This window comes from Nyctereutes procyonoides, unplaced genomic scaffold, assembly GCF_905146905.1.
Source record: "Nyctereutes procyonoides isolate TBG_1078 unplaced genomic scaffold, NYPRO_anot_genome, whole genome shotgun sequence".
NCBI lineage: Eukaryota > Metazoa > Chordata > Mammalia > Carnivora > Canidae > Nyctereutes > Nyctereutes procyonoides.
Genome location: NW_026575144.1, coordinates 15,638,178 through 15,753,426, shown reverse-complemented (window position 1 = coordinate 15,753,426; position 115,249 = coordinate 15,638,178). Strand labels below are relative to the sequence as shown.

General features: G+C 43.0%; 1 protein-coding gene and 1 pseudogene across 1 annotated transcript; one reads left to right on the top strand and one right to left on the bottom strand.

The window, feature by feature from the left end:
• Window positions 1–1,489: 1,489 nt before the first annotated feature.
• EDARADD (EDAR associated via death domain) lies at window positions 1,490–61,451 on the bottom strand. Its single transcript, XM_055308910.1, has 6 exons — window positions 61,351–61,451; window positions 52,184–52,242; window positions 48,370–48,409; window positions 39,037–39,095; window positions 15,365–15,410; window positions 1,490–3,113 (listed from the first exon to the last, which is right to left on the bottom strand). Exons 1-6 carry the CDS (start codon window positions 61,379–61,381, stop codon window positions 2,731–2,733), a joined length of 618 nt encoding a protein of 205 aa, XP_055164885.1. The 5' UTR covers window positions 61,382–61,451; the 3' UTR covers window positions 1,490–2,730.
• A 36,765-nt stretch (window positions 61,452–98,216) lies between these two features.
• LOC129499120 (39S ribosomal protein L22, mitochondrial-like) lies at window positions 98,217–100,919 on the top strand (annotated as a pseudogene).
• Window positions 100,920–115,249: the final 14,330 nt, after the last annotated feature.

The window sequence follows — 115,249 nt, the reverse complement described above, 5'->3', positions numbered from 1 at the left end:
TTGGGTTTGGAATTGGAAACACATCCCACAGAAGCAGTGCCAACAGGGACCAGTGTTCCCAAGCCAGCTTACAAAAAACTTAATTCAGAAATTTGGGAAATATAAAACACAGAGTTCTAAAAGAACCTCATCGACCTGTATAATAATGTTTCCATGGGAAAATTCTTTACAATATTTTCCAGATTTAATGTCTGGGATATTAGGACCTTAAACATTATTTAAAATTTGCAGCTGTGGCCCTACTGGGAGGAAATTTAGAAGCCTACTTCCCCCAACTGCTGTTCCAAGCCAGTGAGGGTGGTCTGTGACTTGCCATGGCTTTCAATAGAGCAGAGTGTCCACTGAGTTGGGAATCCCCCAAAGAGCAGGGCATGAGACCAGGGAAGTTGGTGAGGCATCAGGGAGGGAAGTCAGGGTGCTGGGAGTGGTTTTATTCCAATCCTCTTTCTTCCCATTGCACCTTTGTCCTATGTGATTTGGAGGTGGAGGAAGTGTCTGGAAATCACAAAAACCTCCCCATCTCCATGGGAGTGATGGCTGGCGGTAGGGGTGGAGGTACCACCTGTTCTTTTAGGTCTCTATTTGGAGGAGGTGGAGGCCTAGAGGCAGGAGGAGGAAGGAGGAGGCTGATGAAAGGGAGCAAAAGGGGTTTTCCCTCCCATCTTCCTCCCTCTCCCCCTCCCCCTGCTTCTACCTGTTCAGAGAGCCTGCAGCATGACAGGTTGGCCAGGATGGAGATGGGCAGGGGGAACTGTGATAAAAAGATGAAGTTCCCCAGCAGCATGGAGAGGGGAGGGACTTCCTGTGGCACCTGGCCAGGCTGCAGTTAGCGGGACATTCGCCAGCCTGGGGCCCACTCCTTGTATCCCAGGGGTAGCGGGACACAAGCAGTGATGGCATCCAGCTGCTGGGGGCCTGTATCATGCCTCACTGAATAATCACAACCCCTTTTTGGTTCTACTTCCCTAATGTGTCAATAAAGAATGCCAAAAGTTCATCTATATTCTTCCACTGTGAATTTTGTGCTAACATATTGAGGGTGGGGTGTCTCTGTGGATTAATGGGAACCTGGAACATAAAATCCAATTCCTAGAAGATTAGAGCCCCCTTAATGAGTTCTGTATGGGGGCCTGGACCATAGCTGACGATAAATATTTAACAACCACCTCATTGGACATCAAATGAAAAGAACCTAATTTTAAAAAGCTCCACATTTTATTACTGGCTGCTCCTTTAAATACATTTTGTGATAAACCTGACATTTATCTGATAAATCAAACAGAGGAAGATGAGCTGGTGAGATTAACCCTGAATCAGAAGTGATGAGTAAATCTCCATAGATTTGGTTAGTTTAGAGTTTATATTTGATAGCAAAGTTGACTCTATATATTGGCAACCTAATAAAAACTGCTAAAACTGTCAGTGGAAAAATATGTTGGAAGTTGAGAAAATAATTTTGAGTTAATTCTTATCTTTTTTTGTATTCCAATCAATGTTCATCATTTTTGTTTATTTTAATCCAGGACTTGTACAGAATCCCACCAAACTGAAAGGAGTGCCTTAATTTTCTGAGCCCTAGCCAAATCCAAATAGGGCTTTCATGAAATTGTCAAACAAGCCAAGGCTTTGCCTCATATCTCTGTTACCCCATTAAAGAGAGAGAGAGAGAGAGAAAATCTGATCTCTCCAGTAACAAACTCTTCCATCCTCCACACTTTACCTCCCCCTAAACCACAAAATAAGAACATCAGATCCAATTTTTCATTTGGTTTAAAATCCTCTAAAATTTGGATTTTAATACTGATCTTCAGCATCAAAGACGTCCTGTTCTTGGCTAAACCGCTATGTAGTGTTTGTTGGTGGCTCTGTTTCCAGCTGTGATAGTAGGTGCTAGAAGTTGTTACATTTCAACTCTGGGCCAGGTGATTTTTATTTATTTCTTAACTGAACCTGATGCCAGGTATGAAACACTCAGCCTCATACAAAAGATGGAAGAGCAACTATTAATTCAATTATTAAAAAGTCTTGGGTAACAAAGGGCATTTTGTGTACTCTCTCTGTCAAACACTTTGCCCAAGGTCCTTAGAAGCCTCCTGATTCCTAACTCTGTCCTCTTGCTACTACTTTCGTATTTCTTGAAAAAAAAAAAAAAAACTTGCACAAATGGCATTTTTGATAGTGCACAGATTACCAAAGTATTTGAATAAAAAAGATGGCACATATGGCCTGAAGGTATGGCCCCATGATACCAAAGTCCTCTATGACAGAAAAAGGAACAAGGTAATTTCTCTGTGTTGTCCTCTGAGCTGTGGGAGAGCTGTCGGTCCATCATGAAGGATCCCATGGATGATGACCCGCTGGCACCATCCACAATCTTAGTTCTCATTTCAGTCTCCCACAGTGTTGAAGGGAGAGGATCATTTTATTTTCATCATGGCATGATTCCATTCTGACTGTGGTCTTTGGCCCTGGTCCCCATCTGAGGCTACGAAGTATCTTTCCCCAACCAGATTCAAATATTAAATTAAAACAGATGTGCAAAACTACACAAACAAAAATCCGCCACCAAAACACAACCCTACCCCTCCAAAAACCACCAGCTTTGGGGAGAACCAATCAATGTCCATCATTCTCATGTCCTTATCCTAAACAATTACAAAAAGAACAGATCCACATTCCTCCTTAACCTGTGGTTGTTTCAAGGTCCAAAGAGGCCAAAGAAGCTGAGGTCTAGAAGTTCCTGGGGTGGTCTCCACGACCCCTCTTGGGCCACTCCTCATCCACCCACCTGTGCAGGACCTTCTCCACGTCGGCCCTGTGGTAGAGCCTGCAGAGCTCCATCAGCTGGCCCACTGGCCTCTGGCTGTTCCGGAGCAGGAACTCCAAGGTAGGGCTCTGAGGCCGCTGCTCCAGGAAACACAGTTCATCATAGGGCATGCCCCATTTACTTGCAAAATTCCTCCAGTTTTTTATTGTTGGGTGACATGGATCCAGCTTTATCCTGATGACATCAAGCAAGTCCTGATCATTGAGTAAGTCACTTATGGTCGGGGCCCGGAGCACACAGGAGGAACAAGTACAGTTCTCCTTGCAGGACTCATCTTTGCTTAGGTCTGCAGGAACAAGCAATATGGTCCACAGGTCAGCAAAAAAGCAAACACACGCGTCCATCTCTTCCATCCTTTATCCTTCCGCTGGAATGCCAGCAGCACTAGTGGACAGCACAGTGCACCTTAGAGAGGAATATTTCAGGATACTCCTTTCTATATATTCACACAACAAATGTGGCATTTTTGACAGCCAAGGATGGCTTGCTTTGCTAGAAGCACTAGTGAGATTTTACACAGTCAGCTTCCCTTTCTTTTTGAGACTCTCTGTGTCTTACATTGTGTGTTTGGGGGACTGCTGGCGGGAATCTGAGTTTGGAGGAGCAGGGCTCTCTCTGTGGGCAGGTCACCAGAGGAAGTCACGCTCAACTATCCCATAGGTACACCAGCCTATACCTACCTGGACCTCCACCCCTACCCCTTCCAAGTTACAAGTCAGCCCTGACAGCTTTTGAATGCCTAACATGGCATGTTAGGGTATAAATGATTACACAATTCTTTAAAAGGCCTTTAAACACACACACACACATACACACACTCACACACAAACAGAAAACTGGAATATCCAGTCTATATGCATATTTGAAACGGAGAGATAATTGATAATGCCAGAAAACTTACTTTTTAGATTTATGACCACCTTATCATCCCTTTGCCTTTATCTGTGTTTTCTTCACCCATGCAGCTGCTTTGAAGTGAAGCCAACACCCTGAGGTGTGCACAGTGGGATGGATGAACAGGAGGCTTCTGAGCTGAGCCTCACCAAGGAGGGCACAGCCCCAGCCCAGGGGAAGGGCAAACATTTTTCCATCAGTTATCTCTAGCCTCATTTCAATACGAGGGAGCATGAGTGTAGGGGGAGGGTGAAGGAGCCGGGAAGAATTGCTGGCAAACTATTTACAATAAAGTTGTAAGTGGTGTTTCTGCACAGCATGGCATCGTGTCTTCAACTCTGCATTCATACTGGGTCTCCTGACCCTTCTGACCAGGGACTTTAACACCCAAAGGCTATGCCAGAGATCACTGGCTTGGAAAATTCTGGGAGGCTGCAACGACCTTTACTATTCTGAGCCCTGGACTTCCCAGTTTAGGGAAATTAAAAATTAGAACAAGACAGTGTCTTTGGTGATCCAAAGATTGTGAACCAGCAATCTGGAGGCAAGTATAAGATGACAAAAACCATAAAAATCCTGCTCATATTCATTGATCTGGGATATAACTTCAGGAAACCCAGCCTAAAGAGATAATCTAGAATATGTATACAAATGAAAATGTTTAATTACAGTCTTATTTTTATTATCCATTTTTAAAAAACAAATGTCAAAGTTAAGGGATTAGTGGAAGAAATTTTTGTACTACTTGATGGAATTTCTTTAAAGATTTTATTTATTTATTCATGAGAGACACACAGAGAGAGAGAGGCAGAGACACAGGCAGAGGGAGAAGCAGGCTCCATGCAGGGAGCCCAATGTGGGACTCGATCCCAGGTCTCCAGGATCAGGCCCTGGGCTGAAGGCGGCACTAAACCACTGAGCCACCCGGGCTGCCTGGAATTTTATTTAAATAACTATGAAGACCACGTAGCAACCCAGAGAATGCGTGTGCTGTAATGTCAAGTGAAAAATGCAAGATGTAAGGGATGTGTGTATTGGACATTAGAAGTATATGAGAACTCGATGTTACTATTACTATGGAAGGAAATGTACAAAAATGGTAATAGCTATTGTCTTAATTCCATAGGATTTTCTATTTTCCAAACTTTCTCCAGGGCTATTTTATTTCTATGGTAAACAATGTATTACATGAACAAGCAGGTTCCCACCTGACTTTGAAGGTCACCTGGACCTCCTGTTGCTTTGAACGGCCCCCCCTCACACCAGCTGCCCTTGGATATGGCTGCCTCTGGAACTGGGCCCAAGGCTCCTAACACCCCTTTGGATACCGCCTATTGCATGCTAGGCTGTATCCTTTCTGAACGTTCCTTCTGACAGCTGAGCCCCGAACCCCCAGCCCCATCCCACCATGGCCCAGCTGCATCCCTTACCCTGTCGTCTGATGTGCTGAGATTCCAGCCTGTCTCACTGCTAAGACCTAAAACAGTACTTCAATTTCTCCCCCTAAGGCACCCAAAGCTCTCTGACTCCCCTATTGACTTAGAGCTCCTGAGATGTCCTGGTGGACTTTTTCACTGCATCCACCCAGTTCCCATATCGCAGCCTCCACTGGAAGCTCTCCATGCTATAATTCCTGTCTTACTTCCTACGACATCCTTAAATACAACCCGTGCTCCAGACCAGCTGGACTACTCCATTCCCCGAACTTCATCCATCCTACAAAGCCTACCTCAGATCAATTAAAAAACTAATAATCAGCTCAGTATAGAAATCTGGAAGTTATATACCCTTAGAGATTTTGTATAACCTATTGAACATTTCAGGCTTTCCCAAATTCTCACAATTTAGAGGAACAATTTGATGCAGACTGTTGCACATATATTTTTGGCCACATCTATACTTGCCGCACCAGTAAGGGGATTGTTAGGGCCAAAAGTATGAGCATTCTAAGGCCATCAATGCATGTGCCGCAAACAGCTTTCCAGAAATAAAGGTGGTACCAATTTATACTCTAACCAGGGAACAGTGATACCACTTATCTCACCTGACCCTTGTCAGCACCAACTAAAAAATGTTTGTCAATTTCCCAGTTGGAAAAATGAGGCCTCCATGTCTTTTCTGGTGTTTTCTCTCTGATCAATTTTCTCTCTTCTCTCTCTCTCCCTCTCCCTCTCACAGGACTTCCTCAACTGAACTTCTCTTTCTCTGCTGAGCTTCGTCCAGCCCATAAAACCCACCTCAGATTCACCCGTTGGCATGAAATCTCCCCAGCTCCTGTCCAGAATGCCACCTCACTCAGAATTCCATCATTTTGTTTGCATCTCCTGACTCTGCCTTGCGGTGAGATGTTCTGCATGGTTTTCTTGTTCCTCATTACACCTTAAATGCCCTGAGAACAGATCCAGATCCTTCTGCAGTGTGTTCCACATCTTAGAGTTTAAGAATGCTGAATTACATTTCTGTGTAATATCGGGAGAGCCATTCTTGAGCCATGTTAATAATGATGCATTAAGAAGTAAAGCTTTAGCAGCATGATGGGACAATTGTTTATTTACTTAACAAACTTTGTGGGATGCCTGGGTGGCTCAGCGGTTGAGCATTTGCCTTTGGCTCAGGTTGTGATCCTGGCGTCCTGGGATCGAGTCCCACGTCGGGCTCCTTGCATGGAGCCTGCTTCTCCTCCCTCTTCCTATGTCTCTGCCTCTCTGTGTCTCTCATGAATAAATTAAAAAAATCTTTTAAAAAATGAACTTTGTAATGGCAAAGGTGATTTCTTACTAAAAGAAGTATGTAAGGGAAATTCTGCAATATTCTTTGCTCTTATTTAAAGGTGGGATCAAATGAACAATATTCTGTCAAATGGCCATGAAAGCACGTATAATTCTGTTTTTGTAAAAACAAACAATACAGTAGTGGCGCCTGGGTGGCTCAGCCAGTTAAGCATCTGCCTTCAGCTCTGTCATGATCCTGGGGTCTTAGGATGGAGCGCTGTGTTGGGCTTCCTGCTCAGTTGAGAGCCTGCTTCTCCCTCTCCCTCTGCAGCCCCCTGGCCCCAGTTCCTGCTCTCTCTCAAAAATGATAAATGGGATCCCTGGGTGGCTCAGCAGCTTTAGTGCCTGCCTTCAGCCCAGGGCATGATCCTGGAGTCTCGGGATTGAGTCCCGCATTGGGCTCCCTGCATGGAGCCTGCCTCTCCCTCTGCCTGTGTCTCTGCCTCTCTCTCTCTCTCTCTCTCTGTGTCTCTAATGAATAAATAAAAATGATAAATAAAAACCCTAAAAAAACAATATAGTCATTCATATTCATATAAAGCATATATACCTATTCACAAAAAAAGTCTGGAAGTATGTATAACAAAATTGTTAATAATGGATATTTTCTAATTGTTTATGATTGTGTTTCTTTGGATGCTTCAAAAAATATTTTTAAATGTCACAGAAAAATAAAGGATTGAAATCTCCAAGTCCTGCATTAAATATATTGGAGCGCAAAGGTCATCTCTGACACCACCTTTGTAAGATTCAGTGTTGGTGAGATTCTTTCCTTTGGTGTCAAGAAAAGGAATAAAAATATTAATAAATAATATAAAGAAGAAGAAAGACATCAGTAAGGTTTCTGCAAAGCTCCTTTAAGCCTTCTAGTGTAGGAGAAGCTTTTCTTTGAACTTTGACCATTTATTAGTTTGTCTGAAAAGAAATGATGTGCCAAAAATCTATCGGTTTCCCTTTTGTATTTTTTGTGACACAAATCACAAACCGTTTACTGAATTGCAATCGACACGAAACATCAACACTAGTGAATTTAAAGCTGCCTGCTTTAGAATCATAAACTATAATTAGCTCCCTGGTGGACTTAAGTGGAGAAACCTGTTTTGTTTTGTTTTGTATCGTATCAAATGTATTTCGTCCTATACTGCCTTAAACACCTATCATGTAATGGTGCACATAAAAGGCTAGGCTGGGCGATGCCTTGGGGAAGAAACAATTGTGGGGAGAGAGAGACATAGGACCAAAGAAGCTTTCATCAGAAATGGGGGGAAATGGGATTATTACCTGATGCCTCTCAAAAAACAAGCACAAGGGTTCTATATAGCTGCAGCTCAGAAATTGTTTGCCAAATGAGTGAAGAAGAACTATGCTTTCTCCCCAGGAGAGAAGGGACACTTGTTGTTTTTAAATAATTTCTACACCCAACGTGGGGCTTGAACTCACAACCCCAGAGATCAAGAGTTGCACACTCTACCCACTGATCTGGCCAGGCACCCACTGATAGATTTGTTACTACTGTTTGATGAGTCTTAGGACCTGAAGAGAGAAAATTAAAGGAAAAAGAATGTTGCTGTGTCTCCTGACAATAAAGAGGTATTGGGAGAAAACACTACAGCATTGGTCTTAAAATACAAAAGAAGGGATTGATTCTAGACTTGGGGGAGGAGAAGGGAGGGCTATTTCAAAAAGGAAGTTACTCGGATTGTCTAATGAGGGTCCTCACTTGCCATATTTTGACACTTGACTGGTGTACTTTCTGCTGATGCAGAGCCAGAGTGGAACACACCATCAACGTACAATGACTTCCTATTTTAGAAGCCAAAGCCCTAGAAAACCCACTCTCTGTGAGTCTAGTCTGAGTACTGGTTTACACTTGGGGAGAGTTTGTCAGAGGAGAAAGCAACAGATTTCCCAGTGCCTCTTCATCCCACCACAGTCATTTATGGAGGGAGGGGCTAAGATACAACCAGCCCCTCCATAGGGGCTCAGAGTCCTTAGTCCTGGATCATTCCAACCTGTGTCATGTGGGGCTCACTAAATCTCAGTGCTCCAAACTCCTACAGCCTGACTTCTCTAGGCATTTCACATCTACAGACTTCTGATTCCTCATCCATGAAATGAAAATGATAATTTCTATATCTCATGAATTAAATGAGATAAATGATATGAAAGCATTTTTGTTAGATCTTATGTAAAGATGTTAGGTTTTACATTTATTATTATTTTTTTAAGGACACTGGGAAGAAAAGAGTCCCCATGTAATCTGGCCCCTGCTGAAATCTTCCAGCTCCCTTCCTTCTCCATTGCCCTCCCCTCCCACATTTATCCCCAGATCACTAAGCTCAGGCCTGCCTCAGGGCCTTTGCACCAGCTAGCTTTTCTCCCTGGAGTCCTCCTTCCTCATTTCTTCACATGACTGGCTCCTTTGCATTGTTCAGGTCCCCATGCACCTTTTTAGCTGAAAGCAGGATCCTCCTCTGCCAGGAAAAATCCTATTACCCTTGTTTATTTTCCTCAAGGCACACCTACCACCATAAGTAATGACTTATTTATTTGTGGTTTTTGTCTGCCACTCCCAACTAGTATATAAACTCCAAGAGGAAAGAGACTTTGCTGTCTGATGTCACCACTTCATCCCAGGCACAAAGCATGTGCTCAGTAATATTTGTTGAGTAAATCAAATGAATGAAGAGTGTGTCATGGAGAAATAGTCCAATTAGAAACCTCTGAGCAGCCTAAGAGCTACCCAGAAAATTTCAAATCAACCAAAACTTTTTTTTTTTTTTAAGTGCTAACTGAGCATATACAAGGCAGAAGAAAGACTCCTGATTGCTATGGAGAAGGAGTAACCTGTGTGTCACAGAGATTAATAACAGCTTTAGAGGCATGCCAACTGGCTGTCAGTACCAGGTAGCACGGTGCAGGTGTGCAACTTGGACAGGTAACTGAGATCGCCAAGGCCATACCCTCACTCCCTGAACAGGGGCAGAGAGACCTATTTCATAAGGTTGTTACAAGGATTGAATGAGATCATCCATTAAAGCCTCTTCCCAGGGCATGATGGGCAGGCAACAAAGGATTAAGAGCTGTGGATAGCGAGCATAACCAACGGCCTTTTTAAAAGCAGTAGTTCTCAACCTTGGCTACCAGATAGAACTCTTCCTCCCCTCAGAGCCCCACCTCCACCCCCAGGGAAATTCACAAAATCCTAACTCTGGCCCCACCCTCGAGGATCCTTAATTAATTGGTCTGGGGTGCTGGAGGGACATGGGAATTTTTTTTTAAAAGATTTTATTTATTTATTCATAGACACAGAGAGAGAGGCAGAGGGAAATGCAGGCTCCACGCAGGGAGCCCGATGTGGGACTCGATCCCGGGTCTCCAGGATCACACCCCAGGCTGCAGCGCGGTGCCAAACCGCTGCGCCAACGGGGCTGCCCGACGTGGGAATTTTTAAAGGCTTCACTGGGAATTCTAATATGCAGCTGGGGTTGAAGACTATTTCCTTAAAGACAGCTGTGGGGTAAGCTCTTAGAAGGGTCTGCCAAGATTACGTTTTGGAATCAGAGCTACTTTTCTTTGAGAGATAGGGTGTCTGTTTGGTGATTAAGTCTTTGAGCAGAAAACATTTCCCCACACTCAGCAGTAGATGTGTGGGTTTTCCTACAGGGTGTTTCCTGTCCTCTCTCCTTAATCTTCATCCACTCTCTCATACACATTTACGCAGACTTTAAAGAAGCGTTTAGGAATCAAGAATGTTCGCTGACAAGGTGTGGCTCAGGTCACTTAAAACATCAGTAAGAAACAGTCTGTGTCCAACGGCACACCATATAACTCCAGTGTGGGGGGCTGGCAGGTTTTAAAATACTGGTCAATTAAGAGTTAATTGTGAATTGGAACAAGATTCAGGATTCACAGAGGTCATGATTAGTTGAGCCTAGAAATTGGCTCCAGTCAGGATGTTGGCAGTGGATCACAGACTGCCTTAATGTGTCTCCCTGCAGGGTAGGTGCTGTTTTATCTTGTACACCCTGGCTTTTCGAGAGCTATTTCTACATGGGTGTTTCCCTCCAGTGTGCTCAGGACCACTGGGAGCTTCTAGATCATTTATTATAACGTTCCCCAGGATACATAGTTAATTCAAACAATTAAATAGTAAACATCTTTCCATTGGCAACTTTGCAACTAGCAAAATACTGTGGTCCTGAAATAAAACACCTCTATCCCAGGTGTCTACAAATTATCAGATTTGGAGCTTGCAAAATGCCAACAAAGTATCAGAGTAGAGCTGAATACTTCTGCAGTAATGTGTGTTAAGGTTGTAAATTTGTGCTTTTTTTCTATGTGTGGTTTCCAATGTGGTTGGAAATAAATATATTTAAAATGTCAGTTTATGGCTTTGATAAATCACTGGGGTGCATGCACACATCACATTATTCATCGGAGGTAGTTTATATGCTCTGAGCTGGAAAATGATGAACTATTTTTATCTCCCAAGAAACTAACCCAAAGGCTTTTGGTGGGCGTTTGATCTCTTAACCAAAGGGAAAAACAATCCCATTTCATTCTCTCTCTCTCAAATACCCTTTAAAGGAGACATCAAGCACTGGGGAGTCTAACTGATAAATTGGAAGGATCTGGGATAGTAAATCATGCTGCACCTCAATTTTGTCATCAAACAAAACTGGAGCATAGAGGGCATTTTAAGAGAAAAACAAACTTAGGTAAGAAAGGACCCAGGTAAAAATAAAGCATAGAATTCCATGGGAATTTGGCTTCAGAACTTATGTGAAAAAGACATATTAACAAAGCATCATTTAATGGACCTAATTTGAAAAAAATAACAATCCTAGTTTACATTCATTTCTGTGGGGAAATTCGGTATGGGTTGGGCAAGTGCTGAATTATGTGAGGTTGTCGGAAAGTCATCCTTGAAAAACTGGCCTAGTGTCCAGACCAAGTGCAGGAAGTGTGGTCTGTGTGATATCTACTGCCACCAGATGGGGGACAAGGAGAGGTTTATATTTTCAATTTGGGGGATACTTTCTAAAAACTGAGTCTTACTCCTTTCATGCCGGACTGCTTTCATTTTGAAAACCTACATGAAAACGCTGTAAAACTCTAATGGCTCCTTTAGCCGAGTAAACTGAACGTGATTTGCGTTGTTGTATTAATCCAGGGCATCACAGTGGGTGTCCTCCTTCTTGTGCTCTGCACCCCCTCCCCCAGTTGTTTGCTTCTGCACTCACTAGCTCCACGAAGGAGGCTTTGCTTTTCTAGTGGTAGCTGATTCTGATTTGCATTTGTTTCCTTTGCCTGATTTCAAACCGTCAGCTGTCATTTCTCAGTCTGTCTCCTCCGTCCTTCTATAGCAGTGCCTTCCATGCTCCCGACAGCGCTTATTCTAACCAGCTAGAAGCCAGATTGCAGACAACTCAGGTTTTCAAAGACAAGAATTAAATAAAATCCAGGCTCTGAGTTAAGGCCTGGGGCCTGATCTAGGGAAAGTAGCAAACCTTTTGTGAAAGGTATTGCAGTGTTCAGAGACTGACTTTGGAGATGGGGCCAGGGATAGGGGTGGTGGTGGGAGCTTGGGCTTTGGCTTCCTTCCAGATTCGGGCCGTATCTGAGATAGCTGACCCGCACCCCACTGTATGACTCCAACATTCAATGTGGTTACTACCTGGCCACTGCGTCTGACCAGTAGAGAGGCAGCCTGGTGCAGTGGTTGGGACTGAGCTCCTGGCCAGGCCCTGGGCTTGAGTCCCACTTAGGATTCCTGTGACCCAGCACCAGCCACGGGACCCAGCATTGCTTCTGTAACATCCACCTGGTGAGGAAAGTAAGTTCTGAGTTGTCATGTGCACTTTTTCTAAGCGGCTTTTTAAAGGGCTCAGAACAGGGCCTGGTACACAGTAAGTGCTAGATTAGTGTTTGTAACTAAAATGATAAAATAAATCTTAAGTTGCTACCCTCATTCAAAGACTGAAATATGTGGATCAGCTTTTGCCTATTTATCCAAGAGCAAAGCCATTAAGTCAGTGTGTCTCATCTACCTGTTTAGGAAAAACAAAACCAAAACCAAAACTCCAACGAAACACCTGAACACTCACTCTTGTGTGCGAGTACTATGCCAGCTGCCAAAGGTACCAACTTCAATAGCACCGTCTGCTCTCAATAATATCACTTGCTATCACTGTGAGGAGTTTATTCTCTTCAAAAGTTTTCCATTTCATTTTGACACAGGGAAAGTTTTTTAAGAGACAAGTGAAATTTGATGAAAGTTAATCTATCAATAAGAACTTTAATTTATGGGATCCCTGGGTGGCGCAGCGGTTTGGCGCCTGCCTTTGGCTCAGGGCGCGATCCTGGAGACCGGGATCGAATCCCACATCGGGCTCCCGGTGCATGGAGCCTGCTTCTCCCTCTGCCTATGTCTCTGCCCCCCCCCCCCTGTGACTATCATAAATAAATAAAAATTTTAAAAAAAGAACTTTAATTTATAAAGGTTATAGATATTCCTAAATAACTTACCATATCCATGTCCATTTTAGCTCACATTCCACATTAGTGGGGAGGGTGCTAGTCCTTTCAAAGTTTAAATACATATTTTTTTTAATTAGAAAAGAAATATGTGCTTATTGCAGAAAATCTGAAAATTCAGATGAGCATAGGGGAAAAAATTCATGCCCTTAGCACCCAGGTGAATCAGCCTTTTACAGATGTCCTTGGTCATTTTACCATACATTGTATACATTTATTTGCCTACATCTAATCATTTGTTATATATGGATTTGTAGATACAGGTTAAAGTTTTGGGAAGAGAGATTTTTCTGATATCCACTCATGTTAGAAATTTTAAAAATAGAAAAGAGTGGAAAGAAAACAAAAATTGACTGCTTGTGTGCCAAAGATGCTTTCTCTTCCTCATATTACCCAGGGAGGGTTTTGGTTTTTTTGTTTTTTTTTTTAAGGATTTTATTTACTTATTCATAAGAGATATAGAGAGGGGCAGAGACACGGCTAGAGGGAGAAGCAGGCTCCCTGCAGGGAACCCGATGTGGGACTGGATCCCAGGACCCTGGGAACACAACCTGAGCTGAAGGCAGACCCTCAACCACTGAGCCACCCAGGCGTCCCCAGCAAGGTGCTTCTAATCTGAGCGTGTCTGCTGTGGCATTTCTGAGAGAGGATAAATGCTGGCCAGCGGTCTTAGCCTCAGGTAGGGGTGGGGTGGGGTCCAGGGAAGGCTAGTTCCAGTGGGTGTCCATATGGGACCCTGACATTGGCCCTGTCCCGTGAAACCCGGTGGGAAGGCTCCACTGCAAGTTCATGTGGCTCAGTTTCCCCTTTGACTTCTCTCATCAGGGTAGTGCCTGAACTAGAACCAGGATACCAACTTGTCTCCCAGAGCTGTACTTTTGCCACGTGGCCTCCTTAGGGAACCTGGCACACAGTAGGTCCTTAATAAATAAAAATCCACTGAATGAAAAAAAAATCACCTAGAGTCTCACCACCCAGAGATAACTGTTACTAACATCATGTTTCCTTCCTTCCTTCCTTCCTTCCTTCCTTCCTTCCTTCCTTCCTTCCTTCCTTCCTTCTTTTCCCTTCCCTTTCTTCCCCTCCCCTCCTTTCCCCTCCCCTCCCCTCCCCTTCCCTTTCCCTTTCCCCTTCCCTTTCCTTTCCTTTCCTTTCCTTCCTTCCTTCCGTCCTTCCTTCCTTCCTTCCTTCCTTCCTTCCTTCCTTCCGTCCTTCCTCTTTCTCTCTTAAGTGGAGCCCAAGGTAGAGCTTGAACTCACGACCTTGAGATTAAGACCTGAGCTGAGATCAAGGGGCAAATGCTTGGGCACCTGGGTGGCTCAGAGGTTGAACATCTGCCTTTGGCTCAGGCCATGATCCCAGCATCCTGGGATCAAGTCCTGCATTGGGCTCCCCAAAGGGAGCCTGCTTCTCCCCCTGCCTGCATCTCTGCCTCTCTCTCTGTCTCTCATGAATAAAAATAAAATCTTAAAAAAAAAAAAAGAGGCAGATGCTTAACAGACTGGGCCCCCTGGGCACTGATAACATCATGTTTCTAAGGGGAAAAAAAAAGTTGAGAATACATCCCAAGTTCTGATTTTCAGCATGGTCATGTGTGCACAGTCCAAGTAGATTTGGTGGTGACGGATTACCCTGGGGGTTTTAGGGTCCACCACCCTCCCCCTAAAAAAGAAAGAAACAAAACCCTGATGACTCAGCCCTTCAATAGGTGTTTTAAAAGGTATAGAAAACATTAATGAGGTTTTTCTGTATTTTAATCATTCTTTTGGTAGCCTATGTTAATGCTCACTCCAGATGTTCTCTGTGATCAACTAATATAAAATCTGAAGATTGCCAAAATTTCCAACTTAAAGTAACAAGTGGTGGAGGAGAAACATCTTCATGTTGCTCTGGTTAAATACACCAACAGCAGAAAGGGGCTCACAGCATGGGGCGCCAGGGCACAGGGCAGGGAATGGAGGCAATGGCTGGCTACCCTGGCTGGCCTCAGCCCCCTTGCCTTCTTCTACCTGGCAGTTTTCCATCCATGCTAACTCTGAAGGAGGAGGGTTTGCTCTGTTCTGACTGGTGCCCCATCCTAAACTTTTCCTATCAAGAACCCAGCTGTGACCCTCATGAGCCAAGTCAGGTTAGCATGGAGAAAAGACTCTGATACCTTTTGTGAAATCTGGTTAACATTTCCTTGCAGTTCCCTGCGGCCTGTGGTTGGAAAGTTTCTCTTGTCCGTAATACAGATTTTTAAAATTAATGACAAACAGATTTGCAAATTATCTTTAGTTTAGCTGTGCCAGTTATCAGAGAAACCCAGACATCTATCGAATCAGTCCTTTACCTGAAAGGGGATCTCCAGTACTGTCTGGAAAGCCATTTTCTTCTCCCTGTCAACCAGAAAGCAACCTTCATTAGAATCACACCCATACGTGAATGGAGATATTATCAATTTTCCAACGTAGTTAAATTTCCACCAAAGCCCAGCAGGGTGGGTGGCGATGGATCTCAAAAACAGTAAAGGGCAGGGACCGCCTGCGTCTCCCTCTAGAATAGAAGCTCCTGGAAGTAAGGGGCATTTGTCTGTTTGCTCCCTGTGCTGAGTCATCCATGCCCAGAACAGTGCCTGGCACATGGAAGACACTGATAGATGAACAATGTGCTGGTGTTTTACTTTTATTTCACACTAGGGATGACTTTTCTCTTGTTCCCTATCTACTCTTTGCTTGGGCTTGTTGTCAGTCTAGGTTGTAATTTGTTTATGTGTCTATTCTATTTATTTTTTAAAATATTTTTATTTATTTATTTATTTTAAATATTTTATTTATTTATGAGAGATACAGAGCCAGGGTTGGGGGGAGGGTAGAGACACAGGCAGAGGGAGAAGCAGACTCCACGCAGGGAGCCCAATGTGGGACTCAATCCCGGGTCTCCAGGATCACACCCTGGGCTGAAGGTGGCACTAAACCGCTGAGCCACCCGGGCTGCCCTATTCTTTTTTTTTTCTTTTTTTAAGATCTTATTTATTTATTCATGAGAGACACAGAGATAGAGGCAGAGACACAGGCAGGGGAAGAAGCAGTCTCTCTGCAAGAAGCCTGATATGGGACTTGATCCCAGGACCCCAGGATCACGCTCAACCACTGAGCCACCCAGGTGCTCCTTCTATTGTATTTAATATATATATATATATATATATATATATATATATATATATATATATATATATATATATATATATCTCAGAACAGCAAGGAGAAACTGTCAAAAGGCAGTGTCCAAGTATCTGCAGAGATGATAGCGTTTCTGCCCTTCTACCGGGGGCTCTATTTTTACAAGTAGGGCTAGGCCACCAGATATGGTACATGGAGGGATTTACTCTGACCTGGTTGGAGGATCTGTGTGCACAAATGAGTTTTCAATGACGTCAGTAGAGGAGACCATCCTCAGGATGCGTCTGTTTGTGTTAACTCCGTCTTTGTACAATGGAAACCCCTCCCACTAGCTACTATGACCCCCTTCCATCGGGTTCTGGAAGCAGCACTGGAATTGCATCCAAAAGCCCTGGTCTCTGCATCCTCCTTTGTGGATTAGGGGGGGCCACATATAGGCTTGTCACCAAAGACCTCTGCATTCTCAGTTTCCTCCTTAAAGATGTGCAACTCTTTAAAAGGTGTCGATCTTTTAGTCTTCTCTTCATCTTCTGAGAAGCCCTCTCCCTCATTCAGAGCTCATATATTCTCATGTCTCAGCAGCGTAGATACACTCATCTAATTATGAGCCTCCTTTTTATCCCCACATGAGCAGCATTCCTGCGTTTAACCAGCCAGATTCCGCATCCACCCTCCTCCCCAATCTAAATATTTCTTATTTCTGTTTGAGCCTTGCTCCTCGTCACTGTCCTAACTGGGATGAAAAGCAACCTGCTCACTCTGATGCGTACACTGGGTAAAGGTTATAGGAAGTTTGTGAAAGAACAACAATCTCCTTTTTACTTTTCCAAGGCTCTACAATGGTAGGGCCACTGTTGGACCGGTCATGTAAGGACCTGCCTTCTCACATCCGCACAACTGCAGCAGGATGGGGCAGGCCCGCTCTTTTATCAGCAGACTCATGGTTCTGTTCCCCGAACCAGAAACGTACAGGGAGCAAACAGAAACGGGACCTTCAGCTGGTGTTTAGAGACACAAATGTTAAAACTTGACAGACTCTGTGGTACAACGGGGATCACTGCCAACACATGAGCATTCCTTTAACAAAAGACTACGTTAACATGGATTTGACTGGATTTCTCATAACCTGAAGAAAATTTGTATCAGAGACAACATCTGGCCAGAATCATCCCTGTGAGAGAGACAAGGGATGTGACATGACACAGAATGAGGTGTGAACGTTGATGGAGACAGAATACAGAAGAATATCTATTATCTCTGTTCTTACTCTGATTATTATGTTATGCTACTTCTTAGGTTAGTTGTCCAAGAGTGAAATCAGAAAAGACTTATTTTTGCATTTTTAAAAAATGACCTTTACTCAACACCTCTTGATGAAGCACCTGATATGCACCAGCTCCCCATGTCAGAACCTATATACAAAGATAAATCTGAACCCCTGACCTCAAGGCCTGCCATCAGATATGCTGGGGAAATAGAGATGCACATAAATAACTAAAGTATAAGGCAGAGGTGATGAGTTCCAATAGGGATGCATAGACCCAATCAGAGAGGAGACGTTTCCTCTGACAGGAAAAAAACCAGAGGAGGTTTCTCCAGACATGTTTGAGATGAACTTTGCTGAGGATCTGGACAGTGGGTACTTGGAGGCAAGGCATTGAGCTGGAGGCCCACGTGAGCTAGCAAGGAAGTGGCAACATGGTGTCCATAAGGCACTTTGTCTGAAGCAAAGGCCATGAGAAACAATAGAAGGAGATGCTCTGAGGCCAGACTCAGGCTGGGAGGGATTTACTCTGACCTGGTTGTCTAAGGAGCTTCATCTCACAGACAATGGGGAGGCAGGGGGGGCGGTCACTCAGGAGCTCTTTGCCAGAGGCAGGCATGCTCAGAGCTATCCAGGAGCAAAGCAGGAAATACCACCTGGCTGTGTGCACAGCACAGGAACACGGCAGCTAGAGAGCCATGTACAGGCCAGGTGACTGTGGGTGTGGTGGGGGAGAACAAGATGGCCTCAAAGGTGACAATTAAGGAGACCCTACACAGCTCATCTAGGAAAGGAAAGGGTCATGAGGTGTGAAATCAAGAGCAAGTTTTGAAGGGTCATGGTTAAGACCATGAGATGTCCGTGGGTGTTGAAAACAGGGTGCTGGCCCTTGAGGGAGACCAAGGCCGGGGATGAAAATATGGATGTTGACAGGATTGTGGAAGGAGAGAGAGAGACACTGGAGAGCAGGACGTGTGGTCAGAGCCTTCTGGAGCACCCTTATACCTACATTTTGGGGGCAAGGGAGGGAATGAGGAGGAAAGCAAAAAGGAAGGTCAGCAAGGAGGGAGACAAGCAAGAGGTGACAGCAGCAAGTTAGGGAAAGTTCGGGGACTCTGTGGGCCCTGCAGAGACAAGATTTGGTGAGATGAACTGTGGTAACTGAAAGCAGCTCTAGCAGAGAGATGGACATGAAAACCGCTTCTGCCAGGTGGGTGGGGAGGATGCAGGGGGGTCTGTCTGCCGGGCTCCCCTCTCTCAGCCCTTCTGTCTGCCAAAATTTCTCTTATCTTTGAGCTCCCAGCTCAGACATCACTTCCTCTTAGAAAGCCTCTGCAAGGCCCCAGCCTGGGTTCCGTGTTTGGGTGCTCCCACGGCATCCTGTCTGTGCCACCCCAAGGGACGCTTGCTCCACTGGCTGTGGGGGTTTGAGGTGTCTCTCTCCCGCCCTCGGCCTTGGACTACCAGGCAAGGGCCCCTGTCCATGCCATGTCCTGTGATTAGCACATCTGAGGCAGATAACACGTAATATCTGTGGAAGCGACGGTGAGTGGGAGGAGGAAGGAAAGAGGACACAAATGGGGTGTGGAGTCTCTTCCCCAGGCCAGGGGATGAACTTCCTCCCTCATGATGCTCTCCCTATGCCTCCTTCATGCCCTCCAATCCTCCTTGGTGGCCTCGTCTTCTTGGTCACTGATTCTGCAGCCTGCCCCCAGCTCCACTGTTCTGGCCTCACCTGGATTCCTGTCCACTCAGTCATGTGTATAAAAACATCCTAGGGATCCCTGGGTGGCGCAGCGGTTTAGCGCCTTCCTTTGGCCCAGGGTGCGATCCTGGAGACCCGGGATCGAGTCCCACGTCGGGCTCCCAGTGCATGGAGCCTGCTTCTCCCTCTGCCTATGTCTCTGTCTCTTTCTCTCTCTCTCTGTGTGACTATCATAAATAAATAAAAAATTAAAATAAATAAATAAAAATAAAAATAAAAATAAAAAATACAAACATCCTAGATTTGTGTGCCAGCAGTGGGCCTCTGTAGGCCAATCCTTAGCTCTGCCCTCCCTTCCCCCGACCTTGCTCTAAACTGCTGAGTGCTGCTTTGGAAAAAGAAGTGACAAACCTTCCACATTCATAGGATCACATATCTGACATCAGCTGGGCCTCAGCTGCTCCTTGGCCATGTTTGGATCTTCCTTCCAGCTGTCCTCCTTGAGGCCCTCTCGAGTTCTGTTCCAAACCTTCTCCACTCTGCTGAAGGCCTCATCCCCATTTGTGTCTCTTCTCCCGAGAGGTGGCTGGGCCAGTGGATTCATCCTCACTCTCCTCCTTCTCCCATCTCCAAAGAGATGGTGTCTTTTCACCTTCAAGCCCCAACCTTTATCCTTGAACTATGGTCCTGTGAAGATGTGTTCAATGGCCCTTACCGGGAAGGGTGGGACATATCTTCTCCATCTCTATATGGCTTAGCACTGAGCTTACGTGCTGTGTTCAGAAATATTAGGTCAATATAATGGAATCCAGCGTCGTCGCCAGGGAGCCTCTCACTATAGCACAGGTCTTGCCTCCAAGATCACGTCAGACCTGATGAGTGGTCTGAGGTGGACAAGGGAGCAGAGGATCAGCTCATGGATGAGAGCTGGGATACAGAGAATGTGGCAGGTTCTGTGATGTTTCTGGAAGCAGTTAATGGGAGGGATTTCCAAAAGGAGACTGGGCTTCACTTGGATATCAGAGAGATGTCCTGTACCAGTAGAAAGTGTAGGCAGGTGATCCCTGGTGATGGGCAGAGCCACTACCAGTCCTCAGGAGGTGTACTGGTGTTGGGAACCTAACACTGGCCTGGTTCTAGTAACTGGAGTCCAGGGGACTGGAGAGCTAGACTTGGGCAGGGAAGTCCAGCCCGTGGCATCCCTGGGACCCAGGATTGGGACCTGAGGGAACGGATGGTCCTCAGCTGCATAAGCCATAGCTTGAGATCTTGCTGATCCCATTAAAACTGATCCAGGAACACGGAGGCCAGAGTGGTGAGTCAGAGTGGCACTGGGCTTAGGTGTGAGCGGCCCAGGACAGCAGGGGAAATAAGCCAGGGGCTTCAAAGACTTCCAACTCTATCCCTCCCCTTGCATGTCTGCCCCTTCCCCTCTAGGGGATCTTATCACATACAAGACTCCCCCTGTTCTATGCCAACTTCTGAAACTAGCACCCTCACCCCACCCCTTTTCTTCTTCCCTAATTCCTTCCAGACTTCTCAAGGACTTACTTCTGCAAAGTGCATACTATGCCAGGTGCATAATGCCTTTGGACTAGCTCACTGACTACTCCAAGAGCTATTTAGGAGCTAAGAATCACCATTTACAAATGATTAAAAAAGACTTCTGTTGAGAGGTCTTGTTTTAATTACGAATGGAGTTCGAGTATAAAGTATTGGCTTTGTGGGAGAGAATAGTTTCCGAGTATGGTTGAGTCTGTATGCCAACAGAGAAAGTTCTAGGTAAGAAAAAAGATGGAATAACCCAAACAACCAGGGTTAGGGTTTAGCCTAGATGAATAGGTGAATGGATTAACAAAATGCCAAATGCTATCCAGCCTCAAAAAGGAAGAAAATTCTGAGTCAGAGTACAACATGGATGAATCTTGAGGATGTTATGGTAAGTGAAATAAGCCAGACACAAAGGGACAAATACTGTATGATTCCAGTTAAATGAAGTCCCTAGAGGAATCAAATTCAAAAGGCAGAAAGTAAAATAGTAATTATGAGGAGGTGGGTGAGTGGAAAAGGGAGAATTCATATATAATGGGCATAGAGTTTCAGTTTGTGATAATGAAAAAGTTCTAGAGATGGGTGGTGGTGATGGTTGCACAACATGAATGGACTTAATGCCATAGACCATATACTTAAAAGTGATCAAGATGGTAAATATTATGTTACATGTATTTTACCGCAATAAAATTTTTTTTAATCTCCTTAGGAATCTGAAGGGACTGCAAAGTTGAACACTAATGTTTTCTATATTCAAGCAGGCTAAAGAAAATCCCCATTTTGTAAAACCTTCTCATTGTGAATGTGAGGGAATTACCTTGTATTTGGGCAAAGGTATTAACTGCTGCCAAAAACTCTTCGAGCAGAAAGAAAGTTGGCTGGGTTACACAAACTTTTGTACTTTGGTTAGCTTATAGACTGGTAGCCAGGTCCCATTTCTGCTTAGGGAGCTGAAGGCACCAGGTGGTGAAGAGCCACCTCAGGAGATTTCACACAAGGCTCACACAGGGCTCTGGAGATTTCACAGAGCAGCAGAAACCCCAAGGCCAAGAACACACTGTGGAGAAAACTTTCTCCTCAGAGATGAATGGACATCCCACATGGGGATGGATTGATAAGCTAGAGATGCTGATAGATTGCTGGGGAAGGTACTAACCAGCACCTAGGAGCTAGTCTTCTGGGAAGCATGCTCTTCTCTACTGTCTAGTCCTATCTCTAAATGTCTGGCTTAGCTAATTAATAAAGAGCGCCATCTTTGTTATTTTGCAAACAAGGGAAAGGGTAACTGGGTGGGAAAGCACTCAACCGGCTGGTTGACTTGATTATTACCTGAGTCTGACTGGAAACCACCATGAAGACCCAAACCAATTATCACTGCTCACCTGGTCAGAACAACCTGAATTATACCCAAAGGGCCAGAAAGAGCTGCCTTCCATGCAAATGACTTACTTACTTGAGGTACCAGTTCAGCCAAATTACTTAAGTGGCTTCTTTGGGAGAACAACCAATGGTAAAACCTGATCTCTCTGCTTTAAGACAGTATCTTAGCAAATGGCTTTGAAAATATGATTTTAAAAGCTTAGGTATGCATTTAGTAACAGAGCTTCCATAGCATGGATTCAGACTATTCTAGACTCTCTCCTGTCACATAGTCAGTGAAACTCAAGCCACTTTTAATGGTGTAAATTCCCAAGACAGAGCTGGTTTCCATGTAACTGAACGACATGTATTTATCGATGATCCGCTTCTACACAGTAGGACTAGACTATGAGTCTCCTGTTGGATTTTTCTATAGCAATCTATACTTAATTCTTTTTCTGCAAATTATTATTGCAGTAACTGTTTACACTTTTACTCTTTACTGAAGAATACTCTCTCTCTTTATACATATATATGTGTGTATATATATATGTATGTGTGTGTCTACATATGGATAGATCTATTTATTTGAAAGTATATTCCAGAAACTGACCTTAAGAAATGTATTTAATTCAGGCTACATTTACCAAGCACCAGCTCAGTGTCTGAGACCATTCTAAGGCATATGAAGACAAAGGAGCCATATCCCTGCTGCTTCAAGGTTACAAGTTGGTAATGAAACAAAGACATGAGCATAAATATTGACAACACAAGGAATGAATAACATGTTAAAGAGGCACAGAGAGAATGTCAAGTGAAAACAGAGAACAGGGAAAGTTTCACACTGAGGATGAAAGAACGAAATGCAGAAGAATAGAAGTTGGAAATAAAGGCTGCACTGCTTTGCTGGGGTGAGAGCAAACCTGTGGGTTTGTGTACATTTGGCTCAAATAGGGTTCTCTCCTACAAGGAAGGCCTGCTACTTCTGGAGTTGAAGTGGGGGTCAAAGCCTGGAGCAGCTGCTCATTGCAGGCTGGGCATGCTCAGGTGTAATTTCATCCCCTTGCTATAGTTTCAAAGGTGAAGGAGGCAGGGGTTTTCCCCTTGAGCATGAAGTATGGTTGATTACTGTTCAGAAAGATCGCCAAGTGTTTCAGAGGAGGCTATGGTTTGCTTGTGCAAAGGTCGTGGGTGTAATGGAGGGGCAGGGGGTTTCCGCCTAGATTTCTAACACTCACAAATCCCAGGTGTAGGATACACGTGATGCCAGAGCAGACTCGTGCAAGGCTGCGAGGTGAGCAAGTGCATTCACCATCCCACAGCTCACTCTATAATTTTCCCGTGGTACACAATTACATGTAGGCTAAAGAAAGACCACTTGGTTGGAGAGCCAATATATGGAAGTTGGTTAGGCCTAAACACCATCCAGATGTTTGAATAAATTATTCTATTACTTTTTCTTTAATTTGAAAAAAATACCAAAGACATGCACAAAATAAAAAGTACTGATGGCTCTTGACTGATGATTTTTCTTAAAAAAAAAAAAAAGACATAATGATTTTTTGACCTTATGGTAGTGCAAAAGCAATATGTATTAATAGAAATTGTACTTCAAATTTTGGATTTGGATCTTTTCCCGGGCTAGCAATCCACAGTATGATCTTCTCCCCTGAGGCTATCCAGTGGCCCCAGCTCCCAGGCAGCCACGCAACCACAAAGGTCAACAGCCAACACTGACAACCGTTCTGCACCCACACAGCCCTTTTACTTCCCACTTTCAGTTACTCAATCAATGACATGAGATCTGCAACACTTTGCTATCAAATAGGCTTTGTGTTAGATGCTCTTGCCCAACTGTAGACTAACATAAGTGTTCTGAGCATGTTTAAGGTGGTCTGGGCTGAGCTATGGTATTTGGTAGATTAGGAGTAGTAATGCATTTTCAACTTAAATATTTTTAACTTATGATGTGTTTATGACAGCACAACCCCACTCTAATATCTCTACTCAAACTGGTTTTTAAAAACACTGCAAGAGATGTGGAAATCTTTCTCTCACTCTCTCAGCCCATCTCTTAATCCATCTCCCTCTCCAAAGGTTACTGGTTACAATCTGGGGCATGTCCTTTCTGATTCCTTAGTCATAGGATCCAAGATTGAGACAGGTTTTTAGCTCCAAACCATACTAGTGTCTATCTTTTTTTTTTTAAGTGGGGGAGGAGCAGAGAAAGAGGGAGAGAATTTTAAGCAGGATTTCCACCTAGCGCGGACCTTGATCTCACAACCCTGAGATCATGACCTGAGCTGAGATCAAGAGTTGGACACTTAACCGACTAAGCCAGCCAGGCACCCCTACAAATTGTTTTATTTAATAATACCTTATGGAGGCACCTGGGTGGCTCAGACAGTTAAGTAGCTATCATGATCGTGGGGTCCTGGAATCGAGTCCAGAGTTGAGCTCCATACTCAGCTGGGAGTCTGCTTCTCCCTCTGCAACCCCCGGCAATGCTCTCTCTCTCTCAAATAAATTAATAAAATCTTTTAAAAAATAATATCTTATGGATATCTTTTAAGGCCAGTGGTCTCTCCTCCTTTTTATGGTTTTAACTGTACTGTGCCAGAGTACCAAATGTATTTAACCAGTCCCTACAGATGGACATGTAAGTTATCTGCAATTTTTCTCTATTTCAAACACACTCTGTTATGATTTCTGTAGGATAATTAAAAAGAGATCACCTGATCAATGAGTAATAGATGCTGCCAGTGTTCTGAAAGTTGTATCAATTTGCACTCTCAACTGTGCAGGCAGGTGGCTGCACCCCAACACCCACACCAATGGAAAATCTAAGTGAAAATTCTAACTCACTAGTGAAATTTAAAGGCATTACAGCCAATAAAGCACTGAATGATAATGAGAACAGAAGCCTTTAAGTCAAACAATTAGAGTAGATATAATGAGGGACTGTATAATTTAATGACTAATAAACTCTTCTTATGCTGTTCTTAGGGAAATAATTACTAAGTGCTAGAAAGCCAGCATTTCTGCCCTTTGGCTTATGTGTGCCTTACCACAAAAATATTATTTTGACTTGGCTCAGATGTAGAAATAAGTTAAAGAAACATCAAATTAGAGTACAGATCATCCTTAACTTATAACAGAATTATATCCCAATAAACCATTGTCAGTTAAAAATATTCTAAATTGAAAATGTATTACTACATCAAACCTACCAAACACCCTAGCTCAGCCCAGCTGATCTTAAGCATGCTCAGAACACCTACATTAGCTGGGGAGCCTGGGTGGAGCAGTCAGTTAAGCATCAGACTCTTGGTTTCAGCTCAGGTGGTGATCTTGGGGTTGTGGGATCAAGCCCCATGCTCAGCAGGGGTCTGCTTAAGCTTCTCTCCCTCTTCCTCTGCCCCTCCCTCCCACATACTCTCTCTCTCTCTCAAATAAATAAATCTTAAAAAAATAAAAAAGAAAAAATAAATAAAAAAGAACACTTACATTAGCCTACAGTTGGGCAAGATCATCAAATATGGAGCCTACTTGATAAAAAAGTGTTGCAGAATTCATGCCATTGATTGAGTACCATACTGAAAGTGGGAAGCAGAAGGGTTATGTGGGTGCAGAATGGTTGTCAGTGTTGGCTATTGACCTTTGTGGTTGCGTGGCTGCCTGGGAGCTGGGGCTGCAGGCCAGCCTCAGGAGAGAAAATTATACTGTGGATCGCTAGCCTGGGAAAAGATCCAAATCCAAAATTTGAAGTGTGGTTTCTACTGAACATGTGTCACTTTGCACCACACTAAAGTCAAAAAAATTGTAAGTTGGCTTGTCCTAAGTCGGGGACTGTCTGTACCTTGATTTTTCTTTTAAAATTTCATTTCTGGGAAGTTTATTAAGGCCCTGGAATGGTGACTGCAGTGGGCAGCATGAATTTGTAGTGGGAACAGCAGTTTACATTTCACTCTCTTCTCCAGCATTCAGAAACACAGCATGCACGTGGTCCTGGTCTACCCAAACCCAAGGATTTGGCAAGGCAAGTTCCACTAATAATCAGTAAGAGGAGCACCAGCACCAAAATGCCTGACAAAGGGAGGGCTGTTGAGAGCTGAGACTGCAGACAGGGTTGAGTTGGAGGGGACTTCAGAGTCTGAGGTGGAAGGTCTGCTCCCTGTGATAATGTGCTAGGAGATGCAGTTGTTCCCAGAGATGGCACAGAGTGAGGAGGCAGGTCAGCTGAAGATCACCATGCCGGATACCCAAATATAATCTAGAACAAGTAAGATGACACATCCTGAGGGAGTTAAGTTCTATCCTAGGAGATGGAATCAGATCATTGTGTGTTTTAGACAAAACTGCCTAGGATATCAAGACCAAGAAAGAATCTACCCCTTTCAAAGACCCTAAGCAAATTCACCTGGTCTTACTTAATTTTAACTTTCTAGGGGTTTGTGTATCTATTCCCTAATGGGGCACCCCATCACCTTAGCAGAGGTGGGGGCGTCAAGCACACAGACTGGGTGGGAAGGTGGCTAAAGAAAGGGGAAAGGGAGAGGGAAGGGGGGGCAAATGTGTACTACTTGCATTTACAGAATAGGTGGTTTCCATCCCAGCAAAACCCACCCTTGAAATTCCTTGTCCTTCCTCTGAAGCTCCAGACAGCTGTGTATCGAGAGACCTCTCCAAGCCTGTTTCAAAAAGGAGCAATCTATTTTGGACGGGTAGTTAGTGACTGCAAAGCTGAAGGAAGTCCCTGTCACCAGAGTTAAAAATAGCAAGTTCAGGTTCCAGGGAAAGTTTCTCTAGTTTTACCTAAACAGCACTGCTTCCTCATTCTCAGGACATTGTCTCAGGGATGTGGCGAGACACTACCAAGGACTTCCTACAGCCAACACAATCAAAGCACAAACTACAGGACTCACCAATCTGTTAAACAGATCTTGTTGGCACTTGAAACAGGAGTGCCGCAGAAGGGCAGGTAGGGGCCTGCCAGGCTGACTCCCGGGAGATACCATCGACAGCAAGCGCTGCTTGGGTCCATTCCCTGTCATTATAATGCGCATAATTGCTTCGGGTTTGCACAGAGTCTGCTAGATTTGGTTGCGCTGCCAAGGCCATGAGGCTGTTGGAAAGGATTTTGCCAGCTACCTCTCAACCTAATTTAAAGAAAAGAGCAACCCTACCATTTTCCGGTTTTATTCCAGCAGCTTTTACCCAAGCTTACTCTGCCAGACAGCTAGCATTTAGAACTGGGAAAAGCCTAAAAGCTCCCTAGGCAAGAGGATCAGCAGCAAGTGGTAACAGCAGCTGCTACTGACTCAGAAATGCTGGGTATGGGGGGTGGAGGAAGGTGACACTGGACAAGGCACAGGTCCCAACTCTCTGCCTCATCAACTATCTCTGGTTCCCTTCACGGGAAACAGAAGAAATCACAAACAACATGATTTTCATGGGCCCCTTTGGCTCTAACAATACCAAGCTGTCAGTATGCAATGTCTGGCCCAAACCCACTTTCTAAATTGTCAGGATTGGCACGCTCAGCTGCCCTGTGACTTAGGCCTGGTGGCAAAGAGTTTAGGAGAGAAGGCACAATAGGCAGGACATGGGCCTCTCGGAGCTGGGAGGCAGGTGAGGACCCAGAGATAGCCTGGGTGGCACAGTTGGTTGAGCAAATGATTCTTGGTTTCAGCTCAAGTTGCGATCTCAGTGTCTTGGAATAGAGCCCCACATTGGGCTCTACACTCAATGCAGAGTCTGCTTGAGATTCTCTCTCCTTCTCACTCTGCCCTTCCCCCTGCTCTCTCTCTCTCTAAAATAAGTAAGAGCTTAAAAAAAAAGAAAAAGAGAAAAAGAAAGAAAGAAAGAAAGAAAGAAAGAAAGAAAGAAAGAAAGAAAGAAAGAAAGAAAGAAAGACAGGCAGGCACGGATGGTAGGTGAGGGGTCAAGGCCATGGGGGAGAGTCCCACCTAAAATACAAAACATGTGTCCTTGGAAAGAAAAGACTTCTGTTTCTTTAGTGAATAAACAAGACACAAGATTGGCCACAAGGTCTGGGGCTGCTACTTTAGCTCAATAATTAACTAAGATAGTTCTCTAGCTCACAGAGGGTTGAGAATTTCAGTCTTGGTCATCCTACGGTACTTTGTGTGATACTATCCACAAGCATGCTTGGCATTCCATGGCTTAAAAACTGGGTGTGGGCACCCGTCTACTCTGGGCAACATAATGTGCAACTTTATTTTTGAGACATCTTATTGAATTTTGGAGAAATCAGTTATCAATAGGCTTTCAATAGATAAAACACCATCTTCTATTTGGTGGCATTTGTCACTAGAAACAGATTTGAGCTCTCATAACTTGTTGGGAGGAAGATCAGACCGGCGGTCTGGTCGGTTAGGTCTAGTCTGTCAACACAAATGCAAATGTAAGTCTAAGAAATTTACAGCTTTACATGGGGGGTGGGGAGGGGAGGGAGAGGCAGGGTAGGACGTGCACTCCAGCAGTATTTCAGATAGCAAAACAGTTGAAACAATGTCAAGCTCTACAATTAAGAAACTCTTAAATTACCTCATGGCCAAGAATATAACGGGATATGAGATGGAACATTTTCCTAGTGTCTTAAGAGTTTTGACAGCGGGAACCAGGGGGGTGCTGGGGGGCGCTGGGGGGCTCAGTGTTTGAGCATCTGCCTTCAGTTCAGGTCGTGATCCCGGGGTCCTGGGATCAAGTTCAGCACTGGGCTCCCTGCAAGGAGTCTGCTTCTCCCTCTGCCTATGTCTCTGCCTCTCTCTGTGTGTCTCTCATGAATGAATAAATAAAATCTAAATAAATAAGAGTTTTGATTGGGGCCAAAAGTGGAGGACACTGGTATGCACACATTCCACAGAGAGGTGCCAGGTAAACCCCAAAGGACTAGCAAAGAAGTGGCCAAAGTGGCAGTGTGAGCATTACCTCAACACCACCTTCAGCTTATATAAGAGATTTCTTTGAAGAATCGGAAGAAGTAAGGGCTGTGGTTGTTATCCATCCCCTGCCATCAGGAGGAAGGGAGCCCCTCTGCCCACTCAAGCCAGGTGAGGGTGCCTCAGGAGCACTGCCTGTGAAGGGTGCTTGCTGGAAGGTAGAGACCAACCTCTCACTACTTGGCTGGATGACCACTGATGTGTAGACCCTCCAAGAGCAACCCTTCTGCCACTGGGAGGCCCTCACCTGCATGTATGAGGAAGTTACAAGTTTCCCATGGCCAAATGGACTGGAGCCATCTTGAAAGGACCCTATTCAGGTAAGAGAGGTGTGATACACCCCCGGATGGAAGTGCCTGGGGTTGGCAGTTGGGGACAGATGAGAACTTCCAGCTGGAAGTGCTCAGTCCACATACGGTGCTATGTTCTCACTTGGGTTAGGAGAGGGAAATACATCCATATCTCTTTGGGCCTCAAATTTCAATCAGGCCTGAGCTGGGGTAAGGAGACAAGCTTGAGTTTTGAGGCCAAGAGTTAATTAAGGACAGCATGGTGTTCATTTAAATGCAATATAACCAGATACTTATTGAGCATTTACTGTGTGCCAGGGGACTGGTACTATTCTACTCATTTTACAAAGGAGGAAACTGACTTCAGGTCAGGTAACCAGCTCAGGGTGATAGAGCTAGGGGCCTAGGAGGTCTGTCTGGTTCCCAAGCCCATGGTGAGGCCAGTAGCAGCCACAAGCACAGAGTCTGGCATCAGAATGCCTATGTGGTTCAAATCTTGGCTCTATTGCTCAGTAGCTGAGTCACCTTAAAGAAATTATTTAACCACTCTGTGTCAGAGTGCACACCTTTAAAATAGACATAGTAATAGTACATCCCACCTAGGGTCATTTGGAAGATGAAATGAGTTCATACAGGTGAGTGCTTGGTATATCTCTTGGCCTTAAAGATGTTAATTATAATTATAATTATTATTCTATTGATTACATCCCATTAACATCCTAGAATGCTTAGGATACTGTATTAAGTAAAAAAAAAAAAAAAAAAAAAAAAAAAGGAGGGGCACCCTGGTGGCTCGGTCAGTTGAGCATCTGACTCTTGGTTTCGGCTCAGGTCACAATCTCAAGGTCATGGGATGAAGCCCCACATCAGGCTCCACACTTCGTGGGAAGTCTGCTTGGGATTCTTTCTTTCTCTCTCTCTCTCTCTCCCCATCCCACTTGTGCTCTTTCTCTAAAATAAATAAATAAATCTCTCTCTAAAAAAAAAGAAAGAAAACATTACATTGTTTGGACACTGTGATCATAACCATATACAAAATAGTTTTATCCATACAAAGGGAAAAAAGGAAATAATACTTCCCTTATCTCTCTTTTATAAGAATATGAATCTATTTGGAGGTTAGTTGGGAAACCTCTGGCGTTCTGCTTGCAAGAGGATGTAAACAATCAGGGTGTATATTTTATGCAGAGATTAGCAGTCAGTATACACAGTACCCCAGATGCCAGAAGATGCATATTCATCCATCCATTCCACTTATTAAATTCCTACTGAATATTAGGTTCCAAGATAAATGCTGTAATATAATCAACACCAAATCACTGAATGCTGTCTTAGGTTGAATTGTGCCTCCCCACTCCTGGTCCCCCACTCCAAGTTCATACATCAGAGTCCTAACCTCAGTACCTGATGATATTTGGACATAAGGTCTTTCTGGAAGTAATCAGGTCAAAGAGATGTCATCAGCATGGCCCCCAATCTAATAGGACTGGTGTCCTTTTTTTTTTTTTTAAGATTTTATTTATTTATTCATGAGAGACACACAGAGACAGGCAGAGATACAGGCAGAGGGAAAAGCAGGCTCCCTGTGGGGAGCCCGAAGCAGGACTCAGGATCATGCCTTGAGCTGAAGGCAGATGCTCAACCACTGAGTTACCAAGATGCCCCAGGACTGGTGTCCTTAGAAAAAGGGGAAATTCAGAGACAGATGCCACACAGGGCTATACCTGGTAGCAGGTGGAGCAGCCTGCATGCATGGAAAATGAATGTTAATGCTGTGGGCATGTCTGGACCCCACACCCCGTGGATGCATGGTCCACCTTGGCCTTCCTCACTCCGCCGTGCAGTGAAGTTCCCAGGACATTAAGAACTATCAGTATAGGAGCGTACCCCAAACCATTTCAGCTGGAATCTCTGGGGGATGGGACCCAGGCATTGGTGTATTGTAAAGGTCCTCCGAGTGATTCCCACGTACAGTCAGGGGCCGGAACCACTGGGCTAAACAGATCTTAGGTGGGCACTAATTTTAGTAGGAAAATTTAAATTTGTTTTGTGTGGGCTGCTAATAGATGCTTCACATGTTTTAAAAATCTGTCCTTACGGATTCTCATTATGGCCCATAGGGCCGGATCGTATAGCTGCCACCTGAGGTGTGAAGGACCCCTGCCCCTTCTGTGTCCTAAGTCATGTCCCAGATTCACAGACTAAATGGCCAAGAAGGAGCGGGTGGTGAGAGGATACGGCAGACGAAGGGTAAGAGGCACATGTGTGACTAATCTCATAACTTCAACTGCAGATGGAGGTTAACATGAACTATTATTCATACATCAGCCTCGCTGTGAACAGGTGAATTTAACCCATGGCCAGGTGCTGTCCCTCCTACTCAGCAATTTTGTTTGCCAGAGGGGAAGTGGGTGCATCTACTTCCGGCTTGGGAAGGTTCTGCCCTCCCTCTTCTGGTTCTGGAAGCTCAGAGCTCCTACCACCAGGCAGGCGCACTCCCTCCTCTCCCCGCCTGCCTCTCTTCTCACAGGTGGCCAGCAGGGTGGGCTCGCTCCCGCTCTCCCCCTCCCCCCAGATAACAAGATTGACCCAGAGCACGAGAGAGCCCTAGAACACCCCAAAGTCCACGCCTCGAGCTGGGTTTGCTCCCTTGCATGTCCTGCCAGCTCAGCTCTCCTCTGTGAGCTTCTGGAGGGAGAAACCTGGCCTCGCAGGTCCCCTGCAAGCCACGCAGCCACATGAGGGCCCGGGTGGGCTGGAAGGGGTGAGGCTGCGCACACCTGAATTAGCATGGCTTTTGATTTCTGGGGACTCTGCAAGTCTTCTGCCTTGACTGGTTTCCTCATTTTGTTTTGTTTTTTAACATGTTCCAAAAATGCATCATTTGCTCTGGCACCCTGAACACAGCAAGCTTGATTCCCACTCCCTATCCCTAACTCCCATGTTGCCTTGGTGGCCCCCTCACCGTCCCCTTCCCCTACTTCTCTCTGAGCACCATTACCAGTAGAAATACTCTATGTTATGCCATTTGTTCCTCACTTACTAGTTACATGCCCAGAAGCATCTATGATGTGCTGGATGGCATTTTAAGAGCTTAAGGAAGATCAATTCATTTTTCCCTCACTGCCCAAATTAGTTGTTTTCCTATTTTTGACAGTAACCACCCCCCGGCCAACCATGTACCAGGTCACCAGTGGAGGTTCCCTGAGCAAACCTTCCATGCTTCCCTTCGCATCAGCCCCAAGCCCTGACTGATGCCAAACCCTTTCATCTCCTTCAGAACGTGGTGTCCTTTGGTTCTTGTTTTGTTCTGTTGGCAAGTGTTTCTATGAGTTGAATTATGTTCTCTTCCCCCTCAAAGAGACACATTGGGGTCCTGGCCCCCAGCACCTCATAACGTGGCTGTATTTTGGGATGGGCTCTTTACAGAGGTATGAAGTTCCAGTGACATCATGAGGGTGGACCCTACGCCAACATGCCTGGTGTCCTTATGGAAAGGGGACATTTATACAGAGAGGCACACACATAGGGAAGATGGTGTGAAGACATAGGGAGGAGATGGCCATTGACAAGCAAGGGCAGAGGCTTGGGACAGAGCCTGTCCCCAGCACCCTAGAAGGATCGATCTCAGACTTACAGGCTCCAGAGCCATGACATTCTACTCGTGGTGCTTTGCAACAGCAGCACAGATATTGGGAATGGCACCCTCCCATCTTCATTCTCCCCCTCACATCCTGCCCCTAAGCCCTTGAAATCGCTTTCCTGGGTGAGCACCACTACCGCAGTGTTTCTCCCTAGACGATCCACTGCTAGGCCGACTTGTCTAAAACTCTGTTCTTATGCCATCATTCTATGGGGAGACTCTTCCAGAAAGCCCCCCAGGGCTGGGAGACCAAGACCATGCTCCCATGCTGGCACTCAAGACCTTGGCCCAGAGCAGCATTTTCCAAAGTGGAGCTGTTAACCTTGCTGGATGCCCAGGTTGACAGGTGTGCCCAGGTGGTGGGAGAAGCTTGCTTACCTGTTGAATGAACTCAACTAGCAGTCTCCTCTCTCTCCTTTCCCTTATAGATATGTGCTAAGATTCTCCAAGAATCTAAGGAAGAGCTTCTCAGCTTACCTGCCTACAGAGCCTCTGTTTTGGGAGTATCCATAAACATTCCTACTCAGCCCTCAAGGCTGGAGATTTCAAATGCTAACTTTGACCGTAGCTCTAAGCATTCACCATTATATCCCCAGCATCTAAAAGAGTGACAGTATCAAATACTTAATGAATAGATGGATGTGGCATCATCTATCCTGTCACAATCCATTTCCAATTAATCAAATGCTACCATGCCACTGCCTTGTTCATGACGGCCTCTGGCCTTCCTACTGTATGGACAGAACACACCCTGTAGCCCCCAATCTCCTCACTAGATCCATTTAAGTGTTGCCATTCAAAAGGCTGCTCAGATCTGACATCAGCTATCTCAGCTCCCAGAGTCTTTACATCTAAGAGAATGCTTACATCTTTACCTCTCCAGCCTTCTTTTGTCTCTGAAAAAGTTGAGATTCTTACTTTAAAAATGCTAACTCATTGATGTGCCTTGGATGACTTTGTCTGATATATGTGTGCCTCTATCTTCCCTGCTAGATTATACATACCTTCAGGGAAATCAGTATGTTGGGTGTTCCCCACAGAACTTTTTTTTTTAAATAGGCTCCACACTCAGTGTGAAGCCCAATGTGGGGACTTGAACTCATGACCCCAAGATCAAGACCTGAGCTGAGATCAAGAGACAGTCACTTAACCAACTGAGCCACCCAGGTGCTCCCCTGCCCCAGAACATTTTTGGGCACATTACCAAACAATATTTGCTAGGAACATTAATTCCAAAAGGAAAACAAACCCCACTAATATTACACTTCTTCTTCTTCTTTTCCTGTTTTGAATCTCTCCACTCCTAGTAATACTTTATCTTTTAAGATCTGCTACTTCCCATCCTGGAAAAAAGCAGCTTTTTTCCTGTATTTTCTAACACTTTCAAACAAGAATTGAATACTTTTCCTTGCTCCCTTAAGGAAGCAGACTTTCTTATCACCCACTCACTCTTTAAGACTTGCAATTACATTTCTGTCTCGACCAATTTCTGCTTCTAAACTCCTTTTCTTCCTCTGGCCTCTAGAATGAGGTGTTCCTTAAGCTTCTACCCTTGGCTCCTCTCTCCCCTCTCTCCTTGGCAGTCACATTCACTCCTGAGGCTTCAGCTGTAACCTCCTTTATAAAAAAATAAATAAATAAAATATTTTATTTATTTATTCAGAAAAGACACACAGAAAGAGTCAGAGACACAGGCAGAGGGAGAAGCAGGCTCCATGCAGGGAGCCCGACGTGGGACTTGACCTGGGACTGTGGGATCCCGCCCTGAGCCAAAGGCAGGCACTCAACCTCTGAGTCACCCAGGTGTAACCTCCTGCTGTGAGAGTCCTAAGCCAGTACCTAGAGCTGTGTTTTCTGGTACTCACTGGGCATTGCCGCAAATCTCACATACCCCAACTTCTACAAACCTTCATCTCTTTCTTCACAGCCCACACACAAACAGAACATAACCCCAGCAACACATGAATCTTACCTTCTTCCTGAATTCTCTCTTTATAGTCTTAGTAGGAACAGCTCCCAGCTACAGGCTTGAAATTTAGCCTCATCCCCTCTGCCGTCCCCCTGGGCTCCCCAGTATGGTCATGTGGCCATCACTTACAATCCCCAATACCTTCCCTCCACCTGGTGTCTGGCATTCAGGTGTCTGGGGCCCTGGCTCCAATGTATTCCTCAGTTTTATTACCTAGAATCTCCTAATACTTCAGCTCCAGGCAAAGTATTTGTGAGTGGCTCTCTTCTCAGAGCACTGACATGTACCACTGCTCGTAGCAGGGCTGCTATCACCACCCTACCCGCGGACATGCATCCCAGAATCAATTTCCATGTCAGGGACGGTAATACCAGCGAACAATCAAACTGATGGTGCAACCATGTTGCAAACTTGGTATCTGTGAGATAACATTACATGACAAAAGCAAGATATATTTACAAACAATTTTTATAATTTTTCATGTGAAGAAAAATGTATGAGGGAATACATCCAAATGACAAAAAAAAATGGTTATACTAGAGTAGTGGACTTGTGAATGAGGTTTTTAATTTTTTTAGATTCTAAATTTTACTTAGTGTGTTTTTTAAAATACATTTTTATTTTTGGGGCGCCTGGGTGGCTCAATTGAGCATTGGACTCTTCAGTTTCAGCTCAATCATGAACTTGGGGTCATGAGATCGAGCCCCATGTCAGGGTCTGCACTCAGCATGGAGAGCTGCTTGAGATTCTCCCCACCTCCCTCTGTCCCTCCCCCTGCTTGTGTGTGCTCTCCTCCTCTAAAATACATCCTTTAAAAAATACATTTTTATTTTAGAATAGTTTCAGAATTACAGTTATCTTGAGTAGATGTTATAGAGAGTTCTTATATACCCTAGACTCCATTTCCTTTATTATTAACACCTTACATTAGTATGATTCTTTAGTCACAACTAAATGAGCCAGTACTTTCATGTGGTTTCTAAAACTTAAAAGATAAAATACCTTTGGTTTGGTAAAACCAAATAAACAACATAGAGGAAAATGTCATTCTTTCTATAGCCTCTAACTCCAAGTTAGTAACCTGATATTTATTATTTTTCTTATTACTTTGGTTTCCTCTTGGCACAGATTGTTGGCTACAAATTGGAACAAATTTTTAGTCTCATTTGCCATATGTTTGTGCCTGTAGTTCATGTAGTTGAAACTTAATTGTTGGATAAACATTCTGGAAAGTGTTTTCTTGAACATGAAGTTCTATATATATATATATATATATATTTTTTTTTTTCTAAGTAAGCTCCACGCCCAGCATGGAGCCCAATGTGGGGATTGAACTCAAAACCTTCAGATCAAGACCTCAGCTAAAATCAAGAGTCGGATGCTGAAACAACTGAGATACCCAAGTGTCTCAAGTTCTTTTTTTTTTTTTTAAAGTATTTCTTTTTTTTTTCTTTAATTTTTATTTATTTATGATAGTCACACAGAATGAGAGAGAGAGAGAGGCAGAGACATAGGCAGAGGGAGAAGCAGGCTCCATGCACCGGGAGCCCGACGTGGGATTCGATCCTGGGTCTCCAGGATCGCGCCCTGGGCCAAAGACAGGCACTAAACCGCTGCGCCACCCAGGGATCCCAAGTGTCTCAAGTTCTATAGATATGTTTAAGCCTTGAGAATCATCCCCACATCTAGAGTCTCATGTTGTGTGCATTGCTTCGCCAGCAAGTCTGTAAACTCTGTGGGGTTTTTCTCTCCTCCCTGTCCCTCCCTCCTGCTTTTTCTTACGTCCAATAACACCCAGTCCAGATCTCGTCTGAGAGCATATGCTCAACAAATGCCACTTGTAATAAATTGTAGAAGCAGGACAGGTTCTAGTAGATGGAGTATGGGTGTTAAGCTCCTAAAAGTAAAGGATTCTTTATGAAATTTGTCCGAGGTGTCAGACTTTGACTTTGCACACCAGGAGGCTGCAATGTTTTCCTCTGCATCATTCAAAGAAGTGGACATTAGTTCTAAAATGATAAAAATCCTTAACACACCAAATGTTACATATTTTGAAGAACATATTTTCAGCTTGCTTTTAATGTCAGACTCTAGAAAATGGACTGTGGGGTTGTTGTTTGTTTGTTTGTTTGTTTGTTTGTTTGAATGTTGCTCCCCTAGTGAATTTTCTTTCTTCTAACTGCCAGGTTAGTTTTAAAGAATCCTTCTGGACACCTAGCAGTGAGAACAAATCCTATAGATTATGCAAAGAAATAACTGAAGTAGCTATGTACAGTCCTACTTTTCATAGGAATATAAGACAATATCTTTTTAAACAGAACTGAATAAAATCTTGAATAGGTTTCTTCTCCTTTTATTCATTGATAGATCTTTTTATTTTTTAAGAATTTATTTATTTATTAGAGAGAGAGAGAACATGAGTGGAGGAAGGGGCAGTGGGAGAAGCAGACTCTCCTCTGAACAGGGAGCCTGATATGGGACTCCACCCCAGGACCCTGGGACTAGAGATGCTTAACTAACTGAGCTCCTCAGTTGCCCCTATTCATTGATAGATGTATTGTCATCTTTTAGGATAGTCTTTGCTTCATATAGCCAGAACTATGACACTAAAATAAACAATTTCTGCACAGTGTCCTAAGGTACATTCTGTACCTAACCTTAACTGGTCTTGGAAAATCCCTAAAAGCAAGCTAAACAAACAATGTAGCATTCTTGTATCTTCATGTGAGTCTGTATCATGTTACAAAACATGTGAGGAGCAAAACTTTGTTAAACAAATTAAGAAGTGCAAAAAGAGAAAGTTTCATACTTTGGGTTTACTGCAGTTGTTTATTTTTTACTATTTTTTAAGATTTTCTTTATCCATGAGAGAGAGAGGCAGAGACACAGGCAGAGGGAGAAGCAGGCTCCATGCAGGGAGCCTGACGTGGGACTTGATCTCGGGTCTCCAGGATCAGGACCTGGGCTGATGGCAGCACTAAACCATTGAGCCACCCGGCTGCCCTACTGCAGTTGTTTAAATTTAGTCAGTGCCAAAGTCAATCATTAGATTATAATTCCAAGAAAAATGCTAAGGAGTAATAAATAAGAATATGATATTCACAGCAGGTGACTGAAGAGCCCCAAACCAAAGTTAAAAGCAGCATCTCTGACAACTTTCAAGAGAGCTGTGTACAATTAAAATTGACTATTTTATTAACTACTGCATAATGTTGCTTCTTTGCAAAAGTGATTTGACTATCCAAGAGCATTGCTATTAATGATTTATGACAGACTGACGTTTCATAAGCAAGCCTAAACAGAACTTTCAGTTCGTCTTGCTAAAAAGTTACTTGGTGTTATGGAATGGGCAGGATCAAACTAGCCTTTCTTGAGGCAAGACATGCTTTTCGAGACATTTGACACTCTAAATATAGTTCAGCAGATGTGAAGCATTGTGCAATTTTGCTAATGAGCTTTGAGCGAGCAGAAAGAAATGGGCTGGACGGTACCAGAAGTAGCTAAAGCATACGGTGACCCAAGGAAGCTTCTGGAAAGAGGTACCTCAAAAGGTGAAGAGTGGATTGACAGGCAATCCTCAATTTTGGGGGGGTACATTTTTGTCCTATCTGAAATTTAAAATAACAACCATTTTTTCACAATCAGAAAACAATACCTGGATTTGCTTTTTGGAAAAAGACAATATGAATAATGTGTTAAAGTTTAACCTCTGATGTCTGAAAAAAAAGGAAAATATTACAAAAATGTTATTAGACCATCCAGTTCTGTTGTGGCTTAAAAAAAGGTTCCCATTCACAGCATACCAGCTCCATCTGAAAGAAAGTAGCTCTGCTCTTTCATTCGCTGACATTGACTGTGTTTAGCATACTGACAAATATTCATTTTGGAGAATGGATTAAAGTTATCACAGTTACTGGAAGTAACAGAAGTTGTGTCGTGATATATAACTGGGATGCTTAAAGATCATTCCCAGACTTATTCTTCTACCTAAAAGTCCTCTTCTTAATTTTCAAAGCTCTGGAAGATAATTTCTAAAAATAATTCTCGTTGGATTATCAAGTGCCTAAGTGTGAAAATATAACTGAAATGATTCTTACCTGGTGATGCACCTCAGAATTTGTTGGGCAGTTCAAAGTAATTGGATCACAGTCCTCAGCTGGGGGGAAAAAGACACAAGGCTTGATAAAGAACATGCTCTGCAGCGTAAGGCCTGTAATTAGGACTCAATTAGGGGCTGCCTGGACATCTGGTAAAATCAAGAGGGCCTTGGGTCTCATGTCCTCTCTGCTTCCATGAATGAGGCCCCATAGCTATACCTCCACTGCCTGGGAGGGCACCAGTCACAGTTCCCACCTAACCCCTGAGTATTTTCTTTTAAGATTTTATTTATCTATTGACGAGAGATACAGAGAGAAAGAGAGAAGGGGGCAGATAGACACAGGCAGAGGGAGAAGCAGGCTCCCTATGGGGAGCCCGATGCAGGACTCAAATCCAGGACCCTGGAATCATGACATGAGCCAAAGGCAGATGCACAACCACTGAGCCACCCAGGCACTCACCCACTGAGTACTGAGTTTCAGTTTCCTGCCAGCCCACAGAATTACTCAGATGAGTCAGTCACATACTCTGCAGAATCAGGGGCACTCCATCCTCTTGCTACTACCACCCTTAGCCGCTGCAGTCCCTGGTTGTTCATGCTGTTCCCAAGGCCAACCCCAGAGACCTTGCCTGGCTGGCAGTGTCCCCCTCTTCCAGGCCAGGAGCATAAGTGACTCTGAACTGCTGTCCTTCTCATCTGTTAGTACCAGGTATGTGTGGCCATCCCCCTAACCCCAGGGCAGGATCCTTCCCCCATCTGGGGGTGTGAACAGGAGGTGATCAGAACAACTGGCATCATGAACAGCATGGCCCACAACTATGGAAGACACCGGGTCATAACTAACTTTGCTGACACAGTGAAGGCTGCCTGGACAGAACAGCCAGTTGCTGGCAGACTTGCACTTTGGCCTACACAGCAGTATGTTGTCTTTGTCCGATGTTTGTCTTCTCTTCCAATCTAAAATATCCTTGTTCTCAAGGTGAAATTGTTGTTGTCTATATCCCTGTTCCATGGCTGTTTGGCAGCTGAGCTTTAAGGAGTCCATCTATAAGGGTGGTGACAGCACAGCTCACCACTGAAGTCCCAGCTACCAAGGGCTGGTGAGAGCACGTGCACTCAATAAAAAAAAAAAAAAAGTGCTAGATATCTCTGTGCCTGACACCATAGGTTCTGAATTACCTTTAAAATCTGCTGAAATGCACTAACTGGCAAACTCTCATTACAGTTATACCTGGAGATGCCACTAAATGCAAACATAATCTTAGGAGAGCTCCTGAAGGTAAGAGAGAGGATAGGCATGCCTCGCCCTGGCCACGAGAGCTTACTGTTTTGCTTCAATTTCCCATGGTCACAGCACCCATTGCCCTAGAGCATCCTACAGTGGTCATGGTTGCTTTGACCCCATAAATTAATATTAAATTTAATCTTTATAGATAGAAGTTGACTTGACAAAATGGGGTCCCATAGACCTCTTAGTTCACATAACTACTATGGCCTGATGTAAATTAATCAGGACCTTCAAAGATCAAAACTTATTATATGAGACCTGATAAGTGAAGGACTGATTATCTGCTGCTTCTCCATTTAACAGCTAAATCTGGCCTTTCTTAAACCTGAAAGAAAATGAATGGCACCTCACAGAGCATTACTGCAACCTTAACATGGTGGTCCCATCCACTAAGGCCCCATACTCGATGCCCAGTATTATTGAAATTCCTGACTCCATCCCATCAGCCACTAGTAAATCCTTGGCTATTACAGATGTGGCTAATAGGTTCTGTTCAGCGTCTGCTTTAGCAACCTCTCAGCTGCAATGTGCCTTCATCTCTGAAGGCACCCATACATGGTGACCAGGCTACTCATGGGGTACCTAACAGACTTGTCCTAGCAGCACATGGTCTTTGCAGGCAAGATCTTTTTTTTTTTTCAGGCAAGATCTTAACTGTACCCAACCTTCTCCAGGATTAGGGGTGTAACATTACAAGGAGGACATCCACCTCTGAGGACATCCATTAGACATATTTATCCAAGCCATATACATATCCACAAAAGAGCTCACGGAAAGGGAATGGAACATGCCCTCCTCCACCCCCTCCAGTTCCTCCCCCCACCCACCCACATGGCCCTGCCACCTTGGCTAAATTCCTAGGAATCATTTGGTAAACAAAGGGCTGCTCCACCTCTGACACTGTCAATAAAGAGTACTGGACCCTCCCAGTACCTACAAGTTAATACAAGCACAACATCTTTTAGCTCTTCTGGAATACTGGACACAACATATTCCCTATTTACATATTTTAATTACTCTCATTGCTACGGTTACTTGCAAATTGGTCCACCATAAATTTGGCTCCCTCCAACAAAACTCTACAACCAGCATTCTCAGAGACCCCTTCACTCTAGGGGTTTAAACAACCTCTTTATTTTCTTCCAGAAGTCTCTGGACCACCCATGCTAGCTATAAGTTGTCCACATGCTTCTGATGCAAGAAACTGCCCTCCCAGGTCCTTCTTTCTATCTCCCATTAAAGCAGCGATTGCTGGCTGCATGCTAGGCTCTTCTGGAAATAGAGGCTTGCTGACCCTGTACCTGTGAGCCTCCATGCCCTGCCACACATTATGCCTTGGGTCATGGAAGCAGCACTGTACAAGCTTGACATGGCTTCTGAGGCCTTGCTACTGAGTGGAGCAAAACTTGGATCCTCTGGTGTATCCCACCCATGGAAGGCGATGGCCTCCACTATCCTCAGTCCCTTGCCAGACGCCATGGAGCTGGAAGAGGTTACTTTTCTCAGATGCCTGGGTTACCTGGAGGACCCCTTCAGATCAACTGAGTGAGTAGCAGTGGGGGTTTGTAGACTTTACGCATGGTACCACCACCATCATACATGATGGAGCTCATGGATAGGTGTGCTTTCCAGCCCTTTCAGGATGTCCCTTATAATAGACAGGATTCAAGGGTCAGCACGATTGGCCAAACGTTGAGCAGTCATCTGAGTGCTGGATGCCCTGGCCAACAAATGGTCCCATCAGCAGTTTTATTTATTTATTTATTTATTTATTTATTTATTTATTTTATTTTATTTTATTTTATTTTATTTTATTTTTTTTTTTTTTTTACAAACTCTTGAACCATTGCCTAACACTTGCTCACTCTGGGGTAAAGAAGTCTGGGAATCTTTTGCCTCATAGATGAACAGAATATAAATCAAAGTAACAGATATCTCTGCATATAGTAAGATCATAGTATAAGGCCTTGTTAGAACATGATCTATCCCCTTTGGAGTTCCAGACATTACCAATAGTGACCAAGACATTTATTTCACTTTTCAAAATACACAATGCCTATCTAAAATTTATGCCTTCTAGGGCCGTGCACTCACTATTCCAATGCTACACCACATGGTCCATTCTCTCCTGGTCAAGTGTCTGTTTTGTTGTTTAGAGAGGCCTTTCTATACCCTGTAAGTCTTAATCATCACTAAGATTTAGATTGATGCCGTGGTACCACGGAGTCAACTGTGGTATAAGATGTTAGATTAAAACTCAATATTATGTGCTGCCATGGCATCTGGTAAATCATGAAGGCCTCAAAAGGCAGAGGTACAAGCTCTCTGCACTGTGCTCTGTGGATAATACCCCCTAGCTAAACACCAGCCACAGTTCCCACTTACCCCAGGGTATTGAGTTTCAGTTCCCTGCCAGTCCAAAGAATTACTAAGATGAGCCTCCCTGGGGAACCAGGGCACTCCATCCTCTTGCTACTACCACTCTTAGCACCACAGCCCCTGGTTGTTCATGCTGTTCCTGAGGACAACCCCATGTGAGCCTGGCGGGCTGGCAGTGTCCTCTTTCCCCTAGGCTATGAGCATAAGTGACTTGTGAACTGCTGTCCCTCTCATCTGTCCAGTGTCAGGTGTGTGTGGCCGTCCCCTCACCTTAGGGCAGGATCCCTCCCTCCCCAATGGGGTAAGTGGCACTCCAAACCCAATTCCCCTCTGCTTAATACCACATCACATTCCACACTGTTAAGCCTTTCAGAGGGCAGAGAGTGGGACTATACTTGTCTTGAGAGCTCAGCCTCCTAAAAGTCAAATCAAAGCCACGTCAGCTCTGTTGTCAAAGCGGGGATTGCCAGTGAAAGTCAAAGGAAACTAAAATGCATGTGAAATGTTTAATATCTCTCAGAAATTTAACTTTGGGGTAAAAACCTCCATTTTTAAGGAGTCTGACATATGTGTTAATGTCGCAGCTCCCGAACTTGTGGTGAAGACAGCACAAACGTGTTAAAAACTGATTTTGGTCTATGAGATTTGAATCTTTACAGAATTCAGTACTGTACTCTCAACTTGAAAGTTGATGGAAATAAAGAATATTATGAAAGAAAGGTTTATGTAAACTTTTAGTTATAAAGCTTTAAATAAAGAGTCATTTATCAGGAGCCAACAGTTACAACTGAATAAAAGATTGATTGATTCATCTCTTTTTATATTCGTTAACATTCACTCACCTATTAAGTGCCGGGCTGCTGGATTTGTTCAAACAAGAGGCTATATTCACTGCCTCCTACATGATTCCAACTAAAAAACGTTTTTTTTCCCCTTAATAGTATTACCTGAGAAATGTAAACTAAAAGCATGGTTTTTCACAAAGATTCTACATGATACCTTTTGAGGCGAAAGAGCAGTGGGGATCTTGCCTTGGCCTGTGCTCCCCGAGATAGACTGCTCAGTATTCTGACATCCAAAGCACCTGCTCTGCTGGTTAACAATGCAGACTACCGGGCTCCACACCTGACTTCCGTAAGTGCAATCTCGGTGGGGGACCCAGAAATCTGACATCCAACAGGCATCCACAGAATTCTAATGCACTCTGGCAAAAGTAATAAGCCTGTGATTTTAGTCACATTGATTTTCAGAATGCTTAGTGTCATAATGGTCAACCCAGCATTTTTGTAAAAGCGTGGGTTTTTTCCTCAATAGGAGGACAACTGGAACTTATGTAGTTACTTTTGGGCAGTGGTACCCCAAACCCTCCCGTGGTCATATCCCTTTCTGTCTCCTCCCTGCCCTCCACAAAAGAGAAAAAACTTGTGGAGGATGGTCACCTTTGTATTCAAATCCTAATTTGGGGGAGGACAGTTGATTTGGGAGTTGACTGTAACAGGAGTCCTGGGCAAGGTTGAGGGGAAGGCAGTGAACCTTGGAATGAGCAAGAGGACCAGGACACAGCAAATTATGCAGGTAGTAAGGGTGTTCAGTTTCCTCTTTAGAACAAGGAAGCCTATTAACAAAATGCTGTCAGTCTACGAGGGGTGAAATCGTATAAAATACAGCATGTTAGCTTGCTAATTTTCAGGCAAACATTTCTATTTCTGAGTTCTTTTAACAAATTCCTTCATCTTTGTGCATTTTTCTCATTATTTAAATTGAACCACTACTTCTACATTTAGCAACAAATTGCTCTAAAAGGTTCCCCAAATATCATCTATGCCTGAGTTCAAATTCTTCAAACTTAGCAATAGAGTTAGTCTACTTCTCTTTAACTCAAAATCACCTCAAAAAAACTTTAACAGTAAAAAAGCAGTAACCCTAGAGAAAAAATAACATCTTGATTGATTTATGATGTATTTTATGTGTAATTTCCCCTCAAAAATTTGAATTCTTTTTCCAAACACATTTTCTCTCAATTGCGAAGAGTCACAGTCCCTTCAGAACACTCAAACCAACAGTTTCTACAAGATATCAGAGGCTCTGTGATCTAAAATAAGCCCCACTCATATTGCAAACTGCATGATCTCATCCTTTTTAACGGCTGTGTAATACTCTACACAAACACATACATATCTTCATTCATCTGTCAGTGGCTACTAAGGTTGGTTGTGTATCTTGGTTGTTACAAATAATGCACCTGTCAGCATAAGAGTTCATATATCTTTTTGAATTAGTGTTTTTGTTTTATTTGGGTGAATACCCAGTAGTGGAATTACTGGATCATATGGTATTTCTATTTTTAATTTTTTAAGGAACTTCCATACTGTTCTGCACTATGTCATATACCTGAAACTGATGTAACATTGTACCTCAACTATACTCAAAAAACTTTAATGAAATAAACCTCACTCTTAAATTAGTCCTGAGGTTAGGGCTTGCAGGATCTCACAGAACAGCTCTTAGAAAAGAAGACTGACAGAATGAATCCCTGAAATCTCTAAAATCAGGGGAGGCAGAAGCTACACATTTGTTCTCGATAAGAAAATAACAACATGTTTCATCTCAAAAACACACTCATCACTAAGGTTACTTTAGATTTCCACAGTTGATTTATGATGAAAGCACATAATTCCAAAACACTCTAGTCTGGACCATGAAGGAATCATTTTATACTACTCATGTATACAGTAAGAATATACTGGAAGTATAATAAAGATTTTGTGAAATATGCTTAACTGCTTAAGAAAATAAATTTTGAAGACTTTTTAACCATATAGAAATTGTTCAAGTGAATTATGGTAAATCTTCTGTTAAATAAAGCAGGACCCCCTAAAATTCACTTAAATGTTAGAGTCTGAGTATGGACTTAATTAGATTACAACTACTCTTAACTCTATGCATTAGTTTCTGCACTGATTCATATGGGTTTTCTTTCCCTAAAAACATTTATAATGAAAATATTACCATAAATGTTTAATGATACTATTGGCCCTATTGACATGTTTAAAAAAAATACTAGCAGGTATCAAGTCATAGATATTATTGAATGCGAATATTGGAGTAAGTTTTTTTTTTAAGATTTTATTTGTTTATTCATTATTGAGAGAGAGAGAGAGCAAGCATGCGTGTGTGGGTGTGAGTGCAGGGAAGGGCAGAGAGAGAGAGAATCTCAAGTAGAGACCACGCCAAGCAGGACCTGACACAGAGCTCAATCCCATGACCCTGAGATCATGACCTGAGCCGAAACCAAGAGTCAGACACTCAACCAACTGAGCCACACAGGTGCCCTTACATCATGTCTTATACATCATGTCTTATACATCTTCTTTGGAGATAAGAAATTATGTGTTTAATTATACTATTCTCAGTGACTAAAGACAGAAGTCTTAGTCACCTTTCTCATAAAGATGGTTTTTACAGTCATGCTACTTGTAAACTCAATACCATCTTAATTAATGTTTTGTAAATCTCAGATTACAGGAGAAACACAATAATAATACAGTTACTGTAGTATCACATTGCTAAGCAACCAGTCTTTTTTTTCCCCCAAAAAAACAGGAAATCACTTTGAAGGGTGTTTAAAAAGATCTTTAGACAGATCAAACCATTACATTGCATTTCCAGAGTCACTGCAGCTCAGGGGTCATCTCAAGAAGCGACATTTTTGCCACAGTGCTGGGAAGCATCCTCAAGCCTTATTTTACACATTTATTTGCCAGATTTTCCTCTACCATCTGATGGTCTCCTGTGTCAGGCACCAGTCAGGACTCATTTCACTGAATTCTTACTAGTGTCCTGGAAGGAGGATGATAACATTGCCCTTCCTACACGAGACAGGAAACTGAGACCCTGAGATAAGAAGCCACCATTCTGGAGGGCACTCAGAGTCCAGCAGGTAGTCTGGCTACAGTTTGGCTCTCTTGTCTATATGCCTCCCTGGGGGACACACCAAATCCTTGAAGCCTCAGACAGTCTCTTAAAGAGAGCTCTGTGTCCCAACCACTCAGGTATGCATTTACACACAGGTTCCTGGGCCTGGCCCAGACCCAGGGACCCAGAATCTACATTTTAAACAAGCTCCCCCACTACCCTCTGAGGAATCTTCACTGCACACTGAAGTCTAAGGAGCACCACTCGAGACTGCCTCCCATCTGTCCCTGGTCGCCTGGCTTGCACTGGCCACCTTCTCACTGACTAGATAATCAAATCACAGACTAGAGGGTTCCAGACACTTAGAAGTCATTCACCAATAAGGGGAAGGGGAGAGTGAGCTTTCCAGAAGCCTCCCTGAGTACAGCCAGGATTTGGACTCAAACCTGGCCTTTGGTTTCTTTTCACTACATCACTTCCATGCCCAGGACATGCAGAGGAGGCAAAAGGAATGCAACTCTAGTGGTACCATTTCTGTGTGTTAGAAGAAGAGTCTGGAGAGTCAGGAACAGAGGGAGGGAAGCCTTGGCTGAACCCTGGACTTAACCCCCAGGTGAACCCTGCCAGGGAGCTCCCTCTCAATTCTCTAGTCGGGTGACCCCATGACTGCCCTCTCATAAGGACTGCCAGGAAAACCCACATTAGTGGGTGGTGGGAAATCCTACCTCTTCAGGAAGCTGAGACTTCTGCCATCTCTGAAGCTGGTCAGATCTGACTATTCCCCAGCCCATCCATTCCTCCTCTCTGGGTTATCAGCAGAGTACAAGGTAAATGCTCCAGTAGGGCACCCAGCAGCTTGGCCTCTGCAACAGACACAGCTTTGCAGACTGCCCCACAGAAGAATTATGAAAGGCTAAGCCTAGCCACATCTACACCAGGGCTACATTACATTAGCCTGTGAATTACAAAAGATAGGTTTTTGGGGGGCTTTTTTTTTTTTTTGCTTTGGGGCCTGACAAGCATCCTTTGTCCCTCTGTCTGCTAACAGAAGCCTCTTTCTTGTAGTTTGGGCAGAACTAACTCCATGCCCTCCCCCACCCAATCTCAAGATGCAGACCTGAGCAGTGTCCTCCATCTACCTGATGGCAACAACTGACTCATGGATGGCCAAACGACCCAAGTTACCCATATTACCAGTCATTCCTTGAATTGTGCTATGGGTACTAGGGGAAAGGCTCCCCCTTGCTCTGCCATCTTGACAGGGCATCGTGTAAAGCTAGAGGTGTCTCTGACCACCTTTTCCACCAGGAAGGCAAAGCCTGCCCCACAACGGACCCTACACAGACAGATGAAGACAGAGCCACGAAAGACACAGAGAGACTGAATCTGAGAGCCTCGTTTAAATGCATGGACCTAGCAGTGTTCAAAGACCTTAAGCCAGCATGTCCCTCCTCCCTTTTAAAAATCAGCTTGAGTTAGGTTTCTGTGCAACCATGCAACCCAGAGGCCTGGCTATCCTCATTTTATGCATGTTAAAAACACCACAGGAATTTAATGTATAATTTATAAGAAGATAACTTATAGATTTTAATAAGAAAATCCATGCCTGAGATAATCAACAAGTCAAAAGGTAAATTATCAGCTTGTTTCTGTTTTATGACTTTAAATACCGAGAGATGACTGTGACTAGTGCTTTGTTCAAGATGTTAAAGTAATCAAAGTTCATGGAGTTATAGTAACTGTACATACCTTTAGGGAGTCCCGTATCCTGAATGGGATATTTGTCTGGCTGTGGAAACCAACAAAAGAGGAGAGTTATTTTTAAACACCATCGTTCAATTACGAGATCAAAGTGAAAAGAAATCTTTGTTTGAGGAAAGTCATAATTTTAGTTTAAAACCTTGCAAGTTTCTAGCTGCAGATCTACAACAGGCCGGACCCATTGCTCATTTTTATCCTCAGCCTATACCAATGAAATCAAGGTTGACAAGAAGTTAATGTTGGAACACGAGACAGAATAAGCCTTCCAAATTTCCTCAGCTCTGACCACAAAAACCACACTTCCTCTCTTTTCTAAAAGGCTATTTCCCCCCATTTCCCGTAGTTTAAAATTGAGGAGTTGTTTTCATGAATTATAGGAATAGACCCATTTCTTGTCTGTTTCCACGGCATTCGTTTGGGTCACCAAGCTTGTGTATCGAGCAGAACTCACGACTGCAGAGCTCTGTCCTGGGCTGACTAGGACAGGATTTAAAAGCCAACCAGCCTACAGAGACTGGTTGTACATGGACTCACCATGTACAATTTTCCCCAGATCCTCGGTGCTCTGGAAGGGGGCATACCATTGGAGGGAATTCAAAAGAGCCAAAGCGCTTTCCATCGTGTATCTTTTTCTTGGTACCTCTATGCAGGTATTCTAGAAGCTTCAACTTCTGATTAAACAGTGTGGCCATTCTCTGATGACTTACATGAGAGGAGTGGGAATGTGCCCAGTCCCCCTACCCTGTCCCCTAACCCTTGCTCAGCTCCCATTCCCCATCTGGGCTTTTGGGTCTATGCCCTCCAGCCTTAAAAAAAAAAGTCGCACCTTCCAACTTGCCTGTAGGTCTTGTGCATGTATGTCTTCCTCTGACAGAGGAGAAAAAGAAACAGATGTGGAACCAGGGATTTTGTTTTAAATTCCCCTCCTTGCAGTTTCTTTGGAAGTTTCAGAACCTCTAGAAGCCTCCAATTCCTTTTCCACAGAAGAAATCAATCAATCATGGAGAACTTAAAGTCAATTTTTCCCTCAGACTGAATTCTTCTAGCCAGTCTGTTCCCCAGAGCATGGAAAACACAACTGTACTATACTTATCAGACTGTTTTTAAAGTTCATGCTTGCCTAATTTCCTCAGATAGACTCAGGGTTTTTCAAAAGAAGGAACTATAATCTTTGCAACTGCACATTTTAACTCAGTGTTAATTAAGCATCTACTAAGAGTCTGCAAGAAAGAACCAACAGGCTGGACTGAATGTAGGTTTCCTGGAGAGACTGACATTTGAGCTAGGTGTAGAGAATGCCCAAGAACTCAGGTGACCAAGAGGAAGGAGCACAGTGAGTGCAGGGTGTGGACAGAGAGGAGCGAGTTCAGGTACTGTGAAGAGTGACAGGTGTAGAAGCAGAGAGGCAGGCTGGAGGGGGACAGGGTGGGATATGAAATGACGAACCAGTACATTACATGGAAGATGCTAGAAGTGAGGTGAAAAGATTTAAGTGGGTGCCATTCTGGGTTCTTGAGAGGTTTGGTCCATCAAACTTTGCTTTCTGCCTAGCACACATGTGGGAAGACATTGAACAGTTTTGCAGGAACTCACACAAGCAAACAATTCTGGCTCAGCGTGGTAAAAAGTAGGGGTTGGGCTGTGGAGAAGGGAGCTGCTCAAGGCCCTGGGGCAAGGCAAAGAAAGCATCACAGGTCAGAGAAGCCTGAACGGAAAGAGGAAGAAATACAAGGAGTTCATTAGGTGAGGAAGCAAGGAGATTTTCATTTTCCTCACCAGACGGAACAGTGCTAGTAACCTAGGAAGGTGGGAAGGCGTGGGGTGTTTCTGGAGCAGCAAATGGCTACACACGACTGGCTTATCGGGAGGGATGCTGAGAGGAGGTCATGGAGGACCGCATCTGCCCCGCTGAGGAGTGTACGTTTCATCCCTGGAGCACCTGCACTGTTATGGGCTGACTTGCATCCTCCCAAAAAGATCTGTTGAGTTCCTAACCCCCGGTGCCTCCAAATGTGACCTCATTTGTTAGATGTGCTGCCGAAGCGAGCACTGTGACCTCATTTGGAAATAGGGTCACTACAGACGTAGATCTAGGACTAGTGAAGATGAGATCATAATGGAGTAGAGCAGAGCCTCAATGCAATAGGATCGGCCTCCATACAAGAGAAGGGACACAGACCCAGGGGGAGAACCCAGCCACGGGCCAACACAGAGAGGGAGCAGATGGATGCAGCTACGAGCCGAGGACCACCAGGGGTTGCCACCCAGCACAGATGAGAAAGGATTCTTCCCCAAAGGTTTCGGAAGAATGGCCCTGGGGTCACTTTGGTTTCAGACCTCCCACCTGCAGAAGGGTGGGCCGCTTAGGTCACCCACTAGGTGGTCCTTTGTTGCGGCAGCCCCAGCAAACTGACCCAGGAAAGGGCTGGAAAAATCACTTTGCCTGGAGGCAAGGAGCAGAGGTAGCTGTGACCCAAGGTGAGAGGGGAGGAGAGCGTGATGTCAGGAAGAGAGTCGGGTCTGCGAGCAGCACAGGTCAGGAACTGGGAAGGGCAAACTGGTAACACCTTGTAGCAGCCAGAGGCTCCAGGACGGGGCCACAGCCCAGGGAGTGGTGGGAAATATCCACAGGGCCAGTCCATGCTCTGTTTTTCTGGGATGCAGGGACAGGGGATGTTTTCACATCCATTTCCACTGTGTGTCCAGCGCTGTCCCCCACACCGCCACTTCGTGCACTGTGCTAAGTGGGAACTCAAGACATAAGAACGAACACTTCAGATCCTCGAGAGACTGAGGTGCCTCATGCATCACCAAGACTTCATTGAATTATATAGCGTAATTATACTGTTGTATGGATTTTGTTATTCTAACTAAATTAATCTGAATTTTTTGTGACTGAGCAGCTTCTCTCCTCTGAACACTTAAAAAAAATTCATGTGTCACACATTCTATGCATAATAACACATGTAATGTAGCCAGAGGCATTTATGTGGTTATACGCAAGAGGTGGTGCCACACAGCAGAGCTGTGAGATTTCTCCAGGCTGGGAGTTTTTATATGAATTATATGAATCTGTTAACTTTTATCGCTTCATCTGCAGAATGGGGTGGCTGTCCTACCATCTCATGGACGAAAATGAGATATATGTGGACGAAAAATGATATATGTGAAATCCTTGGTAAAAATCATAAGCAGCAGACATGCCACACAGTGGTTATATGAAGGCAGGGCAGGGACCTGAAACCAGCTGCTGGGTTTGAATCGCACCTGGGCTGCTTCCAGGTTGGGCAACTTACCTCACCACCCCTGAGGTGTCTCAGTTTTTCAACTGTAAAATGGGCAGTGCTTACCTTATAGGGCTGTTGCAGGGATTACACGGGATAACTCATGTGAATCAAATAGTGTATGCCCAGCAGGCAAACAGGCAGCCCCCAGGGATTGCAAAGTAGTTCTCTTTTGTCCTTCCATCTCATATTAAATATTTTGAATTTTGAAGAAGAGGAAGTTACAAGTAGATGGACAAGTATTAAAAATAGACATGTAGGGACGCCTGGGTGGCTCAGCGGTTGAGCGTCTGTATACAAAGACCTGATAAAATTGAAGATCACAAGAACAGAATGTAATAGCCCTGAGAAACCCAAAGTTTATTACATCACAGAAAACAATGATAAAGAAATTTATCTTGGGAAAGCCTTCCTTTGGGGTTTCTGATCTTTATGTAAATACTGAACAATAAAAATGTAACAAAGGGAAAAAAGGAGTAACAAGAGTTGTCACCATTAATGTAAAGTTTGTAACTTACCATGTTAAAGGATAAAGTGCTGGGGTCTGTGTCTTCCACTGGCTCCTTTGCCATATGATCTGTTAAAAAACACACACACACACACACAACAAATGGAGAGTATTTTCTTTAATTTAAGAGCATAAATGTGTCCTTTGAATTGTCTTTGGATCAACGCAAGCTACCCTAGTCAGGCTTGAGAAAAACTTACCTTCAATCATTATAAGAAACAAAATAGGAAGGAATGGGGTCAGATCGCATCAAGAAAGAGATTAAGACAAACTTTATTTTTAAAAATACCATATTTGGGATGCCTGGGTGGCTCAGTGGTTGAGGCTCTGCCTTCAGCTCAGGTCATGGTCCCATGGTCCTGCATGGAGCCTGCTTCTCCCTCCTCTGCTCTCTCTCTCTCTCTCTCTCTCTCTCTCTCTCTCTCTTTTTCTCTCTCTCTCTCTCTCCCTCTGTGTGTGTCTCTCATGAATAAATAAAATCTTTAAAATAAAAAATAAGGGGATCCCTGGGTGGCGCAGTGGTTTGGCGCCTGCCTTTGGCCCAGGGCGCGATCCTGGAGACCCGGGATCGAATCCCACATCGGGCTCTCGGTGCATGGAGCCTGCTTCTCTCTCTCTCTCTCTCTCTCTCTCTCTCTCATAAATAAATAAAAATTAAAAAAAAAACACTTCTGTGTTTATAAAAAAATAAAAATAAAATAAAATAAAATAAAAATAAAAATAAAAAAACCACCATATTTTAAACAGTTTACTTGTAGAGATCCACAAACACTCGGAGTTACAGGTAACCATGAATTATTACACATGGTTCCCATGACTCTCTGGCATAATTTAACTTTGAACAAGAATGACATGATCCTGACTTCTTCTTCTCCTGTATTTCTTACTCTTCTGTAATGCGGTTTTATCATTTTAAAATATTCAGCTTCTGGCTGTGGTTCAGATAAATAATAAGTCAGCAACCTCCCAGGCACATTATCAAACAAAGTGATATTGATTTCCCAAGATTTTTGTCTCTTTATTTACCACTTGTTGCATTTAAGGAATTGAATGAGGAAAACAAGAAAAAGGTATAGGCCTTGGTCGAGGCCACCACTAGATGTTAAGAATTTGTTCAAATTAGGAAAAAGCTCCCCTTCTCCAAGACCATTGACCAGACATCTGCCAGAAAACTATGTGAATAAAATCACATTGGTTTGAGTGAGGTCCTGTAGGTTTGTGCAGTGCACAACCTAAAAACCCTAAGCAGAAGCCTTAAACCAGCCAAAAGCCAACTTAAGTGGAATTAAGTATACACCATGGACCAGGCCCAGGAAATGCCTTTGGGGATCCAAAAGAGCATAGCAAAATGATTTATTGAGATATCAGCTTGTGTTTGTTCTCCCTAAATATCTCCCTTCTAGAATGTGTCTGGGTTTTTCACATATATTTTTGCCTGAGAAGTGCTGACAATGCCCAAAGGAGAAGCCGTGTGAAGGGAGCATCTCTCTACATGTTTGTTTTATGATGGCCTAGTCACTGAAGAGATTAAATGAGGTGGCCCAGGGGAATGGGGGCAAATGGAGACAGCCTTCTGTCAGCGTCCTCCCATGGAGCGGGGGACAGATGTCTGCATCTGCCCGGGTGGGGACGGTGCCCCGGTCCCTGGCAGAGCCCCAGAGATAGCTAGGCCACAGCTGGGGATGCATGAAGGGGACTTCCCAGCCCTGGCAGAGACACCGTGATTTGCGTCTGGCACAGAAGCAGACACTGCTGGACCTCAAGGGTCTTCTAAGGCTCAGACCCTGAGACCATCAATGCTAATCCACGGCTCCTCCCAGCACCATGTCATCTTCTCAGATTCCTCTGTGACCCCAAGGAGGGGGCTAGGGCCCCAGCCCAGTGGAATACAGACTTAATATAGATTTCAATCCCTATAAAGAAAGGAAGAACCACCAGTGTTGCTAATTCCACCCTGAATTTGCAGGACTTCTGTGGCCCGAGTAATAGGTGATTATAACACCGAGCACACTCGGTGTTAAGTAACGGCAGTGCAGAGTGATGTGGAAAGGAGAGGAAGAGCACAGGCCCAGCCTGGGGTGCACCGAGGGGAGAGGGTGAGAGCGGGGGGGGGGGAAGGAAGAGCCTGCAGGGGAAATGACAGCTGAGCCTGGAAGATGAGCTGAAGTTAGCCAGGAGAAGTGGTCGGGGAGGGAAAAGCATTCTCAGTAGAGGGAACAGCATGGGCAAGTGATGAGAAAGAACAGAACATGTTCGTGTATTCCAGATATGTCCAGCCAGAGGCACCGAGCTTGGCTTTTGAGAGTTTTCCTTTCCATCTTTCTTGTTCTGGTTCCTGGCTGGGGAGAGGGTGGTAGGACTGCCTCAAGTGCCTTCCTCCCACCTCTCCTATCACAGCCTTGTCTCAATTCCATTTCCACTAAAGTGTACCTGGGTCATAATACCCACCAGGGGTGTGGTATATCAGCGATACCAACAATGGAATTTCAGGTCCATCGGCTGTGCAGGACTTGGGGAGCTGGGGTATGAGTGGCAGGGGGTTTCTAAACCACCCACTGTATCTGTGACAAGTTCATTCTGTTTCCTACAGAATTAGCATGAGAGGAAGGAAATGGAGCATGTGACTGGGAAAGCAGCAGTGAGGGCACTAACAACACAGTCAAAAGGAAGGCAGGGTGGGCTTGGGTGCAGAAGGCCTTGGCTTTCTGCGCCATGCCAGCAGAGCGCCGTGGCCCAGCCTTGAACAGGGCCAGAGGTGTGACCTTGGACGACTGACTTCACTGCTTGCTGCCTCAGGCTCCTTCCTCCATAACCTGTAGTCTGGGGGGTCCCAGGTGATGGACATTCTGGTCAGGCCTGTGGTGGGACCCCCTGGGTTGCAGGAGCCTCCGTGCCCCTCAGAACCTAACCACACTCTGGGTCACACCTGAGCAAGACTCAGAGGGCTGTGAGGGGAACAGGAAGAGCCAGGAGACAACAACACATGCCTGCAGGTCCAACATCTCTTGCTTTGGTCTGAACTCTCTGATTATAAATGGAACTTATGATGGGAAGGGCACAACGAAGGTAGGGTTTTTTCATTTTCAGAGGCACAGATGCCAAGCAACAGGGCAATCATGAAAGGCGATGTGTTGGGAACCAGCAGTAGAGACACTTTCAGGGCTCTTTCCACCTTCACTGGAGCATCTGATATACAGCAGGCCTTGGAGGAAGTTCTTCCATGTGCATCATCGCCAAGTTCACTCACAGACCCAGGTGCACGTGGCACCAGGCACGCTCTGCCTGACACTGTACCTTCCTCTGCCCAAGAGGTTCTTGTGCTTCACCTTCAGCTACCTTTGTTTGCAAGGCCTGGACTGTCATGTGCCAAAGAGAGCATCTGGAGGGGGGCTAATCCTGGTTATTTGACATTGGTCTGGGAGTAGGAGGTTGTCCTAAAGGATTTCTAAGAGCTCTTGGAGCTGCATGTTGACAATATTATGAAGTGTTTTTACAGGCCCCAGGGAACAGCAGGCAGGGCCCCCAGGGAAGGTTCTGATATCAGAGGAGACATGAGGCACAGGAAGAGCCAAGACAGGAAGGGGGACTGTGTGAGTTCAGGTCAGGGCCACATGGGGACCATCCTCTGGCCCTCAGCAATAGCCCTACAGTCTCCAGCAGTGCTTTCTTCCCAGAGCCACCTCCACTCTCCTGGATCAGAGACTATGGCAGGCACAGTCCATCCCCCATTAGCTGGCAACCGACCAAAACTGATGGCAGTGAGAATGATGTTTAATTTATATGAACATCTTCCAGAGAGTACTCAAAAGACAGGAGACAGGAGAGAAGTGCATGGTGATCTCACATAGCATGGCCCTTAGCGAGGGCACCTAGCCTTGCTCTCAGAGACTGCGCATGAGAGCAAGCTAGGTGGCTGCACAATCATTTGCTTCTCTGGGCCTCATACCTCTAATCTGCAATATTCAGGGGTGAACAGAGAGACTCCACATGTCCTTCCAGCTTTCAAGGTCCATGAATGGTGAGAAGCAGTGGCCCCATAGGCAAAAGAGCATCTTCAGGCTAAAGTCACTATGATATAGGAAGCTGTGCTCCATAGCACCTGCATCTGAAATTCCACTAGAGCTCCCACTAACCTAGTGCCCAGCCTGTGCTTGTTTTCGACTACTTTCAGGGTTCTAGAAGTTCATGCACTGACCACCTACCTGACAGTGGGGGAATCTCAATGTCCAGATTTTCCCTTTTTATAAGGATGTCAGTTATATGAGATTAGGACCCACTCTAATGACCTCATTTTAACCCAATTACATCTGCAAAGGCTCTAGTTCCAAATAAGGTCACATTCTGAGGTCCTGGAGATTAGAATGGCAACAAGGTTTTGGGGAAAATGCAGTTCAGTCCAAAACAGTCCACTCTCTGGTCCCCCAAATTCATGTCCTTCCCACGTACAAAATACATTCACCCAAACATCCCCCAAAGCACCAGTCACTGCAACATCAACTCTAAATCCAAAAGCTCATCCGTACTCATTTACCCAGGACCCGCATCTCAGCCATGGAGTCAGAACTGCAGACCACATCCCACGGCTCCTCCAGAAGCAACAATCACATACTGTTTGCAACGCACACCCTGGTGATGTGCCCAGCCACTGCACTGTTACGTCCTGACAGCTCCCTTCATTAGTCATGGCAGAGGAGGGCCAATGGTTCCTAGAGACAGCTTCTCAGGTGAAGTTCAAAGGTGGCTGCTAAGGATGTTCCCTCAAACAAAGAGGGAAGTGTGTCAGAGCTTTCTGCCTTTCCCGGGCACCAGGAGCCAAGACAGAGAGGCTTGTGGACTTTCTAGTGAAAAATTCAAGTCAAGTCTTCTGACTTGGGATTTCAGAGTTCATTTATTTTTCATTCATGATGATGATGATGTTTGTTTGTTTGGTGTAATAGCTTTTATTTTGACCTATAGCCATCTTCATGCCTGGTTCTGAAGAGGTCCTCAAGTCCTGACCATATTCAGGATTCCCAAAAGCTCCCAGAGCAGCAAGGCTGCATGAAGGTGCTGACACACGGCTCAATTTCTCTTCTTCCCTGATTCTGCAGGAAATGCCCACCCAAGAGTAACTTCCTTGGAGGGTGGCCAAGCATTCAATGGGGCTCAGGCCTACAGAGGAGATGGAATGAAGAGGGTCCAGGGAAGGGGATGAGCTGGGAGAGAAAGGGGACACAGGGACAAAAGAGGAGATTCAGATGAGGGGAATAACTAGGAGAGAGAGAGAAAAATCTAGAACACAGGCATATAAGAAAGGAAGTGGGCACTGAGAAACCCCACAGGCAGGGCAGGGGAGAGGGAAGGAGCTTGTGCGTCTCTGGTGCATCTGAAGAATAGCTGACTGTCAAACAGGGTGCTCCTTGAAGCAGTTCACTCTTCAGGCCTGCATTCTGCTCCCAGTGCTATTGGGGCTTGCCAGAAGGGCAGGTGGCCACCTGAGACCCACCTTAGCCAAGAGGAGGGCTAGGCGGGGTGGGGAGAGAGAAGATGCCACCCAGCTCTGTCCTGAGCCACTCCTAGCCAGTGGCCTTGCTACAAGGTACACAAGGGACCCCAGAACAGAGGCAGGACACATGACCACATGCTAGTGGCCCTGGACACGCAGCTCATTGCAATGAATCACAATACCTCAACCCAGGCTTTCAAAGCCTCTGTCTTCGTTCCAGGCTTTAACATCTGTATGAACATGAGACAGATTTGACTCTTCTCTGACAGACAATTCTGACTCATCTGGTGTTAGATTTTTATTAGTGACAGAGATAGAGTAAGATAGCTGTGCTGTAATGTGCAGCATGACTATTTTCCATGTGATTCCAACAGCCTTATAAATTTTCTTAGGGTAAAATGTCATCTTCTTACATTAAACTCATAATGTGGTATAATCGTACATACACACCTTTGTCATATGCTCGTGGAGATACGTCTTTTTTTTTTTTAACTTTACAAGGTAAAGTCAGTGAACACGTCTAACTTGACAAGTAAGTTTCTAAAGTGTCAATACAAGAAAAGCTTTTTCTGCCGACAGTTTGAAATGGATGTGGTTCAGTTTTATTCTTTCACTCATTTGGTGAGGTGAGCAATAGTTACCCAGGGCTTACTATGATGAGTGCTGTGCCAGGTGTTCTAAGCTAAACAGACGTGCACTCTGAGAGCTTCCAGGCTAACAGGGGAGAGACATTAGTGACACAACCAGCTAGAAATGGAGGCTGGTGCTAGAAAGGAAAGAACAGGGCACATGGAATGTATACTGTGGGGTTTTTGAGCTGAGATCTGAAGAATAAGCAGGAGGTAAGTGGAGTGGGAGAAGGGGCGAAGAAGGCCTTCCAAGCAATGGGAATCACTTGTGCAAAGGCTCTTAAACAGGAGGGCTCTCGGGGGGGGGGGGGAAGGAGGCAGTGTGGGTAAAGTGCAGAGAGACAGGGACAGAGCATCAGTCAGGTGGAGGGGTAGGTAGAGAGGGAGGAACTGAGGATGGAAACTCTAAGGACTGAGAATTTATTAGATAGTCCATGCAGGTTTCTAAGTGGACAAATGACAGGAACTGATTTGTCTTTGAAAGGCCACTCTGGACGCCTTTTGGCGAAGCCATTGGTAAAAGGCAAGTGCAGGTGTGAACACACGAGGTGGGAGGTGAGTGTAGGAAATTAGGGGAGAGAGTATGGTAACTTGGTCGGGGGTGTACAAGTAAAAATTGCCTTTAGTGGGTTCTACAAATTAGTACCATCTGGGGCTTAGTTACAGCAATGGAAGGGGTAGGTGGGTGTGTCCTGGGGGTTCCAGAAATTCCATGAGAAAGGGAAGGAATTTTAGATTTTTTTTTAATGGAGGAGCCCTCACCTTATTGATAGAATTCCAGAGTGGGAATGGACATGAGGACCTCTTTGAGACGTCTGAATACGTTCTACATATTCAGACATCTTTACAAGTGACAAGGGGACCTCGCCTTTTGGAGGCCTCTTCCCTCTTTGGAGCCAGAAAGATTTCACCTGCAGATTTGAGTTCTCTTAAAGTCAAGAAGACAGATTCCTCCTGAAGGACACCCTGCTATCAGCACCCCCTTATTGTGCCTCTCTTGCTGGGATCTCCAAGACCTTTTGTTCCAAGTTGTGAGCATCTATTTTTGGCTAGACTGGGTGGGGCCAACCAAGAACACCATCATGGGAAATCTAGATCTTGCAGTGCTACATAAGGTCACCTAGGACCATGCTAGCTGCCCTGGTAGCCTCTCCACACTATGACTCCCTAAAGCTTTTTATACATTGTGTCACTCTTAAGCTATAGTTCTTCAGTCTCATCTTCTCTGCTGCTATTAATTTTTAGGGACCCAAGCAGATTTTATGCTTGCCCCCATTCAGTGGGTCCCCACATCCCCAAGATCACCATGATCATTGAATGAGATCTGAGACCACTGTTGGTAAAATCAGGCCTAAAACCTCTTGGCGCCTCATCCATTAGGTTCTTGGAAGAGGATGTGGAGGTGAGTGGGAGGATTTCTCCTTTTACCACCCTTTCTATTTTTTTCCAAATAATGGATATGGGGGGAGATGGAAAGGTTGGCCAGACAATTTAATAGTTTCCATCTCCCATCGATAAGATGTTTACCATTCCCCACTTGGATTAGAATGTGATTCTTTCTTTAAAATCTCTGGGACAATCGAAAGATGAATGGATAAAGAAGACGTGGTTTATGTATACAATGGAATATTACTCAGCCATTAGAGATGACAAATACCCACCATTTGCTTCAACGTGGATGGAACTGGAGGGTATTATGCTGAGTGAAGTAAGTCAATCGGAGAAGGACAAACAGTGTATGTTCTCACTCATTTGGGGAATATGAATAATAGTGAAGGGGAATATAAGGGAAGGGAGAAGAAATGTGTGGGAGATATCAGAAAGGGACACAGAACATAAAGACTCCTAACTCTGGGAAACGAACTAGGGGTGGTGGAAGGGGAGGAGGGCGGGGGGTGGGGGTGAATGGGTGACGGGCACGGAGGGGGACACTTGACGGGATGAGCACTGGGTGTTATTCTGTATGTTGGTAAATTGAACACCAATAAAAATTAATTTATAAAAAAAATAAAAATAAAAAAATAAAATAAAATCTCTGGGACACTCTCCCAATCCCAGCACACTAGGATGCCAATTTAGCTGTCTTCTGACTCACCTCCAGATACTCTCTCCTCCTAACTGCTCAAGCCACAGATTAATAATGGAATGCTCAAGCTCTGCCCCTACCCAAACCCAAGCAACAAAACAGGACACACGTTTATCTAAGCCGTCACACGCAATTCTGTATCTGTACGTATGGTCCCTCCCTAGTCTTTCCAACCTCAGCGAAACAAGAAAAAGCCCCAGTGTGCTCCGGGGGATCTATCGTTCATTCATTCGTGTGTTCAACAGTCACCGGGGATCCGGGCCAAGGCTGCGGCGGGGGGGGGGGGGGGGGGGGGTAGCAAGGACAGAGAAATCCTGGAAGATGAAGTCTGAGGAGGTTCGTAAGCCCAAGAGAGTAAAGACAAATCTAGATTGTGGCCTCAGGTACACATACTCTTTTAAGTCAAGGGAAGAACTAGAGGCCGTTTTGGTTAAAACGTTCTCTCCAGGTGGGATCCCGCGGGTGGGGATTAGGCTCTCGGGTCCGTGGATACCAGCTTTTATGAAATAGCCCTGAGGGTCAGTATACAGGACAAAAGCCTGTAAGAAAAGGAGTGAAGAGGAGACCGGAGGAGGCATGGGAGTGGGGAGGAAACACCGAAATCCACTCCTTGCGCTCCCTGCCGCCGGGGACGTGAGAGACGGGTTTCAAGCTGGGATCCCGAGTCCAGAACAAAAGCGGCGCGGCCGCGGCGTGGGACGAGGAGGGAGCGCCCTTGGCGCGCGTGGGGGCGCAGGGGGCCGGGCCTGCGCGCCCGCGGGGACCCGCAGCCGCTGGGGGGGGGGGGAACCTCGCGGTGCGCCCTCGGGGCCCCGGCGCCGCCGCCCTCCCGGTCCCCGGGCCGACCCACCCAGCCCCCGGGTGGTCCCCGGGTGGCCCCCGGGTGGTCCCAGGAGGCCCCGGCGGGCGCGGGGGGGCTCGGACGGGACAGGCCCGCCAGCCCGCGGCCCGCGGAGGGCCCGGCGGCGTCACTTTACCTGCGCGCACAGGGTGGTCCGGAGAAGCCATGGGGCAGGGAGGGACTGACGGGCGCCCGGCGGGGCTGGCGGCCTCGGACCCGGGCGGGAGGGCGGGGACGGCGGGCCCCGCGGTGCCGACGCGCCCGAGACTGCGCCGCGCCCCCGCTCCGGGCTCCCCGCCGCCGCCTCCTCCCGGCTCCCCGCCGCCGCCTCGCGCGCTCACTTCCTGCCTCGGCAATTAGCGGAGCCCCGCGTCGGCGAGGCCGCCTCCCCCGCTGGCAGCCGAGGCGCGGGCCGGGGCGGGGGCGGGGGCCGGGGCGGGGCGGGGGCGCGGGCCGGGGCGGGGGCCGGGGCGGGGGCCGGGGCCGGGGCCGGGCGCGGGGAGGGGCCCCGAGGCGCCCGCAGCAGGCGCGGTTCCCGCCCCGGCCGGGCTGCGCGGGAGCGGCTGCCTGAAGCCCGCTGGGCCTCGGGCCCTGAGCTGCCCCCTCGCCGCGCGGGGCCCAGACGCTCCCGTGGCCGCGGAGGCCTGGGCGCGGCGCCCTCCCGGGTCTGCAGCCGAAGCGCCTCCCCCAGCCTCGGGCCGACGGTGCTGCCGCGGGCTGGCGCACGGCACCGCTTCCCACCCGGATTTTCCTCTGGCCTCCGTGATCACAGGACGGACAGGGCAAGGTGCTGCACAAAGGGAGTGAAGAGGGAACGGCTGATGGACATCCGGACAGCCGTTCTAGGAAAATAGTTTGGGGTTCTCTCGAAAACGCGGAATTGGTCCTTAAAAAAAAGCAGAGCTGACAGTTCCCTGGCATTGGAAAAGGTTTATGCGCCACTTCCTTAAGGGAGCACAGATTGGAATCGTTGACCAAGAATATATTTAAACCAGATCTATTTTAACTGAACTCACCATCAGTCAGAAATCCGTTACACAAAGGTTACAGGCAATTTGAATTCAATAGCACTCTCTTCTGGGTTTTGAATGATCCATGTTTGCCTTGGCATATGAGAAAGGAAAGACAGATTGGTTTGAAATTGGTTTGTAAGTTAGTGTAATAGCCGTTAGCGCACGGTATCAGCAGTTGGTCATAAAGGAGCAGCCTCCAGCTAAAAACTCAGTTTTGAAAAATGCAGAAAAGCAGCAAATGTCTACATACCCTCTTGATGACCAGAGTCTTGCTTGGTGCCTCTCACCATCTGCTTAATAGTCCTGAGGCCCATAGCACTCTCTGGATTAGGGTCTTATTCTCTGGAATATGCTATGGAAGAAATAACAAGCTCAGAAAAGAGGGTCCTGCTAGTGTCTGAAGAGAGCACAACCTTCTAGTTGAAGCTTTCTGGGGAATTTGTAAGTGGGAGGATAAACTTCCCTTTAGTCTGCTTCTGATAGGAGGGGAATTTTTTTTTTTTTAAGAGTATTTTCTCTTAGAAGCTATTTTGAGGTTTGGTTTGTGGTTCTTTCTGACTTCTCATGAAGACAGAATTATTTCTGAAGTTGGTTGTCAGGAACCACATATCAAGTTGAGCTATCTTGTTAGCAACACAAGCTCAAGCATTGCTATAATGCTGGTTTGCTTTTCAAAACCATGAACTGTAATTCATCTTTGTATCATCTTTGTATCATTCTTTATTATAGCAAATAGAAGGTAGGTGGCAGAAATGTACTTTTGGTTTGATTTTTTTACATGGAAGATTGACTAGGGACCTAAGTTATTATTCCCTTTCATTCAATTTCCCTGTACATCCTATTCTATGAATTGCAACCATAACCCATCATATCTTTATTGTTGTCATGTGCTTTGTGAACGATAAAGTGTACACTACGAATGGGAGCTTTTTTTTTTAATAATTTATGAAAAACTAATTAAAAATTTTTATCCACCAGAGTCCCCAAAGGATTTCCCTACAAACTATCTGTGGTTACATTATGTCATTCTGCTTTTGTTTCTATTGCTGCCCAAGCAGTGTTTTAAAACACTCTTTAAAATGGGTATTTTTGACATTTCCTGATAGTACCTACATACTCATGAATTCGGAATCCTAATAAGTGAGGATAGTGGAATTGGTGATCATGGAGTCAAACATGCTGGGTTTGACTCATGGGCCTGTCACTGTGAGTGTGGGTTGCTTGCTAAACTCTGAATGTGTAAGAATTTGCAGGATTGTGATACTTCACTGGAATAATTGTGTGTGTGTGTGTGTAATATATATAATATACCATCTCCCTTCCTGCCTTCATCATATCCTTGGAGTTTCATCTATTGGAAGAAGTTTGTATTGCCTTTGTTCCAAGAAATGAAAAGATATTTATTACAATGTTCATCCATAGCATGGATCAATGCATGGAGTGACAGCATTAACATACTTTTTGAACTGCCCATTGCCCCGCAAGCACCAAACAAAATGTCGAGCCCTGGAGAAACCAAAGTGAGAAGTCCTCAACTTTTAGGAGTTTGTGGTCAGGAAAGATTTGCAAATACCTTTTCACTGTAGAACCAGGGTAATGAATGTTTAAACCAGGAAGAGAAGACAACCGGATGGAACAGTGGAAAAAAGACACTGATGATGTAGGAAGCCATTTGGCTAGGTGGTGACCACTCTCAAACTGAGAATTTGCCATTAAAACTTCCAGGCAAATTTGAGATCTTTATTCATGATAATATGGCTACAGCCTCCAGTAAAAAAAAATAATAAAAAAAAAACAACAAAAAAAAAAACTGTTGGTCTTGTGTCTTTTTTTTTTTTTTAAGATTTTATTTATTTATTCATGAGAGACATAGAGAGAGAGAGGCAGAGACACAGGCAGAGGGAGGAGAAGCAGGCTCCATGCAAGGAGCCCGAAGTGGGGCTTGATCCCAGGATTTGGGATCAGGCCCTGAGCCAAAGGCAGATGCTCAACCGCTGAGCCACCCAGGCATCCCATATCTTTTCATAGATAATGACAGTTATCAAAAATGTTATCTTTAAATGGGGAAAACAGCAGATCAAAATATATTTTATTTGATTCATCACAGAATGTGTTGTTTTTGTTTATTTTACACTGTTCTGGTTAAGTGTTACTTAAATCTATGCAATCTGAGATAAGAAGTTATATTATTGAGGGTATGTACGTTGTGTACAAACAAATCCAGCAAACTGGGCTCCCGGACAGGGAGGGTCTGATCTATATAAAAGTGGCTAGAGCTGTAATGGCAGTGCATGCATTTGTGGCCATAGAAGGAGGCCTATACTACTACTGAGTGAGCCAGTGAGTCTAGGGGATGCGTGAGGCCTTTGCTGGGTCAGCTGGGAGACAGGTCTCTAAAAACTAGCCCAAGATCACACCACTTGTGCATCGTGGAAGAAAAGAGCAGAATGACATGTCTGCCAGGATGCACATCGCAGAGAGCCTTGAATGCCAGACAAAAGCATTTGAGACTATTTTTCAGGCAACCGGAAGCCAGGAAGCTAGTTTGGAAAAGCAGCATGTGAAAATTGGTGTTTTTGGAGGATTAGTCTGGCAGCTGTGTGTAGGATAGGATGGAGAAAGGAGAGAACACAATCCTTGAGTGCATTTAATCTTTACAATGCACTGTAATTTATTAGAGTTGAATTTGTATCCTTGTCCAAATGTGAGGGAAACTCATATCTGAGAACTGTACATGTTCTTTTGTTGCCTTTTTAAGCATTCATTGTCTCATACAAAGTGATGGGTTTACAAATTTGCAGATGTGCATTAAAATGATGTATTCCAAAATGTTAACGGGGACTAAACAGATGTAAGTAAAATATTATCATTTTTTACTGATTTGAAGACTATTTGACAAGGGGCATAGCATTCTGGTGCATATATTTAAATATGCATAATTCTTAAACTTTACTCACTTATACAAAAGCCCTTTAACATATAGGAGATTAAATCTCCCTTGCCTACTCCTACCAGCTTACTTTGAATTATTTACCATTCAGAAGCATGAGCTAGAAAACCACGATTTTTGTGCTGTGTTTGCTTTTCCACAAAGAGAATTGCACAGAGTGGGTGATTCTCATAAGAATCAGCATCCTAAAAACACTTTCGATGCCATGGGTAGGGAGAGGGAGGTACAGAGAGGTAAGGAGACAGAGCTTTCTAATGAGCACTTCATTCTAGAATCTTCCTCCAGCCTCAGGATCTCACCACTCACAAATGTGTGCTGGTGCCTTGATCCTAGTGCCATCATGCTTAGCATCTTCCAGCTGCTTTCTTAATGAAGCTCTATGTAACAAGTTATTTCTTGCTCCAGATTTCGAGAGAAAATCTGTTCAGAGGGATTAACTTTATATATTAAAACCTGAAACCCAGGTAATTAAAGTCAGCTAGAGGAGATTTTATTGTTTCCACTGTTAGGAGAAGAAAACCTGGTGTTATCAGTGACCACATAAAACATGTACAGTTTTTTTTTTTTTTTGAGTAGGTGCAAAGCTTTTATTACTGCTATTACATACAAGCCTAGAAATGGTCTGTTCCCAATGAAAAATACCACCTTTTCTACACTTATGCAAGTTGTAAAACCTCTCTCTTTTTCTGCCAGAATTGTTCCAATAAGCCCTTTATGTCTGGTGACCCGTCATGTCACATAGTATAGTTTCTGAGCTTTCTTAGTTTGCTGTTACACCCCAGAGTTTAGTTTCCTATGTTGCATACCCCCAGAATGTGGAACATAGGCTCAAGTGGTTGACCCGGGAATCTACAAAATCATCTGTCATTAAATAAATCATTTTAACAACTTGTCATTTAGAATTTATTCTGAGCTGAGACAAGAAGGTGGGCTTAGATCTAGATGAGTCGACTGAGATACTATTAGAACTAGTAAGCAAGTTTAGCTTGGAGGAGAGATAAAGCTCAATGTATAGAACCCCAACAGCTTTCTTATAGACCAACAATAACCAACAATGGGAAAGCAATCCCATTTACAGTAGCAAATAAAGTTATAACGTTACTGGGGACAAATTCAATAAAACTGTGTTTAAAAATTGCAAGAACTGAGGTGGCATAGTTGGTCAAGTGCATGACTCTTGGTTTTTGGCTCCAATGGAGGTCATGAGATTGAGCCCCATGTCAGCTCCACACTCAGCACAGACTCTGCTTGGGACATTCTTTCCCACTCTCTCTGCACCCCTCCTAATATAATAAATAAATCTTTAAAAACTTGTAAGAATTACAAAGCTTTCCTGAAAGACATAAAAAATAAATCTGACTACATAGAGAGCTAGACCAGGTTAATAGATAAGAAGCCTCAATATTGTCAAGACACTCATGATTCCTTATTAATCTATGGAGTTAATAAAACCCAATCAAGCTAATAAGATTTTCTTAGAACATGAAACTGGTTACAAATTTATATAGAAGGGTAAATTCAAGATAATTTTGAGAAAGAGCAACAAAGAGAGGAAATTTGCCCTACAAGATAGCAAGATATTATAAAGCAACAGTAATTAAAACAGTTGGTAGAAAGAAAGATGAATGAGGATATAAAAATAATTCAAGCAGAGATTCTAGTATCTTTTGGGAATTTGCTATATGATAGACATTTGAATGGTGAGGGGCCCGTGGGTGGCTCAGTTAGCATCCAACTCGATTTCTGCTCAGGTCATATCTCAGGGTTTGTGGGGTCAAGCCCTGAGTCAGGCTCCAGGCTCAAGAGTAGTCTGCTTGGGTTTCTCTCCCTATTCTCCTTCCCCTATCACAAGTTCTGTCTCTCTCTCTCAAATCACCTTAAAAATAAAAAATAAATAAATAAATAAATAAATAAATAAATAAATAAATAAAGTATAAAGATTGACAGTTCAAAAATAGCATTGGGATATTTTTCTACTTAGATGAACAATACAATTTTTATCCCTGCCTCACCTTATACACAAAAGTAAGGGCAGCCCCAGTGGCACAGCAGTTTAGCATCACCTGCAACCCAGGGTGTGATCCCGGAGATCCAGGATTGAGTCCCACGTTGGGCTCCCTGCATGGAGCCTGCTTCTCTCTCTGCCTGTGTCTCTGCCTCTCTCTCTCTCTGTGTGTGTGTGTGTGTCTCTCATGAATAAACAAATAAAACATTTAAAAAAACAAAAAACAAAAACAAAAAACAAAAGTAAGCTTCAAATAGATTAGATATCTAACTCTAAAGCATTTAACTTTAAAATTACTAAGAAAGACTATAAGAGAGAATGTCTTAATAACTTCAGTTGCAGGAAAGGCTTTCTTTTTTTAAAGATTTATTTATTTATTTTAGAGAGAGAGAGAGAGAGTGGGGTGGGTAAGGAAGGGCAGAGGCAGAGGCAGAGAGAGAGTCTTAAGCAGCTCCGTCCTGAGTGCTAAGCCCAACATGGGGCTTGATCTCATAACACTGAGATCAAGACCTAAGCAAAAACCAAGATTTGGTACATCACCCAGGTACCCCAGAAAAGTCTTTCTTTCTTTCTTTTTTTTTTTTTTTTTAAGATTTTATTCATTTATTTGTGAGCGAGCGAGGGGGGGCGGGCAGAAACATAGGCAGAGGGAGAAGCAGGCTCCATTCCCCGGGGCCTGACATGGGACTCAATCCCTGGACTCCAGGATCAGGTCCTGGGCTGAAGGCAGTGCTAAACCACAGAGCCACCCAGGCTGCCCTAGAAAAGTCTTTCTTAAGGCAAAAAAATCAACAGACATAAAATAAAAATCTGATAAACCTAACTGGATAAAAATTCAAATTCTGTGCCATAATAGAAAATTATAACATTGGGGTAAATTTGAGAAATTAATTACATATATAATATTCTATTTTATAACTGTAATTATAAAATATAAGATAAAATTTAATTATAAAATATTTGTACTTCTAATTATAAAATAAAACAGTATATAATATATAGTTGATATAAAACTAACCTTTGATCAGTATCCAAAATTTTCAACATTTATCTAAATAAAATATATTAAAAATAATTCATTCAGTATAAGGTTAGACAAAGTAGAAAATTCCTAGAAAAAAACAAAATGATTAATAAAAATATAAGGTGCTCAGCCTTTAAAAATAATACAAACACAAATTAAGGAAATAGTGAGCTATCAGATTGGCAAAAACTTATCAAATACTAGCAAGATTGCAAAGAAACAGTTCTTTATACACTGTAAGAATGTAAAGTAATATGGTCACATTGGAGAGCAATTTACCTAAAATACCTAAAATTGCTAAAATTGACCTAAAATTTCCATAAAGGAACACTTACATATAGTACACTGTTTGTAGTAGCAAATATTAGAAACAACCAAAATGCCAATCAAAAGGAGAACGAAAAAGAAAAAAAGGAGAACGAATAAATACATAATATAATCATGACAATGCAATGTTTTACAGAATTTACCAAAAATAAGCTTAAAAACATTTTCAGTGAAAAAACAAGTTGCAAAGTGATATGAGGGGTAGACAGAAGCCAACCTTTATGTTTTCTATAACTATATGTAAAATTTTTTAAAAATGGATACCTGTCAACTTTGCCTTGTGACCAGAGTAACAGGAACCAGATTTTAGCCCCTGCCTAAAACAAGAACCAAAAAAACAAAAACAAAAAACAAGTAAAATATATGAGACAACAGTTTTCAAGGCACTGCACATCAGACAAAAAACATTAGTGATTCCTAAGAGCTGTGATTAGGATGCTTTGCACCTAAGCAAGGTGATTCTGTGATTGCCCCAGCTTATTGCCTTAAGGGAATTTCCAGGTTGCAGTGCAAAGAAAGGGAATGCAGACAAAGCCGTATGGACTCCCTGATGTGAAGAGAAGAAGTCACATGACAGAATGCTGCAGAGAATTCACAGAAAGTTCCTCTTAACTACTCAGTGTAACATTTACTGATGGTTGTATTCATGTTGGAAATTACCCACAGTTGGGGAAAGGATGATTAGAGGGACTATGTCAGAGAATTAGAGGTGAGAGTACCTCGTGCTCACTCAGAGCCACGAATATTGCTTATTCCTACCAACCGGACTGGAGAAACCTTATATTTTATGGGAATTTGGTAGAGTACACAGAAGAGTCTTGCCTCAATAGTGGAGAATAATTATCCCTGGACTGATCAAGCACTGCCCCAGTTCCACCCAGCGAATTTTAAAAGCAAGACCCAAAAGGATCAAACTCTTTTCTGGTAACTTAGATGGATCTTGAAAAGTTCAATTTAAAGACTGATTATGCCAAATGTTGACATGCATATGGAGGAGCTTAATTCCGCTGCCCCAGTGGTTGCAACGTTAAGGAGTACAATCAGTTTGAAAAACCATTTGGCAGTTTCTTGAAAATTTAAATATACACCTACACCATGATCTTACCATTCTACCTATTTATCCAAGTTTTAAAAATTCACATGTCCAGATAAAGACTTATGCACATTTCAGTGCAGCTTTATTTGTAATAACTCCAAACTGGAAACAACCTAGATGTCCATCAACAGATGAATGGTTACAAATATTGAGGTACACCTTTAGAATGAAATACTACTCAGTAATAATAGTAATGAGCTATTATACACATAACAACATGGATGCATCTCAAAATTGAGGGCAGTTGAGTGAGAGAGGGCAGAAAAAAAAGAAGAGCACATAATGTATGACTCCACTGATATAAACGTATTGAAATGCAAACTCACTTATAGTGATAGAAAGCTGATCAGTGGGTGCCTAGGATTGAGGATGGGAGGGAAGTATGATTACCAAGGGAAATGAGTAGAGTTGGGGAATGAATAGGTTCACCACATACAGCTTGGGGTAATGGTTTTATAGATGTATATCTATATCAAAAGTTACCAAACTGTACACTTTAAATATGTGTTCGTTGTATGATAATTATACCTCAATAAAGTTTTTTTTTTTAAGGATGGATACATGCCAAACTCATAACAATGGCTACTAATGTCCCCTTTTGGGCAACAGGGTAAGGACCAGGATTGGAAGAGATTAATGCTTAAAGAGAATTCAGCTCTTTCTGTAATGTTCTAATTTTATACATAAATATTTATCTTTGTATATATTATTTAATTAAAATTTTAAATAGGAAATTTGGAAATAATTTTCATAAAGGTGCCTGCTTAACAAAATCAGTCCTGACCTGCCTTGTCCCCCACCCCCATAGACACTGTTTTGGGCTGATGTATTTGCAAAGATACAAGTCTTTGTATATGATACAAGATACAATTTTTCAAGTCTGCTTGAAAAATTTTCCTTTATGCTTCTCATTTTTCAGATGATGAAATGTTCAATATTGCCGACTATGAAATAAATATGAAAGTAATAATTTTTTATCCATTTTACACAATAAGTGGTGGTCAGCATATTTGAAATGACTTGAGACTTCTCCTATCTGAGATTATATACCCATTAGAATTTGATTTCTTTGTGTCACACTATTTTGATCTCTTTTAAAATGCAAATAGTTTCATTCTATTAGCAATTATTTGCATCCAATCAGGTTTTCTCTGGGGGAACTGGAGAACATTAGGAAGAGAGGAAATAATGAAGCAGAGCAAGGAAGTTCACCAAGAGGAAAGGTAGAGGGCACCAAAGACAAAGGGACCTAAAGACCTGTGCATGAACAACCTTGAACCAACATCTGTAACAGCAGTTTCAGTGGAATAAACTTTTTTTTTAATAAATTTATTTTTTATTGGTTTTCAATTAACCAACATACAGAATAACACCCAGTGCTCATCCCATCAAGTGTCCCCCTCAGTGCCCGTCACCCATTCACCCCCACCCCCCACCCTCCTCCCCTTCCACCACCCCTAGTTCGTTTCCCAGAGTTAGGAGTCTTTATGCTCTGTCTCCCTTTCTGATATTTCCCACACATTTCTTCTCCCTTCCCTTATATTCCCTTTCACTATTATTCATATTCCCCAAATGAATGAGAACATACACTGTTTGTCCTTCTCCGATTGACTTACTTCACTCAGCATAATACCCTCCAGGTCCATCCACGTTGAAACAAATGGTGGGTATTTGTCGTTTCTAATGGCTGAGTAATATTCCATTGTATACATAAACCACATCTTCTTTATCCATTCATCTTTCGATGGACACCGAGGCTCCTTCCACAGTTTGGCTATTGTGGACATGGCTGCTAGAAACATCGGGGTGCAGGTGTCCTGCGATTTCACTGCATCTGTATCTTTGGGGTAAATCCCCAACAGTGCAATTGCTGGGTCGTAGGGCAGGTCTATTTTTAACTCTTTGAGGAACCTCCACACAGTTTTCCAGAGTGGCTGCACCAGTTCACATTCCCACCAACAGTGTAAGAGGGTTCCCTTTTCTCCGCATCCTCTCCAACATTTGTGGTTTCCTGCCTTGTTAATTTTCCCCATTCTCACTGGTGTGAGGTGGTATCTCATGGTGGTTTTGATTTGTATTTCCCTGATGGCAAGTGATGCAGAGCATTTTCTCATGTGCATGTTGGCCATGTCTATGTCTTCCTCTGTGAGATTTCTCTTCATGTCTGTTGCCCATTTCATGATTGGATTGTTTGTTTCTTTGCTGTTGAGTTTAATAAGTTCTTTATAGATCTTGGAAACTAGCCCTTTATCTGATATGTTATTTGCAAATATCTTCTCCCATTCTGTAGGTTGTCTTTGAGTTTTGTTGACTGTATCCTTTGCTGTGCAAAAGCTTCTTATCTTGATGAAGTCTCAATAGTTCATTTTTGCTTTTGTTTCTTTTGCCTTCGTGGATGTATCTTGCAAGAAGTTACTGTGGCCGAGTTCAAAAAGGGTGTTGCCTGTGTTCTCCTCTAGGATTTTGATGGAATCTTGTCTCACATTTAGATCTTTCATCCATTTTGAGTTTATCTTTGTGTATGGTGCAAGAGAGTGGTCTAGTTTCATTCTCCTGCATGCGGATGTCCAATTTTCCCAGCACCATTTATTGAAGAGACTGTCTTTCTTCCAGTGGATCGTCTTTCCTCCTTTATCGAATATTAGTTGACCATAAAGTTCAGGGTCCACTTCTGGGTTCTCTATTCTGTTCCATTGATCCATGTGTCTGTTTTTGTGCCAGTACCACACTGTCTTGATGACCACAGCTTTGTAGTACAACCTGAAATCTGGCATTGTGATGCCCCCAGCTATGGTTTTCTTTTTTAAAATTCCCCTGGCTATTCGGGGTCTTTTCTGATTCCACACAAATCTTAAAATACTTTGTTCTAACTCTCTGAAGAAAGTCCATGGTATTTTGATAGGGATTGCATTAAACGTGTAAATTGCCCGGGTAACATTGACATTTTCACAATATTAATTCTGCCAATCCATGAGCATGGAATATTTTTCCATCTCTTTGTGTCTTCCTCAATTTCCTTCAGAAGTGTTCTATAGTTTTTAGGGTATAGATCCTTTACCTCTTTGGTTAGGTTTATTCCTAGGTATCTTATACTTTTGGGTGCAATTGTAAATGGGATTGACCCCTTAATTTCTCTTTCTTCAGTCTCATTGTTAGTGTATAGAAATGCCATTGATTTCTGGGCATTGATTTTGTATCCTGCCACGCTACCAAATTGCTGTATGAGTTCTAGCAATCTTGGGGTGGAGGCTTTTGGGTTTTCTATGTAGAGTATATGTCATCGGCGAAGAGGGAGGGTTTGACTTCTTCTTTGCCAATTTGAATGCCTTTAATGTCTTTTTGTTGTCTGATTGCTGAGGCTAGGACTTCCAGTACTATGTTGAATAGCAGTGGTGAGAGTGGACATCCCTGTCTTGTTCCTGATCTTAGGGGAAAGGCTCCCAGTGCTTCCCCATTGAGAATGATATTTGCTGTGGGCTTTTCGTAGATGGCTTTTAAGATGTTGAGGAATGTTCCCTCTATCCCTACACTCTGAAGAGTTTTGATCAGGAATGGATGCTGTATTTTGTCAAATGCTTTCTCTGCATCTAATGAGAGGATCATATGGTTCTTGGATTTTCTCTTGCTGATATGATGAATCACATTGATTGTTTTACGAGTGTTGAACCAGCCTTGTGTCCCGGGGATAAATCCTACTTGGTCATGGTGAATAATTTTCTTAATGTGTTGTTGGATCCTATTGGCTAGTATCTTGTTGAGAATTTTTGCATCCATGTTCATCAGGGGTATTGGTCTGTAATTCTCCTTTTTGGTGGGGTCTTTGTCTGGTTTTGGAATGAAGGTGATGCTGACCTCATAGAACGAATTTGGAAGTACTCCATCTCTTTCTATCTTTCCAAACAGCTTTAGTAGAATAGGTATGATTTCTTCTTTAAACGTTTGATAGAATTCCCCTGGGAAGCCATCTGGCCCTGGACTCTTGTGTCTTGGGAGGTTTTTGATGACTGCTTCAATTTCCTCCCTGGTTATTGGCCTGTTCAGGTTTTCTATTTCTTCCTGTTCCAGTTTTGGTAGTTTGTGGCTTTCCAGGAATGCGTCCATTTCTTCTAGATTGCCTAATTTATTGGCATAGAGCTGTTCATAATATGTTTTTAAAATCGTTTGTATTTCCTTGCTGTTGGTAGTGATCTCTCCTTTCTCATTCATGATTTTATTGATCTTCTGATCTTCTTTTTTTTCTCTCTCTTCTTTTTAATAAGGTTGGCTAATGGTTTATCTATCTTATTAATCCTTTCAAAGAACCAACTCCTGGTTCTGTTGATCTGTTCCACAGTTCTTCTGCTCTCGATTTCGTTGAGTTCTGCTCGAATCTTTACTTAACTCTCTTCTTCTGCTGGGTGTAGGGTCTATTTGCTGTTTTTTCTCTAGCTCCTTTAGGTGTAAGGTTAGCTTCTGTATTTGAGTTCTTTCCAGTTTTTGAATGGATGCTTGTATTGCGATGTACTTCCCCCTTAGGACTGCTTTTGCTGCATCCCTAAGATTTTGAACGGTTGTATCTTCATTCTCATTAGTTTCCATGAATCTTTTTAATTCTTCCTTAATTTCCTAGTTGACCCTTTCATCTTTTAGCAGGATGGTCCTTAATCTCCACGTGTTTGAGGTCCTTCCAAACTTCTTGTTGTGATTTAGTTCTAATTTCAGGGCATTATGGTCTGAGAATATGCAGGGGACGATCCCAATCTTTTGGTATCGGTTCAGACCCAATTTGTGACCCAGTATATGGTCTATTCTGGAGAAAGTTCCATGTGCACTTGAGAAGAATGTGTATTCAGTTGAGTTTGGATGTAAAGTTCTGTAGATATCTGTGAAATCCATCTGGTCCAGTGCATCATTTAAAGCTCTCGTTTCTTTGGAGATGTTGTGCTTAGAAGACCTATCGAGGGTAGAAAGAGCTAGATTGAAGTCACCAAGTATAAGTGTATTATTATCTAAGTATTTCTTCACTTTGGTTATTAATTGGTTTAAATATTTGGCAGTTCCCACATTCGGGGCATATATATTGAGGATTGTTAAGTCCTCTTGTTGGATAGATCCTTTAAGTATGAGATAGTGTCCCTCTTCATCTCTCACTGTAGTCTTCGGGGTAAATTTTAGTTTATCTGATATAAGGATGGCTACCCCTGCTTTCTTTTGAGGACCATTTGAATGGTAAATGGTTCTCCAACCTTTTATTTTCAGGCTGTAGGTGTCCTTCTGTCTAAAATGAGTCTCTTGTAGACAGCAAATAGATGGGTCCTGCTTTTTTATCCAGTCTGAACCCTGCACCTTTTGATGGGGTCATTAAGCCCGTTCACGTTCAGAGTTACTATTGACAGATATGAGTTTAGTGTCATCATGATATCTATTCAGTCCTTGTTTTTGTGGATTGTTCCACTGAACTTCTTCTTAAAGGGGAACTTTAAGATTCCCCCTTAAAATTTCTTGCAGAGCTGGTTTAGAGGTCACATATTCTTTCAGTTCCTGCCTGTCTTGAAAGCTCTTTATCTCTCCTTCTATTCTGAATGAGAGCCTTGCTGGATAAAGTATTCTTGGTTGCATGTTTCTCATTTAGGACCCTGAATATATCCTGCCAGCCCTTTCTGGCCTCCCAGGTCTCTGTGGAGAGGTCTGCTGTTACCCTAATACTCCTTCCCCATAAAAGTCAGGGATTTCTTGTCTCTTGCTGCTTTAAGGATCTTCTCTTTATCTTTGGAATTTGCAAGCTTCACTATTAAATGTCGAGGTGTTGAACGGTTTTTATTGATTTTAGGGGGGGATCTCTCTATTTCCTGGACCTGAATGCCTGTTTCCCTTCCCAGATTAGGAAAGTTTTCAGCTATGATTTGTTCAAATACATATTCTGGCCCTCTGCCCCTTTCGGCGCCCTCGGGAACCCCAATTAAACGTAGGGTTTTCTTCCTCAGGCTGTCGTTTATTTCCCTTAATCTGTCTTCATGGTCTTTTAATTGTCTGTCTCTTTTTTCCTCAGTTTCCTTCTTTGCCATCAACTTGTCTTCTATGTCACTCACTCGTTCTTCCACCTCGTTAACCCTCATTGTTAGGACTTCTAGTTTGGATTGCATCCAATTCAATTGATTTTTAATTTCTGCCTGATTGGATCTAAATTCTGCAGTCATGAAGTCTCGTGAGTCCTTAATGCTTTTTTCTAGAGCCACCAGTAGCTGTATAATAGTGCTTCTGAATTGGCTTTCTGACATTGAATTGTAATCCAGATTTTGTAACTCTGTGGGAGAGAGGACTGTTTCTGATTCTTTCTTTTGAGGTGAGGTTTTCCTTCTAGTCATTTTGCTCAGTGCAGAGTGGCCAAAAACAAGTTGTATTGGGAAAAGGAGAAAAAGAGAGAGAGAAAAGAAGGAAAGAAAAGAGAAAAAGAAAAAGAAAAAAGAAAAAAGAGAAGAAAAAAAGAAAGAAAAAGAAAGAAAGGAAAAAGGGGATGGGGGAAGCAAACAAATCAAAAAGCAAAAAAAAAAAAAAACACGGGGGGGGTATCCTCTGATTCTGTATACTGTAAGTAAGTATTGACTTCCCCTGGAACTTTCCAGTTCTGCTTGGTCAATAATTTGTTTTTCTTGTGTCCGTCTAGCTGGTCTTCTGGGGAGGGGCCTGCTGTGCTGATTTTCAGGTGTTAGCACTTGGGGGAGCTGCTCTGCCCCTGCCTGCTGCAGGGCTCAGCGGGGGTTGTTCACCCCGTGGGGCCCCAGGAGGAACAGCCGCAGTTGCTATGGCAGCTCTGGAAGCCTGGATTCAGCCCCCGCAGGAACTACGGGGCTCGGGGCTCTCGGTTCTCCGTCTGCAGGGCCTGGAGGCTCCGGGCGGGGCCGCTGATCTGCTCAGCTGGGGCAGGAGCGTCCTTGCTGTCCTGGGCCCTCCCGGCCTCTGCCTGTCCCGGGGGAGGCCGGATCCTGGGCTGTGTCCCGGCGCCCTGTGCTCCGGGGCCTGCGCTGTGGGATTCGCGCTCCCGCCCCGCAGCCCCCTCCGCGGAGCCGCCGCCCGAGCCCCTCCGAGCTGCTCCGGCCCCGCCGTGAGCGCTGCAGCCCTTAGGGAGCTCGGCGCACTCTCCCGGGGCGCAGGTGCCTGTTAGTGTCCCCGGGAGCCCGAGGGCATCCCCGCCCTCCTGGGTCCTGCTCCAACTCCCTGCGAGCCCCTTTCCGCCCGGGAAGGTTGGTGCAGCTCCTGCTTCTCCGGGACGGGGCTCTCCTGTCCTGGGGACACTCGCCCCGGCCTCAGCCCGGCTCCTCACGGGCCCCTCCCCCTTGGAGGCCTTTTGTTCCTTTATTTCTTTTTCCCCGTCTTCCAACCTTGATAGAAGCGCGAACTCTTCTCACTGTAGCGTTCCAGCTGGTCTCTCTTTAAATCTCAGGCTGAATTCGTAAATTTTCAGGATAATTTGAAGGTTATCTAGGTAATTTAATGGGGACAGGTGACTTGGGGACCCTACTCTTCCACCATCTTGCTCCTCCTCCTCAGTGGAATAAACTTGTGCTTTTTTACACTAAGTTACAGTTGGCACAATTAGCATGCCAAGAAGTTTAATTCAGTTGAAAAAGAAGGGGAAGTTTAAATTGTAAATTTCTCAGAGGTTACTAGAATTTAATTGACCTTTCTTTTGCAATTATTGAGAACTTGCATTTTAGAAATGCCCATCACCAGCATTTCAATAAAAGTTTTCTCAGTTTCAGGACTACATATTTCTTTTGTTGAGAGGAGATATTGTCATTTAACTTGTTTCAACAGGCAACTCCTTATGATACTCAGATATTTTCCATTTCCATCAGTGCAAAGATTTGAAGGTGTGGAGAGAGGACTAATACTTATCTCTCTTCTCCCCTTCCTCCTCTTTCAACCAAAAGATCCAATCAATGATGCATATTACAGTCATTTTTTTAACACAGTTTGGGATGGAGGATTATGGATGTGAAGTTGGATATAAGAAAATAATCTAAAGAAGAATAATTTTAAGTGCACAAAGATAATCATTTTAGCTGAAGTGTAACTAAGAAATAAAGGAAAAGCAGTAGCACCTAAATGTTTAATAATAGTAGAGTGGTTGAATTGGTTGAATTATGATCCATTAATTGATAATCACAAAAGCATATTGATACAACAATAAAATCATTATTTTGCTTTCAAATACTTGAAACTTGATAATGGCCAGCATGGAGCCTGAAAGTCATTACTCCTTCCTGACAACAAGTAAAATCTCAACAAACTATAAGCCAACAGCCCTCTTTAGACCCATCAGAGAAGTGGGGTCATGGGGAAAACCATTGCTTTCAAAATTGGAGAAACCAATAGGCCAGTATAGAGGATTACAATCTATTAGAACAGAAACCCATAAATGGAAAACTTCATTGGAATTAGTACTAAGGCAGGAAAGCCTGAACTGTAATTGATCAGTTGCTGAAGGCTCAGTGTGGATTTCTGAGAAATAAAAATTCCAGGAGTGACCACACTTTTTTATGAATTTCAGCTCCAGGAGTTTGACCAAGTTCAACAGCCAGTATCAGCAGAAACTGAAGAAACAGGATCATTTTGAAATACACAGAGAATTCGTTCTTAAAAAAGCCTCCCCTTCAGAGGAACTATTCTACCTGAGTCTAAACTATTGGGGATTTATCACAGCCTCATCAACCTGGAGGAAGGAAATGTCCAACTTTAGCTGGCTCTAACCTTCTCCATGGGAGAAATGAAAGGCCCAACTCCAACCCACTGTAGCAATTTTGTCTCATCTTGGGAGGAGAGTGTACCAAAAAGCATTTGTGGAGTTTGTAGTCCAGAGGCATAGACTCACTAGAAGACTGAAACCAAATAACAGGACTACAGAATGCTCCCTCTCCCCAACACTCACTACCATATTATAAAGCCCTATGTAATGCAGTTTCTTTTACCTAGTACATCATGTCTGGCTATCAAGAAAAAAATGACAAGGCATGTTAAAACGGTAAACAAGGCAGTTGTATCTAATGGATGAAGTAGACAAATGCAAGAACAGATTGGCAATTCAAGCAGGGAGATGTAAATTCTCAGAAGAAAAAATTTTTAACGCTAGAAATTAAAAATTAAAAAAACCCACTGTAACAAACAAAGGATCTTCTATGGGCTCATTTCCAAGTGGGATATGGCTGAGATGCAAAATTCAGAGTTTCAGGATAAGTCAGTAGAAAATTCCAAAATGAAAAAGAAAAGGGAATAAAAAAAGTGGGCGGGGAAACTAAAACAAAATATTCAGGAGTTGGGAGGTAGCTATAAAAGTTTTAACATACATGTAATGGGAATATCAGAAGGAGAAGAGAGAAAGGAACAAAAGAAATATTTGAAGTAATAATGCCTGAGAATTTTCCTAAATTAACATCAGGGACCTACCCACAGATCCAGGAATCTCAGAGAACACCAAGCAGAATAAATGACAAAAACCAAAACCAAACCAAATAAACAAAATCTATACCTAAGCATATTATATTCAAACTTCAGAAAGGCAATGATAAAGAAAAAAAATGAGCCAGTGAATAAAAACTTACTTATAGAGGAATAAAGGTAAAAATTACTTATAGAGGAATAAAGGTAAAAATTACAACCAACTTCTGCTCAGAAACCATGCAAACAATAAGACTGTGGTGTGAAATATCTAAAGTGTTGAAAGAAAAAAAAAAGTGTTGAAAGAAAAAAATGCCAACCTAGAATTCTGCACCCTGCAAATTTGTCCTTCAAAAGTTAAAGAGAAGTAAAGATTTTCTCAAGTAAACCAAAATTGAAGAAATTAATTGCCAGTGGACCTGCCTTATAAGAAATGTTAAAAGTTCTTGAGAAGGAAAAAATATAGGTTAAAAACTCAGATCTACATAAAGAAAGGAAGATCATCAGGGAAGCAAGAAGTCAAGGCAAAATAAAAACTTTTATATTTTTTAAAAATTATATTATTTATTATATTTTAATAGATTTAACAAATAATTTTTCAAAATAATAATAGCAGCAATGTATCCAATTATGTATGGTTATGTACATATATATGTTTATGTATGCTTATTGTTTAAGTGAAATGAGTGAGTGACAGCAATGATACAAGGGATATGTGGGAGGAATTAGGAATATTTTATTATAAGTTACTTGCAGTACCTGCATTATTTGAAAGTGGCTTGTATTAGTTATTATATTGCAAAGTCTAGGACAACCACTAGAAAAAGTTTTTTTAAAAAGTAATATAACTGTTATGCTACAAAAGAAGAGAAAATAGAATCACATAAAATGCTCAATTAAAACTACAAAAGGCAGAGGAAGATAAAAACAGGAACACAGAACAAAGGCAACAAATGGAAAATAGTAACAACTATGGTAGATATTAATCCAACAATATCAATAATCACTTTAAATGTTAATAATCTAAATATATCAACTAAAAGACAGAAATTGTTGGAATGGATTAAAAAACAAGATCTAACCGTATGTCTACAAGAAACCTATTTTAAATATAAAGGCACACATATATAGATTAAAAGGGATGGAGAGACATATACCATGCTGATTAAAAGAAAACAGAAGTAGCTATATTAATTTCTGACAGAGCAGACCCCAGGACAAAGAAAGTTATCAGAGATACAGAGAGGCATTACATAATAATAAAGAGGTCAATTTCCCAAAAAGACTTAACTCTTAATATGTATGTGTCTAACAACAGAGCATCAAAATGCATGAGGCAAAAACTGCTAGAACTACAAGGAGAAACAGATGAATTCATTATTACAGTTGGAGAATTCAACACCCTCTGTGAGAAATGGGCAGATCAGTAGAAAATCAGTAAGGACATATTTAAACACATCAGCACCATTAATCAATGGACATAATTGACATCTATCAACTATTTCATTCAACTACAGCAGAACACACATTCTTGATAAAGAACATATACCAAAAAACACAATTAATGCTACACTTAATGGTGAGAAACTCTAAGTTTTCCTGCTAGACCAGGAACAAGATAAGGATGTCTGTCTCTTCTCAACACTCCTTTTGAACATCATATTGGAAGTCTTAGCTAATGAAATAAAACAAGAAAAGGAAATTAAAAATATACTGATTGGGAAGGAAGAAATAAAACTCTTTGTTTACAGATGACATGATCATTTATGTAGGAAAAAAATTGTCAAAAAACTCCTGGAACTAATAAGCAATTATTGCAAGGTTGCTGGATACAAGGTTAATACACAAAAGTCAATTGCTTTCCTGTGTACTAGTAATGAACAAGTGGAATTTGAAGTTAAAAACACAAAATCATTTACATTAGCACCCCATAAAAAGTAAATTCTTAACTATAAACCTAACAAAATAGGTATAGCATCTATATGAGGAAAATTTTAGAACCCAAAGGAAAGAAATCAGAACAACTAATAAGTGGAGAGATATTCCATGTTCATGGATAAGCAGACTCAATATTGTCAAGTTGTCAATTATTCTCAACTTGGTCTATAGATTTAACAGAATCCCAATAAAAGTTCCAGAAAGTTATTTTGTGGATATCAATAAACTAATTCTGTATTTTATATGGAGAGGTCAAAGACAGAATAGCCAACACAATACTGAAGGAGAAGAACAAAGACGGATAAAAATTAACTTCAAGACTTACTACAAAGCTACAGCAATCAAGACAGTAAAATTGGCAAAAAAAATAGATCAATAGACAGAATAAAGAGCCCGTAAATAGACCCACATAAATATAGTCATATAGTCAACTGATCTTCGACAAAGGAATATAAATATTCTTTTCAACAAATGGTGCTGGAACAACTGGACATCCACATACCAAAAATAATAACCACCATCATCATCATCTAGATAGAGACCTTACACCCTTCAAAATTAACTCAAAATGGATCACAGACTTAAATATAAATCAAAGTTATAAAACAGATGACAACCCTGTAGAAAATCTAAATGACCTTGAATATGGCAGTGACTTCTCATATACAACACCAAAGGCATGATCCATGAAAGAAATAATTGATAAGCTGGACTTCATTAAAACTGAAAGTTTTTGCTCCACAAAAGATATTGTTAAAGAAGACAAGCCACAAACTGGGAGAAAAAATATTTACGAAAGGCATATTTGATAGAGGACTGTTATTAATAATATGTAAAGAGCAGTTAAACTCAAACATAAGAAAATGAATAACCTGATTTAAAAATTAGTAAAGGATTTGAACAGATACCTCACTGAAGAAGATCTAGAGATGGCAATAAGCATATGAAAAAATGCTCCGATGCTCCACATCATGTATCATTAGGGAATTAGATTCAAACAACAATGATATATCACTACAAATCTATTAGAATAGCTAAAATCCAGAACACTGACAACATAAAATGCCGTTGATCATGTGGAACAAGAGAAACTCTCATTCACTGCTGGTGAGAACACAAAATGGTACAGCCACTTTGGGAAACAGTTGGGCAGTTTCTTACAAAACTAAACATACTCTTCCCATATGATCCAGCAAGTGTGCTTCTTGGTACTTGTCCAAAAGAGCTGAAAATGATGTGCACACAAAAACCTGCTACAGATGTTTATAACTGCCAAAAGTTGGAAGCAACCAAGATGTCCTTCAGTAGGAGAATGGATAAATGAACTGTGGTACATTAGACAATGGGAAATGATTCAGCAATAAAAAGAAATGGCTATCAAGCAATGAAAAGACATGGAAGAAACTTAAAATTCATATCAATAAGTGAAAGAAGTCAATCTGAAAAAGCTGCATGCTGTATGACTCCAACCATATTGCATTCTGGAAAAGGTGGAACTATGCATTCAGTAAAAAGTTCACTGGTTTGTAGCAGTTAGGGAGAAGGAGGATGAATAGGCAGAGCATAGAGGATTTTTAGGACAGTGAAATCATTCTGTATGACACTCTAATAGATACATATCACTACAGTTGTCAAAACCCATAGAAGGTACAATACCAAGAGTGACTCCAATGTAAACTATGGACTTTGGGTGATAATGATGTGTCAGTGTAGAGTCAGTGAATGTGACAAATGTATCACTATGGTACAGTTGATAATGGGGAAGGCTGTGTGTAAGTGGGGAAAGGGAATTTTACTGTGATCCCCAAAGTCCCCCCAAAATAAAAATAAATCTATTTTTTAAAACTTTATATATAAAACAAGAATGCATATCAAAAGAGAAATAATGTTTAAAGGGCACAAAAGCTTTTTGGTTGTACATTTGTAGGAAGTTCACATTGTCATCAGCAATTGTTTACCTCTCCAAAGCAGAAGTAACATGAATAAATGCTAATGAAAACTCAAGATCATAACATTAAAATATGCCATCCATGGGCTCTTAGGAAATGGAACAAAATTATTTTCCACCTAACATTTCTTAGCTTTATAAAGGTTGTGGGGAATGAAGGAACAGAATTTAAATTCAGCCTTTTGATTTTTAAAAGATCAGATAATATATTCTACAAAGAAGGCCCCTCTGGGTAACGAAGAAATGAACATGGGAGCAGAAGGTGGAAAATGCTCTGTCTCTGTCAGCTCACACTCTCTGGAACCCTGGAACTTATGGAGATTCAATAACTATTTGTTGAGTGACAAGTGGTACACTTTTAGATTCCTGAGATTTTCACTAAGGAGTCTTGGTAGTGTCACAGTAAATGAAGCTTGTGAAAGGATTTTTTTTAATATGTAAAGAATGTTTACACTCAAATACCTGCAAATAACTGAAGTTTTGGAGAGAATACTTTAGCAAAGGGAGTCAAAATGACAGTTTCAGGATGGGAGTAAATACATGGGATTTTGAAAAAAAAATGATTGAAGTCCTCTTAAAAGACAGTCAGCTGTTTAAATCAAAAGTGTAACTCACTCAGGGAATCACTACATTATTTATTTGAGTGGAAAGGACCTGGGGTCCCATTTTGCAGAGGAAGAAACAGAATCACTAACAGTCCTCATGCCTTTCACAGTGAGTAGCTAGAATGCAGGCCACTTGGCATTTACGCTGGACCAGGACACCATGTGCTAGAACGCCACTAGAACCATGTTTCTGTTTCTTGTGTGCCTACAAGTGTTTGACCAGTTAAGAGCATGGTACCAATTAATTACATAATGTAATAATTATCAGGGTCTTAAAAAACCTTGTAAAATTCCTTTCTAACCCTCACCCCATGGTTAGAGAAATTTATCTGAATCTTCTCTACTGAAATGTGTTATTGCTGTTACAAATTTACCATAGCAAAAAAAAAAAAATTCTACTAATGAAGTGTTTAGAAGGGGGTGCTGCTGACAATAATGAGAGTTTTTGCAGCCAGGACAATTTTGTTGCAGAAACAGATCAAAGTAGTCAGGTCAGACAGAGCCAAGTGCTGGAGGGATTTTTTTAAGTTACAAAAACAAAACAAAACAAAAAAATCCTAAAGCAAAAATCAAAACCAATGGCCAAGATTTCAAATATGCTATTAAAGGTATGACATGGCTCTAAGAAGGTTATGTGACATGATCACAACTATATTTGAAGAAGATGGAACTACTTGATGCAGTAAATCCATGTAGATTATAAATTATCAGGGATACAATACAGGAAGGAAAATGCTTTCACCTGATCTGATTAGGAAGTGCTTGAGGTCTGAATTAAAATGACGTAAAGAGTAAAGACCTGGGAAATATATGGGGAAAAATCTCTAGAGCAACAGCAATAATTACCAGTTACTATTTATTGATCCAGATCCTGTGCTAAGTCAACTGAATGAACTGCCTGAGGTGGGCAAAGAGAGCCCTTTGGAGCCAGAGGATGACCTCCATTTGTCTTCAGGATCCAGCATTTCCTGGGAGCCAGGCATGGGGCTCTGCACTGGAGCTGAAAATGCTCAGTGCCCTCACTGCTCCTTTCTCTTCTCAGAGGGATGACCAGCATGTCCACAGAGCAGTGAAACAGCTCTTTAACAGAAGGAGACAAAAGGCTGGCAAGGGTTTGTTGGAGCTGGGAGGGAGCCACTTAGTTAGCAACAGATTTTTGGGGGAGGTGATGCATGAATGCAACCTGGAAGAATGAGCATGAATGTGTCAGGTTCCCAAGTGGCAGGAGGCAGCATAATGAATTTGGGAAACTATAGCAAGTTCAGGACAACCAATCTGGCAGCATCGGGTGGGAGGGAGATGGGTTGGAAGGGGAGGCTGGGGATGGAGGCTTAGCCCAGAGCTTGACAGTGGGGGTGAGATGGTTTGTATACCACCCTGAGGAGTTGAGGTACTACACTGGGGGGGGGGGGCACAGGGAGCTACTGGGGCATTTAAAGTAGCAGAATCACGACCATAATAGAATATTTAACTGAATCTCAGCTTTTATCAATGGTAAGATGCACTATATTTTATGTTTTGCTAAAAGAAATGCTGACAAACTATGACATGTTGTCAAGTGCAAGATGCATGCCATCTTAAGTGATATTAAAATTGGGGGGGGGAAAGACAAAGCTTAAAACCAGTAAATCATGGTAATAGAATAATTAAGAAAGGGTGAAAATTTGGATCAATCAAAAAGTGATTATTGTTTACTATGTGCCCCAAACTATCTTAAGTTTAGAGAGAACGAGAGGTCCCTGGTATCCTTCTCTTCCTAAGGCCCCCCAGCGGTTAGGCCCAAGGCACAAACGGCAGCCAAAGAGCCTCAGGTAGCATGTGCCATGTGTAGACTCTAAGAGCAATGGTGTTTCAGAGAGGAAAGGGTTGAGAGTGACTTTTCTGAGGCAGAGAATTACTAATGGGAAAGAAGGAAAATTGACACAGAATTGGAGTTGATGTTTACGTACCCTACTACATGACAAGAGTCTGTGAAATTTCACCTCTTGGAGATCTTGGGGTTCCTCAGAAATGTAAATATTTTTCATTTTGGATAGAACATTCAGGATAGGTATGATCTATTCAAGTTGCTGGTTCTCTTGTCGGAAATGTTTCTTAGGCTTCATTGGCACACGTAAAAGGTTTTGGTAGTCTAGGGTAAGTCCTGAAGCAGGGCCCATGAGGGTCAGCAGCATTTATGACAACCCACCTATTAAGAAGAGAACAGATAAAAAGCCAGACTGGTGTGGCCCTGCAGGATGGATTAGGGTTGGTCTGGCAACAGGGGAAGATGGGTAGTGCCCATCTCCTGCTAAAAGAGCTGGAGAAGACCCCTTCTGGAGAGACCACTGGGAGATAAGAGGCCTGGGTGTGGAAAGGCACTCAGCCTTTGCTTGAGGGACCCTTGCCTGAGACAGGCACGAGGAAGTTGTAAGGAAGCTGAGCAACCTTTAACTCTTGAGAATTGGGTTGGAGGGAGAAGTTTGTGAAGGAGGAAGATCCAAAACTTGTGTAGGAGTACGAGAGCCGCTGGGACAGTGGTGAGACCTGGCATCTTAGAGTAAACGAGTTCTTTCCCTGTTTGAAGCTTGACAGAGTAGTGAGGAAGCATCACCAGGCACTTCACTTCCAGAATGACCCTGTTGTTGTTCCCCTTCAAAGGCAGTGAATCCTCCCAGGGAATGAGGAGCCACCACAGATTTTTGGTATCATGTGAGCAGCTGGAAGAGGCATCAGCTCACACCCAGCAGGAGACAGCTTTCTGCCAAACACATTCCAGGCCTTCTCCGTTGTTCCCATGACTTCCAGCTCCTCTTTGGGAAGTGGCTATTTCAATGAGATCTCAGGCCCCTTCTTCTTTTTCTTCTCCTTCTCCTAAGATTTTATTTATTTATTTGATAAAGAGATAAAGTCAGAGAACACAAGCAGGAGGAATGGCAGAGGGAGAGAGAGAAGCAGGCTCCTCACTGAACAGGGAGCCCAATGTGGGGCTCGATCCCAGGACTCTGGGATCATGACCTGAGCCAAAGGCAGACACTGAACCACCTGAGCCACCCAGGTGCCCCACTTCAGGCTTCTTCTGATTGCCCAGGGCATCAGCTGTGGTTTCCCAATCATAACTCAGCTTATTTCCCATAATCAAAATTTACCAGTGATGCTTCTTGTTATCAAAACCTTAACTAATGATGGAAGGCCACACGCTATAGTGTCAGTGGTGGTAATGTGTTGGCCTTCTCTAAGAATACAACATTTTAAATTAGAACCCTTTATGCCAAGAGTAATTAATTAGCAAATCTTATCAATGATAATTTCATAATTTATCATTTCATTAAAAAGGTATATCTCTTACTTCAAAAAAACTCACATATTCTTGGTAAGACATATATAGTGAAATAAAAATGTCTCTACCTGGATAATAGACCATCAAACAATTGATACAGAGAGTAAGTAAAGTTCAGTAGAGATAGAAATAGGAGAGAAAGAGGTCCTTTTGAGTTGTAAAGTTCACAAATATAATGAGCTAAACTGTCATTGGCTTTTGAAAGATTGGATGGGAACTTGGGTGAGAAGAGGTGGGAACAAAGATGATGCAGACAAGGAGACAGTGTACATAGTCATTCAATAAGAACTCAAACAATAATGAGGGAACATTTTCTTAAAGTTTCTTATGGGAGATAAGGTTGGAAAGAAGTGGAAGGGCCCAACTGAAGAAGACACTAAATGCCAGCCAGCAACTTGTTTGTGCTGTTGAAAGTGATAAATATTATGGATTACATGATGACATTCTTAGGATGAAATTTTAGAAATACAAATTAATTTTACTTGGACTATGAATGTTTTATAATAGGTACTGGGATTGGAAATTAAGGACTAGACATATGCATGTTTCATCTTGTTCCTTGTGAGGGCACATCTACTATTTAGCATTATTTCTTTAATCGTAATATAATCTGGTTTTACATGATAATTTTTTTTTAAGAATATGTGCTTCAGTAATACAAAAGTAACCTGAATCTGTAGTAAAAGACTATTGATGTGAAAGGATTCTAAAAAGAAAACAACATCTTAAAACCAAATGGGCCGCCAATTTTTATGGAAGGTGTCTTAACTCTTTTATTTTCTCCATTTTTCTATATGGATCAGTTAGTAAATGTGTACCTACAGTAGTGTCTAAGAAGGCCTCTTCCTACGAATTATTAATTATTAAGCCTAAAAATCGCAATCCAAACGTCCCAGTGTGGAATTTGAAAAATATTGCTACCACGTCTGTGTAGAATTCTCTATGACGCACAAAGGCAAATATTAGCCCCAATTTCGAGAATATAGCGAATAGTTAAACGGATCATTTTGTCAGCAGACACTAGGGATGAATTCTGGCACGCTCTGCTTTTCTGGAATCCTGACTTGTTGATTTCATAAAATAGTTCAGATAGTATCAAGAAAAAAGGAAGCCGCCCTTAGTTTCTGCTTCCAGCCAAGATACAGTAACATGGACTTGATTCCTTGTCCAGTCTGAAGCAAGCCCCCAAACAGACAAGATTAGATGAAACAATAGTTTTCAAGTAAGTCTCCTTCCAAGAACAATGATCTCCAAGGCACAACCCAAAGCGGGGGAGCCCTAGCCTGTTCACCGCACTAGCACGAGAAAGTTCTCAGGCCAGGGAGGCTGGTAAGCGCCTGGAGGTGAGGTAAGAGGCCTCAGAAAGACTACCGAAAGGAGAACCCTACTTTTGGGAGGTAGGGGCCGAAGCCCCGGGGCTGTGCAGGTGCAGGGCAGGTGCAGGGCAGGTGCAGGGCAGGTGCAGGGCAGGTGCAGGACTGAATTCCGAGCAGCTCGCGGAGGGCGGGAGGCAGACAGGGGTGGGGGCGGCGGCCGAGGGGAGCGCGCCCGCCAGCTCCCCCATGTTTTGGAAGCCCGCGTGGTCCTGCCTCATTGGCCGCTGAGGAGACCCGGGGAGGCGGAGCGGCCTCCGCGGCTGTGGGTCCCGAGTTCTCCCGGCCGCCGCCCCGCCTTCCCGCAGGAGGCGGGCTCGCGGCCGTGCGGGACCACAACTCCCACAGGGCTGCGCGCTCGGAGGGGGCGTGGCCGGCGAGGGGGCGGGATCCGCACGAGGGGCGGGGTCGTGACGCAGGTGTCTCGGCGCTCAGCATCTCCGCCTCCCCACGCGGCTTGCAGGAGCTTGGGAGCTCTCCCGGCTGGAGTCTCTCAAGCCCCGGGGTGTCGCCTCGGACCGCCGCCGATGGGCAGCCTGTGCCAGAGGGTGGCCGGGGAGGCGCAGTGAGGCGTCTGGGTTGCGTTGAAGCCACTGGTGGCCCTGGGATTCCTGGGAGCCCTTCTGAAGAAGTCACAGGTGCTGGTAGGGGAATCCCGGGGGAAAACCGGGGCGCCCACCAGCGCTGCGAGACTACGAGCCTGAAGCCAGCAGCAATTCTGGGGAAAAGCCGGCCGCTGAGGTGCTCCACGTTTGGCAGAGAAGATAAGCAGGAAAGGTGGCAGCCAAACCAATGGGACACCTGTAGACCTCTGCTGAAACTTTCAGATCTGTCTTCTATAATTTGCCTGTCGTTCATAGATGTTATCTTTTTATTCCTTATGTGGCCTTCTGGGAGACTTCCTTAGCTTAATATTCCAGCTCTCTGGTCTGGTTTTGAGCAATGCCCATTCTGCTATTCGGCCCATGTCTTGAAAGATTTCTTTTTATTTCGGTAGCTGTTCGTGCTTCCAGGCTCTCCGCTAATTCTTTCATAACTACCTGCTCTCATTTCAAGATATAATATTGTGCCTTATCCCTAGGACTATTTTAATTATACTGATGTTAATGTCTTGATCACTTTCCTTTTTTTTCCTCAGGTGCAAATTCTCTCTTGAAAAAAAAAAGGATAAAACATTAAAGTTCTTTTTTTTCATGGTTTGGTTTTTCTGAAACATTTGTGATTGTTGGTTTATATCCCACTCATTTTTTTGTACCTGAGAATCACTGTTTTTTACTTTCTTTGCAGTAGGGAGGGGGATGAAGAGGAGGGAACTGCAGGATTTTTTTGTTTGTTTGTTTGTTTTAACAAAAATGGGAAGAGTCAAGGTTCATAACCTAGTGGTCACTGGATGCCCCACCCCCCATTCCTCCTGAGCTGGATAATCATTGGGATTTTGCTTATTTCTTTTACCAAAGCTCCCATACTATCTGTTCCAAGCTGGAAGCAGGCATCTCATTTTCTACTTCATTTTTTTTTAAGATTTTATTTATTTATTCATGAGTGACACAGAGAAAGAGGCAGAGACACAGGCAGAGGGAGAACCAGGCTCCCTGCAGGGAGCCCAATGTGGGACCAGATCATGGGACTCTGGAACCATGCCCTGAGCCGAAGGCAGATACTCAACTAATGAGCCACCCAGGTGTCCCCATTTTCTGTTTCTTGAGAGGCTGTATTTTGGTGAATCTTCCGTTCTAGGATCTCAGCTGGTTCCCCTTTCATCTTCTGCTGGCCTCCTCCCTCCAGATTTTCAGCCCCCTTTCCTCATGTACAAATGAGGATGGTAGGAAAGAGTGACTGAGGATCCTCCCAAATGTTTTTTAGTATCTTTTTTTCAGTACTTGAAAGGGAACCAAACATCCTTACTAAGACTCTCAAAGATGAATGAAAAAAACAATAATTTGCTATAGAAATGACAAACATCTATTCTTTGTACTGTATATAAACAAGTAAATTTTTTAAATTAACATAATGTTAGGGCACCTGGGTGGCTCAGTCAGTGAAGCATCTGCTTTCAGCTCAGGTCATGAGCCTGGAGTCCTGGGATCTAGCCCCACATTGGTCTCCCTGTTTAGTGGGGAGTCTGCTTCTGCCTCTATACCTCCCCTTTGCTCATGCTCTCTCTGGCTTGCTCTCTTTATTTATCTCTCAAAGAAATAAAATCTTTAAGAAAAAGAAAAAATAAAATTAACATTATGTTAAACACAATAATTTAAAAATAAATAAATAAATAAATAAATAAACAAACAAACACAATAATTTGCCGGAAGTAATCTTTTGAAAGTTGATGTTTGTATACTTTTATATCTTAGTCAAGCAAGGCACCACAGGGTCATGCTGATCATCCATGGTCTATATTAAGGTTCTCAGTTCTGTTATGGACATGAAAAAAAATCTGCTGGAGAGAAGGGAGAGAATAAGTTCCAATTTAAATTGGTAAATCAAAAACTCTTTCTAACTGCCTCTCTTACAGATTATTCTACTAAAATAGCAAAGGCAGAAGAGTACAAGGTTATTTGTTTCAAAATACATACCCCTAAATTTTTGGTACTTAGAAAATTGCCCAGTTGTCTTCACTGATTGTTAAGTATTTTGAGAGGATGCTTGTCTCCAGAAAGGAGGATTGTTAGCACTGAGAGAGGCCAAGGAACTAGAGGATGTTAACACTGCCTGCACAGTCTAAGCAGCAACTCTGAGCTCACATGCTGATTTTGGATGGTCTCCCTCAGGGAGAGCATGACTCTTCCAAATGAATGTGTATATTTGAACAGAGAACTCCAAAACCTCTGGAAGCGTGTCATTCACTGCTCAAGGTACTTCCTGCTTCAGGCATTTGCACAATAGATTATAGTTAAAGACTACCTTCAGCTACAAACTACTGGAGGTGATGGACCTTCAGAGGCCTTTGCAACAAGTCAAAGCCTTGGTTGCTAAAACCATAGAAGAAGGTACTATGTAGCATACGTGATGTGGCAAATAGGCATCAATAGACACTCAGAGGTTCTAGTACATTGTTGTCCACTAGACAGGGATGAAAAACATCTGGAAGGCTCCCATGAAGTGGTGGATTTGTTTGTTTGTTTTGAAAGAAGAGGAAGGTGGGGTTACTAGACTTTAAGAAGTAATGAATAAAGCATGAGAGGTAGGAACAGAATTTGTTGGCTTGGGAGGAGTTGAGGTAGAAGGTCCTGGGACTGCATGGAAGTGCCTGGATGTCACAGGGAGGTAGTGAAGTATGTACTCCAAAGGGGAGCTGGCATTTGGGTTTGGATATCAAGAAACTATCACTGCAATTACGTGGGATAATGACATTTGCATTGTGTGTGTGTGTGTGTGTGCGTGTATACGACTGCACGCATGTGAGAGAGTTAATTCTTCATAGCTGGGGATACTGAGTTGGATGGTTACTGATATTCCATCCAAATTCAACATTCCTAGTGTCTATGACTTCTCTGGTTCAAGTATCAGCAATAGCTATAGAGAGAAGGGTTAGGCCTCAAAGCTTGGAGCACAGTGTATAGACAGTTTCTCCAAAGCTTGAAAGAAGACCTTATCAGTGTATTTTTGTCTGTTCAAGCTGCCATAACAACATGCCACAGACTGAGTGGCCTAAACAACAGACATCTATTTTCTCACAGTTCTGGAGGCCAGAAGTTCCAGATCAAGGTGCCAACAAGGTTGGTTTCCAGTGAAACCAACATCTTCTCTTCTTGGCCTGTAGATAGCTATTGTTTCATCTGTGCCCGCCAATAACCTCTTCTCTGTGGGGACTCAGAAGGGAGGCAGGTAGAGAGCTTCCTTATGAGGACACCAGTCCTAGCAGATTAGGACCCCCATGATCTCATTTAGCCTTCATTACCTCCTTATAGGTTCCATCTCCAAAGGCAGTCACACTAGGGATTAGAAATTCTACACATGACTTTCAGGGAACACAATGCAGTCCATAACAATCAGTGTAGGGGGAAAACCACGGAGTGAATTCTAGAGTAGTCACACTGTGATATGATAAGATAACTGGGTATAAAAAAACACCTCTGAAGTCCAATAGGATGTTAGTGCCAGAAACTAACAGGAAAGCCCCATACTTTCTACAGTTTTTAGTTTGACACAAGGATAACTCTGAATGTAAGATACTTGGGGGTCCTCTGCCAACCACTTTTTCCAGACAGGGTTGATTCTGAAGTATCTCTCAGAGTCTAAAGTGCTACAAAGAATTAAGACTTTGGAGTTGGAAAAGCTACAGAGCCTGAGAAGTATGGCGCTATAAGTTAAAGCCCTGGTTCTACTGCCAACCAGATGTGAAAACTCAGGTAATTTCTTAACCATCTAAATTCTACCACCAAGTGCTGATGTCATGTGTCCCAAGCCCCAGAGTTAGTTTTATCCAGAACCCGAGGCAGGTCTTTTGGTTCCCAATCTCTCTCTTTTTTCTTTTTTAAAGGTCTTACTTATTCATGAGAGACACAGAGAGAGAGAGGCAGAGACATAGACAGAGGGAGAAGCAGGCTCCCTAAAGGGAGCCCAATGTAGGACTCAATCCCAGGACCCCAGGATCACACCCTGAGCCAAAGACAGGCCCTCAATCACTGAGCTACCTAGGTGCCCCACTTCCCAATCTCTTAATTGGGCTGACCATCATAATACGTAGGGCACGTGACAACCACTGGTGAGAAGTAAGGGTTCTCTTCCCCTTGGGGAGAGCAGGAAGGCTCTAAGAAAAGGCAGATACAGCCAGTGCCTAGGAGTGGAGGCACAGAGAAGAGTGTGCTAATGGTGGTCTTGGGGAGGGAGGGGAGAAGGTGCCACCACTATGGCACTTCAGTCACAGCTTGTGCTTGGGGACAAAGTAGGGGACAGTGGGTGGTAGAGCAGCAGCCGGCAAAGTGCTTTGTTGAGCTTAAAAGCTCATAGTGCCTTAGTGAGTTAGAATGGGAAATACCTTGCTATTGATTTTGACTTTGTGAATGTCCATGTCTGAGTGAAAGTATGAGGGACAGAGAGAGGGAGAGAGAATGAATTAAATTTTAAACAAGTGCAATAAGTAATGTTTACTGTTGTTTCTGATGAGGTTTCTTCTGCGAGATTGAGAAATTCAATGTGATTGCAAATGGGGTGCTGGTGTCAGACTCCAGACATAGGTTCAAAGGGTTGAAGAGTGAGATCCAGAGAGCTAGCCTCTTAAGAGATGTGAACACCTCGTCACTAGTAAGACCACAAGTCCTGCAATACAATATGGCTCCTGTGAACTGTGTCCTGTTAAATATCTCTCACCATCTTTAACCTAATAGTTTGATTCTTCATTGCATTAAGTCCAATGGGCCTGGCTGCATCCCAGTGTGGGGAACTGGGGGAAGCTGGCCCTTTGTGGAAGGAATTTAGTAGTATAAATAGCAATAGTTATCAGTTCTGGAGAGTTTCCGCTACTCTATTTCAGGCACTGTGCTATGACCTAGGTTTATAGCAGTGAAATAAACATTGAAATAGATGTGGGCTCTGTTTCCAAGAAGCTAAAACCCACTGTTCTCTTTGCCTCATTCCCATTCCGTCTTCTCCAGTCACTGTACAACCCCACCAAGTGTCAACAGGGTTGGAGGTGTCTGTTTCATAAAAGGACATCATTGTTTTATCATCAAGTTGGCTCTGCCTTGAATGGTGGAAAGAGAGGCAGGGCATTTCTTCTTTCCATTTGCTGGTAATTTTATAATCCAGGGATGGCTTCTGGTTGCTGGAAGCTGGTGATATTATCTGGCAGATCAAGTTGTTAAGCATGAGATAAGAGTGGAGAAAGGAAGCCCGAGATCATGGAGGAAGGGCAGGTCCTGAGCGGTCATTCCCTCTTTTGGGTGACAAACACATTCCAAGCATGTGGTTAGTTACCAGAGGATGACAGGCATGGAGTATGGAGGAGCTTGGGATTTTGTTTTGTTTTGTTTTTAAGATTTTATTTATTTATTTATGAGAGACACACAGAGGCAGAGACAGAAGTAAAGAGAGAAGCAGTCTCCATGCAGGAAGCCCGATGCAGGACTCGATCCCCGGACCCCGGGATCATGACCCAATCCGAACGCAGATGCTCAACCACTGAGACACCCAGGCCTCCCGGAGCTTGGTGTTTTAAAACAAAACTAATAGCCCAGTTCTGTTAATTGGCTTTCTGAATATAATTATGGCAAGTGCCGTGTGCTGAGGAAAATGGAGGAGTGGGGGAAATTATAGAACAAGTTTGACCAGTCATTGAATTTATCACTTTTTAAAGCTCTGAGCACAGCACCCATTAATCACTAGCCCAGTCAATCTGCTGGTTATAAAAATGAGCTTTCTTCAAACTGTCAGTTTAGTAATATAAATCATTCCAAACTTTAGCCCAAATATATCAAATCCTGTCTAGTAAAGAAAACTTGAGACTTCTATAGCTCTGTAAACATTTAAGATAAACAATGGACTCACTCTAGTTGCTTTTTAATCTATTGATTTGCCAAGGGAAGGAGAAAGTAAACATCAAAAATCTTATCACCAGGCACAAATTACAATTTATACCTGTCAAGATGTTATCCAATATATAAATCATCAGACTCCTCAGAAGCCTTTTACCTTCTAATATCTCTATTATACTGGGTAAATGAGTTGTTAGAAGAGTCCAGCTGGCTCATTGATTACAATTCAGCTTACTATCAGAAGTACAAATACACTGTTACATGTTTTTCCTGGTACCTGGACACTGATATAGAACTATTCACTGGCTGATTCCTAGATCAGCTGACACACAAAGTTACCTTAGTTTCACCTGTGCCCCATTTAACAGCTCTGTACATTTACAGCTCTATTTGCAAAATTTTAATAGAAGAACATCCTGGATGGTATCATGGAAATGTAAGTGCCCAGTACATTTTTCTTTATTTGTATAAAATAAACATCATAGTAAATGAATCAAGGCCAATGTCAAGTGTCTGTCAAGGAGAGTCATCGCTAGAGGGATTTTCCATTGCTCTTCAGGATGATAATCTCTGAGCAGACAGGTTCTATTAGTTGTGGACTTTTTGAGAGCTGAGCAGTGTATCTGTGTTTAAAGCACTGTGATCTTTTTTCTTAATGCAACAGTGCCATTGTCAGCTTTCTTGTTACCATTTTCTTTAGGAAAATTCCTGACTCAGAAGATTGAATCAGTCCTCCAAGGGGACTTTCAGAAGAATCAGCTCCAAGATGATCACCTGAGATATCTCCAAGAAAAAAAACTGAAATTCTAAACAACATCCATAATAAGTCTATTTGTGTTGATAAGAAAAAGATTTTCCCCTTAATACCAGATAAGCTCCATAAGAGCAAGATATTTGCCTGTTTTGTTCACTCCTGTGTCACCAGTTCTTAGAAGAGCACCTGACACATCCCTCCAGATTAAGTTGTTTTGAATGAATCACTATGGCATTTGATAGTGGGGTAGTTCATGGTCCTCGGGCAAGGGGTAGGATTTGTGTTGGGATTTCAAGAATGGGAGGAGCAGAAGAGTAAAATCGAGAGGCTAAATCATGAAAGGATACACTTTACTGGACTGGGGTAGGTCTGAATACATTTCAAACATGATTAACTGATGGCTGTGGATCTTTACGAGTTTTGATACTCTTCCTTTGAAAAATGTGAGGCATACAGATGTCATCTCCAGTGAATTCTCTTTGCCCATATACAGAATTACCAAAAAAAAAAAAAAAAAAAAAAAGCATCCTGACAGCCTCAGCCCATTCACTCCAAGATTATAAGTATTTCTCCTCCATGTTCTTTCTGACATCATGGACTTTCAGGTTGACCTCTCCCATCTTGGATCCCACTCCCATTAGTTATAGATGTCATGCAATGTTTGCAATCTTAGGAGGGTTGCAGTGCTAGCTGACTTTTGGTCATAATATGTCTTTGAAAGTAAGTGTGTATTTTACACTTACAGCATTTCTCAGTTTGAACTGGCCACCTTTCAAGTGGTCAATAGCCACATGTGGCTGCTGGCCATGGTATTTGGACAGCGCAGGTCTAGAAAGTCCACACATTGTTCCACTCAAAGAATATTGTAAGTTATATCACATCTTTCTTTTAAGTGTATTTTTTTATATTTAAATTCAACTAGCCAACATTAGGACATGGTTAGTTTCAGATGTAGAGTTCAATAATTCATCAGTTGTGTATAACACCCAGTGCTCATCATATCACATGCCTCCTAATGTCCATCACCCAGTTACCCCATCCTCCCATCCACCTCCCCCTCAGCGTCCCTCGGTTTGTTTCCTATAGTTAAGAGTCTCTCATGGTTTGTCTCCCTCTCTGATGACTTCCCATTCAGTTTTCCCTCCCTTTCCCTATGATCCTCAGTGCTATATCTTAATCTCAACAATTAAGTCAAGTGGTGGTAATAACTCAAGCATGGAATCATGTATTCTAAACCTGCACTGCCCTTGTCTCTACTACAGTGCTTACATTTGTTATTATTATTGGTATTGTTTTAATGTTTCCTGTTCATAGCGTATTTCATAAATGAATTAGTGAAATGTGTGACTGCAGAAAATATGATGAATCATGCATGACAAAGACTTTCTCCTTGAGCAAATTTGAGTCAGATTCCTCTGAGTCCTCTTTCTGACCAGGCCCTGACTTCAGACTCTGCCCATTTCAATCAGTTTTAGCAAGAATCTTGCTGAGTCAATTTTTCAGAAATCTCCTACCCTATCCTTGATATCTGATCAAATTCCTTATCTCTCACCCTTGGTATCTTATATCTCTTAATATCTTATCAAATTCCTCATCCCCCACTCTCAATATTTTATGATGTTAGCCTTCGTTCAGCAATAATCCTGTCCATTTGGTTCAGCCAGAATCCTCCCTCCCTTATTCCTGTTGTTCCCTCTTAATTTTCCATCCAAAGTCTCCCTCATGCTCATTGCCTATAAATCTCCATTTGTCCTTGCTGTATTCAGAGTTGAGCCAGATCTCTCTCCTATACTACAAAATCCCATTGTAGTAGCATCCCTTGAATAAAATCTTCTCTACTGTCTTTGACATGTGTCATGAATAATTTTTTCCTTAACAATCAAGAGGGTGCTAGTAGAGAGCCATGACAAAAATCATAACTTCCTATAATGGACATTTGCTAGGTTTACCTGATAAATATTCTTTTCCTCTTCCTCTTCCTCTAAGGTACTACCCTTAGTTCCAGTTCTTAGTAGAACTGCCAACTGGCCCAGGGGTGGGCAAGTGAGTCAAATGAGGCCAAAATTAAATTCTGTTGAGAAATTGGACCTTGAGGATTGAACCAAGGGTGATAAAGGGTCAGTGCTCCCTTATTCTAATGGCCCATTAATTCTTGCTTTTTTGGTTTCTATATCTATCAAAGTCTCTGCCTTTTTGAAGATAATGACCATTCATCTGAGTATACAGTTCACAGAGTCTCTTTTCAGTGGCCCATGTGGGCCAAGGTAGTGGAACATAATAGGTCTCTGTGAGGTGTGTGTGTTTTTTTTTTAAGATTTCATTTATTTATTCATGAGAGACACACAGAGAGAGGCAGAGACACAGGCAGAGGGAGAAGCAGACTCCCTGTGGGGCGCCTGATGTGGGACTCAATCAATCCCAGGACCCCAGGATCATGCCCTGAGCTGAAGGCAAGCGCTCAACCACTGAGCCACCCAGGTGCCCCTCTCTGTAAGTTTTTAAAAGATGTGTTTGTCCCTGTTGCACATGGCCATTAAAGACAAATGTCTCGATGGGAGAGGGATATTGGAAAAGATGAAGCTATATCTACTCAGCGATTTTGTGGTTGGTGGAGAGAAAGCAACACCCCCATACAGGACCAGTGGAGTGGGTGGGTGGGTGGAGGGAACATCCTTGGCTAGGATGTATGGGGGAAAGAGAGATGTATGGGGGGAAGAGAGATGTTAATAATTTTTGTCTTCAGTAGAGGGAAGAAGAAAGAATATGGCAGCAATACTGAAATATTTGGGTGCATTATGGAGGCAGAATCTGAGGGGGAAGCTGGCCTTAGGGCTTATTTCATCTCACGATGTTTTACCCCAGTCACATATCCACATGAGTGGGTCTCTGGACATTTCTCAAAAATAGGAAAAGAAGTATAAAAGTGTTTATTCTCCACAATTGCCTGGAGAACCTTGGAGACCAGCAGAAATCTACCATTGTTGAAGGCAAATAAAATACAGCAAAGACAAGATGTGGTATTTGGCAAAATTGATATGAGGAATGTCCTTTGACCAGGCTTTGGCTCAACTGGAATTCAGTGACAAAAAGGGGACCCAAATAATTAAAGAGATTCTCTTAGAAGCACAAGATATGGCTTGTGAGATTGTGAGAGACCACAATGTGGAATTCAGATCCAATTTATATATAGCTGAGTTGACCTCAGGGCGAGGCCAGTACCTGAAATTCATCCGATACCATGGCAGAGGATTCTTTGAGATCATGGAGAAGGTTTATGGCCATTATTTTGTGAAGTTGGTGGAAGGCCCCCCACCTCCACGTGTGGCTCCAAGGACGGCAGTCACCCATGCCAAAGAGTATATTCAGGAGCTCCTCACCAGGACCATTATTCACATTCTGATGGGGGATTCAGACTCCACAGTGTATATATTTTGCCATTTAATTCTTAAAAACAAATTATAGACAAATACTTTTTTATGAAAAAAAATTTGTCTTCAGAACTGCCCCTAAAGCCTTCCTCACAAAGGGAAGTGCCCTAGTGTGAGTCCCCAAACTTTGGCAAGCTTCTTAAGTTTAACTGACCTCTAGGTCTGCTTCTCCCTGCTAGATAGCTCTGATCACGATTTGAGTGCCATTAATTTTAACTTGACAGGGAAGGCTACTGGGAAGAGCAGGTGATGGCCCCAGCTCTGGCACTTCCCATGCAGAACATCTGTCAACACCTATGGACATCTTTTCCACCCCCATTCTTATGAATGTTGCTCAGTCATTACATGGGGTGGGCAAACGCTGCTGTTTGGTGATGTTGACACATTGCCCAAGCCGGGCCTCCAATAAAACAAGGACTAGATTCAATTACTCAGGCAGAAGCTGGGAACTCTAGGGCTTACCAGCCTGCCAGGAAGTCACATTGGAGGTACTCAACCTGTGCGCTTCCACAGATGTGGACCTCCTGTGGGAGTTTCTGACAACTGTCAACAGCATTTTCTTTCTGGAGGCCCATGTGGACCTCTGGCACAGCACTTCTTGTGTAGAATTCAGGCATTAATTTGCCTCCTTCTCAAAAAGACATGGGCTTATTCTTTTAAGGGTGGTCCTAAGAAAACACCACCAGGAGGTCAGACAGCCCTAAAGTGATTGCAGAGATCTACCTAAATGAGGTTACTCTTGGTTACTCAGGGGAATCTTTCAGAGCAATAACTGATTTATCACTTAGACACATATTGCAGACAGTTTTCCCTACCATGGGAGTCATCTGGTTAGAAAAGGTGATACAAAATTTGTTTTCTGATTTTAATGACATGATCAGTCTGGCCATGGGAAGCACTCAGGTCAGCCTCATCCCACTGCCTGAAGTTATTATGGATATCAGGATTGCCCTAGACTTCTTCCTGAAGGGACAAGGCAGAGACTGTGCACTCCCTAAAACATCCTGCTACACCTGCATTAATGCCTTACACCGCATAGAAAGGTCAGCACAGAATCTTAATGACAATGATGGTTTATTAGATTTGTTCAGCCTGGCTGCATTCAGGACCCTCCCTGGAGGGCATAGGGCATAGCTGGAGGTCAACACCCCAAGATGGCTTCATCCTGCTACTTAGGTCCTATTGATAGTAACTTTAAATGCTGTATGAAACCAAATGAATGGATTTGGCCCCAGCCTCTATTGGTCAGAGTCATCAGAATGTCTCACTTGTCAAGAAATTCACAAGAAGCCAAGAGAGTATAGAAATAACAAATGGATATTGGGGGAGCCAGTTCTCCATGGATTTATGCCTGCACATTTTGTGGGCAAAGGCACTGAAAGACTTGGTCCAGCCTATCTTTTCAAGGATGTTTATGTAGTGAATATATTGAAATACAGAAAGAGTATCTCTTTCCAGTGCAGATGGCAGGTTTGCTTCCTGTCCTGTCCCTCTAAGGAAAACTTAGCCAGGATTACTGCCCATTATAAAAGATTTGGGGTCCCTATGTTCAGGATTCCTCAGGGTGCCCCATGTTTCCTCCATGGTATTTGAGGAATGAGGGAACCAATATGAACATGAAGTTCATGCTACTTACTGTGCCATTAGTAATGAAGTCCTTTGTTTCTGACTTAAATACCTTGCATTTTCTGCCAGCATCCATGACATTACAGCAGGCTAGCCACAGCAAAAATTTCACACCCTTCACAGTTCCTGATAAAAAATTAGGTAGGCAGGTGAGTTTATAAGTATGGAGTTCGTAGGAATGGTCTGGGAGTTTTAAATCCTGAAACATCCCTAATTTGCAAATGAATGAGCCTGAACCTTAGAGATGAACAGCTTATCCAAGGTTATGTAGGGCAAGGTTACACAGAGATGAAACTAGACCCAGGTATATATGCTCATTGGTCAGGCCTGGCTGTGAAGTTGAGCTGCCTCAAAGCTTGGTTCTTTTTGCCACTTCTTGTTCTCTGACCCTATTTCATAATTTAGGGGATAGGGATAATAACAATACCAGTTAACAATACCAGCTAATGGGTTATTCTGACTTTTAGTTTTAGTCTTTGTCAGACATTTATCACAATGCGCACACACACACACACACACACACACACGCTTGGCACTCAAAAAATTGTTCCGTAATATTAACATTACTTATCAGTGCACTTTGTACCCACCACCAATTGGCTGTTTTGTCAAAAACTGATTAAAGTGGAACAGTCATATGAGGAACTTCTAAGCCAAAGTGTTAAGTGCTATGAGAAACCAGCACCTGGATGGTTTTGTTTAGCTGTGCATCTGTGATTAGAAGGTGCAAAACTGGCTTTGGGGACAGTTTGCTTCTTCATAAAGCAGCCATTCAGGAACTTTCTCAGAAGTGTTAACACCTAATCTTCCAAAGACCACCAATGACAAGCCCAGGATCTGTTAAAATCAGATTTATTCACTTAATATAGTGAAGGAAGACATTCCTCAGGAACCATAGAGTGCTGCTTGCCACGAGAAAGGAGGAAAGCATCTTTTGCAAAGTTTGGACCACCCCCAAAGGAGCTGAGGCAGGTGTATGGGAAGCAGAGGTCAGTTCTGGATTGGATGCTCTTTCTGAGGGGAAAGTAGTAACAGGAGGGATTAATCAGGTCTTGGGCACTGCCTTAGTCAGTTCAGGCTGCTACAACAAATGACCCTAGGCTGGGTGGCTTAAATAACAAACGTTTACTATTACTTGCAGTTCTAGAGGCTGGGAAGTTCAAGATCGAGGTCCTGGCAGATCTGATGTCTGGCAAGAGCCTGCTTCATTGTTTGCAGGCAGCCGTCTTTCTGTTGTATCCTTTCATGGCAGACAGCAGGGAGAACACACTCTTGGGTCTTTAATTAGAAGGGCATTAATCTCATTCTAGAAGGATCCAATCTCCTGACCTAATCACCTCCCAAAGGCCACACCTCCCAGTGACATCACACTGAGGGTTAGAATTTCAACATCTGAATTTGGGGAAGACAAACATTCAGGCTATAACAGGTGTTGTCACGAGGACAAGGTACCTTAGCAATTGGGTAACCCAGTAATATGTGGGACTGGCAAAGCAGATCGAGTGACCTCATTGGTAAGAAAGCAGTAGCTCCTCAAGAGGGAGTCCTCACAGCATTTTACAGATACAGCTTAACCTTAGAAAAACAGTGATTCCTGTGACCCATACAGTTGCCCTGATCTGTGCCTGTCCTCCCAGCTCAATTAATTCATGGCAAGCCTGTGGCTTTCTTTTTCAGTACAAATTGATTTCCACTCTTTTAATTCTGGCAAATATTGCCTTTTTAGAGTTAGTATGTTGTCACTCAGGCATGTTGGCATGTTTGGATTTGCAACGGCGGAAACTGCCAAAGTCCAGGGTCCTGGTTTGCTGAATCAAATCTCTGTTGCTATTTCCCAAGATAGGGACTCTAGTCTCTCTCACGTCATGCTGCTGCCAAAGGGTTTGTGTATATTGGCTTGTTGTTGTTTTTAATTTAATTGCTTATATGTGTGTTGAAATGGTGGTGATCATGAAAGCCTTCAAATGGGCTTTCAGTGAAAACAGTGGCAAAGTTTCACCTAGAAGTCACTGAGGAAAGTTCTAAGAACTCCCAGTTGGTAGGAGCCTAGAGAGAGAGAAAGGGAGAAGAGAAATCTGCCTCCCTAGGTTTTGAAAGTCCCTGGACAAAATGCTAGGACTGTGCATTCACCAGATGGAGACTCCATGCAGGAGAGCTCTCCTGAGCCTCATAGCCTTGTACTCCTCCTCCAGGAACAATCTTTAATTTGAAACCAGGGTTTGGGAAGGAAGAGCAGTGGAGCAGGGTCCAGAAGGAGGAACCACCACAGACCATGGGGCATAAGAGGGTGGAATGCAGACTCTCTGGCACTTCCTGTATTGAGGTATAGGTGGGCTCAGCTCAGCAGGCACAGGGGTATCCGTGGCCCCTAAGGTGGGCTATGTAGTTCCACAAAGAAGAGAAGTGAATGGCTCAGGTGACTTATTTTTTGGCTAGGAAGGAGCTAATGTCAACATAAATGGAACAACTAGGGAATGATGTTGGAACTTTTAAGTTTCGTCCTTTATATCTCAACTTTCCCTCCTGTCTTCCTTCGCTCTATATTATGTTCTCAAAAAGTTTCTGGCTTGATATTCCTGTTCATTGATTTACTCTTGAGCTGTGTCTTTTCTGCTGTTCAGCTCATCTGGCAAATTCTTTAACTGTAAAAACTGTCTTCCCCTTGTAAGATCTTGTCTCCTTACCTAGTCTACTTTCTGCACGTGCCATCGTCTCTTAGCCCACAGCATATTAACAGTATATGTTATTTTTGAGCCCCATTCTGGCCTTTAAAAAAGATTCTCCATTTATAGAGATTGTCATCTCTCTTTCATGTTGTTGGTTCTTCCTCAGAGGTGTGTGGTTGGTTATTAACAAGTCTGACTTGAGAGTTCCCTGATAACTTGGGGTCTTACTCTCCATACCACAGAGGGTGGTCTAGGAGGAATTCATGCCTGAAGGCAGACCATCCTTGTGCTCCTGCCTGGCTCAAAGTGAGACACGAGGCCTTTATGGGGGTACTTTCCCCATCTTTATGTCATGGTGATGATAGGGTGATCTGATACGTCAAAAATTGTATTTTTATTGTCTTTTCATGACTGAGAAGTAAAGAGGCATATATTATGTGAATGCCAAATAAAAACATACAAAACATTACTTTTTTTTTTTTACAGAAACTGCTATATAAAAAAAGATACTTTGTCCTGTCAGATATGTAAAGAATTGACTTCTTTTAAGTCATCTTGTAGATATAAAAGTAGGCTTCAGATAATCATAAGGAATACTTTTTCCTAGTCCTCAACTGATATTTAAACTAGGAACAGAAGGATCATCTATCTTTCTAGATTTTCCTCAGAGCTTTTATAACAACAACCTTTCAAATAAAAATGAATGCTGATGAAATGAATTATTAGTTTATATAAAACTGAAATATGCTTTGGGGTGCTGGGTGGCTCAGTCAGTTAAGTGTCTGACTCTTGATTTCAGCTCAGGTCATGATCTCAGGTTTGTGAGATTGTGCCCTTGGTTGCACTCTGCGCTGAGTGTGGAACCTGCTTAAGATCCTCGCTCCCTCTGCAACCTCTCTCTCTCTCTCTCTCTCTCTCTCTCTCTCTCTCACACACCACACACACACACACACACACACACACACACGACTGAAATACGTTTTAAGTTGAGCTTAGAATGCTTCAGGCTACCCATGCTTCTTGGAGATGGCTTCTCAGCATTCTTCAGGGAGACAGCCAAGGGCATGTATCATTTTCCATAGCTTAAGCTTAGTCTTATGGAAAATTTTGAACTAACAAGATTAGAATGTAATATTTCTAGTTTATGTTACTATCCTTCAAATGCATTAATGGTTTCTTTTATAGTATCCCCAGAATCGTAATGGGCTTATGCCAAGGATAGGATCAGACTCACCAAGATTTTAAAAGCATAGCATTTTCTCTTTTAGAAATTCCCTTTCTCTTCCAACAAAGAGGAAATTCTATAAAACCAGACAAAATACAAGAGGCAGAGTTTCCGGCACTGTGCCAAAGTGACACAGACTACAGCCCCTGAGAGAAAGGACACTCAGGAGGTAGCTCCTATAATTGCCCCAGCACTGTCTAGGGACAATTTCCAGACCTCAGTACAGGTACCTGGAACATAGTATGGTGGCCTGATGGTGACGAAGAAGACACTGGTGTGGGGGGCTACAGAAATGGCTGAATCCAAGAGACCAGACACAGCTGAGCAGTATCCCTGCAGCTATCACGGGCATGGTGCCTGCCACTGTGCTCCACAACCTTCTCTGGCCTGAGATCTGAGCTATGCTGCTTTTCCCCATCTGAAAACTAGAATGCCTATCTTGCTGTTATCTGGTTTTGAAAATGTTAATTTTAGGCAAGGATAGCTAGGAAGGTTGTGAACAGGGTAGAGGAATTTGGGAGTCCGATGCTATGGGAAACCCAAGTCATTGTTGGCACCATTCAGTGATTCTTCAGTGAATAGTTACCAGAAGGCCAAGCGCCAAAAAGATAGTATGGAATGTGGGCCTTAAGAGGACATTTGGACTTTTTTTTTTTTTTTTATCAACTGTCAAGTTGGGGAATCCCAGTCAAACTAAGAATATTGGATCTCATTGTCCTCCTGGCCTTTTGACCTTTCCCTGAAGCCCTCAGTTAAATAGTTTGGTCCTGCCCCCATCACCCCAAAGAGGACATTTGGAGCCAACTGCACCCTGAGAAGTTCTGTGCTATAAATTAAGGAGTACTGTCTTGCCCTCTGTGTGATCTTGGTCTATCCATAATTCTTGGTTTCTGTAACTGTATGATTTGAGGTATTAGTTTATGGCAGCCATATCCAGTACCCAAGTGCCCTGATTTCTATCTATTGGTTGGTATGACTTTCTCCACTTGTTAAAGATTTTGTTTATATATTTGAGAAGGGAGGGGCACATAAACAGCGGGGAGGGGCAGCAGGAGAAGCACACTCCCCACTGAGCAGGGAACCCAATCAGTGGTGGGGGTAGGGAGGTCGGGGTGGGAGGGGGGGCTTGAGCCTAGGACTTTGGGATCATGTCCTGACCCAAAGGCAGAGACTTAACCAACTAAGTAACCCAGGCGCCCCACCCAGGAGTCTTTTCACCTCAGCAGAATTCACTGCTGAGAAGAGTTACATTTCCTTTTACCTGGAATAGAAAAGGTGAAATATCTGATTTTAAGAAGGATGATATATCATTATCCTGGAGTGGTATACGGTGGGAGGTGCCATCATTAGTTCTAACCCTGGTTTTGACTTGCATTCATACCAACCACTTGTCTGTTTTAAATTTTCTTATCCTGATAACACAGTCTTTTATAATATGAATTTTTTTTTAAGACTTATGTATGGGACGCCTGGGTGGCCCAGTGGTTGAGCATCTGCCTTTGGTTTGGGGGATGATCCCGGTCCCAGGATCCAGTCCTGCATTGGGCTCCCTGTGAGGAGCCTATTTCACTCTCTGCCTATGTCTCTGCCTCTCTCTGCGTCTGTCATGAATAAAAAATAAAATCTTTAAAAAAAAGAAAAAAAATTAAAAATATTTATTTATTTTAAAGAAAGGGAGAGAGATCCTGCATACACACAACGTGCACATTGGGGGAGAGGCAGATGGGAAAGAATCTTCAAGCAGACTTCCTGCTGAGCATGGTCCCAACACAGGACTCCATCTCACCACCCTGAGATCATGACCTGAGCTGAAACCAAGACTCAGAAGCTTAACCCACTGAGCCACCCAGGCTCCCCTATAATGTTAAGTTTTACTGAGTACTCTCAGCTGATAGCTCTGTGATTGGCCTTGGTCTAGAAAAGTGCTAAGCAAATCAAAGTGCCAGCTTCGAATTCAGCAATCCCACTTTGACAGCTTCTAATACTATTTGTTTCGGGTCTTCTACAAAAATTAAAATAGCAGGTAACATTTACCAAATGTCTGCCTTGTGTCAGGGCAGGCTGTAGGAGCTATGGATCTTCTATTTAAGGAAACATAATAAAGCTTGCTCTTCTCGCCTCCAACTGAGCTTGTTTTGCTTTTCAAAGGCATCACTTAATGCAACAGGGGGGAAGTGGCTGCAGAGCCTGCTTACTCTGCCAATCTGTGAAACCAAACCCAAGCCAAAGGGTTCCGGAAGAGATGGGGGCCTAACAACTATTTCCCAGTTGAGTGTCAGTGAGATCTAAGTGTAGTTGGTACCTATTAGATAGTCTGTTGATAACCTGTCATTGCCACCCATAACCTAAACCCCTTTTCAGAAAACTGCTTATTCATACCCACAGATCACCAACAGTTTGGCTGAGGGGGAGCAGCCACATTTGCCCCAGGCCCTGGGACCTGCCCAAGAGTTAACACCTGACCACGCTGAGCTGCACTTGAATTATGAGCTACACTCTTCTGAAAAAAGGTGAAGTCCTTGAAGGGAAGCATAAAATAAAACTAGTGAAGGACGAATGTGATGAGCAGAAGGGGCTGTAGCCCTGGGTGGCAATGGGAGGTACAGATGGCTGGGAGTAGAAACCTGCCCCCACTGAGGCTGCACAGGAGGCACCAGGCTTTTCAGGGAGGTGATGGATGTGACCCTTGGAGAAGAAGCGGCACAAAGCAAAAGGGAGCTACCACATGGAACTAGTAAATGTAGTTTTGAATGAACCGAGGGAAAAGGCATTGAACTTGAAGACTTCTGGGCGAGTGTTGGAGTCCTGGGTTGTGAGGTTCTCCACACCTTGAGGTACAGACCCGACAGGAGGGAGAAACTCAGTATCAACACAAGCTCACCTCTGCCAGCCACCTATAACTGGTGCAGCTGTGCAACCAGCCTTCCTCTGGCCACTGTCAGTATCTCCATGACCTTCTCCCCTGTCTCACGAGGTGAGGTTTATTTCCCTCTGTCTACACATCCATGATGCTAGTTTTCACTGTGATCTCCCCAGGGCCCAGTAGGTTAGAGCAGGAAAGTGAGAGGAGTTAAGAATAGGTTCCAGGACTCCTGGGAGGCTCAGTCGGTTGAGTGGTTGAGCATCTGACTCTTGGTTTAAGCTCAGATCATGATCTCAGGGTCCTGGGATGGAGCCCTCCTGGGGCTCCACACTCATGGTAGAGTCTGCTTCTCCCTTTCCCTCCCCCTTTGCTCCTCCTCCCACTTGCACTCTCCCTCAAATAAATAAATAAAATCAGAGAGAGAGAGAGAGAGAGAAGGAGGAAAGAGTCCTAATGTGCTGGTTCTGTTACGTTACTCTCTAATCTGTTTTAATCTGATTAAAGGTTACCTTATAGAAGTTAGTGTGTGATGAAGTGGAGCAGAATCATACCATGAGTTTTACCAGTTTTTTTAAATTTTAGAGTCTCCTGTACATGTCTACTGCATTGAATGCCAGCCAAACTCAATAGTTCAGTGATTTTAAAAAGATCTTTCTCCATGTGACATCTCTCTTTATATAAAATCAGAGTTGTTAATGATTCTGAATTATTTCATGTTTTTCTCTGTTGTCTGATAGAAGAAAACATTATACTCAAGAAATATTGTGGGGTGAAAACTGGTCTCTCACTTTGTTACTTTTCATTCCTATTATTTTAAAATTTTATTTATTTATTTATTTATTTTTAGATTTTACTTATTTGTTCATGAGAGACACAGAGAGAGAGGCAGAGACTTAGGCAGAGGGAGAAGCAGGTTCCTTGTGGGGAACTTGATGCAGAACTCGATCCCAAGACCCTGGGATCACAACCTGAGCCAAAGGCAGATACTCAACCACTGAGCCACCCAAGTGCCCCCCTATTATTTTTTCAAAAGAAAAAGAATTGTCTTGAGAAAAGGACAGAAAACCTAATGTCAAGCAAAAAAGTCTCTCATTTAAGTCACAGATACAAATCCAAGAAACAAGTCAGCAGTTTCCCTTATATATTATGGTATTTATGAGCACTGGTATCCAGCTGGTTCTCTTATAAATTATCATGACATTAAAAATACAAAGTATATTATTATATCTTCATCCGAACACCTTCTGGCTAAATTACAACTGTTCAGTCAACTGTTTCCTCCTTCATTAAAAAGACAAGTCAACCAAAACACCATCATGGTAGAATGGCAATACATTTGCTAGTGTCATGGAAATACAAATAGTGCAATTTAATTCACACAATCTCTTAACACTGTGGTAATCTAACAAAGGTCTCTGAAGCCTTTGTTATTTTATTTATTTTATTTTATTATTTTATTTTATTTATTTGAAAGAGTGAGAGAGCTAGCACAAGTGGGGTAGAAGGGCAGAGGGAGAGGGAGAAGCCGACTCCCTGCTGAGCACAGAGCCCTGTCCATCTTGATCCCTGGACCCTGGGATCCCGACTTGAGCCAAAGACAGATGCTTAACTGCCTGAGCCAGCCAGGTGCCCTGAAGACTTTGTTATTATTATTATTACTTTTTAAATCATTAGCCCTTTAACAGAGTGCTTCAGAGATAACCTTGAGCTGATGGGATTTCTTGTATTGATACTGAAACCAGTAACCATTAGGTTAACGAGACTACTAAGCACAGCTGCAGACTATAAGACCTGCAAGAACAGATCCTTTTTACTTAGCCTTGTTCATTTACCTTGGATTTCCCTGACTCCATAGGCGAGGCAGATTCGAGGCTCTCCCTCCCATCTCTCCTTTGGCTGCCTCTCATATAAACCCTTCACTTACTGCATTCTTGATGTTTCAATGATGATCTTTGCTGCACATCAGGCTGGCAAACTTGGGTTTGGTTACTGTATCAATATACAGGATAGGGATCCCTGGGTGGCTCAGCGGTTTGGCACCTGCCTTTGGCCCAGGGTGCGATCCTGGAGTCCCGGGATCGAGTCCCACATCGGGCTCCTGGCATGGAGCCTGCTTCTCCCTCCTCCTGTGTCTCTGCCTCTCTCTCTCTCTCTCTCTCTCTCTCTCTCTCTCTCTCATAAATAAATAAATAAGTCTAAAAAATATGCAGGATAATCATTTAGACATTTTGGCTCTCTGATGAACTTTTTTTTTTAATTTTTATTTATTTATGATAGTCACACACACAGAGAGATAGAGAGAGGCAGAGACACAGGCAGAGGGAGAAGCAGGCTCCATGCACCAGGAGCCCGACATGGGATTTGATCCTGGGTCTCCAGGATTGTGCCCTGGGCCAAAGGCAGGCACTAAATCGCTGCGCCACCCAGGGATCCCCTCTCTGATGAACTTGTTGGAAGGAGGTATATCCTTTGCTAATGAAAGATCACTTTTCATCTTACTACCTTTTCAAGAAATGCCATATGCAAGCCATCTAAGAAAAAATACTTAGGATATTGGAGAAATGGGATTCAGACTTAAGTAAGTCTGTTAAAATCATAAAATGTGTTGCTCTGAAACAAGTCTTGAGAAAGACTGTCAAGACAAAGTGTCTTAGTGCTTTCTACCTAGAAAGTGAATTCATGCCATATGAATACTAGTGAAGTTATAGAATGAAGATAAAGCTAATCATCACAGTGATGGCATATACATTAAAGCTTGGGTGAATAAATTCAATTTCTACAACAAATGAATTTGAGAATTATATTTCCCTATAATATAACAGTATCTTACAACAAACTTGTAATCCTAGACTCTAGATTAAGAATTAAATTCCAGGGGGTCCCTGGGTGGCACAGCGGTTTGGCGCCTGCCTTTGGCCCAGGGCGCGATCCTGGAGACCCGGGATTGAGTCCCACATTGGGCTCCCGGTGCATGGAGCCTGCTTCTCCCTCTGCCTGTGTCTCTGCCTCTCTCTCTCTGTGACTATCATAAATAAAAATTAAAAAAAAATTTTAAAGAATTAAATTCCATTGGAGAGGGAAAAAATTTTTGTACCTAAAAATAGATGATTACAGGAGGTTGTTTTACCCTTCATAGAAAAACAACTAGCCAGAAACTCAACTTGGTAACGCTAAAAATCAGAGCACACAAAGAGAAAAGAACACTAGCTCACTAGCTCACTTGTTCTTTTCTCTTTGTGTCCTTATGACTGATTAAGTATTTTTCCTCCTTCTTCTCTAAGAAGTAAGAGCAAGTTCAGTGTTGGTTTCTCAAAAGTGATTGCATCATTGATCTTATCCTTTCAAGGAAATATACTGTTTTGTTTTGTTTTCATTAAATTTAGGGGCACCTGGGTGGCTCAGTTGATAGAGCATATTACTCTTGGTTTTGGCCCAGGTCATGCTCACAAGATCCTGAGATCAAGCCCACTGTCTGGCTCCATGCTCACCCAGGAATCTGCTTGAGATTCTCTCCCTCCCTCTGCCCACCTCCTCACCTGTGGCTTGCATGCATGCACACTAAATAAATAAATAAGTACATTCTAAAAAAATAATGAAATGCCCTATAGCAGGACTTCCCTCACCCTTAATCTCTTACATCCTAGACTTTCAAGCCAACCCTCTGTCCCATATCCAATACTTTGCTCTAATGTGTATTAGTCCATATAATCTTATTATTCCTAAATCTTAAAGGAAATTCTCAGCCTACCTATATTTAACAATCTTATTTATTTATTTATTTATTTATTTATTTATTATTCATTCATTCATTCATTATTTACAATGTTTTTGTTGTTGTTTTTATTTACAATGTTTTAAATTGCAGCACTGCTCAGACTTTGCCTTCTAACACTACCTGGGTCACTGATCATTATACTTTCGAAAATTTCATTCATTAGAGATTGGCCAGTTAGAGATTTGCAGATTCAGACTTTTTTTTAATATTTAATTTATTTATTCATAGAGACACAGAGAGAGAGAGGCAGAGACAGGCAGAGGGAGAAGCAGGCTCCATGCAGGAAGCCTGATGTGGGACTTGATCCAGGGTCTTCAGGATCACGCCCTGGGCTGAAGGCGGTGCTAAACCACTGCACCACTGGAACTGCCCCAGATTCAGACTTGAGCCATGATATTATTAGTCAGGATTGGAACAAAGAACATATAGGGCTCCTGAAATAAAATAACCAAATTAAAAAATTTAGGAAGGAGTTACACAAATGTCCGCCTATACACAAACACTCCTTACTGTCCCTTTGTTGGTGAAAACTCCGGAAAAAGAGAACACGTCCCCTCTCACCCCATCCTTCTTTGTTAGCCAGAATGCCTTCCTCACTGGAAAAGCAAATGATCCTCCACCTGCTGCACTGCCACTAATTTGTGGTGTGATTTCAGGCAATTTAGCATAACTTCTTGGTATTTCAGTAGTAAACCCCTGGGGTTGTTGGGAGAATTAAATAAGTTAATAGTTGTAAAGGAAAAAGCACAATGGCTGGCATTTAACAGTCATCGAGGCAGCTGCTATAATTGCACCTCCTCCACATCAGGGTTTCACTTGCTTCACCATGTAATCCAGTTTCAAGCTCAGTGTAGCCTGGAATGGTGGGGGTCTGCAGAATTGCAGAACAGGGATGTTTTTTAAAAATCTGTAAGAATTCACTACTTTATTTCTTAGAAATTGGGGAAATATTTGTGGGACTTGAATTTTAAAGGTGTCTGATCCAGAGGATTATAATTTTGAATCCAGTATTGTTATCGGCATGATCACACAGCGTGCATTCAATGTGCTGTGATAGGTGGTTACATTTCAATAGTTTTCTAGGTTATCTATTATAAACTTGGACCTGATGATGCTGTGTTAAATTACATAAATAGATAAGAAATCTGTTGGCATGATAGAGCAGTGGTTCTTAGATAATTAGTTGTCTATAGATATTTTTGATTCTCACAACTGAGAGGGCAGTCTAGGATAGAAGTTGGGGTGTGGGTTAAACATCCTACAATGAGCAGGACAGGCCCCCACAAAAAAGAATTATCTGGCCCCAAATGACGGTAGTGCCAAAGTTGAGAAACCTCTATGTGGAGGAAGGAATGCCAAGACTTGGCATGCTGAAAATACTGGCTTTGAGCCACATGAATGTGATTCTCATTCATGCACTTGCTATGTTCCCAAAAGGAGAGGAAAATTATTTTTATCCCTTGCAGAGGAACTTTTTAATTAAGGACATGAGACAAGCTGAGTCCTGGATGTTAGTCTCCTGTTTTCCTTGCCAACCCAGCATGCTCATGAATCCATCATTCTCAGTGGCAGGGATTCAAGTTCTGTGAAAGTTCAGTAATGTGGACTCTTGATCACCAGAGCTGTCACTGTGCAATGCCTAATTTGTTGGCCACTGTAATTCACACCAAACCCCCAATCTGGCACCCTGGCCTGAGATGACCAGCCAGCTACCTAGTGGTATGCCAGTGACTTTGGACTTCATTCCTTTTGGAAAAGGCAGGAATTTTTCCTTTACCAGTACAGACACATTCGACATTTAGATTTGCCTTTTCTGTCTGCCTTACCTCTCCCAGCATCATCATGTGTGGAATCTCTTTTGCACCAGGAAATGATGGAGAATCAAGCAATGGACAAGTCCTTTTGGACTATAAAATAGAGTGGAGCACATTAGAAAGAGTAACCAAAATATTTTTTAAGATTATAAATCAAATAGAAATTATTTTATCACAGCTAAAACTTGACTATTTACAGAAAAGAAATATTATTAAATTGTAAGAGATCAGCTGCATTACTTAAACAGATGTTTGATTAGTAATTAAAATGTTAAGGAAAAAAGAAAGTTCTGACTTTTTTTGATTAATTTGGAAAAACAGAATGCTGTTTTGAGCACTGTGCTCTTTTTTTGAGCATTGTGCTCTTAAAATTAATTAGAAATGAATTATGTAAACATGAATCTAATAATCTTTGTTAATTATTTAAGTGATGTTACAGACAAGATTGCAGACTACCTTCACTCAAGATCACAAGACAGCTGCCAATAGCTTGTAAGACAAGATACTTGTTTACTTACTCTATCCTGGTTATAGAATAAAAGTTCTTTCCAGAAGTCTGACTGAACCAATATTGTTCACTTTCCCCACCTTGAACCAATGATAATTGTCTGGGGGTGTCATGTGTTGATTGGTTCTAATTTTGGTTTCTTGTTCTTTTATTGTAAGGCCAATGGAATCACCATATTTGGCTTAGACAAATCAGGACCCACTCGTGTGGCTAGGAATGAGATTATTATCTCTGGAATAATGTGAATCATAAGGGGTACAAATAAATGATTGATGAAAATTGGAGATCTGATGCAAAGGAGGAAGGGAGGAATAGGTGTTGAGGGATGAGTGTCCACAAGGAGCAAATTCTCTTTCCCTTGTCAAAGAGCAGGACCACATACTTGCCAACATTGTAACTCTAACCTCTCCTTGTTGTCTGTCCTCCTGGTTGAGCAAAAAACCCAAACGTAGCCATGTGGCAACTTCAACTTCTGTTTCAGTGAAAAATTTACTATATCCTGAGGTGTGTGTGTGGGGGGGAGGAGTGTAGAGAGAGGGAGAACACATCAGTAAAACTTTTAGACCCATAGAACCAAGAGTCCTGGGGAAAGGAAGCAGGTGGTTCCTACGACCATAGGAAGAATCCTCTTCTATCCCTTATCCAGCTCTCCTCCTGGATTCCTGTATCTGTGCATTCTTCTATGGGGAGAATAAAACTGTATGTGTCACTAATTCAATGTATCTGAAAGGCAGCAGACAATACCTCATTGTGGCACCATTGGTAGCATAGATAAAGCTGACCCACAAAGCAGGGAAGACCAAAGAGAAGATTCCAAGACTTGAGCAGGAGCTCTGATCAAAATGTGCCTGAAACTTAATCTACTTTCTGACTTCCTGTTCTTGAGAAAATAAAATAAAATATAAAATAAATATAAAGTAAAGTTCATTGCTTCTGATTCAGTTTTATTTATTTTTTTTAGATTTTATTTATTTATTTATTGAGAGAGAGAGAGAATGGCTGGGACACAGGCAGAGGGAGAAGCAGGCTCCATGCAGGGAACCTGACATGGGACTAGATCCCGGATCTCCAGGATCACACCCCAGGCTGCAGGTGGCACTAAGCCACTGTGCCACCGGGGCTGCCCTAATTTTGGATACTAACCCTTTATTGGATATGTCATTTGCAAATACCTTCTCCCATTCAGTAGGTTGCCTTTAGTTTTGTTGATTGTTTCCTTCACTCTGCAGAAGTATTTTATTCTGATGTAGTCACAATAGTTTTTTTTATTTTGTTTTGTTTTGTTTTTGTTTTTGTTTTTATCTTGTTTCCCTTGCCTCAGGAGACGTACCTGGAAAGAAGTTGCTATAGCCGATGTGAAAGAAGTTACTACCTGTGATCTTTTCTAGGATTTTTATAGTTTCAGTTTTCACATTTAGGTCTTCAATTCATTTTGAATTTATTTTTGTGTATGGTGCAGAAAGTGGTCTACTTTCACTCTTTTGCATGGAGCTGTCCAGTTTTCCCAACACCATTTGTTGAAGAGACTGTTTTTTACCCACTGGATATTCTTTTCTGCTTTGTTGAAGATTGACCATACCGTTGTGTGTTCATTTCTGTTTGTTTTTTTTTATTCTGTTCAATCTATGTGTCTATTTTTGTGCTAGTGCCGTGCTGTCTTGATCACTACAGCTTCGTAATATAACCTGAAGTCTGGAATTATATGCCTCCAACCTTGTTTCTCTTTTTCTTTTCTTTTCTTTTTTTTTTTTTTAAGAGAAAGATTGATCATGAGTGGAGGACAGAGGGAGAGGGAGGAAGAGAGAGAGAGAGTATTAAGTAGACTCCATGCCCAGCACGGGGCCTCATTGTGGGGCTCCATCTCATGACCCTGAGATCATGACGTGAGCCA

What these genes read in the sequence shown, in the direction of transcription:
- EDARADD (XM_055308910.1), bottom strand. Translation starts at nt 61,381, where the DNA reads ATGGCTTCTCCGGACCACCCTGTGCGCGCAG. An exon ending in GCACTTTATCCTTTAACATG is followed by an intron (nt 48,410 to 52,183) that starts GTAAGTTACAAA and finishes TGGTTTCCACAG; the next exon opens with CCAGACAAATATCCCATTCA. An exon ending in GGATACGGGACTCCCTAAAG is followed by an intron (nt 39,096 to 48,369) that starts GTATGTACAGTT and finishes TTTTCCCCCCAG; the next exon opens with CTGAGGACTGTGATCCAATT.